At 34.1% G+C, this 138740-nt stretch overlaps 1 protein-coding gene across 2 annotated transcripts; it reads right to left on the reverse strand.

The window, feature by feature from the left end:
• Positions 1–32244: 32244 nt before the first annotated feature.
• On the reverse strand, positions 32245–101721 carry LOC123565918 (uncharacterized). 2 transcript variants are annotated; one of them, XM_053544409.1, is made up of 8 exons: positions 101489–101721; positions 58224–58841; positions 55413–55571; positions 36608–43501; positions 35923–36028; positions 35218–35367; positions 34767–34864; positions 32245–33596 (listed from the first exon to the last, which is right to left on the reverse strand). In XM_053544409.1, exons 2-4 carry the CDS (start codon positions 58812–58814, stop codon positions 42563–42565), a joined length of 1689 nt encoding a protein of 562 aa, XP_053400384.1. In that variant the 5' UTR covers positions 58815–58841; positions 101489–101721; the 3' UTR covers positions 32245–33596; positions 34767–34864; positions 35218–35367; positions 35923–36028; positions 36608–42562. The 2 variants fall into 2 exon arrangements, with proteins under 2 accessions (XP_053400384.1, XP_053400383.1); XM_053544408.1 differs by having other exon boundaries at positions 35218–35388.
• Between the last annotated feature and the right edge of the window lie 37019 nt (positions 101722–138740).

Here is a 138740-nt window from a genome sequence, read left to right on the forward strand (position 1 = left end):
GGAAATATGTAAGCTAAATGGCACCATCTAAAACATTCGTTATCATCATTCTTTATATTTATTAATCCTTTCATTGGATGTTGTATCGCTTTTGGTAATTCTAAATAACTTGAAGCAGCCAGTGGACTATACTTATATCTATTTATATAATGAGCATCAACTGACTCTATTCTCCAGCCATTTCCTTCTGAAATCCAGTTACCAATTCTATTTATTATTTCATCAAAAGCTTGGCGTAAAGTGTTTTTGATTTCATTTGTATTAATTATTTGTAAGGCCTTTGATTGAAAATAAGCTGATTTATATATTGTATCAGTTGCACTCATTTTTACAAAAGTTAATTTTAAAACAACGTTTATTTTTAAACCTTTTAAAGTTTTAAGTTCAGATTTAAGTATTTCATAAGAGTCGTTTATAGTTAAATATAATTGATTCTTTGGATCTTGTCTATATGTAATTTTAATTTCAAATTTCTTATAAATATAGTTTTGTAGATCTCTCAATTTCCATCTATATATTATATTTAGAAAAAAATCACTAAGGAAAAAAGGATTAAAAAAATAATAAAATAAATAAAGTTTAAGATGAATTAAAATATTTAAATTTGTATCTTTTTCCGCTGGTTTTTGATATTCCACTTTTAACTTGGTTTTTTCCTTTGCAGCACATTGTTATTAACCCTGAATTAATATTAAGGTCTTTGGATGCTGCATAAGTACTTCTATATATTTTTTCTTCATTAGTATCATAATAGGTTGCAATAACTTTTTTAGGATTGTTTCGAATATTATTTGGTCTGGGACAATCACATAATCTTTCAGCATTTTCTTCTTCAGTTAATAGACAACCACAGTCCCATTCAAATAAATTATTTTTTAAAAGATAAGGATCTATTACATTTTGTAATTTATCAATGACATGATTTTTATATTCATCGCTCACTATTTGATTAAGTTTTGATTTAATAACATTTCTTCTTTTAAGAACTTTTTTATATGAATTTTTGTCTGGATTCATTATTTCTCCTAAAGTGCTAGATAATTTTGGCATAATCATTCTATCTACCTTTCTATTAACCATCTATATATATAATATACTTATAGAAAAAAAATCTTTAAAAACGCACCTAAAGAAATTATATTGATTTATGAAATTTGTTTATATTATCTATATCTTTTGAATAAGATTTTAAAGTCATTTTTTCTAAATTGTTATCAACTGTTAAAATTTTAATACCTTCTTGAGACATTCTGTTTAACCATTCTTCGTGTAATTTGTGTAGTTTTTCTAAATAATCTAAACCAACTCTATTTTCTTCAGTTCTGTTTCTTTTTTGAAGTCTTTTAAGACATATTTCTGGGTCGGTTTTAACATAAACAAATACATCAATTGGGTTTTTCCGTATGGTTTTATAATATGATCAGTTAAGAAAAGATTGTATACTGCCCACTCGGGGTCATTTATAACACCGTTATCGTGATGTTGTTTTGTAAAAACGTTACTGTTAGTTAAATAACAACGTTCAAGGACAGAAACACCATCAAACTGTTTAGCAGAAGATAACATTTTTATATGACTGTTTAAAGTTGTTAGCTGAAAAGGAAATAAATATTTGGAAGGTTCTTGAGCAGCAAGTTCAAAAAGGTTATATGAATTTCCGCTTGCGAAGCTGGAACCTTCGGTTGCACGTGGATCCATAACATTTTGCCATTCTTGAATTGGTTCTGGAATTATATTAAAATTAGGATTATATTCTTTTATAATATCTAAAAACGTACTTTTCCTGATGCAATATACCTTCAACTGATATAATTTTTCTCATTTATATAAAATACTATAGAAAAAATCTTTATAATCTTTGATAATCTTTAATAATCTTTATTAACCTTTATACAACTCTTCTTCATTTTTACTTTTATATCCGTTAAGTTTAAATTCCTTCATGTGCATTTCAAGAGGTGTTGAATAATTTTTTTCTTTCTGCATTTCTAATAGTATTGTAAACATATTCTGAATAACTTTTTTCTCTTCTTCTTTATTTACTTTTCCGATCTGTGCTTTTGTTATAAGTTGTTTTATTTTATGATGATGTGTTTTTAAAATAAATTTCTTGTCGTCAAGTTTTAGTCTATTAGTAAATATGGTAATTATTGTTGGAACAGCGCCAGCAACTGCTACAAATATAGGAATAGCTGGAACAAGTGCTAATGCAGCTGAGCAACCAAAGATACCTGCTGTAATATATAACCCAGTAACTTACTCTCCCACAAGATTTATAACCTTTCTGTAAGCAGCAGCTAGTTTATGTTAAGTGAATAATTAATTGATCTATTGTTCTATTCCATTATTATTAGAAATTAGATTTTATTACTCATTTATATAATTAATATTAATATTTTTCAATTTAAATTTCTTCCAATTCACTAAACGGAACCCAACATTAAATTTTCATTGTAACCTTTCCATTTTACTAAAGCTTGTTTTTCTTATAGTCTCGTCTAATAACTTTTTCTATTCTAAAAAACCTCTTGTGTAGTAGGTAAAAGTTCTTGTTCATAAAATGAACCCTGAATTATTTCATCATTTAATCTTTAATAGTGTATGTTCTGGGATTTGTATTATTAATTTTATAAATTATAAATATTTCCTCTGTCCAGTTTGGTGTATATCCTTTTTCAAAATGTCTTTTAAGTTTACTTAAGCGAACTCGATCACCAATTTTAAATTTTGCTTTACTCTTTGGTATCTTTAATTACCATATAAAATTAAAGTAAACAGTACCTTATTTAAGTTTTTACTAGCTTCGGTTGGTGTCATATTTATACTAGAATGTTTTGTTTTGTTATATTTATCAACCATATCCTGCAAATTATCTAAATAAGTATAAGTATTTTTTGCTGTAAAATATTTCCACATTATTCTTTTTAAACTTCTATTAAATCTTTCAATAACTACAGCCTTTCCTTCATTAAATGTATGGTTCATATTAATCTTATATTTATTTAAAAAATGATTCAAACTTTTTATTATAAAATTCTTTTCCTTCATCTACCTATAAATTTTGTGGAATCCTTGCAGTCTTCGGGAACTTTCGTCCCTGAATTCTACCTTCTGAAATTATTTTTTCAAATGCTTCTGTAACAGATTCTCCAGTTTTATTCTTTAATGGAATAACCCAAGCATATTTACTGAATATATCAATAACGGTTAACAAGTGCTTTACTCCTTTATTATATTTTGAAAAAGCTTGCATGTCAACTAAATCAGCTGACCAAGTATCATCAACATCATTAACTATCACTCTTCGTTTCCTAAATTTTCTTTTAATTGGTTGTGTAATTCTTCTGCTAATTCATCACTCCATGTGATTCCGGGGCTATACTCTACCCCTTTTCCGTTTTTTGACTTTTGTCTGGGTGTTAAACCCATAGGGAAAAAGTTGTTCCTGTCCCAGCCCAAGTTTGTATTTCGTTTTAATTACAGGTTTTACAATTAAATGTTTTGCAATCTTTTCTCCAAATGTTTTTGATTTAGTTTAATTTAAGTTGCAAAGCATTTGCTTATCACATGTACCCTTTTTTACACCACTGTCATAGCAAAAATCATGGTACATACATGCTGCATCCAGTTCGTTGACAGGAGGTCCATTATCTAAAGGATTTCCTGGTCCACAATAGTTATATCCTGGAAGTGTTAAACCTTTTTTTAGGTAATAAAGGTAACATTGCTTTGTGAATATCTAAATTACCTGCTGTGATAGTACTTTTAACAAACTTTGATTTCATTTTTCCACAAGATGCGCAGGTAGCCATTAACATTCTTTTCCCGTTTTTTGCTGTAACATAGTGAGGATTTATATTATCAGTAAATTTTCTTTCTTTCAAACAATATATTTTATTCTGTAAACTCATCTATATCAAATGTATTTAAAATTATTTAAAGACTAATAATGTAGTTATTAATTCAAATTAAGTTTAAATACCTTTACATTTTATCAATAAAAATAATCTGCCAAAAGTTTGTCAAAAGTTTGTCAAGTTGGCAGACACTGCCACATTGTTGTCTCCGTGGCAGAAATTTGGCAGAAATTTAAATATATATGTTTTATCAAATTTAAGTACATTAAATAACTTTGCCAACATTCTGCCAAAAGTTTGCCAAGTTGGCAGACATTGTCACATTGCTGCCACTTGGCAGAAAAATGGCAGGCTTTTGATTGGTTGAATTTGTGTTTGCCAACGTTCTGCCAAAAGTTTGCCAAGTTGGCAGACACTGTCACATTGTTGTTTTCGTGGCAGGATTTTGGCAAATATGTGGTGGAAGTGTTTAATCATATTTTACTACAGGTTTTCATATAGTACTATAAAAACTTGTTTATTTTTTGGTTTTTAATTGCTTGACTTTGGTTTTTTTCAGAAATGGTCAAAAGGTTAAATAAGGTCAAATAATCCCAAAACAAACAATTACTATACTACTGAGAATGAATTATATGTTTATGAAATAAATCACTTCCGTACGTTTTCAAGTATCTCAGTCATACGTACAAGGTTTTGAGTCCTATGAACATTAAACAACCTTCTTTATTCTTGTTTATCTATTTATTTTGCTGGGTTAGACGTCGCACCGACACAATTACTGGTTATATGGCGACTTTCCAGCGTTGATGGCAGAGGAAGACCCCAGGTGCCCCTCCGTGCATTATTTCATCACGAGCAGGAACCTGGGTAGAACCAACAACCTTCCGTAAGCCAGCTGGACGGCTTCGTCACATGAAGAATTCAACGCCCCGAATGAGGCTCGAACCCAGATCGATGAGAGGCCATTGAGGTATTTGAAGTCTGCGGCCTTCATTGCTCGGTCACGGAGGCTTAAATAAACACACTTACGATAGGAAACACATGAACTCTGAGGATTTTCGCTTGTCGCTAGAACGCTTCCATAAACGCATTTTCTATAACTAGCGTATTTAGGCTAAACATTCAAAGGGAGGACAAAGCGGTCAAGCGGTGGAATGCCAGACTACGGTCACGAGTTCGAACCACCTCTGGACCAGATAGGTATACTAGAAACCTTGAAGATGTACCTTTCAATCTTGACCCGTGTAATGTGCTTCGAACCTTGTCGTCTGCTGACTACATTGAATAAATTTAAAACAGAACAAAGGCCTGTTTCCCTAAATTTCGTACGCGTTTCGTACGATCAAAATAAGTTTTTTTTTTATAACAAAGGTTTTTTATTTTGTACGGAAGAGCATAAGTGCGTTTTTTATTATCTCGAAATTTCGAAGTTACGTAAGTGGAATTTTCGAGTTACTAACCCGAAATTTCGACTTATTAACTCGAAATTTCGTGTTAATTACTCGAATTTTCGACTTACCTAACTCGAAATTTCGAGTTACTATCTTGCCATTTCATCCGCAAAATTTGAACGCCCGTCCGTCTGTCAAAGGCCAAAAATGTAATGGATGACTTTTGACTCTTCAAAATGGAATCATCTATATACGCATCCGTATATTGTACCAAACATGTAGGGACTTGAACATATACAACCATACTTCAATGTATGACCTACCATAGCCTCTAGAGCTATTCCAGATTTCAAACTGCAGATATGGTCAAAATAGTGAAATATTCTAAGTTTGAATTCGTCCCGGTCATCTTCTATGACCTTTCCTCAAAATCTAGATCTATCCAGGTACCCAGACTTGGTTAGACTCATAACTAAACTTTCATTTAGGTATGTCCATATTTCATTGACATATGGGCTCAACTAGGTCGAAAACCTTCCAGACTTAAGCATGGTTTAAGCACCTGAGGCCTTACTCCAACATAAAAGTTGGGAAGTCGCCTGTGTCGGCGCGACGTTACACCCAACACAATCAATCAATAAAGAAACATGGTTTAAATAGTGATATTTTCTATAAGCAAACGCTGCCATATGAAACTGTAAGGCTACCCAATGGATACACCAGGTACTAAATCATCGCCAGGACCTATACATCAACGTAAACAATTGTAGTTAGTAACTAGAAATTTCGTGTTAGTAACTCGGAATTTCGACATAGTAACTCGAAATTTCGACTTAGTAGCTCGAAATTTCGACTTAGTAACTCGAAATTTCAAGATACGTTTCTCGAAATTTCGAGATATTAACAACAACTTTCGAGTTACTAACTCAAATGTTCGACTTAATAACTCTAAATTTCGACTTAATAACTCGAAATTTTGACTTAGTAACTCGAAATTTCGAGTTAAATTTCGAGTTAATAAATAACATACACCTGGCACTAATGCTCTTCCGTAATTTTGTGATTATCAAAAGCATAAGTTAAACAAAACAATGAATAAACCCGGACATAAAAACTCTTTATCAGAATTTTAGTATATAATTATAATTTTCATGTCCGATATTTTAAGTTAGAACTCATTGGACAAGAGAAACACATAAAGATCAACATTTAACTTAAAGCAGGTACAAAAGACGCTCCAATTTCAGAAGCTTCCCTGGTTCTTTAGCTTTACAGGTGTAAAGCACCCATACACGTACGGGGCTCTTATCCAAATATTAGCAGTTTTAGTTGGAAGAGTGGGGACTTGAACTCATAAGCCCTGGTTTCGTTGTCAGACAATGCTACCATTGTACCACTGCGTCCGCTCTGGTAATTGGTGAGAAACCGTGATAATTTACAATACAACTGTAGAAATTATTAGTAATAAAGTAAAATATTAATACATATATTAATGATTACACTTTACTTGCAAGTAAAGACACCGCTTTGCGGTAACATGCCCAGTTCTATGCAACAAATGGAGATTTTCCGAGCGAAATAAAGACGTGGCATTCCTTTAAAGCCGAACTTGTAGAAAACAGTTACATCAATACTCAATTTTCGGATGTTTTTTCTACTTTCAAGTTGTATACGGGAGATGACCACATGTTTCTAAGTTTATAGTTTTAAGACCATGGGTTTTTTATTTCCTTTATTGTAATTTTCTACATTTGATAAACCGGAAATAATGACATAACGTCATTTATCCGGATAACATGTCTAATAAAACCTGAGCACAAAACACGGAAAGGAAATTCATCAAACGTTAAAACTTCAACCCTTGTGTATATTAAAAATAACGGCAACATTACATATTTCTAAAAATAATAACAGAAATGTTGTCACGTGAAATAGTTTCTTCCAATCTTCGCCTGAAAGAAGTTGGTCCATTTTTGACCGAACTTGACCTGTTAAAAATCCATATAAAACGATACACTATACTAAAGTGCAAAGTTTTAGAAACATACAATTGGTATTTTTATTGTGTTATTTTTTATTTAGTTTCTAAACAAACCTGGTAGCGGACCTACATGTGCTTTCTAAAAGCACAAATTCGTGACTTCTGTAAGGTCAGATTGAAGTGTACATCCACTTTTCATTTTGAAAATATACCGATGGAGCAGTAATTTACTACTAATAACTATTGGCTGCATGCCGTTACATCTTTTTACTTTACAGGGGTTTTGAATGCATGATTGTATATATATATCACCAAATTGCTGTACCATATTGATGATATGGTTAGCCGAATGAAATCTTCTAACTATCAAAGCGCTGTTAGCGCATGTGCCTTTTAGATTTGGATTCTTTTCATACATGTACTAATATAATTCACCTTTCATTTACTGTACGCTTAGTACTTATATTATTTAATGCTCATGAAATTGAAAACCCTAAAAGTAGTATACCAATATAAAAAAAAACCTTCGGTTTGATGGACATGAGTCACTGGGAGCTGGAAGCTCACACAATTTAAAAAACCACAGTCTTGAAAAGTCCACTAAGATATCTGTTCTCTACCTTGAGATGTTCTTTGATGGTGATTTCAAAACGTTGCCAGAATATTTATGGGCATAATGTCTAGACAAAGTTTGATAACCAGATGGATTTTCCAAGTTAAAAATTGAACTGCTGTCTTGACAAGTTTAAAACTAGCCTCATACTTTAAACTTGGTCAGAATTTTCATAGGAATGAGACCTTGACCAAGTTTGAAAACCATGAAGAGTGTCACACGTTCTAAAATTAGAGTCCTTGAAGTTCTTAAAAAATGTGAAAATTACATTTTCCGCTGTCTTACTTGAGCATTTTTCATCCAATGTTCACAAAACTTGGGCACAATAATTATGTGATGTAATATCTCGGACACATTCAGTAACCTGCTATGAACTCAGAGATACTCCATAGTTAGCACACTCTTAAACAACAGTATAGTAGGGGGATAAAACGCTCAACTGGTAGACCCATTTTCATCAGCATGCTCAGTTATGTATTCCATTATCCAAAAGATTTAGCGACTTGCTACCTCATATAGCAGTCTTTCATTAAAAAATTATAAAAACGGTTAATGGTGTATTGTTTGATTTGTATTTCAGAAATAAATCACAAGTACAGCAATGGACTCTGCGTAGAACACACACCTCTTCAGTTTGTATAGGAAATAAAGGCAAACATTATCCGGGTCATGTACACAACAGTTCAGAATATAAAACAAAGAGTTCAACATCATCTGAAATAAAATGATTTGTGATTTCTCATTGAGCTAAATAAAATTTTAAAAGTAATGGAAGGATTTCCAAGCGTTCCATACAGAATAATTATGGAATATACCTTCATTACAGAAAATGAAAGCACAAACAATGGATCAAAGAGAACATGCAACATGCAAAAAGAAATGTAATGTGTAAAAGAAATTCTTATCCTACAAGGATAGTTTATAGTTATTGAAGACAGATCCGAGTGAAGTTCAACATGAGAGTCCCAAATTTGATTCATTGAAGACCAAATGAAAGTGGAAATCTGGATAAAGGAAGCCTGATTTCTAGGACTGAAATTCTGGATGTCTAGGAATGATTTGTTTTCAGCTCTCCTGAGCACGAAATGCTCTAGATGAGCTTTTGTGATCACCCTGTGTCCTTTGTCATAATTTTGACTGTAAACACATTATAGGTCATATTTTGGCCAAATCTTAATGAAACATGGTCAGAATGTTATCCTCAATAAAATCTTGGGCAAGTTCGATATTGGATCATCTGGGGTCAAAAATTAAATCACAAGGTCAAATTGGGTCATCTGGGGTAAAAAACTAGTTCACCAGGTAAAATTGAAGGAAAAGCTTGTTATTACTTGAGAGGCCACATTTATGTTAATATCTCTTTGAAACTTATTGGGTCATCTGTGGTCAAAAACTAGGTCACGAGGTCAAATTAAAGGAAAAGCTTAGCACTCTATAGAGACCTAATTTTAAGTTTGAAACTCATGAGAATTAAGCAGAATATTTGTCTTGATGACATCTTGGCCAAGATGAAATCTGGGTCATGTTGGGTGAAAAATAGGTCACCAGTTCAAATCAAAGGTTTACACTTCAGGTATCACATTTATGGCTATATCTGCATGAAACTTGGTCAGAATATTATTTTTTCTGATCTTTAGGTCAAGTTTGAATCTGGATAATGTGGCTAAAAAACTAGGTCACAAGGTCAGATCTAAAGAAAAGCTAGTTAACACTCTAGAGTCCACAAAAATTGGTCTGTCTGAATGTTATTCTTGAAGATCATTAGGTCATGTTTGATTCTAGGTCATATGGGGTCAAAAACTTTGTCACTAGGTCAAATCAAAGGAAAAGCTAGGTAACACTCTAGAGGCTTCATTTATGACCATATCTTCATGAAACTTGGTCAGAATGTAATTATTAATGATCTCTAGGTCCAGGTTGAATCTGGGTCATATGGGGTGAAAAACTAGGTCTCCAATTCAATAGGTCTTCAGGTAAAATCAATGGAAAAGCTTGTTAACTCTCTAGAGTCCATAATTATGATCATATCTTCATGGAACATGGTCAGAATGTTTATCTTACTGATCTTTAGGTCAAGTTCACATCTTAGTCAGGTGGTGTTAAAAACTAGGTCTCCATGTCAGATCAAAGGAAAAGCTTGTTTACTCTCTAAAAGTCCATATTTATGACCCTATTTTCATGAACCTTGAACATAATGTTGATCTTGATGATGACTGAAACAAGTTATGAAAGAATAAGCAGTAACTCAAATGGGTTATAAACTGCGATAACTTGAAACAGTCACACCCCCTGACTGTATTATTGACCCTTTCTTTATCAAACTTGGTCAGAACTTTTTGTCTTGATGATCTTTACACCAAAGTCGAATTTGGGTTGTTCTTTTCCAATTTAAAGCAGCACCCTGCTTTTTGTAGTGCTAGAATAACACTCGTATAAAACTCAAGAAGAAGTCACATTTACTACTGTACCTTCTTGAAACTTTGTCAAAATTTTGGTCTCTATGAAATCAATATATCAGTTTTGATTATAACTTATCAGGTGTTAGAATTAGGTCAGGTGAGTGATACAGGTCCTTCAGGGCCGACCCACTTGTTTATTAACACAGACTTAATTAGAACTCATTTCTGCGAGTATCACTACTGAAATTGCCTTGGAGTAAATAAGTATAAAAGGAATTTTAAACACTGGTTATGAAAATAAATAAGCCCATTAGAATTTAAATACTTACACTTTATAGATACTTTTAACTGAAAATTGATTTTATCTGAACAGATGTTAATATCACTGGGTCAGTGTTAATAAATCAAAGAAAGTATATGTAAACCATTTTAAGTACTTGTCATTATGTCACCCCTTAATGAGCGAGACATACTGGTTTATGTTATGTTGTCTGTCTATCCATTCACCCATCTCTCAAGCCAATCATTCATGTATCTGTCTGACAACAAAATCTTGTCCTCCCCATCATTTTACATTGTGAAGGATTTGAATAAATTAGTCAGAAGTGTCTGCTGTTATTAGACCATAAGCCAAATGCAATTTGTAATCCCCCACCACAAGTGGTGGGTGTTATAGGAACGGTCTTTGTCCGTCTTTCCGTTGGTCTGTCCGTAACACTTTGATGTCCGGTCCATTTCTCCTAAACTCCTTAAAGGATTTTCCTAAAACTTGATTCAAATGATCACCTCATCAAGACAATGTGCAGAACTCATGAGTCAGCTGTGTTGGCTCAAGGTCAAGGTCACAACTCTGAGTCAATAGTTTTAGCCTTCAATTTCGTGTCCGCTCTGTATCTCTTAAACTCCTTGAAGGAATTTTATAAAACTTCGGTGAAATGATCACCTCATCAAGACGATGTGCAGAACTCATGAGTCAGCTGTGTTGGCTCAAGGTCAAGGTCACAACTCAAAGTCAATAGTTTTAGCCATCAATTTCGTGTCCGCTCTGTATCTCTTAAACTCCTTGAAGGAATTTTATAAAACTTCGGTTAAATGATCACCTCATCAAGACAATGTGCAGAACTCATGAGTCAGCAATGTTGGCTCAAAGTCAAGGTCACAACTCAAAGTCAATAGTTTTAGCCATCAATTTCGTGTCCGCTCTGTATCTCTTAAACTCCTTGAAGGAATTTTATAAAACTTTGGTTAAATGATCACCTCATCAAGACGATGTGCAGAACTCATGAGTCAGCAAAGTTGGCTCAAAGTCAAGGTCACAACTCAAAGTCAATAGTTTTAGCCATCAATTTCGTGTCCGCTCTGTATCTCTTAAACTCCTTGAAGAAATTTTATAAAACTTCGGTTAAATGATCACCTCATCAAGACGATGTGCAGAACTCATGAGTCAGCTGTGTTGGCTCAAGGTCAAGGTCACAACTCAAAGTCAATAGTTTTAGCCATCAATTTCGTGTCCGCTCTGTATCTCTTAAACTCCTTGAAGGAATTTTATAAAACTTCGGTTAAATGATCACCTCATCAAGACAATGTGCAGAACTCATGAGTCAGCAATGTTGGCTCAAAGTCAAGGTCACAACTCATAGTCAATAGTTTTAGCCATCAATTTCGTGTCCGCTCTGTATCTCTTAAACTCCTTGAAGGAATTTTATAAAGCTTCGGTTAAATGATCACCTCATCAAGACGATGTGCAGAACTCATGAGTCAGCAAAGTTGGCTCAAAGTCAAGGTCACAACTCAAAGTCAATAGTTTTAGCTATCAATTTCGTGTCCGCTCTGTATCTCTTAAACTCCTTGAAGGAATTTTATAAAGCTTCGGTTAAATGATCACCTCATCAAGAGAATGTGCAGAACTCATGAGTCAGCAATGTCTGCTTACGGCCAAGGTCACAACATTTTTCCAGACAATAACTTGAGAACACTGAGGCCGAGGATCATGAAACTTTATAGGGATGTTGATCATGTCTAACTGATGACCTGTATTGATTTTGAGGACAAGGTCAAGCTAGTTCGGCTTTGACATTGGCTTAGTTCTGTGGCAAGACCATATTGTGGGGGTATAATTCGTCACTCCTGTGACAACTCTAGTTCAACCTGGGTCGATGATTACCATATCAAGAACTCATGATTCAGCTTTGTCTTCTTAAGGCCAAGGTCACAAACCAAGGTCTAAAGTTTGAGCTCTAATAAACTCCTTCATGGATTTTCATGAAACTTGGGTCAAATGATGACCTCACCAAGGTGATATGCAGAATTCATGAGTCAGTCATGTCAGTTCAAGGTCAAGGTCACAGCTCAAGGTCAAAGGTTTACCCTTTCACTATCCATAACATTAGGGGCGGATTTAGCTGTCTTTCACACTACCTTGTTATTCATGTTAGGTCAAGGTAATATATTTAGATTGAATGTCAGAAGAAAAGGTAAAGCAGTTGCCCTTTTATCTATAGAAAGGTGTAATTTACGCTTAGCTTTGATACAAACTTGCACTGACAGATAAGGTTTATTTTGATACTCTTTAGGAGAACTTGGAAACAGAGTCTTGCGGATTCAAAAACAAGGTCACTATTCAAACCAAAGGAAAAGCTTGTTCCCATTGTAGAGGCCATATTTATAACCATATCATCATGTCCAAACTGGTTCATGTGGGTTCAAAAACTAAGTAACCCACTGAAGTCTCAAGGTCAAATCAAAGGAAAAGCTTGTTAATACTATAGAGGCCCTACTTTTTTTCCTGTCTTCATGAAACTTTTGCAAAAAAATGTTTATCTCTATGATTTCTAGGATAAGTTGGAATCTGGATAATGATGATTCAAAACTATGTCACTCTCTCAAATCTAAGGAAAAGCTTTTTAACTTTTTAGCAGCCAAATATTACCCTATCTTCATGAAACTTTGTCAGAATATTCATATTGATGATCCATAGGCCAGGTGTGAAACTGGATCATGTGGGGTGAAAGAATTTGTCACTCGAGTTTGTTAAAATGGTTCAGCTTGGGTTCCATTCTGATTTTGTATCCAGTTAGTAATGTCATCCATCAGCAGATTTTACTTGGCACAAATGTCCCCTATGATGAGGCGATTATTCATATGTGGGACCCCTAGCTCAAGAGACAATGTCACACTCGGATAAACAGTCATCATGTTTTTAAGCCCCGAAAGGTGGTCATATTAAAATCGCACTGTCAGTCCGTCCTTGCATAAGGGCTGTAACTCTTCCATCAATAAAGGGATTTTGAGATAACTTGGCATTAATTTTCACCATAATGAGACAATGTCATGCGCAAGATCCAAACCCCTAACTGGCATACAGACACTAAATAGAAAAATGGCACAAAAAGAAATGGTAGTCGCATAATGGCAGATACAAATAGTACTCAGTTTTTTTGCTCTGTAGAGCTATTTTCGTTATTTTCTTTGCAATTTTTTTGCTAAAATCACATGACAAATCTATGCTTGACATGTAGGTAGCATTTTCATAATGAAATAACAACATGACAAAAATTTTCATGGAAACTTAGATCATACACCACCCGTATAATTTGGGGTCTCCATTTTTAGCTGATTTTGCAGTTTGTGTGTTTGACTGAAATTTTTTTTCTTGCATCAAACATGACCCCCACTTTTCTTTTGATTTTTAGTTAACACTGACAATATTCTTCAAGAAAATGTAAGTTACAGACATTTAAAATGGGTCCTGATGTGTGCTGCGGTCATTGGAAATAGGTCAATTTTATATAGAATAAAGAACAACAACTATTTAGTGTGTTATAACCTATAAGATGACATTGGTAAAAAATGAAATCTGGCCAGATGATGGTGGAAATGGGCTACTTTGATTAGAATTTGATAGAAAATGACAAATTAATTGCAATTGTGTTGAAAATGAGGATAAAACCCAAAAATATCACATTTTCACTGTTTTGAGTGTATTTTTTTCAAAAATGCATATTTATAGGGTACTGATTGCTATTTTCTGGCCATCAGAGGTAAAAGTGAACATATTTAACAGTTTAAATGTGAAATTTGCATGCAGATCAGAGTAGAAAATGTCAAAACAGGGCAAAACAAGGCTGCATTTAGGGTAACTGCTTCAAAAGTATGTCGCGACAGCTATATTGACAAAATCTGACGCTTTGTCTTATGGTACTGAAAATGCAATAAAAACTTGGAAACTGTTGATATCAAGCTAAAACCTTGTATATTTTCATGCATTTGGGTTTCTTGTACATTTCAAATGAAACTGGCACAGTGTCAGAGAAAAAAGTTTTTCTTATAGGCATACAGACACTTAATAGAAAATTAGCGCGAAAATAAATTGTAGTCGCATAATGGCGGATACAAATAGTCCTCAGTTTTTTTGCTCTGTAGAGCTATTTTCCTTATTTTCTTTGCATTTGTTTTGCTAAAATCACATGACAGATCTATGCTTGACATGTAGGTAGCGTTTTCATATTGTCAGTTTGTGTGTTTGACTGAAATTATTTTTCTTGCATCAAACATGACCCCCACTTTTCTTTTGATTTTCAGTTAGCACTGACAATATTCTTCAAGAAAATGTAAGTTACAGACATTTAAAATGGGTCCTGATGTGTGCTGCGATCATTGGAAATAGGTCAGTTTTATATAGAATAAAGAACAACAACTATTTAGTGTGTTATAACCTAATTCCAAGTTCAAGGTCACATTTAGAAGTCAAGGATTAACACGGTCAGTTTTGTGTCCGGTCCATAACTCTGCCATCAGGAAGGGCTTTTGAAACAAGTTGACGTAAATGTTTACAATAATGAGGCGATGTATCAAATGCAAGATCCAGATCCCTAGCTCCAAGGTCAAGGTCACACTTATACGTCAAAGGTTAACAGGGTATATTTTCATGTCTGGTCCATAACTCTGCCATTCATAAAGAAATAAGATTTTGTATGTAAGTTTATATCTCAGTAACCACATGTTGGATTGAAACTGAACACACTTATTTACTGTGGTAAACTGATTTACATCGCACAGGTTTCATAAATCTGCTTTGCATTCTTTACAAAATTATGTCCCTTCTTGTACACCCGAAGTGATATATTATGTTATACCCACTGTGTCCGTCGCTCAGTTAGCAATTTCATGTGCGCTCTGTAACTCTTGAACTCCTTGAAGGATTTCAAAGAAACTTGACAGAAATGTTCACAACACCGAGACGACATGCAGTACAAGTTCTTGATGTCTCGCTTCAAGATCAAGGTCACACTTAGGGTAAAAGGACATTTCAATTTGTTTCGTGTCCGCTCTTTAACTCTTGAACTGCTTGAAGGATTTCAAAGATTTGTTTGTTTGTTTTGGATTCAACGCCGTTTTTAAACAGTACTTCAGTCATGTAACGGCGGACAATTAACCTAAACAGTGTTCCAGGATTCTGAACCAGTACAAACCTGTTCACCGCAAATAAATGCCAACTTCCCCACTTGAAAACCTGGGTGGGACCTTTTTAGCTCATCTGATTTTTGGAAAAAAATGATGAGTTATTGTCATCACTTGATCAGTGTCGGCGTCGGCGTTGTCTGGTTAAGTTTTATGTTTAGGTCAGCTTTTCTCATAAACTATCAAAGCTATTGCTTTAATACTTGTAACACTTGTTCACCATCATAAGCTGATCCTGTACAGCAAGAACATAACTCCATCCTGCTTTTTGCAAGAATTATGGCCCCTTTTGGACTTAGAAAATATCAGATTTATTGGTTAAGTTTTATGTTTAGGTAAACTTTTCTCCTAAACTATCAAAGCTATTGCTTTGAAACTTGCAACCGTTGTTCACCATTATAAGCTGACCCTGTACATCTAGAAACATAACTCCATCCTGCTTTTTGCAAGAATTATGGCCCTTTTTGGACTTATAACATCATGGTTAGGACAAAAATTTAATTTTCTATTATACAAAAATATCAGATGAGCATCAGCACCCGCAAGGCGGTGCTCTTGTTTCAACTGGGGGTGTGGGTTGGGGGGGGGGGGGGGGGGCAAGATTTTCAAAGTTTTTCCCTATGTATATTTATAAGAACAATTTGACCCAAAGAGCGGGCCATATTATATCCTAGGGGATAATTTGAAAAACTTTTTTGTAGAGGCCATGAACTATTTAGGAAAACTTTAAAAATCTTGCTTGCAACTGCAATGCCTATGCTTTTGACATTTGGTACTTTTCATTGCCTAGTGGTCTACTACCAAAATTGTTCAAATTATGCCTCTGGGTAGAAAGAGGCCCTGCCCTGGGTGTCCAAAGAGTTAGATAGACTTATTTAGATTTGAAGATTGAATACTGCTTAAGCCGGTGCTAGGGGGCGTGGGCAGTGTTGCATTTTCCATTACTGCTCATGAACAGACTCAATCAAACCGAGTCTGCAATTTTCACTCTCTGTTTTGTTTTCGGTGCTTCCGAGGGATCTACTTTTCAGATTTTATATAGGAAAACTTTAAAAATTCTTTGTTTGATAGTTCAAGGCCCACGCCTTTGATATTTTGTATGTATCATTGCCTAGTTGATCTCTAACAATATTGTTGGAATGCTTCTTTGGTGAAAAGAGGCCCCAGCTCTGTGGTCACTTGAAATGTATATGAGTTATATAGGAAAAATACTTAAAAATTATCAGATTATATTTCCTAGACTGTTTAATAATATTTACCAAGTGATAAGGTAAGTGAGTAAGTAAGATTAAGTGACTGAGACCTAACTTCTTCTTTTTTACTTCCATGAAGTCATGTTTATTCCTCTGAATTAAAGGCCTGCTTAAAAAATTATGTCTGAACTTCAAAATGCCGATGTCGCACTTTTCACACACAGTTTTAATATGTGGTCTACACTGTTACATAAATGGGCACGGAACAGTCCTTTCTAGCTGAACTACTTAAAGAATATTGTAGCTAAAGAATAGTGCAGCTATTCTACTCACATCATACCTTGGTAAGATTTCATGAAATATAACTATCATTTAAAGGCAGACAGCTTTAAACTTGTTTTTTAACCAATAACCAACCTCAGAGGATCAAGTTACTTTCTTAAAAACTGATGCAGATATTGATTTGAAACTTCAGTTGTGTCTTCGAGGTTATAAAACTAGGTGATATCATCAAGGCCCATAACTTTGACATGATTTGGCCAAATTATGCCCCCTTTTTGACTTACAATCCTGGTAAGTTTTGGGTGTAAGTTACTACCTACAAAACTGGATTGAATGATATGTATATCTCAACAAAGATATGAATATCTCACCCATACATGGGTGAGACATATTGTTTTTACCATTGCTGTCCGTCTGTCTGTCCGTCTATCTGGCCATCCATATGCATTAAGTTTTTCCGCTTTGTGCTACACCATATATATAGAAGTGCACGATTCAGAAGTTTATACTAAACGGTTATTTTTCAAGAACAGTCTTTTCATATGGAAGCTGTAACTATATAGCTGTCAGGTAAGTGTTGCATATAAACGTATTTTCAAAGAACTTCCGCATCATCGATGGTGATAACTGGTTTCAAGGTATTGACGTGTACTGACAATTTTTATAGATAACCGTTTTAAACAATTACTTCATTTATTCAGCAGGAGGCGATTTCTTGACGAAAAATTGAAAAAATACGCCAGTAAATGTCTCACAAGACCCATTGGAGACGAAGAATATATTTGTGGCGCCTGTTTTAGTGCCTATGCTAAAACGAAGACAAGGCAACCTATTCAAAGAACAGGGAATAGGCACGTGGAAAATCCTCTGAACAGCCCGAAAAGCGTATTATTGAAATTACCGGTGTCAGCCCGTTCACACAAGACCTGTATAGTCTGTAAGAAGAATGCTACTACAAAAAATAAAATCATTAGAATTCCATCTTCAGCTATTGCTCAAGCTTTTGTTGAAAATAATTGTGTCAGCTCATGCATATTAATAAAAGTAGTCCGACAACATACATTACGGATGGTATAATATTGGATTTTGGAAGGTACAATACGGGATTTTTTTCAGCCTGTTCGTATTTCCTTGCATTATGCAATCTGTATTTTTGACAGAACTTATATAGGTATATAATAAAAAGATCTATTCGCCATTTATATCAAAATGATTCCATTGTAAGTTAGTCAAGTCTCAAACTGTTTGAAAAATCAAATAGCCATCTTTAAGCATAAAGCTAATTGTACATTATTTTCTTTGTAACTGCTTCACATCAAATTACCTTTTTAATATTGTATTAATATTATGTTAACATTTTGCTTTGTATTTGCTACCTTACTGAACTATGAATATTCTAGCAGTTCATCTATTGTTATACGTTAGGTTAGAGACAATTCAACTGACTTGCCAAATGTCAGATGGATCTACTACTGCAGTTTTAAAATACATGTATGTATTAAAGATCAAGTGCTAGGCTCGTCTAACAACATTGAAGTTGGACAGTCACAGTATCATGTAATATTTGTCAATGATACTTGCAGTAATTTCTGTGTGTAACTGCAAAACATATTAGTGTGGAGATGTTGAAGTTTTCAAGTTTTTATATTTGTCTACTACAGTTGCTTTTCGAGATGTCATACGGAGGTAACGTATTCTCTGTAGCCAGAACAAGTTTGATAAGCCACTTCTACAGGGACATTGATTACAAATATCATACTACATTTTTTTTTGTATTTGTGAACAAAGTCATTGTCAAATATACTAGTATTACATGCGAAACGCTAAATATAATGTAAAGTAGCTTATGCATGTAACTACCAGTCTGAATTAAAACAATAACATGTCAATTGTGTCTACAGTTTACTCAAAACAAAACAGTTATGTAACAAAGGACAAGCATTCATCCCTTCATATGTGTAAGTTTTTTCTTGACTAAGCATTTAATAGTTAGAACTTGGCATATATATTGTTTCACAGCTCTCAATTAACTATTGGCATCTATCATTTGTGAATCGCCATTTAGCAGTCATTATTTTTACATTAAGCATTTGGCAACAGCATTTTGCACTGTTTTAAAATTAAGCATTTGGCAATTAGAATGGATTTCCATAGATAATAGTCCAGCACTGTAAATGTCAAATTATACATGCAAAGAAAGCTCTTACAATGATAAACATCTTAAGTTAATGGTTCTATGATAAATTAATACTCTCAATAAAGGATACTATTGAATAATGATACATTCTACTTTTATATTGCAAAATGCAAAACAATAAATGTCATAATGCTTAAAACTAAATATTTGCTAAAATAAATACCTGAAAAAAATAATAGTCATACTCCATAAAAAGCATGTCCGTGAATATTTTTAATAAATAACTTTTGTCTCAAGTCTCCATGACTTAGAATATATTGGTGATTTATATTAACCTTACCCTGCTGAATTTCATTAATGAATTTGCCCATCTTTCAACTTGGACATAACCATTAACTGCTGAAAGTGGTGCATACCAGAAACACATTATATAAATGACGAACAGTGCATATCATGGATGTGCATGGCTGATCATGACCTACGCTGATCGAAAAAGGCAGAATCAATCGAATCCAACAAGGTTAGGCTGAAGAAAATATGCCTTTTCAAATATTTTAAAGTTACATACATTTATTTAAAGATGTATACATCAGATACTAGTAGTCGAAAAGAAAAAATTATTGACGATTACGATTTACCGGTAGACATTACACACTATCCATTTGACATTAAGCATTTAACACTTAATGTAAATAGATGCAATATGATAACTTGTACATAGCATTTAGTTTTTGGAATTTAGCAATTAGTAAATATCAATTAACTTTAAACAGTTAACATGTAACAATTGATCATTATCATGCGCTGTACATAGGCATAAGAGGTGTCACATTTAGCATTAAATATACACTATAAAGCATTTTGTATCAGATATTTAGCATAAGTAAATCCTCACTGGCAAGAAGGGTAGATTAATAAACATAAGATAAAGGATGTTATATGTGAGAATAACTGAAACTGTATTTTTATGAACTGTACTGATACTATTTTTTTCCGAAATCCACAGTTCTCAAGTAGATAGTGGGGTAATATATATGTACATGAGTGAAATCATTATTAATCCCCCGCCACGAGTGGTGGAGGTAAAAGAAATGGTCTCCGTCCGTCTGTCGTTCCGTCCGTGCATAACACTTTCGTGTGAGCTAGCTCCATTTCTCCTTAACCCCTTGAAGGATTTTCATGAAACTTGGGTCAAATGATCATCTCATCAAGATGATGTGCAGAACTCATAAGTCAGCCATGCTGGCTCAAGGGCAATGCCACAACTCAGGGTCAAATGTTTGAGCCTTCCATTTTGTGTTCACACTGTATCTCCCAAACCTCTTGAAGGTTTTTCATGAAACTTGGGTCAAATGATTGCCTCATTCAGATAATAAGCAAAAGGTATGAGTCATCCAAATTGGCTCAAGGTAAAGGTCACAACTCAGGGTCAATAGTTTGAGCCTTCCATTTTGCTTCCACTCTGTACCTCCTAAACCCCTTGAAGAATTTTCATGAAACTTGGGTTAAATGATCACCTCATCAAGACGATGTGCATTATGCGCCAGACATGTTGGCTCAAGGTCAATGTTACAACTCTGGGTCAAAGGTTTGAGTCTTCCATCTTGTGACCGCTGTTTATCTCCTTATCCCCTCGAAGGATTCATATGAAACCTGGGTCAAAAGATCATCATATCAAGACAATGTGCAGAATTCATGAGTCAGCCTTTCCAACTGAAAGTCAAGGTCATCACTAAGGATAAAAGGTTTTAGTCTTCTATTTCGTGTTCATTCTGTATGGCCTAAACCCCTTGAATGATTTTCATCAAACTTGGGTCAAATGATCACCTCAACAAGAACTTGTGATCAGAAATGTCAACTCAGGGTCATGGGCCCAGCTAAAGGTAAGAGGTTTGAACTCTGTGTCTCCTTATCCCTTGAAGGATTTTCATGGAACTGATCAAATGATCACCTCATCAAGAAGATGTGTAGGATTCACGAGTCAGCCATGTCAGTTCAAGAACAAGGTCACAGCTCAAGGTCAAATGTTTACCCTTTCACTATCGATAACAGTGGCGGGGGATTTAGCTGTCTTTCAGACTGCCTTGTTTGTTATTGCTTCAATTGTTGTAGTATTATTAGATATTATAATTAATATTTCCTTGTTATGTCTTCAGCAAAGTTGTTTGTTTCACCTGCCATAATAATAAAAAAATATGCTTTCTTTTGCTATAATGTGTTATTTGAATTTTACTGTACTAATGAAATATATATCATATTGAAACTTATCTATTGATTTATGTTAAATCTAACATACGGTAACTTATTAAAATAATTTGACATTTCGACATGTCAATAAAGTACTATTTTGTCTCTTCTTTTGTTTATGTAACAATTTTTAAAATTCATGTATACATCTTAAACAGGAGTTTGGTCCTGCGACGAAGGTCACTTTCTTTGTGAAAGTTGTATCATCAGAGAAATCACAATTTTAGTAAGCGTATTCGAAGAATAGGTATAGACATAAGACTCTTCAGTTAGTCCATCCATTTGTCATCGGCATCGGCGTCCTAATATGGTTAATTTTAGGTTTTGTATGTTAAAAGTATCTCAATTACCACTTGCGGTAATGGACACTTATTTACTGTGAAGAACTGAACTGAATTAAAAAAATTCCATAAATCTGTTTTGTTTTATTACAAATTCGACCCCTTTTTGGACTTGTATCTGTTCAGTTGAGAAGGCCGTTGTATAGTTGAGTGTTGTTGTCCTCAGACGGCCCATTACGACTAGCATATTCCCAAACCCTCTAATGTACCATGGGTAATATAATTTTAACGTGTATGTATAACATGTATTTCGCAGCTGACAAAATGCACTTTCAAAAGCATTTAAGGATCCCTCTTTATCACTTTTGTCTTACATTTTGACGGGTTTTTACCAAAGAAACATCAAAGGAAAACACAAAAAAATAAACATATTCATCGCATGCGCACGCACACGCGCACGCACACGCACACACACACACACACACACACACACACAACTCTTCTTTTGGATTTTTGTATGATCACAACTTACAGATTGAGTAACAGACAGACAGACAGTCAGACCGACAGACAGACAGACAGGCAGACAAAGGGCAATCGAGAAATCACGTCAGATGAAGTACTGATAGAGAACACTACGTGTAAAGGTAATTAAAAGATTATATATGATGAAACGGGCAAGTAAATTGAGCTCAAACTCGTCATTTGTGCAAAATTATATTCATGGTCATTCCGTTGCCATTGTAACAAGTTGTTTAATTTATTATAATTTGAATTATTAAAGTGGTAATAGAAAATAGAAAAAATATAGAACGGTTCAAACCACTCTACATGTCTTAATTTCGAAAAATAATCAAAGAAAATCATATTTTCCATTACAAACAGCTGATTTTAGAAAGGAAGAGTTATCTCCCTTAATTTCTGCACTATTTCAAATATTATACGGCAGTTTTCTAATTTTATAAAGATTTGTACACTACTGTTATAACTATTTATTTTGAAAAGTTTGAATTTAGGTAAACAGAATCTCCATTTTTTTATTTTCTTTACGTATAACCCCTAATTAAGGAAATAATTACAAACACACAGGAACCTATAGTTAAATTATTATTTTATGAATTTAATGGAGTATTTGAGAAAATACATACATTTGCCGAGTTATTGATGCATATTTAAACAAAATTGGAATGGGGGCCCAAAACACTCCTTATCATACATGGGTTAGGGTTAGGGTTATTGACATAACCACAACTTTTGAACTTGAAAAACAAAATTTAAAGAACGTATAAAACGAATATTAAGAATTAATAACTGTAAAATGTACTACTTGTAATATTACTTCCGCATTTTTTATTTACACGTCAAGTTGCTCGCTATAAATAAGTATGTATAGTTCATGATTAAGCTGTTCTATTTTTAGCGCTATTATTTATTTATAGGCAGTTAATTGTTATTATTCTATACCTATTTTATCTATCCAATCGCGAACGTTCATTTGCAACACGTGACCGTACAATATATTACGGTATTTGGATGCACGTGCGTACAAAAATCCTGTATTTTCTGTATTTGGACGCACGCGCGTACAAAAAATCCTGTATTTTCTGTATTTGAACGGTTCAACAGTCCCATGTTAAACATACGATAAAGCTCGAAACGCGTGAAAATGTTCCGAATGTAAATCGGATGAAGTAGGCGCTCTATGTACAGGGTTTGATTATGCGTCTTGAAATCTGGATATAATTTGAGATTTGTTTTGTTTACAACACACAAAAACGATTCAAGGGATAACAATGCTGTCTGATTTAGGTATTAAAACGTTCGTTAATAATCAAAAACTTAAAAATACAGTAAAAAGGATCATCAGATGTTGGAATATTTGAAAAGTCGCTTAAAGAAGCCGTTCCGGACGAAACCTAGAAATTAGTATCAGCCCTGACTGCTTGAATAGCTACCTCAGCAGTTTTTATTTAACGGTTAAGAAACAAAATAGAGAAGATTATGAATTGCAACGGACGGGCGGTCAGCATCCAAAACATGTCTGCTCTATAATTCAGTTTTGGTCGGATCTTCACCAAACTTGCTGACAATGTTTGTGGGCATTACATCTCGGCCAATTTTGATAACCAGCCAAATTGTACCAGGCACTCTTTGATTATAGTCCTTGAATTACTCGAAAAACGGGGAATTTAGCCTTGTCCGCTCTTTTAAGCCGGACAGTTTTCATCCGATCTTCACCAAACTTGCTGACAATGTTTGTTGGCATATAATAGCTCAGCCAAATATTATTACCACCCAAATCGCCAAATGGCTGTTGTAGGGAGGTTGCACCATAAACTTTTTTATTGATGATACGCAGAAAAAACAACATCCAATGAATTACGTATATTACGTATGAAGTGAAATAAATATAGAATAAAAAGATTATTTAAGGTCTAACATTGTTCTGTATAATATATATTTGCACTCATACCAAGCTGGGAAAAAATAGAAAAGGCAGGAATACAATATTCAGTGAAACATTTTTAATTTAAACTTTTATTATAGTAAGATAAAATAGATAAAGAATAAAAAGGTTATTTAACATTGTACTGTACAATACGAGATATATTCTGACTCGTACCCAGCTGAGAAAACCATATTGAACTCGCCTAGCGGAACAATGTTAAATAACCTAATAATATTTACTTTATACTCTCTGCTTTTAAGTGCCTTTCTTTAAAGTTTGCAGTTCGTTTAAGATGTAATTTGTATACCATATTTTGGGAGAGTCTTTCTGTATTTGTAAGATCTGCTGTTTTTGGAGCGATGATATTTTGTACTTTTCTATGGGTACAGTCTAATATAAGTTGCAGTAATAGTCCTTTGCTTAGGATTTAATTGTAGCTTCCTGACTTAATGTTGTTACATATTATTTTCATAGTATTTAAGGGTTCTGATCGGCATGAGTGTAGCTCAGGTCATCTTAACACAGACTGTTCTAGATTTTCATTCTCTTGATTGCACAGAAGACAGGTTGGAGATGCTGTAATACTATTATAACGTGCTGCATTAGCCTGGAGAATATATATCCCAGTAAGGAGTCTTTCCTTTATCTCTGCTTTACGGATTTCATAGTGATTAGACTCTACTATCCTCCATATCTTGTGAGGTGTTCCAATTGGACTCTCTTGTGGATTCAGATACTTAAGAGTAGATTTCTCTGTTTTTCTTTTTCCCAGGAAGTTTTCCAATAAATGTTTACTGATTGTTTGACCATGTTTGGCCATGTATTCTTTTTTGGTAGATTCATAAAAAGTTCTTCCGGTGTCGGTAAGTCTAGTTTACTTAGTGACTGTCTCACCTTGTTCAGCAGACTTTGTCTTGGAGGTTTGCTAGAAGTAAATCGTCTAATTATAAACGATATTTACCCACGCTTATACACAGGCGTTCATAGCTCGATCGGTTAGACGGATTGAAACAGTGTTTATTGCCGCTGCGGTCCAGGATTCGATTCCAGGATCAGGAGGGTTTTTTTAAATGTTTATCATAAACCATCAAAATAATTTATGATTGTTTTTTTGTTTTCATTTTGTTTTACATTGTTAATTTTCGTTTTTATACAATAAATCATACATTGTTATACCATCTTGTAACATTTTTATGAAAAATAAACAATAATAACCACACAATACACTTGTTTTGTCTTGATATTGTATGTTATTGTATTTAACATCCGGGATGTAACTGATTACTTCTTTTGGTGGTGGTAAACCGAATTGGCCAAAGTATATTTTATTTACATATCAACCCAAATGTGTTCCAGACCCAACAGAGTCATCCAAATTTATAATTCCACACGGCAGCAAGCCACCGGGAACCATGGTCCTCTCTTTTTTTATTGATGTTTTTCGTAAATTATTTCTAATAAATACACCCCTAAAGCTTTTAATTTTCAATTGTTTTACCCATTGTTCAATTTCAAAGTTAGAAATTGGTTTGTTTATAAATTTTATTTTTTTTACAATAGGAATTCGTCAGTAAGGTATTCGTTGAGGATTAATCTTTATACCTTTTTCTGCTAAGAAGGGATTTAATCAAAGGTATCCCGTGACTAGCAATAACAGTACCAATAAACCGCTATCTTGTTTTTGTTTTTGAGTTAGTTTTATTACACCAGTATCCCTTAATTGTTTTCTTTGCTTAGGTGTAAGATATGGTGATATCATATTTCTTTTATTATTAGCTACCGAAATCATACCATTTCTAATAGTATTTATTTCAACTGTTTCTTCATACAATACAATTGCGTAAAGACGGATATTAGCTGCTGGTGGAATATTTAATTTAACTGTTAATGTAATATGCTTAGGATCCTTTTGCAATTCCTTCCTTATTAAATTCTAAGTTAAAATGAACAAATCCAAACAAACTTTGAAAATTGAATGTATTTAAATTAAATATAGCGAACATGCTTTACCCTAAAAGTATATTCTGTGGTTCATATACAAATCAACTATCAGCTGAGAAATATATATCACTGACATATGCAGACAACAATAAATTAGAACGTCTTTTATTAACTTATGAATTAAACCAAAGTATGTAAACGATGAAACAAAAGAATTTGAAGAATTACATGTTCAGAAAAACGTTTGATTATATTATTAAAAGTAAATTCTATAAGTTTCTGTGGTTAATATGCTTACTTAATAGCTAACGCTACATTTTAAGTGAAATGGAGAGAATTCATAGTTTCGCTGAGATTTCCTTAATTCACGAATTCACTTAAACTTGTTACAAAAATTCGACCATAACACAAATCCGTTATGGTATTATATACTAATAGATGATAATGTCTCTATTGAATGAAACGATTAAGATTTTTTCATGATAATCGTTTTTTTTTCTCGCTGCGCAGGCGCAGTAAAGTCTCGTTTCACGGTTCTCGTTTCACGATTCGCATGCGTATTTCATTTACACGTTTCACGGGTATCGTTTCATGAACACGTACCTAACGGATACCGTCTCTTATCCCGAAATCACGGTATTTATCGCAAGCGCCACTGTAATACTTAAAGCCTTAGCTAGAAAATATCCTGGTTTATATATTGTATCTGTACCTTTTTTACTCATTTTTGCGAAAGTTATTTTCAAAACAACATTTATTTTTATACCTTTTAAAGTCTCAAGTTAAGATTCAAGAATATCAAATGAGTCTTCTATAGTTAAATATAATTGATTTTTTGGATCATTTCTATATTCAATTTCAATTTCAAATTTCTTAAAATAGCGCTTTGAAGCCTCTCAATTTCTCTAACAGCCACCTATATATTATATTTAAGAAAAAATCTTTAAGCAATAAAATAAAAAATAAAGTTTAAGAAGAAATAAAATATTTAGATTTATACTTTCTCCCATTTGTTTTCGAATTTCCACTTTTACTTTGTTCTTCTCTTCACAGCACATTTTTATTAACCCAGAATTAATATCAAGGTCTTTAGATGCTGCGTAAATACTTTTATATGTGTTTTCTTCATTAGTGCCACAATCGGTTGCAATAACTCTTTTAGAATTGGCTCGATGATTATTTGGTCTGGGAAAATCACATAATTTTACATTATGTTCCTCTTCTGTTAATAAACAACCACAATCCCATTTAAATAAATCTATATACTTTTCAAAAAGATAAAGATCTATAACATTTTCCAATCTATCAATTACTTTATTTTTAAAATTTTTACTGGTTAATTTATTAAGCTTTGATTTAATAACGTTTCTGTTTTTCCTTACTTTTTATATGAATGTTTTTCTTGTATTACTCCTTCATTCCATATTCTTCCTAAAGTACAAGATAGTTTTATTGAAATATCATTATCTATATTTCTATTAGTCATCTATATAATATACTTATAGAAAAAAACTTTAAAAAACGCACTTAAAGAAAAAATTCAGCAATCTAAATTTAAAAATATAATAAAATCTGGAAGGTAGATCCATCGGAAGCACCGAGAACAAGGCAATCAGTGAAAATTGCAGACTCGGCTCCATAACCTCAGATCCCCTTTCTAAATTCCAGTTTGTTTAGTTGGCCCATTGTTTTCTCGTTTAGGGCAAGCCCTTTACTTTATCTGGGGACCAAACGCCGCTCTTCATGGAATTACACGCCTCAACACGTGTATCATTGAAGGTTCCATGTTCACCGCCGTTTGAATACATCTGCGGATGTCTCTGATTTGCTTTTTGTTTTTTAGCATGTGTAAATGTTGAGTTCTGCTTAACCTGGGGCTAGAGGGCGTGGACGGTAGCATGCATTTCCACTACCGTCCATGAACAGGCTCAATCAAACCGAGCCTGCAACATTTTCGTTTTTGTCGTGTTGAGCGATCTGTGAAGTTTCCACTTTTCTCTATTTGATTGAGTCTGTTCATGAGCAGTAATGGAAAATGCAACACTGCCCACGCCCCCTAGCACCGGCTCTTCTTCTTTTTCATTTCTGTATCCGTTCAGTTTAAATTGCTTCATATGCATTTCAAGAGGCATTGAATAGTTTTTTTTCTTTCTGCATTTCTAACAGTATTGTAAAATTATCCTGAATAACTTTTTTCTCATCTTCTTTATTTACTTTTCCAATTCGTGCTTTTGTTATTAGTTGTTTTATTTTGTGATGATGTAATTTTAAAACAGCTTTTTTTGTCTTCAACTTTTAGTATATTAATAACTATAGTAATTACTGATGGAACAGTGGCAGCAACTGCTACAGATATAGGAATGACAGGAACAAGTGCTAATGCAGCCGAGCAACCAAAGATACCTGCTGTAATTTGTAATCCTGTATTTACTCTTCCACAAAATTTATAACTTTTATGTAAGCAGCAGCAAGTTTAGTCAAGTCAATAATTAATTGATCTATTGTTTCTATTCCATTAGAAATTAGATTTTTATTAATCATTTATATAATATATGTTTTAAATTTAAATTTCTTCTAATTCACTAAATGGAATCCAACTATTAAATTTTTCACTATAACCTTTCCACTTTACTAAAGCTTGTTTTTCTTATAGTCTCGTCAAATAACTTTTTCTATTCCAAAAACCTCTTGTTTAGTTGGTAAAAGTTCTTGCTCATAAAAATGACCCTGAATTATTTCATTATTAAAATCTTTAATAGTATATGTTCTGGGATTTGTATTATTAATTCCATAAATTATAAATATTTCCTCTGTCCAGTTTGGTGTATATCCTTTTTCAAAATGTCGTTTAAGTTTGCTTAAGCGAACTCTATCACTAATTTTAAATTTTGGTTTACTCTTTGGTATCTTTAAATTACCATATAAATTAAAGTAAACAGTACCTTTTTTTAAGTTTTTACTCGCTTCAGTCGGTGTCATTTTTATACTAGAATGTTTTGTTTTGTTATATTCATCAACCATATCCTGTAAATTGTCTAAATAAGTATAAATATTATTTGCTGTAAAATATTACCACATTATTCTTTTTAAACTTCTATTAAATATTTTGATTACTACAGCTTTTCCTTCATTAAATGTATGATACATGTTAATCTTATTTTTATTCAAAAATGATTCGAACTTTTTATTATAAAATTCTTTTCCTTCATCTACCCATAAATTTTTAGGTGTTCTGCCTTTAGAAATTATTTTTTCAAATGCTTCAGTAACAGATTCTCCAGTTTTATTTTTTAATAGAATAACCCAAGCATATTTGCTAAACACGTCAATAACGGTTAACGAGTACTTCACACCTTTATTATATTTTGAAAAAGCTTGCATATCAACTAAATCATTAGACTAAGTATCATTAATATCACTAACTGTCACTCTTCGTTTCAGAAATTTTCGTTTAATTGGTTTTTGTAATTCTTCTGCTAATTCATCACTCCATGTTATTTCTGGGGTATTTTTGAGTATATAATCTACCCCCTTTTTCCGTTTTTTGAAGACGTTTTTTCTAGTCCAATATTGTATTTCGTTTTAATTACTATTTGCAACTAAATGTTTTGCAATTTTCTCTTCAAATGTTTTTGATTGAGTGTTATTTAAGTTAGAAAGCATTTGCTTGTCACATAAACCGTTTTTACACCACTGTCGTAGCAAAAGTCATGGTCCATACATACTGCGTCCAGTTCATTAACAGGAGGTCCATTATCCAAAGGATTTCCTGGTCCACAATAGTTATATCCCGGAAGTGTTAAACCTTTCTTAGGTAATAAAGGTAACATTGCTTTATGAATGTCAATTGCACCCCCAGAACGTTTCACAAACTGTGTTTCTATATTACCGCAGGATGCACATTGAGCTCTTAACATAAGTCTACCGTTTTTTCTTGTAACATAATGAGGATCTATACTATCCGTAAATTTCCTTTCTTTTACACAATATATTAGTTTTTGACTTATTTATATTATATGTATTTAAAACTCTTTTTTTTTCCATCGAGTAAACCAAAGGTTTTCTTTTACAGGGACTCACGTCCATTAAACCGAAGGTTTTTTGAATTGTGTGAGCTTCCAGCTCCAAGGGTCTCACGTCCATTAAACAGAAGTTTTTTAAATTGATCAGCATTGGTCAGTTTGGGTTAAGGGGAAGAGGTCAAATTGGGGTTAAACTGTGCCAGAACCATCATATTGGTATACTACTCCTAAATTTCTGTTGATTTACTTTTAATGCGTATTACTAAATCATTTTTTTCCTTTTGTTGCTTTTTATCTATCTTTCCTTTGAAGATATACTCCGTCATCGGTTTAATCTACGTAATAATGACGAACTTGGGAGAACTGTTTATAATGGTGGCATAACTTTAAGTCCAACCCATTTGCTGTTCTTTTCATTTCGATATATGATTATTTAATATGTATGTTATGTGTATATTTCCTGGAATATTTTATATTTAATATTTTATTTCAACTTGTATTGTACAACGCCATTGAATATATTTAAATGTAGAAATAGGCGTTTAAGCAAATAAACCAGAAGAGGTAAAAGTACATGGCTAGAGGTAAACAAACGATGTAAACAGGGGGTCATCTCATTCACACGAAAAATACTTAAATAAAGTATCACTATTCATATGTTTTTCGTCCGATATTTTGGTAGAACTAAGATAGTTCTTGAAAGACATATACTTAGATATACATGTTTCGATTTACTACACGTTATATTGTACGTCTATGGGAAAATAATTGGTGGTCTCTAACCTAATGACGATATCGAGACTTCTTTGTAGCGGGATTGAAAGCATACAGGGTTTGCTTAATCATATTTTATTGTATATAATATACATATTCAATACACACACATACAACAAGCGTACATAAATACATCAATGTAAATATACAAAAGGGTTAGGCCAGAAGTTATAACAACATTATCGGGGGCCCTCCCCTGACAAAGCAGACTATATGTTATTAAGAAATACTGTCATTGAGTGATATATGTGAACAATCGGTTATCAAATCAAGAATTGAAAAAAAAAGAAAATATAGTATCGTACTGCAAAAAAAAACCCCAAAAACATTTATATATTACAGAAAAGCGATAAAACGAAGATACAATACAATTGCCGCAGATCCAATATAGATGCCACTTTCCCAGTTCAATGCATTTTATGTATGTAATATTTTAGCAGTGGTCCATCCTATCTTGATGTACATCATTAAAATACCGAAAACTAAACAGTAAAATAGTACAACAGTTATCAAAATCTCGTAGTTTCCTTTATGAAATGATGTACATGATGAAATAAGAGCCTATTTTGAGCATCGTTCAGGATGTCAATACCAAATAGTAATTTATTCGTGCTAAGAGGGTGGAACTGACGTGTATTTATAAAAAAGATTTCTCCTTTGATTACTGTATTTTGGACATTGAAATAGAAAGTGTTCGGCGTCTTCTACTAAAGCACCACAGTCACATGCAGGATTTGCGATTAGGTGATTGTTATACAAATCTGAATTCAGGTTGCTAAAATTGTTTTTAATGCGTGCTTGATGGATCGCCACTTACACAGGGTCACATGATATTAACAGTATATCACAGAAATAAATAACATTTTATGTTTTCATGATATAACACAGACCAAGCTCTTTCCTCTTAAAGCCCGCCCGCTTAGCTCAGTAGGTAAGAGCGTTGGTCTACGGATCTCGGGGCCGCGAGTTCGATCCTCGGGCGGGGCGTATGTTCTCCGTGACTTTTTGTGACAAGCCATGACAAAATGGTCCCAAAGGACATTTTTATGGAAACTGAGTTTTTCACATATTCTGAACTGTACATGTGTCCTTAACATAAATTCAAAATTTTAGACCTGCATGTTTTAAAATAACAAAATTATAGCATTTTTTGTACAATAACTCCCCATCGCAAACTTGCACTTTTTGTTTAATAATAATGACAAATACTAAAATCATTTACTTTTATCATATATTTTAATTTCATATTTTGCCATCAATATATCAAGTATTTAACATGATTAGCACAGTTGATAATGCCTTCTTGCTATAAATATGATATTTTGTATTAAAAAAAATGTCACAATTTATGTTTCCATAGCAACAAAGTACAAGAATTGCTTTAAATGTCAATTTAACAGACATTTTAGCCTACATTTGATACAAAAAAATGTAATTTATAAATATATATTAGTTCTCTAGAAGGACTAGAATTTGTGATTTTTCTGATTTATATTCATCTCAAAAATATCTAAAAGCATTTCCATAAATATCTAATATTTGTAATTTGTCATTCAACTTCAAATGTACTTAAGATGCATTGCTCAATGACAGTGTAAATTGAAAATTAAAAGTATCAGTGATGATTATGTAACATTAAATTGTTTACATAATTATAATTAAAAATCATTTTACTCTGGTATGAAAGCAGATAAACTTAATACTCAAGTTCTGTTTCCATGGCAACAACATTTTTATAAAATAAAGAATTCATTTTAACATCTATTTCCTTCATTTTTCACATAAATTTTCAAGTAAAAGTATCATTTCAAAATATTCTTCCTGGATGGTAGCTTTTTTCAACTTAATATATAGTTGCATAATATATCTTCACTAAAATATTTAATATTTAGGTAATTACTTCAAATGTAGAAAATCATCAATAAATATATTTAACTTTGCTTAATTTATAAATCAACAGTGTATGTAGAGCTCCATTCATAATTTTATATCATGCAGTACTAAACAGTAGATTGTTGAAAAATCTTCCAGTGTCTTAGAGGTATTTCACATTTATACTGTGTTCAGCCTTACATACATACAGTATGTCTATATTTAACCAATGCATACTACTGCTGACACCATAAACTTGTTAATTCAATGTTTACATAACTATATGTAGCATTTGTTTATATTCATATATATGGAATTTGGGTCTAGTACACCTTTAGAAAATCAAAAACACTTTCAAATTAATTAAAATTTCACAAAATACCAATTGAGCTAAGCTCTTTCTCTGTAACTTTAAATGTTAAACACTTTTTTTCCATTCATTCTTCGTTTTAATTGACTGAGTTCTCAATTTTAATGGTTTTGACACTGCTAGTTTTGAGCATACATTGCTGTTGCTGCAAAGGGGTGCCATTTCATTATACAGGTACCACTGTCGACTGGTATCCAGCTCAGGAATGGTAATACGGTTGGAGAATTTGCCTGTCATGCCAATCCCCTACCTAAATTATTAATTTCCGTCTCTGTGTTGAAGTTATAATCCTTCAAGAATACTATACCAGGTCATGCAGAAGACATTCTGTAATGATAAATGTATCAAAGATTTAAGACAAAGAAGACTAATAACCTTTTTTCTTCAATCCTGAACAAGAGCTGTCCATAAGACAGCCCACACATAATTACATTAAATTACATTTTAGAATTTTATTATAGTAATGACAACCTCTTTTTATCAAAAATTTCAACCATCGCACATACTTTACATCAAGTTAGGGCCATGATTTTGATCTCATTTTAACAAATAGTTCTTTAACCTGGTTAAGAAAAAACAGTAACTGTATTACATTTATGTTATTTCTGTTGAACTGGCTTGCAGTGAGCTAGACACTCTTTAACAACATAAAAAGAAACAGAAAATGTGGCATCTTAATATAAATGGCCTATTTACAGACATGAACTCTGCAGCAAGTTTTATCAATAGAAAAAGTGGAAACTCCACAGGTCGCTCAAGACAACAAAAACGAAAATGTTGCAGGCTCGGTTTGATTGAGCCCGTTCATGGACGGTAGTGGAAATGCAAGCTACCGTCCACGCCCTCTAGCCCCGGGTTGAGCAGCACTCAACATTTACACATGTTAAAAGTACAAAAAACAATTTAGAGCCATCCGCAGATGTGTTCATACGGCGTTGCACATGGAACCTTCAATTCTACACTAGTGTGTAATTCCATGAAAAGCGGCGTATGGTCCCCAGCTAAAATAATGGGTTTGCCCTAAACGAGAAAACAATGGGCAGAACTAAATAAAATGGAATTTAGAAAGGGGATCTGAGGTTATGGAGCCTGCATATCACAGAAACTGCCAAAAGACAAAATTAAAAAGCAGGCGCCATATCCAAGGGGTGATTATACAATACCCAAAGCTATATAAGCGGGAGTATTGGTACCACCCAGGCCGAAATTCTCATGTTCAGAAACTAAACAGTACCAATAACACAACATAAAAGTCGTGCTGAACGATCTGAGAAGATCGAAATATAACAGCCCTGATTGAATGTACGGGGAGACTTTTTACGGCCGCCACACGGCACAAACAACGCTGCTGTGATAATAAATAGAAAAAGTGGAAACTCCACAGGTCGCTCAAGACAACAAAAACGAAAATGTTGCAGGCTCGGTTTGATTGAGCCCGTTCATGGACGATAGTGATTATTACAAAAACTGCTTAAAGAGGTGACAAGCCAAATATACCTAAACATGTTCAGGACTGAATACTGCAAGCCCGGCCTCCATCATGTTGTACTCCAAGTCAATCATGTAGACCCATCATAACAAGCCACATTCCAGAACTGAAATAAGGGTATATTTAAACAATGTATTCTTAGACAATAACTTTTAAGTAGCAATAGTGTAGTCCTTAGAATAACATAGCATCACTTTATTACAACAATTAAATGTCAGCTATACAGTTGATTTTTTAATACAGTATGTTATGTAAGTATGCAATATTCAAATTGTAAATCAATGTTTATCAGTGGAGATATGATGTTTCATTTACATAAAAGTATGCATATTATATATATAAACTGGAAACCAGTGACTTTCCAAACTGAAGTGTATGATCACACTGTGAAATTAAATATTTCAACATCAAGTTCTGTGTGCTTAATAAATGTTTCTTTATTTTTTGGGGAATTCTTACCTTATTAGACAACTTTTCTTATTTTGTCCAATATAATTGTCCATATGTAATGAAACCTTCTTTTATCCATAGCCATGATACTTGAAGTGATGGTGGACCATAGATACCACACTGCTCCTCTTCCAACAGCAGTACTGTACTTTTCATACACTAGGTAGAAAATCTGAGAGCCTTAAAACAATAACAGTTTATGAGAAATGTATTAAAGTCCTCATCAAAATGGAGTGAATCAACACTGACCAAAACAGTCCATCATTTCTTATAGATAATGCTTGACAACAACTTGCATTTATCAAAATTTAATTGAATCCCAATTTAAAGTGCTTATTATACAGCATCTTTATTATAAAGCAATGCAGTATTTTCAATCCCATTTCAGGGATTTCCAAAAAGTTCAGTGAAAAAAAAGAACAAGCAAAGAAATTAATAGTAAAATCAAGTCTTAACAAAAGACAACTTCCTTTGCATAATTTCACTTAACCAGTTTTCTGTTATTAAGGTGTCACTGTAAATTCAAATGTAAAATGTGCACTGTGTGCTTGTAGCTTTTATTTATAGAGTCATGGTTGTTTTGAAGACTGTGGAATTTAATTTAGTGATACTGCAGTATATGGAATTTCATAGTTAAAATTGATATTGAAAAAAAAATGCATTTGAGGATATTGACACTGATATGAATGTAAACACTAACTTTAAATATTATACCTGCATGAAACCTCACAGCAACTCCAGTTGCTGAGCATAGTATGTGTACAGTACTTGTAGTCAAAACTGCAGTGAACCTTTATATCTCATACTGATGGAGGTTGTCCTGAAAAATATAAACAAAGAATTTTTCATTTATTTAGTAGCCTATCAGTATGCTGTCTGCCAGTACTGACAGTAGTGAGAATGAAAAAAAGTAGTTTTTATTGTAAATTGCATGTAGAAGTTTTTAGAAGTTTCAGGCGGTCTATTTTAGTTGCTATTACAGCAAAAAGTGACAATTTAAAACACAACGTTTCCTGTGTTATTGTACTTTTCTTTTCCAATTGTCATAGATTTTACTGTATGTGCATAATGAGCATGTAATTATTCACCAGTTCACATCTGTGACAGTTTAAAAAATGTACAATATTCCTAATTATTTACAATTTCTAGATAGAAAATTTCATACAGAATGTACTTAATATAGTAGATGCCTGGCTGTCTTGGCTACAAGTATATTCTGCCATCATAAAAATGTACAAATATACAGAAAAAAAATATTAAAAGTCAAATCGAAATGTCAACACGGCCATTTTTCGCTGCCAAGATGTATCGATTTGATACATCAACAAAAGAAGCGGTCTGTCCATTCTTTTTTTTTACTTAAGTTACGAATAAATTGATGATGAAAAGAAACACTTACCATAACAACCAATAAATCCGCCAGGTACTTTAAATATCCGCGTAAATTCAGAGCAATAACTGCATGTTTTCTCTGACCCAGTTTCACACATGTATACACCGTTAATGGCGTGTAGATTCCAAAGGGAAACAATTCGCTAATTCACTCATTATTTGTGATATTTCACTACTAGTGCGATAACTAAATGTTGAAACATTTTAACTTACAAATCTTCGTCCGATATTACTGATTTTAAGACTAATGGCTGTTGCTTTAAAAACAAATTAATGAAAACAAGTATCTAATTAAGTGACGTCAACTTCAACGTCATTTTACCGATATCAAGGCTTGTGTCATTTGGGATAAAAATGTCATGGCGGGACACCTTTGCTAAACGACATTGTGTCTGAAATCATTAGTCCTCCACCTCTGATTCATGTGGGGAAGTTGGCAGTTACTTGCGGAGAACAGGTTTGTACTAGTACAGAATCCAGGCATACTGGTTAGGTTAACTGCCCTCCGTTACATGACAGAAATAGTGTTGAAAAACGGCGTTAAACCCAAAACAAACAAACTTTCCTTTTAAACCTACTTTGCAGTAAAATATTTACATCAAAATTATCCTGGTGGGGAAACGGACACCGGATATAGCCGAGAAAGTGATAAATCAATACACGTTTGATTTTGACACACGGTAAGTTTTTTACCATTTTTTGTATTTCATGGTGATATATTTATAAAAATCGAAGAGTTTCGAATAACTTGATCATATGCAATATACAACTATAATGGAAATGTGTCTCCTCTCTTGTATAATGGCACAAGTTCACTGATCGCTCATAAATGTCCAGTAAGGTGGTAGAATTTCAAACATAAAACAACAATTGGAAAATAAAGATAAAAACTGAATCGAGCGATTTTATTATAATTACGTCGTCCAGTATTGTGTAAGATATCAATACAGTATGTTTTGTTGTTGGGGAGATATTCATAATTTTTGATGACTTGAAACTGTACTGGGGATAGACGAAGCAAATAAAAAACTGCACAGGGGAAAGCTATTAAGTGGACCGAGGATAGAAACGATGTATTTTGAATACTGGGACTGTGATAATGATTACGGCTTTTTACCTCTACGCAAAGTCGTGGGGATATAGTTTCATCATTGTCCATATCGAGGGATGAGAGCAAAGCGTTTTTTTATCTGTATATACTTACAACAGTTTCACTCTGACCTGTAGGTATGCTTGTCTGTCTTTTCGTCCTCTTGTCTGAGTGATTGTTCGGCCTTCCAGAGCAATACCCGCAATGGTTGGTCAATTAAATAGATATTTTATTCACAGATAGGTTTCTCATAGTCTGAGTTACTTCCCTTAGTTTCTGATATGCAATTAAATAGATTTTGTTATCACAAACAAGTATCTTTTTACAACTCAGTTAAGTTTGGGTAAACAATATTGATTTCGTATAAATTAGTTAACTATAGGTGTGTGTTTTCACAAGCATCGACTTTCTAGTTGCAAATATTTAAAAATCTAATTTAAATCTGATTATCGAGGAATCCAAAACATATGGCCTTAGAAAGTATGTGGTGTGTGCTATATATGATATTGCTTTGTAACGTGGGTACGTTTTTTGCACACAGAAAGTCATCAGTTAGGAATGACATATTGTGATCAAATTTGGTACACTTGACTGTTTTTCTAAGACCGTGCTATGCGTTTTGGTCTCTTGGGTTGATATTGCTGTTACTTTAGGTTGATGTTGCTGTTACTTGGAACAGAAACATTGTCTCTGCTAGTTAACTACAGAGATAAATTATGTACTGCGACCAACCTTGATATTTAAGCAGCTTGCATATAGACGGTGGTTTTGGAGAGCATCGATCAAATTTATTGTTACTGTGATCAAAATAGAAATACGTTTTTCCTTAATAGTTTTATTTTAAAACTAAGGTGTTTTTAACCAGAATATGTAAACAGTTTCAGCTTCGTAATTTCAGTAAAAAGACAATAGTGAAATAACTTTCAAATTGCACAATACAAATGCACTGTAATGCCGTTCTGTGGGAGATTCCCTGTATTTGTTTCTATTTAAGTTTACTATTTTTCATTGATATTTCTCTGAAAGTACCAATATTATGAAATGTTTGCTTAATCACCTATGCAGTAATAAAAAACTACTGTTTTATCCACCTTTTCCGTAACAAAGTTTTGCCTTGATTTCTTTATTCCATTCATAGTTATATATCATTTCAAAGAACAGCGAGGACTTTATTGGAGTATAGACTGCCATAAGCACCATCACAAGTTAGCGTAGTCGTCGTCGATGTCAATAACGTCATAAAATTATTTGAGCCGCAGAGAAAATGGGCCTTCGAGAACTTTCGAGGCTTTGCAACTAGTGTGGGCCAAGATCAGCCTGTGCATCTGCGCAGTCTGATCATGGCCAACATCGTTCGTTGTTATTTCAAAAAAGACTTATTCTACCTGAATATGAAGTTCTCTGACCCTAATTCAGATGCGTAAATGCACAGGTCAGCCTTAATATAGAGTTTCTAGAATTTCACGAAAATGTTCGAATGCCAATTTTCCCGTCACATGGCTCGATTTTTATTTTCATTTCTGCATCCACTGCCACTACCACTATATTATGATTACATCTTTAGCTTCTTCTACTGTTACTTCGACTAGCTATAAGGTAGACCCACATAGTCAGGTCACTGGTTCGAACCCGGTGGCGACATACATTTGCAGCTATCTTTCGTTATCCAGAGCTGTCTTAAGTTGGGTGACACACAGGAAGTTGCTATGTCCTCGGACAAATGATATACAACTTGTCATGGGTGGAGTCGTTAGCATTAAGTCTAGGAGGGCCCGACCTTGTGCATGCTGCAAATTTATGTCTATGAGATTTTAAGAAAATACACCTTAGGTTTTTAATTACCCTCACCCAACTGAGCTCGTTTGTAAGGAAATAGGTCTTCGTTTATTATAATCCCGCCGTGAAATATGCGTTCATACAGTTTTATATAGGTTCTTGTCCTTCGTATAACTTGCCCATGCATTGTTAGATTTTTAAATTATTTGGTACAAATGATCAGCATGGATAGAAGGTTTGTTGCGATCATGATCCATGTTGTTATATCCAAGATCAAGGTCACAGCTTTGAACTTATATTTGTTTTGTTATTTTGCTGTAATATACACGTTTATGTCCGGATCATAACTTGCTTTAATCAGATTTCCAAATACTTTGATACAAATAACCACCATTTATTGACAATCTGTAGTGATCATATTACACATATTTCTGCAAACGACTCAAATATTGGCACCCTGTAGAATGATTTTGATGAATACTATGTTTCTTTGTTGGTTTCATAGCGCCTGTTTTCAACAGTATTTAGGTAATACCGTTTAGGGCAGTTAATCTTACCATTGATCCTACAATGGACCAGCTCAAGATGATGATGATGATTTTGATGATGATGATGATGATGATTATGATGATAAAAATTGACTGTATATATGTAAATTATGTACATGATATATTAGAACATAATACTTGATAAACTTGCATTTTTACAGTAGGAAATATTAAAAAAATGTAATTTATTATTCCCTTATTGTGTAAGAAATAGTATATCTCATTCAGTGAATTGCCAACTTTGGAACTTATTATTTCGATTCTAATACGACATAGCAGTATCAACAGTGTTAGAAAAAATAGTAACTACTTTTTACGACCGTGCTACGCTCCTGGATCGGATGACGTCATTGCATGCGAGTGGTTTATTGCAGAATAACCCGGGATTGATTTTGCTCTACATGTATGTAGGTTATTTGCTGGTCGTGTTAGACTGTAAATTAACCTTGTTTGTTTAATAGGAAAATGTAACAGGTCGTGTTAGAATAATACATACTATTAAAGCTAAACTTATAATTCTAAACAGGAAATAATTCCAACATTTAAATTACAAACAAAATAATTATGTCCTTAATCTATCTCTTTTGCCTGTGTTCTCCCAATCTCAGGTTTATCTTCCGAATTGAGTGTCATATTACATTTGTATCTAGCTTTCATTATAAGCATTTGGAAAGGAACTTTTGTTGTTTTGTCAAAACGATGATGATAAAAGGTGGTTAATCAGGTAAAAAGAAAAAGATTTGTTCGACACTTAATCAACTGATCATTTACACTTATATGTGTTCCTCGCCTCGAGTTCTTAATACATGATAGATGTTTACTGGAAGTATTTTCAAAATTAGACTTTCCTATGCTGGTTGCCCAACCAAGCTCTAATTTAGCATAAGTACAAATTTCATTAACAGATTTTGCCTAATGAATATAAATATTAGCACTATTGTAAAAAGGTTATCAAATACTTGCTTTACAAGTACATATTTTGCCAAAATTCATTGGAAATGCAAATTTCATAAAATTATCCTCCCTTCGTCTGTCTTGGTTGTGCATGTAATCAATCAATCAATCAATCAATCAGTAAAAAAGTTAATTAATTCCGCAGCTACATGTTGTTTTGAAACTTATCTTTGTTGAAATATTTCAGTATTTATCAAGTGCAAACTATGCAAAACTAGAAATTGTACTGAAGTCAAAAGAAATAGTCCACTTTTTAAACACTTTTGTATTAAAGGGAGATAATTATAAAATTTCATAAGTTATAAATTATACATTTCTAATACAGATCTAACACAATGTAGTGAGTCGTCTTTTAATTTTTCTCAAACAGTATAATATGAAAACTGAAAAATGTCAGAAAACGTTTCTCAAATGTGATTGACCACCTTTAAGAATGAGAAATCATACGGTTAACATCTCTAAGTAAAAATCTCTTAGTTCCACATTCCTGATATCTTTCTTAGTAAATGTGTTCCACCACTTAGTCTAAAAAGCTTCGTGACATACATAATCAATTCTTATGGTATAGTTAAGTTTATTTGATGAAGATTTTCTATATCTGAAGAAACTATATAAAAATGAAATATTTAAGTGAAAAATTGACACTGCATACCTTCAGTACGAATATTAGTACTAGTTATCTTAAGAGGTACGTGTACCCCGTATTAAATGCCGAAATTCCTGTAAATGTATAGATATTTAAGGAAGTTCGGAAACACGTTTGTCATTCATAATTTAATACTCTTTAAGCATGAACAAATCCTTTCGGCATGTCATCTTGTAGAATGAATATATTCCTATGCTCTTACGATGTATAATGCAAACCTTTCTGACATATATGTTTAATACCTCAAAATGTATTATATTATTCATATAAGGCAAATCTTAAATAATATTCAAAGTCTGTGTATGTCAAGTTGTGTAGAAACGCTTAAAAGTATCAATTAAACACTTGCGATCGGATATTGACCGATAAAGCTAACATCTGTATTTCGAAAAATTTACAAAAGCCTTTACAAGAATTATTTCAAACCAAATGCATCAGGTATGTTTAGCAGAACGACGCATTGAAAATTAGGACCCTTTACCTAACTGGATGTACATTTTGTTGTATAGGCGAAAGAAAATGTATTATATTTGCCAAACTAGCGATAGATTAAGAACAAGAATAACTACTCAAGAATGTGAAAAAAAAACGTCCCCTTCTACTGAAATCGCATCATTTACATTTGTTTACACTAATGTGAAGATAGGTAAAACTAGTTTGTACTTTTTTGTAGATAGATATAGTTAGAAAAGGTATGCGAAATCGTTTTATCTATTCCCTTTATAGACTTCCATCTTGTGCAAAGTCTTTTAATTTTTAAGTGCATATATAAAACAGATTTCAAGGCAGCTACAGCTGCTTTAAGAATAACCGGGGGCAAACAATGATTCCAATAAAAATCTTATTAGTGACACATTAGCTATCATTATGATTATTCTGCATAGCAGATTCTTCAAGTTCATCAGAAGCAAATGAATAGCCCATGTGTGCGAAGCTATTAACATGTACTCACAGTTTCCGAAATGATGTTTTAAAAAAAATACACTTACCTTCTTTTAACTTGTTGTATTTATCTTCTTTGTTTGTTGATTCCTCAATCTGCTTTAATGCTTCATCCGTTTTTGCTGAAATCTTTGTAATTCCAGCTTCGGCTTCCACTTCCAACTTGTTAACCCCTTTATTAGTAGATTCTTCTATCTTGTTAACTCCAGCTTCGGCTTCGACTTCCATCTTGTTAACCCTTTTATCAGCATATTCTTCTATCTGTTTCATTCCAGCCTTGACTTCGACTTCCAACTTGTTAATCCCTTTATCAGCAGAGTCTTCTATCTGTTTCACTCCAGCTTTGGCTCCGACTTCCAACTTGTTATTCCCTTTATCAGCAGATTCTTCTATCTGTTTCACTCCAGATTTGGCTTCGTCTTCCAACTTGTTAACCCCTTTATCAGCAGATTCTTCTATCTGTTTCACTCCAGCTTCGGCTTTGACTTCCAACTTGTTAACCCCTCTATCAGCAGATTCTTCTATCTGCTTCAACCTAGCTTTGGCTCCGACTTCCAACTTGTTAACCCCTTTATCAGCAGATTCTTCTATCTGTTTCACTCCAGCTTCGGCTTTGACTTCCAACTTGTTAACCCCTTTATCAGTACCCTCTTCTATCTGTTTCGTAGCAATATAAGCTTCTGATTGTACTTTTGTCAGCGATTCCTTTGTTTGCCTTTCTAATTCATCAATTGCAGATTTAAATGCTTTTTCTAGTTGAGCAATTGATACATTTTTTTCATTGTCAATAGCTTTAACAGACTCGTTCATGACATTGATCAGTTCTATTTTTTTCTTTTCAGCTTCCTTCAAATTAGTCCTGATTTTATCTTGAACTGCCTTGGCAACATCATCCAGCACCTTCCGGACATCATCTTTACCAATGACCAAAGTATCGTTTTGAAGCTGGAATATAATACAGGAGTGAAAGAAATTGTTGAAATATAACAAGAAATTTCCAATATGCAGTTAGGATATGGTTTGTTTATTTGACATTTCTAGATTTTGAATACTTAAAGATATATAAGGCCCTAATTCCTTTTAGAAAGTATAACATTATATTCGCACATAAAAAATTATTTATAGAATAAATTGATATTCTTTGTATGAACAGTTATGTGTTTCAAGTTTAAAATAGTACATACCCTATTATATGTGTATATTAACTAATCACACTATAAATATGTGTTGCCTCTCTAAACGTGAAGTCTGGTTTAACAAATGGCTGTTTTACATGTGTATTGACAATTAAATGTGAATGTGCATCTAAAATACAGTTGATTTTTATATTTAGTCAAGTTTAATTCATTTTGCGAGGATTTTACATATTTCAAGATAATATCAAAAATTAATTATTTTAGAGAAAAACGCGCATTGGATATCTTTAAAAAGATATTCTAGTATGAAACATACGCGGAAATGTGAGGAAACGACGACATATTAATTGGATACCATTTTGGCACCGATTAAAAGGTGCTACTGCTTTTGATCCTCTATTCTACATAAAAGACGTTTCAGAATCGCAATGATATAACAGAATTTTGTTACACTTAATCCACATACAGTTTAGGTTATTTGGCGCAAAAATAGGTTTTCAGACGTCTGCGCACACCTAAGTTATTCCGCGAAAAGTGTCACTTCCCGTATTTTCACACTATTAAAGCATGTTAAAATGTTAACGTTACTACGATTTGCGCCAAACATACGCTATGAAAAAGAATCAAAATTCTATATAGCAGAATTATTTTTATTCGCCATTTTGAAAAAAAAAGACGTTATATGTTTACAAACCCCTACGGGCGGGTGGCCTACTGAGGTGGTTGGACGTTGTGGCATGCGGAAGAAATCGGTGTCCGCTAAATAACTAGAGAATTTTGTACCGAAACTGAACTATGGGCCGTGGGGGAAAACCGACATCATTTTTCTATGGTACAACATGTTTGTTACTTCCAATTATTATGTTATTTTAACGTATCCTTACTAGGTAAGGAATTTTTATCGACTTAGAATTATTTTATAGAATTACTTCCCTTTGTTGTTGCTACAAATAGCTAATATTGGTACGTTTTTGTAGTTCTCTTTGGTTCACCATTTTTAAGTGTATTTCAACGTATCTCTACCTGGTAATGATTTTTACGGACTTAAAAAGATGTGGACATACTTCCCTCTGTTGTTTCTATAGAAAGCTTTGCTTTTATAACATTTGTTACAATTCGGTATGCCATTGTTTGGGCTTGCGGTCTACTGCGAACTACGTCAATTTCGACAAACAATTACTTTGGGTCAGTGTCTTTACAGTTATGGCTCTTGAAAATTTATTAAATTTGAATCCTATGACAGTAGTTTATTTCAAAATCGGCCAGTACCAAATGATGCTCCCGAGGCATTACAACAGAAGTAAAATACCATTTGCAAGTGTAAATTAATTTGCTATGATGGGCGTATATTATGACATTTTGGCACTTTTCTGATATATTTTGACTATACGAACAGGTTTTACGCTGCGCATATAATACACTCTGGTTTAGCCCTCGTGAAATTTATTCGCAGAGCTGGCATTTAAATCGAAATATTAAAATACAGGTCTGCTATATATTATATCTCGATTATACTAAACTTAACAAAATTCTTAAAGCTAGCTGAAATCTATAGCTGAAGTTTATGATGTATTAAGACAATAATGTTTAACTGTCATTATGAAATTTTGATAAAATATATACAAACAATCTTACAATTTTACTCATTTTACAACCAAACTGCATTTCCAGGTAGTCACAAATAACACATTAACGTGTGGCCTTGTGAGTGTGTGCGTGTGCATGTTTGTGTATTGTGTGTTTTCAGGACATGCGCCATTTTGAAAAGAATTTCTTTGAATTATTCATTCAAATAAACTGTATGACTGAAATAAATGTAAAATAATCAAAATATGGCTATTAGTATACCATTCAATCATTCAAATTCTACTTGATTCGAAAACATTTGGTTTTAGCCTGAATTTTGCCTAAATTTGATTGAAGATGCACAATGGAGTAGAGGTCTGTAATTACAAATATTTATTTGAGTATAATACGTTTTGTTCTGACACTGTTCTAATAATAAGATTCAGTTAAAGTAAGTTAAAGCATAATTTGAAAAGTATCGTTCAAAACAAAGAAAATAAACCCCTAAAAATATCAGTTTTAACAGTTCACTTCTAAATATATCTCTTAGATGCACGGTGAATCCAACACTTTTCTTTCCAGTTGAAGCACGTGTGTGTCATTAAAGCAGCGAAGTATTTTTGAAATATTCAATTTATTTTTTTGGTAGGTTTAGATACGCTTCTCTATTGAAAATAAATGGGTGGGGTAAATATTTCAACATGTAAAAACGAAAACAATGTCTTAGTTACATATATTCTTGTGTAATACTGGTATTACCGTTATTCATAGTAACCTCAAAGACTCCATAACCTCTGATCTTCTTTCTTAATTCCATTTTGTTTAGTCCTGCCCATTGTTTTCTCGTTTAGGGCAAGCACATAATTTGAAATGGGGACCAAAAGGCGTCTTTTTATGGAAATGTACTACATGTCACTTCGAAGGTTTATGCACATCGTCAAATGAACATATTTGTTTTGTACATGTGACATGTGCAAATGTTGAGTTCTGCTAAGCCGTGTACGGTAGCACGCGTTCCCACATCAGTCCATAAACAGCCTCTAATAGCCTGCAACATTTTTATTATATCCTAGGCTAATTGTGGACTTTTTTTTTAATCCCTCTAACATTACATGGAATATTATGTGTTTTATAAAGTATCTACAATCAGAAATGCCTAGATAGTGGGTGAAAAATGCCCTATAAAATGAAAACGAGTATGAAGAATAAAGTGGTACATTGTTCTACTCTTCTACACAGCACTTTTGAGATTGTCCATAGTTGATAGGAACCAAGACCTTATTCCGCCATTTTGAAAATATTGTGTTCATGAAGTGTAGATATAATTATTTTACATGTCACTTTCACATATATAGTTAGAAAGATTTGTTTCAGATAACTAGACATTGTCCGTCTAAGTGTATGTGAATCACGGTGTATATGTACCGGATCCATTTCAGTGGAAAATGAGAAAACGGATCCCTCTCTGTTCGCGCACAGGACACTCTTTGTGCAAAACAATGAACTCCAACGTCAGTGAGATAGAAATCTTCGTCCTAAACACATTTTAGTGCATAAAAACATATGGCCCCCGGAGTAACGTAGCCATATACCACTGTTTTTTATCGTTACATTTTGTTTTATCAGTTGACACAAGTCCAAAAGGAGATGGTATGTAGACGGAGGGTACTGGCTTGGATGAACATCGTGCGAAGTTTATTAAACTTAAATACGACTTCTCTTGAGTATAGCAAATATCTAGTACCTTACATGTGAAGTCGTTGATCCTATCTTACATGTAAACACACTTTTTTTGGTTATTTTCATCATGTTTCCTTAAGAAAAGCCCTACTTTCGATTTCGTTGATGCTCGGGATTCCTTTCAGTCGGTGCAATTTTGTCTCACAGGATGCCTCTTGACTCTCTTCAATCGGTACGGGAACCCTCTTCGACAAAATTTTCTATCGGCACCGGCACCCTGAACTTCAATGTTAGAATTTTAAGATGGTATTCTTATTGAAAACAAGGGAAATAGATCATGGCGTTTTACTTCCCTTAATATGCTTTTTAAATTCAGAATATATCAGCAGTTTCACATTACATTCATATTTAAATTTTATTATCAAATTTACCGATACCTTAGTGATACTCAAGTAAGTTTTAAACGCGAATTTGTATAATCTGATCTGATACAAAGAGGGGCCATTCATGCATATAGCTAGTCTGAAAAGGTGGCGTTCAGCGACACATCTGTACCATAACAAACCCCCGTCTGCCCGGGCATACAAGTCTGTACCAAAAACATCGATATTTTTCCATACACTGACGCCTGACTTTCATATCGGATGCGTGACGTAATTGAATACGTGTCATGGCATTAATTGTTTTATTTAGTTCAGTATTGTCAATCTTAATAGGTGTGCATAGTGTGCAACCTACTTTTTTGACCAATCAGAGCGAGTTATTTTTCAAAAAATGTGGTTTCTTATTCCTTAAGACCAATGTGACTGTAGCAATATTTTTCGAAGAACAGCTCTACACACTGAAGTGCGTCGACTGAATGCGCATGCATACCAATGACAGCCCTTTCATCGTATTTCAAAGGAAGCCGATACATTTTTGTTAGTCAGGTAGGCGGTGAATTCGACACGACTAACCCTACGATTCTGATTGGTCAAACGTAGATTTCACACTTTGTCACATAGAGTCCATAAAGAGAATTCTTCGAGAAATAGACACCTCGGTCGGTCACTCCGCTACGCAACGTTTCCTTCCCTATCTGTTTCTTTTTCACGAAGAATTCACTTCATAAACTCTATCTATAACATTGAACAAATTTATAGTAGTTATGTTACATTGTATGCGTATGTAATGAAAAAGGTTATCATCTTTGCATTGGTATATGCACTCGTACTTTAGCGGAAGAATATTGCGCTCCTAAAGTCGTACAATCTATTTCCGCTGCAAAACGCGTGCATATCTAATAACCGATAAGTATTGTGGTGCTTTTAAGTACGAACATCATCTCTTAACTCTAACACTGAAGTTAAATTGAGAGAACAACTGTGCCGACAGAAAATTAATTGTGTCCGAAAGGGTTCCCGTACCGTGTGCAAAGAGTCAGGAGGAATCCTGTGAGGCAAAATTGAGGCGACTGAAAGGGATTCCGTGCTCTAACGAAATCGAAAGTGGAGCGTTTTTAAGGAAATACGATGAAAACAACCACATATTGTGTATTTATAAATCAGATGGGATCAACGACTTCACATCTAAGGTATTAGATATTTGCTATACTCAAGGAAAGTCGTATTTAATTTTAATAAACATCGCACGACGTTTATCAAAGCCAGTACCTCCGGCTACATTCCATCTTCGTTTGGACTTGTGTCAACTGATAAAGCAAATGTAGCAATAAGAAAGCAGTAGTATATAGCTGCGTCACTCCGTGGTTTGTATGTATTTTTTATGCACAAAAATGTGTTTAGGACGAACATTTCAATTTTCCGAGCTCACTGACGTTGGAGTTCGTTGTTTAGCACAAAGAGTGTCCTGTGCGCGAACAAAGAGGGGTTCGTTTTCTCATTTTCCATAGAGAGGGATCTGATATGCATACACACCGTGTGAATATCGGACAGTGAATGTGAACTAAATCATAGGGATTTTCTCAAAATTGTTTTTTATTTCATGTTGCGAGCATATTTTATGATTTTTTTTTCTTGAAATTCCGTTCAATATGGACTTCTTGCATTTTAAGACTTTTACAGTTTGTCAAGTCTTAAACAGCCTGACGTTTATATTTCAATGTACTCAATTGTTCAAACGAAAAATGTGCAAATCTTGCTGTATGTAATACACGTGCTATTTTTAGATCAATGCAAGGAACAATAAATAATTTTCCACACCCACAATAATTGCATTTTGAAACAAACATAACACTATTGTGGCTTCTCTGTACTTTATGAAAATGTTGGCAATCATATTTTAAGCTTGTGAGGATGAAAGCTAAAAGTTTGTGTTTGCAACTATGCAACCCCCTATGTCAGCTGAAATGCTTCCAAACCGAGCCAAAACCATTAAGGCTATCGTACAGTTATAGAGGATCTTAATGTATATTAAAGATTCTTTCCATCTATAATTTTATTACAACAATTATCGCAGTTTAGCAGTTCTATTTTGAATGTGAAATACATGCGCGCGCGCGTGCATCCACTATTACTGTTTTCTCCTTTTCCCACATTATTTACACTTATTCGCTGTTGCATACTTTTGAAATTTAAGATCTGTGAAAACTAAAGGCATCTGTTGGAATAGCAGAAGACATGCCTTCCTTGGATTACGTCATGTAGAAAAGTTAACAGCAGCAGCCAACTGAGCGTTTTTGTGTCTAGAATGATTTACCTGTACGTGACGTCATAGTCATATGAGTTTCATGGAAATTTAAAGCATACTGCCCATATATCTTTGCGAATTCAGAGGTAAAGTACATATTTTAAGATGGTGATTTTGTCCCCATAAGTTATTTGGCAGTACTGGACAGATGACTTTTTTTACTAAATTGAAATACGTATTTATAGGGAATCGATCCTACCGATTTGATCGATCCCTCTACGGTAACATGCGATATATACCGAATGAGATATACTATCGAATTAAAAAATGTGGTCTTCCGGCACGTGCACGGAGCGTCTGACTTCGGATTGTTTTGGATGAATACGATTTTTCCTTGTTCGTAATAAGCGTCCACATAATTTGTCCGAACCGCAACGTCATGCACATCAGTACAAATATGGGCAGTATTGCTTTTTTATTCCAAAATCTACCTTTAAATTGATACAAACGTATATCTCTGGGCAAGCTGATGTAACGTTTCCCGATTGAGGCAGTGTCTTATTTCATATTATTGCATTATTATGAATTATTCTTTACCTTTCTACAAATAGTAACAAAAAAACCCCGTTAAAACTGTCATTATGCCCGCTGTTGGCGGGTCCATAATGGCTCAGTGTGCCTCACAAACCATAATCATAATGGCGCTCGGGCATTTATGGCACTTAGAAGGCACAACCAAGCCGTATATTTCCCGCTTATCAATAAGGATTTGGGTTCTTTGTGTTTCCAGAAAATCTACACTTACCTTTTTTTTTTTACTATTTAATTAAGAGCTTAAACTTGGCACGATATATGATACATTCTGCCTACTTTACATCGAGTGTAACTGATTCCCTTGCGATCAGACCAGTGCAAACGCATTTGTGCCGTAATTCTATTGCTGTGTCACAGTAAATACACTCTACCTGCACCTTGAATGTGAGGAAATTTGACAATCGGAATAGTTATAAAAACGTACTTATACTTTAAAATCGTTGAAACCGTTCCGCTAACATGAATAAAAAATATAAACAGGAACATATCGAAGTCAGTAGAAATAAACAGCATCGGAATATGTGTATAACTAACTTAAAACTAACTGAAAAGACACAAGTTTGAAATAAATAGCATCGGAATATGTGTATAACTAACTTAAAACTAACTGAAAAGACACAAGCTTGAAAGAAACACAAAGGTAAGAAATTAAACTTTAAACATGTGTCGTCAATAATTAACATCAGATTTTTTTGTGGAATAGTAAATCACATATATACATAACAAATGCAAACATTGCCTGGTGAGATTGAAATGAAATTGACAAAAGTGCGGCGTGAAAAATTAGTGTGTACAGTTGAAGGGATATGATGTTAAAAAACTGTTATATCAACATACTGCAATTTTTAACCTTTTTATAGATCCATATACACTGACGAGATATGAAAACGCAAAATACTTATGCCTGAATATATTTTAATACAAAAAGCATCACCTTCATACGGTGGTATGTTTAGGACATATGTTATTTTTTAAAGATTAAATTATCTCGTACGAACGACATTATATCTCGTGCGCTCGACATCTTATCTTGAGCGATCAACATCTTATCTCGTGCGCACGACATCTTATCTTGAGCGATCAACATCTTATCTCGAGCGATCAACATATTATCTTGAGCAATCAACATCTTATCTCGAGCCACCAACATAATATTTTGAGCGATCAACATATTATATTGAACGAACAACATCTTATCTCGTGCGCACGACATCTTATCTTGAGCGATCAAAATCTTATCTCGAGCGATCAACATCTTATCTTGAGCGACCAACATAATATCTTAAGCGATCAACATATGATCTTGAACGATCAACATCTTATCTCGTGCGCACGACAACTTATCTTGAGCGATCAACATCTTCTCTCGAGCGATCAACATATTATCTTGAGCGATCAACATCTTATCTCGAGCGATCAACATCTCACCTCGAGCGCACGACATATTACCTCGAGCGATCAACATCTTATCTCGAGCGGTCAACATCTTATCTCAAGCGGTCAACATAAAATCTTGAGCGATCAACATATTATCTTTCTCAACGTGCGTGCGCACGACATATTATCTTGCGCGATCAATATCTTATTTCGAGCGATCAACCTATTATCTTGAGCCATCAACCTATTATCTTGAGCGATCAACATCTTATCTCGAGCGATCAACATATCATCTTAAGCGATCAACATACTATCTCGAGCGATCAATATTATCTTGAGCGATCAACATATTATCTCGAGCGATCAACATATTATCTTGAGCGATCAACATATGATCTCGAGCGATCAACATCTTTTCTTGAGCGCACGTCACGGTCGTCTTATCAATATGTATTAAGGACCTTTGTGTGAATTCATAAGTAAAAACATACGGCTGCCACCGTTTTTGTTTTTGTCCGTGGTTCTAACCAGGTGCCCGCTCGTGATGAAATAATGCATGGAAGGGCACCTTGGGTCTTCCTCCACCATCAAAAGCTGGAAAATCGCCATATAACCTATAATTGTGTCGGTGCGAAGTTTAACCCAACGAAATAAATAGATAAATATAACCGTTTCACATGTTTGCAGGGTTATAAATTTAAATACGTAAGCTGATAAAAAAGCAGCAAAAAATTAGTGATGATGCAAGGAAATAAATTTAAGACCTTGACAAAAAATTAGTATGTAGGCTTCGCCCATATATTAAAGCATTTCCTTAGTTTCCATTAATTCATGCATGCAACTTTTCTGCGCGAATTCATCAGTCGAACTGAAATTGTTGCTATTCTAACATGCAGAATGCATCATTGGTTAGGTTCATTTGATTTTGAAGACAGGATGACCAATTATGTGCACTGTTCTCCCAAATGATATGATAAAGTTGTACATGTACTTGTAGGAAGTTTAAATAACATCGGAATAGGCGGGACCCTAATTAACAACTTGTCCGTATGTTTTACTGATGACCTAAATACATACACAAAGTCGTGCGCACGAGATAAAATGTTGATCGCTCGAGATAAGATGTTGATCGCTCAAAATAATATGTTGATCGCTCGAGACAAGATGTTGATCGCTCAAGATAATATGTTGATTGCTCGAGATAAGATGTTGATCGCTCAAGATAATGTGTTGATTGCTCGAGATTAGATGTTGATCGCTCGAGATAAGATGTTGATCGCTCAAGATAATATGTTGGTAGCTCGAGATAAGATGTTGATCGATCGAGATAAGATGTCGTGCGCACGAGATAAGATGTTGATCGATCAAGATAAGATGTCGTGCGCACGAGATAAGATGTTGATCGCTCAAGATAATATGTTGATCGCTCGAGATAAGATGTTGATCGCTCAAGATAAGATGTCATGCGCACGAGATAAGATGTTGGTCGCTCAAGATAGGATGTCGTGCGCTCGAGATAACTTAATAAAAAAAGAATAATTGCATGTCCTAAACATGCCAACGTACCTTCAAATGTCCAACCCATACACATCTTGACACTCTATACCATAGTGTTAATTTTACGGTCTGTTGTAATTTGAATACAAGGGGTATAGAGTGTCGAGATGTGTATATGTTGAACATTTCAAGGGGGTGCTTTTTGTAGTAAAATATATTCAGACATATGTTAGTTGCATTTTCATATCTCGTCAGTGTATATTTTTGCAGGTCTTCTAGGCCTAAAATATTGTTTGATACCGGTTTCCCGACCTACCGTAAATTTGTCGCGATCCTAAATCCCCTAGGGATTATTTTTTTCCGATATTTTCGCTTTTTTTTCATACACTTCAAGAGAAGTTGCTCTTTCTTCATTGAAAAACAAAGTCAGTTTTTCCTACCTACCTATGCTATTTTTAGAGGCATGTTACCGGAAACAAACAATATTTTTAGGCCTAATAGGTGTTGCATTTGCTGCATATTACAATTACTGAAACCTTTAAATCGGCTAAACAAAAATATTTCACTTCTGGTTTCATTTGAACATGCTTTTAATTTTAGAAACAAAATTGTAAATGTCCTGGGCATTGTAAATAAAAATGTATTTAGAGACGTCCCTTTGATAGTGCGCACCCCATGTTCACAGCCAGACTTCAAGTAAACCGACAATGTCTTAGTAAGGGTTACAAAATGCTGTTATAAAACGTGAACGAGTTACTATACTAATAAATTTCCTCTGCTCAGCTCAACTAGGAGAGCGCAGATCAGAATGTTTATCTTGATGACCTCTAGGTCTGGACTGAAACTGGGTTATATCTGGTCAAAAACTAGGTGAGAAGGCTAGATCAAAACAAAATTTTGTAAACCTTTACAGTTTTAAGTTTGAAAATGAGAAATGGCCAAAATGATTGCGTCGATGACTTCTATGTCAAGTTCGGATCTAGGTTTTGTGGGATAAAAAACTAGGCCACCTATAAAATTAAATGAATAAGCCTTTTAACACTCTAGAGGTCACATTTATGACCCTGTCTACATGAAACTTGGTAAGAATGTTTATCTTGATGCTGTTTAAGCTAAAAGATCAAAGGAAAATCTTGGTAACACTCTAAAAGCCACATTTATGACCCTATCTTCATGATATTTGGTGAGAATGGCTGTCCTAATGACCTTTAGGTCAAGTTTGTATTTTGATCGAGTGGGGTTGAAAATTACGTCACCTGATTAAATAAAATTAAAAATTTGTTAATACTCTAGAGGTCACATTTAATATACTATCTTCATGAGACTTTTGCAGAAGGTTGTCCTAATAATACAGCTGTTTGTATGTGGTTGGTGCAATAGAATCAGGATCTCAAAGGTTTTTTCTCAGGCAAATGTTCTACAAATGTTCTTTTTTCCCACCCCCCCCCCCTCCACCCCGATTCATTCATTTTTTCAGAATGAACAAGCATTGTATGATTCTAAGGGATGCTGGTTGAATTTTGCCAAGAAGTCATAATGCAGGACACTGACTTCTTCACTCAGAATGTATATCTTAATAATCTCTATGCCAAGTTCAGTACTTGGTCTTGTGGGGTCAAAAACAAGGTCACTAGGCCAGTTCAAGGGAAAATCTTGTTAACACTCTACAGGCCACATTGCAAGTTTAAAACTCATGAGAATTAATCAGAATGTTCTTTGTGAGCTATTGTTACCGGACATTATCTGGCGTCTTCGGTCGTTCGTTGTCCGTCGTCCGTTAAAAAACAGTCCGTTTTTGTTGTAGTTCATACTTTTACTCTCTTTATTTATACATGTATTACAGTATCCACTTTTTTAAACCTAATAATACTATAGATACACATAAGCATGTTAACTTTATGCTTATATAAATTATATGAAGTACCTGTATTTGTTAGGTTTTTAAATACGAAATTTAGATCTAATAAATAAATATTATACCTTTAACTGCCCGCCGTAATAAAATGAAACAATGTTGAGGAACAAAACCAAACCCGAAACAAACAAACAAAGTTATATATATATATAGTTAATACAATTAAAAACAGCAGACTACATACCCAGTGTTACATCATGGTAATTTAATTCTGTATATCTGATACAACAGTAATTGAAACTGAACATGGTAATGCATCTCTATAATATTTTGCTGACATCAAAAAATAGCACTTGAAAAAGAGTTTGAACATTTTTGCGACCGACTGACACACTTTTTATTCAGTATATGCCCTCACACTCGTGTAGGCACAATGATTGTGTTATTTTGTTTCTAAAAACTGTTAATGTGACTAAGAATATGGAAATGTATTATTTTACAAAACATCTATTATAACACCAACCTGTAATAATTTCGTTTTAGCATTCTTTGCAGCTGTATCAGAGGACAAATATGTAGGATCTGACAGCAGATGCTGTAAGACAGTAAAATACTGTTTTAGATCTGTATCTTCCATCTCTAATTGTGGGGAATGTCGAACATCTTTGCCTAACTCTCTACCCTACAAATAAATGTTACAAAAGACTGTTTCAGATTTAAAGTCACTAAACAAGCCTTACAATTGGCCAGTTTCAGCGGCAAATATTTGTTCAAAAGTATTTTATATGTTTATATAATAAGTATTTTTGTTGTTTTTGTGGAGACTGCAAAATATTAATATCCTGGATGAAAGGAAATAATTTCAGCTGTAAATAGTTCATGAAATCACAGGTGTATATTATTGCTAAAACAGAACAAAAATCAGTTATCATACTGGGAAAAAACATATCAAGTCTTTAAAACATTACTTGGGCATTTTACAGATATTGTTTTTAAATAATCTTTCTTTCATATGAAATAAGTTTGATTTTTTACTTAATGTACAGAAAAACAGACATATAAAATGAACATGCGTTTATCAAAGTACTTTTAAATCAATATAAGCTATTAAAAGTGTTTTATCTTGTAGTTTATAATTAAAATGTTGATGACTGATGAACCCTTCAATGTGTTTGTCATAGATAAGCACAAGTAATGTCAAGATATTTTAAAGTCTAATATTCTGTAAATATCACGTATTATGTAATCACGTTTAATCAGTATTGATATGTAACACTATTCCATGGCTTTGCTGTGATATCATGCAAACATTTGAAGTATTTTGAAGTATTATTTAATATGAGATGATCATCATATTTACTCAGTGTATACTGCATAACTTATGATGTACTCTTAGGAGTTACATGTCTCCAACAATACTTTTTTTGACATTATAAATACCTTATTTTGACATTATAAACAGTTAACTTAACATCTAAACTAAAGATTGCGGAATATCGATAATGCAAAATTTGGCCAAACATTAAAACATGTGCCACAACACCGATAAACTCGAAAAATCCATTATGAGCCATTACGCTACTAATTGGATTTTTTCTCAGTCTTAAAGCCACCGTCATCTTGGCATTTGACATAATGTCCTACAAAGCCGAATGCACACACATTCTCATGATCAGAAACAGTTTTCGAAAGAAACGCCACCGTGACCTTGATATTGTACATTCAGAAAAACAAAGCACAAAGATTCATCTAACAAGCCAAGGCATTTAACGTATCAGATACCCTTCAGTTTTTTATCTTAAATAATCATTAGTCTCAATACTAACCCCACATACCACTAATAATCATTAAATATTTAGGAAAGTTCTAAAACTCTTTATCTTCTAAGTATGATTTAGGGATCATGGCATCCATTCAAATTCTTAATAATAGAGTTCCGCTTAAGCCATTGCTAGGGGGCGTGAGGAGATTTTCCCTTTCCATTACCTCTCATGAACAGACTCAATCAAACCAAGTCTCCTATTGTTTTGCATGGTTGTTCTCAGTTCTTCCTAAGGATCTCCTTACTGATTATATTAACTAACACAACAGCAGTCTTAAAGTGCCGTTTGGCGGGTGTAAAAAGTCTCCTCATACTCGGATTCAGTGTTGTTATATTTTCTTTTGGGATCATGGTGTCCATTCAATATCTTTGTGAAACAGTTCCATGTAAGCCGGTCAAAGGGGTCGTGAGGGGTGTCACACTTTCAATTGCCTCTCACGCACAGATCAAACCGAGTCTGCTATTGTTTTGCTTGGTTTCATTCTGTGCTTCCAAGAGATCTTATTTTACATTTCAGACAGAGTGCGGAATATCGTCTTTCCATGGTCGAAGTTTGTGCCAAGTTACAAGAATATCAAGCAAGCATTGCAAGTTATTGGTCTGACAAGACTAATGTCCTTGATCTTTTTACATCTAGATGTGACCTTGACCTTTGAATTTGTGATAATGGTCTTGAACTCGATATACATATATAGTCCAGCTATGGCGAAATTTCGTGGCATATAATTTGATTATCAATCAATGCATGGGTAAATTATTGACCAGGCCAGAAAATGACGATTGATGTGGCCTCTAAGAGGGAAGTGACTTTGTGCTAAGATCATGAATCTATCTAAAAGCACGTCATCTTGTTATGAGGAGTAGATGTTCAAAGTTTTATTACAAGGGCTATCATTGATAGCAGTGTTATTGACTGGGCTAGTCGGGATGAACCGTCTGAAGGTCTGACTGACGGACGCTAATGACTTATGACCAAAGAGACAATATTTATCCTACCAGTACCCTTTCATTTCTCTAAAATACTGTTTCCGTAAAAACTGCTGGCTTTATACATCACCCTGTCTTTACACGGCAGTTGCTGACGGATTACATTTTAAATGCACTTTTAAATGGATCAAGATTTCAGAAAATCTGATGATCGTTCAAACATTTCATCATGCGCAGAGCCTCTGCATGGATAACAAACATTTCATCATGCGCAGAGCTTCGGCATTGATAACAAACATTCCATCATGCGCAGAGCCTCGGCATGGATAACAAACATTTCATCATGCGCAGAGCCTAGGCATGGATAACAAACATTTCACTATGCGCAGAGCCTCGGCATGGATAACAAACATTTCATCATGCGCAGAGCCTCTGCATGGATAACAAACATTTCATCATGCGCAGAGCCTTGGCATGGATAAAGCTTTTCCCGACTTGCTGGATAAACCTAAATTCAGAAAGATACTATACTAATATTCTCTATTTATCTGAAAATTTAAACTTTTCATACTCTTAAACTCTTACCTGTTCAAAGAAGCTGTATGTTTTGGAAAGGTCGTCGTGAATTTTCGACTGAAATGCTTTATAGTTGATAATAACACTGATGATTCCATTGAAATCTGTCTCTGCTGCACTCGTCACATCCTTGTAACCGTCAGGCGGCATAAAACATTTAGCAACATCCCATGGATTGTTGCACCAATGTCTGGCATCAGTGTTTTTATAGGATGGACCGTAGAATCGATGAGCTTTCTGGATTTCGATTTTTAAATTATGACATATCTTGTTAGGGCAGCCAGATGGGAGATATTGCGTTGCAGAATTTCTATGAAATTTACATTTTCCACGTCCTGCATTACAAATTCTATTTGTAGGACAAACAACAACATTTTCTGTGCAACAACTGGAACACGTGGTACCAGCAACAAGTCCATTGTTGTTGCAAATGTCGCTCAAACATTTCTGCTGGAACTGTTCTATTTCATTATAAACAAAAGGTTCAATACCTTCTTTAGTATATAGAACACCTAATCCAGCCTTAATCCAGTTCTTAAATTTGGCTCCTGATAGTTTATGATCATACAACGGAGTAGCCATGACTTTACAGGAAATCATTGAACCAACGTAATCCAAAGCAGCAGCCTAAAAAAGATCAACAAAAATGATATACCAGAAATATTATGTCGTAATATCAGTATGTTATAATCTAAATTGCTCCGATATGTAATCAAGCAACCTAAAATAACTAATGAGACGCGCAAGGATTATATGTCATTAGATTTGTATCGGGAAATATGACTAAGGTCTGCAGCATAAATATTGTACAACTTAATCTTTTTATTACATACCAAAACGATAATAATTATAGTAAAATAATGATATATATTCTTAATAATATGTAAATTAATTTTTTTTTACTAGAGTAAAATTGATAATGCCGGCGTTAATGAACTTCTTAACACAACGATACAGATGAAACTGATGTCATAAACTGAACTATCGGCGCTTCTGGTTTCATTATTTTACTGTTTGTACTACTGTTTGCAGATCAAATTGCCCCTTCAACATTTTTGAAATCGACAGAGTTGCACGCTTACGTCACCAAAAAAAAAAAACGGTGAAGCTGAAGCCATTTTTGGAGTAATCCTGACATCTTGACCCCGCCTCATCCACAATATATTACCCATTCACCTTGTCGTGAAACTTTTTTTTCTTCATCTTGACGTCACACAAAGCGTGCGCTCTGACTCTATCTTTGAAGTATCGCCGTATTTGCATACATTGTAAAGTGCAATAAGGTGATATTAGATATGCTCTTTTAAAGGTAGAACATAGAAAATTTCAACTACGTTCAAATGAAAACAGCGTTTTTTGTTTGTTATGACAATTATTATCGACGAAATTTCCAACCACGCAAGGGATACAAGGTTTTATAGAAAGGTAACATTGAACCTTCAAGCTGCGCAACGCTTGTAGATCTAATTGTCATATCCATAAAAACTAATTTATTTGATATTCAAACCTTTGCAGTCTTCCGTAGCTTAACTATCGCAAATCTATCTCCATTATATATCTGTTGTTTTTTTTTTTTTTATTTTATTTTATTTTATTTTTGGTGGGGTTTACGTGTATGTGAATTTATCTACTATTTATTTGAAGTCGTTTAAACACTATTTCAGTTATTTACATACAGGCAGTTAATAAGCCTTGTCTGTGGATGTCTTCGTTCATGGAAAGAACCAGTTATGGACTCACATAAGTCAAAATAATTCGACGTTTAGTTTGTTTTATATTTTTGACGGTCACTCTAAAAGGACCAAAATAATGGAGGATAAATCACAGTATACCGTCGTATAAAGTTATTTGTTTTATCACTTGCACAAATGTATAACGTTAATCGTGTTAAGGGGAATTATGATAATTTTTACATAAATTAATGAGAAATTGAATCCCCCTTTTGATAAGTCTAAATAATGAGACCTCGGGTAGACCAATTTTACTTTTGATATTTTACGTTGTCTACTTAAAGGGATATCGACCAGTCAGAATATATGACGATATTCAACTCTTGAGTACAATTATTTGGACTACCTTTAGATACATGTATGTTTCATTTGAATTTATCTCATATTCGCAAAAAAATCAGCATTTAAACCCAAATCTAATGATGACAATTTCTTTCGAGTGGAGAAAATAACTCGTAACTGTTCCCTATGATCGTGTAAAATTAGTTAGACTAAGACTCACATATTTCGTAAGACTTTTTTCAACTAAAGAGGCATTGTCGGTTCCGTGAATCTAACTTATGCCCTCCAATCAATGATGAGCGAATCCAACAACTGGAGTCAGTCGCGTTTTAGAATTATTGCGAAAACTAAACACGAGATACATTATTTAAAAGAAAAGTCTGCAGCAAAAGGTACTGACATTTAGGTAGAAAATGGACTGTAATGTATAACAGGGTGTCTTTTTTCACATCCACGCTACCCAAATGTAGTGTGCATTGTGGCAAAATTTTAAATGAAGATTATATCTAGTACATCTATTATATTCCGGTTAAACACCCGTTCCAACAGTATTTAAATAGCATTTCTCGGTCATGCAGCTAATGTAAACAAGTTCATTCAGTGTATTTTACTCGTATCGGAAAGGCGGAGTTTCCTGTATAGACGAGATCCAAATATTGCTTCAGCGTCGCTACTTTTGTGACGTAAAGGTAAAAGTCTATCGATTTAAGAAAGTGCGAAAGAGCAATTTGATCTGCAAACAGTAGTAATAATTAAGTGATGTATTTGCTGGAATAAATGATTTCTTAATGAGGTGTCTAATTTAATTAAAAGTAAGAAAGGAGGGTTTGTGGGTCGGGGTGCTGTAGCGCACAAGGCACAGATCATTTTGTAATATGGAAACGAGGGAATAGAAGAACACTATTTTTTAGGCTTAATGCTGAATAAATACTAAAATGTCTTAGTTTTAGTAGAAAAAGTCGGGATTCAGATTGAAATTAAGTCGTCCTTAAATCATATTGTGTTTAAGACAGATATGTACGTTACTTATTTTCTGTTTAACTTAAGCTGCACCTGTTTGATATCTTGAACATGTATATGTCTTATTTAGCAATTTTGAATTTTATATTGACAACTACTGTCTAAGTTTTTTAATATGTACAATTTGAATAAATGTAAACTTAGCTTCAATTAATTCAAGTACATGTTCTTTCTTGTTTCTGTTGCCATTCATCTAGATTATTAAGATGAAACAGGTTATAAATGTTCTTATTTCGTCAAGTCCTTTGTTTTAAATTTTCAGTACAAGAAAACATGGCATCTAGTTTCAGCTACAAATATAAAGGTGTCCGTTACTGTAAGGCAAAATCCAGATGGAAGTTCGTCGAAATGGTAAAAAGCGTCTTGTTTTAGTTTTGAATTAGTAGTAAAAGTGAGTTATTCCTTTTATATAGAGATGGTACCTACCAAAGAAAATCTAAGGGGAGCAACTCTGAATTGACCAATGAACTGAAACCAACATAAAACACTGGTCAAAAGTGAAAGAAAAATCAGATAGGTCCTTTTTCCAACCACTGATCAGGCAGACAAAATATGACCTACATTTGTTTAAATCCCTTTGTATTCAATATATAATATGCACACTTTTCTCATGGCTTACACTGACAGTTTTTTTTTTTTGTAAGTTGTACTGAAGTGCATGAAGGATATTTAAAAAAAATGCATAAATTCCTTTGAAGAAAATTTACGACATTAAGAAACGTTATTTAGTTTTGATCCTCAAGCCAAAGTTACTTATTTTTCTCAATAGTGATACATTGGTTTACACAAAATTTATATATTAAAATGTAAAAGTTATATATCCAACAATGAGAAATAACAAAAAAGTTGCATGTAAATTGGTATAATGGTTGTGTAACAAAGTAGCTAGATATAAGTAGCTATGCGTATATTTATCACTTCAATGAATCATTTTGAAAGGGTTTTGTATGCTTTAGTCATTTTGAAGAATTTCTCTCACTGTTCAGGATCGGAGTACTTTGCTTCAAATAATGTAACACAAAAATTCATTGTCATCAAATATAATTACAATGTTTTTAGGTAGTGGTTCTAATTACAACATTTTAAGGTAGCTGATAGGTAATGACTGTGACTAGGTATCACGAGCATTGCTTTCCTTGAAAAACAAATAAATGCTGAAAAGTATATGGAAATTACTATATTTGATGATTTTCGTTTCAGGTCAACTACCTAAAACAAACTATAAGGTGTTTTATTTATTGTTGTAAACGAAGTAAGCGGTTAACTTAAGGTATAAACAATAATTTACAACTTAAACTGTTTACAAAATTATATCAACAATTATCATCTGAAATTGCGTGCATTTATGAGTGAAAAATATTGATGGTAAAATGGTGTAGGGGTTTGTTTACATTATAAAATCTTTAGTAACTTCTTTCAGGTAAATTTTTGGTATGGTTTTGGTATGCTTATAATAAAGAGCATGTCATTCTCTTTCATTAAGAATTTTTTTCAAGCGTTTCAGACTCTTGGCTAGTCTTGGAATTTGACTTTATTAAAAGACAAAAGGAAGTTCAGAATAGGCTCTTACAAAGTTTCGAAAGAAGACTAAACTTACACCATACTCTATTGAATTTATTTAGCTGTGGACACTTTGATATAGGCTATAATTGGGGAAATCCTGAAGTCATTGAAAAACAGCCAATACAAGAGTTGTCCATTTTGCTTCATATATTTTGAGAAAGTCATTTTTTAAATATCAAATATTTCTAATTTTTCATAGAGAAGAGAAAAAACATCAATATATTTAGTAAATTGGTGCACTTAGCTATCATATCATTCTGAAAAAAGTCTGTAATAATGAATTTGAATTTTTAAGTACCATCTCTACAATAGGAGAGATCGCCCTGACGTCACGCATCAACACCTGTTTATCTGGTGGTGGGCTAAACAATACATTTTTACCTCGTTTGTGTATGGGATCGGAATTTTTAATTTTTAATAACTTTTTCGTTCGTTTATGGATTTTAAAAATTCAAAAAGTTTTGAAATACTTACGAATTTCATATTTTCTTATTCAAATATCTTTTGAAAATGAATTACCGTTTTAAATGACATATGATTTTAATGCCAGTCATGGCAATGTGTACAATGGTCTGCCACCTGGGTAGAAGCACCGATCTTCCGTAAAATAACCGGATAACTTCCTCGCAAGAAGAATTCTACAACCGGTTGGAGGTTTCAAACTCACACATGACTTGTGTAGATGTATGAAATAAAAAGAAAAGTTATTTCTTAAAATAGTTTTCTACCTTCCTTACATAAAAGAGTTATATCCCTTGTTTTTGCACGGCCATTCTGCCGTAGAATTAAAGAAATATCGTTTCAAGATGTGAAATCACTCTGTTTTGTGACGTTATACCTGTTATAGTGTTAGGCAATACAAACTGAAATATATTGCAGAATAGTTTTCTATAACCCTATTCTTAACGATCAAATATTTTTTCAGCATTAGTCTTGGATAGATGTTATAACCAATTAAATTTTGTTAATCATCGATGTCTGGTCACTATGTTTTGGTAAATTCTGAAACATGCAAGCAATTACCAAATGAATTAATGCTATTTCATACGCATATTTAGAGAAAGTCATTTTTTAAATATCAAATATTTCTGGGGACCATTTTTACAACGTCCTTTGTCATCTTATACATTATAAATATGACAAACGCGTTCATTTACTGGAATACTGAATGGTCAATCCCTGCAACATGCCTCTATCTGCAGCCTATGAGAAAAACCCTCAACTGAACGGGTGACTAACACAATTTGTTAACGGATAGATATTCTACGTACGGCTTAAATCCAAAGAGGCAATATGTTTCGATGAAAAGGTGCCCGTGTACAATTCTCTAATTTATCGTATCGAGTTTGTATAAATCAATCCTTCATTCTTCGCTTAACTATGCTTAAAATAGATTAGAATTACCAACACTTTGTTTTAACCAGCAATTCTAAAAACCTTAAGAACTTAACAATTTAAAGCAATGAACACCAGTTTATCATTTTGGAGCATTTTCTGAGTCATCGTTTACCATATTGCACACAAGAGTAACAAAATTTGTTTTCACTTGCAAACTAAATCTTTGTCCAATATTGAATTATGTTATAAAAATATACACAAATAAAACTGATCCTCCCAAGTTCACCATATACACAATCATTCTGTGTGGTTTTCTTTCTCCTAGAAACTGCTTACGAAATTGTAAATGCACTTTTGGATAAATCTTTTGAAAAAAAACCCCACACAATTTATTGCGATAATTCAGAATAGCCACAGCTAGTTGGTCAGACAACTCTAAATTATCATTTCGGGTTTTATAAAAGAATTATGAAGGTATTTGGTTTACTGAAATATCATGTTACACACATTTGAATTATAGCCCCTTAAACGGCCCTATTATTGATTAAAAGATATAATTGATATAATATATCTATCTACTATTTGAGATTTATTATCTAAAAAAAGGAAGGATAAAAAAAATGTTGTGTCGTGTTCTACTCTGACAGCAGGAATCCACTAATACAGCTGGCTACACTTACCACTAATGAAGCTTTTTGAATGGTATTTTCATTGCGTATAAAATTTAATTGTACATGATAACAAAAATTGAATAACATAATTAGAAAATATGCTATTGGAAGAACTAAATCAATGTAATCACACATCAAAAATTCTGAAAAAAATACACATACACGCCACACAACTACTTTGATTAATTTCTACTAGAAATTAGACATTTGCGAATTATGACCAAGCGAAGTGTGAACATCTAGGACGATCGACTTTTCAGTGGGGCAATCTGAATATACTTGAATTTGAACAGGAAAACATTCGTATATCAATAATGTGTGGCTCATAATACAGCCATTGTCTTGCGAGGAAATATATTTGGCTTTTTATATCCGTCAAATATGTGACATACATATCGCAAGAAGTATTGAACAACAGTCACAAAATGTTTTATAGGAATGTTGATCAATTTAAGGAGTTATGCACCCGAGTTTCTAGCAATCAGTGTGAACTAAAAGGGCTCTGGATAAGCTATGTAGTAGCAATGTGTCCTTCGTCCGTCTTCGTTCGTCATTTGCAAGTTTTCTATTAACACTCTTAATGTTACAAGTTTTGCCCAATCTAAATGTAACCTATTCAGGATGTTGCGTAAAGAAAATTCCAGCAGACTTTGTAACTAGGTCATCTTGGCTAAGACATGAGGCAATTATCAAATCAATTAAATATTATTAACACTATAGATTCCATTTAAAAAGACATTTGCGGATGCATACGAAGTGGACTTAGGACACCTAGGACGATTCATTTTATGGTGACCATCTCAACATTATTGAATTACATGTATAATTATAATGTGCGGTATGAAATTCATGCCCGTAATGGTGATAAGGTCCAGCGTATTATGCATATGCAACTACGTCGCGGCGTAGGATATGGCTTCGACTTTGTCCGTCCGACATTCACAGACAATTTGTGCTACAGTTCAAATATCACTAAAGGTTTCTAACCTGCCGTCATGACATATTACTGAAATGTTCTTCAATAATAAACGGTATGCATCTGAGACAAAGTTGTCAGGGCGAGCTAGTGCGCTCGCTTGCTTAATGTCCGTCGTAAACAATTTCATTTTGAACACCTCTGACTTGACAATAATGGTCCGTTTTTATTGGAACTTGGTCGAGATTCTTTCCTTGAACAAATTGGGCAATAGAAAATTAATTGTTTGATTCTCATCCACCTCCGCCCTAATATTTTTATTGGTCAAAATTCGGATATCTAAAACTTTATGTCCGGATACTGATACACTTTTGTAAACATTGACTCATTCTCAAATTAAAGAATATGTTTGACATATTGTGATGATGCAAAGACAGTAAAACAGTATTTGACATTATCTGATATTAAAGACCAACCAGGTTTTTCATTTTTCACTCTCGCCCAAAACTTGTTTTTGTTCTACATAAAATATCTATAATCAGATAGAAAGTAAACGTTTTTCTGTTTCGAAGTGAAGGCCTTTTTTATCAACTGAAGGCATTTTAATGTTCAAAATGCAGATTTTGATTCTTTTTGTCTTATGTGAAATATAATCCTACGCAAAAATGTTTAAAATTTAATTGTTAGATAACGAAAGACAGTATGAACAATTCAACCAACATAAAAGGTATTTAATTTTTGTATTTTTATCTAACAAAAAATGTCTAATTAAGGTAGTTCTGCACGTTTGGATTGGAAATTTTCTACAATGTAGAGTTCGGTCAAACTCTGATTTTTAAAACTTCAGAATAGACCTAGAAAATTCAGCAAATAAAGAAGGGTCGTGTGCTTGATTTTTTGTTAGACTGATTCGAAAAACTTGACATCACGCAATATTTGTGTCGCGCCATGAGATTTTTGGCCCAAATGCGGCGTTACGTTATTCGAGAAAAACCCGATTAAAGTTACGTCACAAAAATGAGTAGAGTTCAACACGTTTTCGCGTCAATTAATGCATTTTATCAATTAATACTATATTATTGGGACAATAAACGAATGAAGAGACAAACGTCATTTATCAAGCATGCATTGTAACATTTCCGTGTTAAATTGTCATTTCGTTTCGTTATAAATAACTGACAATTTATCGCCCTTTGTATCAACACGCCATTTGTAAACATGACAGGTCGTGAGAAAGGAAACTCTTAAACAGTTATTTGACGATTAATTTAAAAGGGATAATGAATGGCATTGCGCGATTTACAGGTAAGTAGTAATATTTACACAATATGTAGATTTCAAAAATATTAATTAAATCCATATCAACCGTTTTGTCCGTGTTTTTTCTTCAAAAATATCCCAGAAATGTCAAGTGGGCTTTAATTCTAGCTAAAATATTCAGCTCAGAGATGTTTATTTGCTGTTACGGACCTGTGATTGTAATGGAAAATAATCACAAAATTAAAACAGCGTCAGTTAAGTTATGTCAGCCAAAACACACGCAGTTTTTCAAAAAAGAAAATTACCCTCCTCCCGGAAACATTTTACCCCCCTTCTCCATTCCACAACTGGGTTACCTCAAATTACCTCCCTCCCAATCAACTTCCTGTCAAATACCTCCCCTTCTCTTTCCCTCCCATTGTCATATGAAATACACCCTTCCCCTGCTTGAGAACTGCTTCCACACTACATAAACTAAATACACCCCCTCTTTCCCCTCCCCCGTTTCTTTTATCTGTAAATTACCCCCTCAGATATTCTCCAAATAAGCGGGGGTAGGGTGACATTCAGGAAGCTGACTTTTTTCCACAACAGTTTTCACTCTTATTTCTGATCAGTGTATCAGTATGAAATACCAGTAGGCCAAAAGTCACAGCCTTATCCATATTTATGTAGTGACTTACACATTTGTTACAGAAACAGTTGTATCACATCTTTTGTCAGTCTAAATAAATCATCTCAAACTAACTTTAATAACAAAAGTACAAAGAATAGTGTTTTGTTTTTATTTTGTATAAAACAGATGCTCAATAGCTTTTCATGTAAATTTGCATTCAGTTCATTTGACCATGGTTGTTGGATTACTCACCACTACACAATGTTCTTTACAAGTTACAAACAACTTCTACAAATTAAATTAATATATTTTAGACATTTTGTTAAGAAAGTCATGCTTTTGATTGAAACATATTACACTCTTAATATAAATCTTTGTGTTCTATGTGCTGAAGTAACTAGCTAGGCCATCTTTATTTCACATTTCAGCTTTTTTAAAAAGTATTTTTATTTTTACAGATCAACTTTTGATCAACAACTGAGGAACATCTGGCATATTGCTATGTCCTTAAACAAAAAAGGATTTCTCAAGGCATGCCTACATACCACATGTTGGAAGAGTTTGTGGGTTTGTAATTTTCATTGTTTTTCTATTGTAAGAAAGATAAATACATCTTAAAAATATATACAAAAAAAATTCCTCTTAAAATAAGTAAAAGTAAGTAAAATACATCTTAAAATATCATACACATATATGACCTGCAAAAAGTGTGAGGTTATGACAAGACGTAATTTTTATGCTCTGCTCAAATTGTAAATTTTGATAGAAATACTGAACTTTGTGACTTGAGATTGACATTGATCGATAACTGAGAAAGTGCACTTTGTGATAGTGTGTTTATAGTGTTGGAAAACTGGATTATTTTGGAGTAATTTTTGGATATAAAACTGTGAGTTTTGAAATATTTTGTCAAACTTTTCTCGATATAAACTACGCATGATTGATTTTGTATACCTTTGAATATATAGTGGCTATTGTACTGGCTCACTGACATAAATTTATCGGCGATAATTGAGGATTAGTACAAGGTGTACTGATGGACTATCATTGAACATTTTCTACGGAAGCGCGTTGTGGTCACAGTAATAATGGGCATTGATATTGATACCTATCGTGCTCGAATTGGTGCGTTTGCGTTGTCAACTAAAGTGAATAAAAGGTGCTATAAATACGGGAAATATAATAAATTCACGAAAGGATCTGACATTCACCTGAGAAGTTTCATATGTTGTACATATTCTTTGTTCATTACACTAGCGCTATCTGGAGTTATGATTTCACATGAATGGTTAAAGAGAAAACTTTCAGAGTCGCATACAGATATATGCACATGGACATCTTTGTCAACACATGGGACGATGCAAGGATATATGTCATCTTGTGTTTCGTTCGGAGGACAGTATAGCTATTATTACAGACGTTTGTTGATATTATCGTCCGATGTGGAGACTAACCCTGGACCCATACAGAGTCCGGGTATGAGTATTAACCCTGATGACCCCACCATTGACCTTAACACGAGGTTGATTCTGTATGCTATAGCTGACACTAAAGAGGAAGTTAAAGGAGTTAAAGAGCAAGTTGTTTGTTTACAAAAAGAGATCGGAAGTCTGAAGGATGAAATCAGATCGGTTAAAGCAAAAGTTGATATACTTGAATACGGACAGGAAGTACTGAATAGTGATGTAGCGACACTGTCTCTTGCAGATGAAACGAAGGAAGAACGCTTGACAAATATTGAAATACAGTTAAATATTATGGAGTCTGAAAGGTTGAAACCGTCACTACGAATTTTCGGTCTAAAAGAAACGGAGTCAGAATTGGTATCTTTGGAGCATGTGGTGTCTGAATATGTTTTAAATGTAGTTGGAAAACCGGATGAGCTTAACATAAATTCGATTGATAGTGCTAAAAGGGTCGGTGAATTGAAAGATGATGAACCAAGAATGGTGATTGTAAAATTTAAGAGTAGTGATCATAAATTTGAGTTATTCAAGTACAGAGAAACTTTAAGAGATAGAGGAATCCGGGTATCGAATGATTTATCATTCCTACAGCGACAAAAGCTAAAGGAGCTCATGAAGGAAGGACTAACTGGCTACTTTAAAAACGGTAAACTTGTAGCCTTTAGACCAAAGGCAGCACCGTTGACTGGCGACTTTGATGGACAATCCAGAACATTTAAACGAGCCGTTAGACACCGGGATAGGAGTCCGGATTTTAATCCTGCCCCGGATATGGATACTGTGACCTCGGATGATGATAGGCCAGCTCGAGTCAAGGTAAATTCCAGATAGGATGAAGGCCAAAGCCCTGTACAGACGGACATACATTTTTTATCTTGGAATATTGAAGGTTTCAAATCGAAATTGTTTTCTACTGATATAATTGAATTTATTAAAAAATATGATGTAATCGGAATACAAGAAACTTGGGATTGTGACTCTGACTATTGTAACAAATATTTCAATGAATATACAATTTTCTCTTGTAATGCTAAACAGTCCTTTGCAGGAGGTAGAGCTATGGGTGGTGTAACAGTTTTGGTAAAAAGCAACATTGCTAGTTATTTTAAACGTGTTTGTGACAATTTTAGTTTTGGAGTGATGTTAATAATAGATAGCAAGTTACTGTCTTTAGATCGAGATATACTTTATGTATCGTTATATATACCACCAGAAAATTCGCCAGTTTATAATAATGTTGTCATGTCTGCGTTGCAACCACTAGAAGACCATATTATAAGTAATAATTTTCTAGACACTGCTTTACTTTTATGTGGCGATTTTAATGCCAGAACTGCTAATCTTCCTGATTACACAGTATGTCCGGACAATATACCGGAGTTAGAAGAGTTTAGCGATATAATTGACAGTGATATTGACATTGAAAGGGTATCATGTGACACCAAAACTAATAAATTTGGACACGAGCTGTTAGAGTTTTGTAAAGTGTTCTCATGTTATATTGTGAATGGCCGCTTTAGTAGATATGATGGAGGTGATGGCTTCACTTTTATTAACAATAACGGATGTAGTGTCATAGATTATTATATTGTGACGAAACATTTGTTTGATATAATAACATTGTTTGAGATCAATTCTTGCACTGAAAGTAGTCATGTTCCTTTATCGTTGGGTTTGAAGATAGAGCAAGGTGATATACCTGTTAATAATTGTAAACGTACTGACATGTTTTATGACCTAAATCAGGATAATTGTGAGGAGTACTTAAATTGTTTATCCGAAAACATCCTAAATGGGTTTTTTACAAATCTAGAAACTATGTTGTCAGATGATGAAGCAGATATAAATTCAGTAATTCAGGAATTTGAAACTGTGATTTGCAACAGTAGTACTAGTTTTTAAAAGGTAAGAAGAAAAGGCAAACCAGTTAAATACAATGAATGGTTTGATATAGAATGTAAGCAGGTAAAACGTTCTACTAAAAAGCTTTTGAAACGATTCAGGAAACACAAGTGTGATGAGAATTTGAATGCTTATGTAGAAAGTAAATGTAGATATAAAAATTTGTGTAGACATAAACGAATGTTGTTTAACAGAAAATATTTAAATAAAGTCGAGTCCTCTGTTAATAACTCCAGAAAATTCTGGAATGAAATCAAACGGGTATTAAATAAGCCTAAATCAGAGAATATTATATCATTGGACAAATGGTATGATCATTTCAGTAATTTATTTTCGAATACTGTAGAAAATAACCATGTATGTGACAATGTATGTGTCACTTTTGATATAGATACAAATTTTGATGATATAGAACAGTTAATTTTTAACTCTGAGATTACTAATGAAGAGATGTTACATAGTGTTAAAGCGCTGAATATAAATAAAGCGTCTGGAGGTAGTCTTGTACCCCATCAGTTAGTGTATGGCGTACATGTATTGTTGCCATTTATATGTAAACTTTTTAATAGATTGTTTTCTAGAGATGAATTTCCAGATAACTGGGCAAAATCAGTCATTATACCACTACACAAAAAGGACAGTTATAGCAACCCTGATAATTACAGGGGTATAGCATTACTAGATGTTTTTGGTAAAGTGTATATATCAATAATTACTAAAAGACTTACCTTTTATGTTGAGGCTTTTAACAAACTTTCGGAATCCCAAGCAGGTTTTAGAGCGGGTTATACTACAGTTGACAATGCTTTTATTTTATATTCCATTGTTAATAAATACTTATGTATGAAAGGGAAACCTGTATATGTAGCTTTCATAGACTTTCAAAAAGCCTTTGATTCAGTCGATCGGTCGATTTTGTATGATATATTAAAACGAAATTGTGTAAAGGGTCACTTATATAAGTCAATACCGGGCATTTATTCATCAGTCAAAGCATGTGTAAGAACCAACGAGGGTGTGTCAGACATATTTACGTGTCCGGTTGGTTTACGTCAGGGCTGTAGTCTGAGCCCCATTTTATTTGCAATGTTCATAAATGAACTTTATTCAATGTTATGTAAAGATAACATCAGAGGGATTCAGTTATTTCCAGATATTGTTGAAATTTTTTTGCTTATGTTTGCTGATGATATTGCTTTGATTTCTGATACTGTTGTTGGCTTACAAAAACAATTAAATGTTTTATATCAGTTTTGTTTAAGGAGTAAATTAATTGTAAACATCACGAAATCAAAAGTACTTGTATTTAAACGAGGTGGAAGGTTGGCGAGAAGAGAAAAATGGTTATATAATGGCAAACTACTTGAAATTGTCAATGGTTTTACTTATGTCGGTATATTCTTTACAAACAGATTATCAATGTATAAAATGGCAGAGGCCATGTCTGTGAAAGCGAAGAAGGTACTTATGTACATTTTTAGTTCTCTTCAGCATTTATCTTATCTGCCATATAAAACGTTTTTTAAAGTGTTTGATTCGAAAATTGCATCTATTATGTTGTATGGTTCTGAACTTTGGGGTTTAAAACACCCACAATGCATAGAAACAGTACAGGTATATGCTTGCAAACGATTTTTGAATGTATATAACTCTGCATGTAATGATGCTGTACTTGGGGATACAGGAAGATATCCTATGCACATATATGCTTCAAAACGATGTATTAAATATTGGTTAAGATTACTTAATCTTCCTAAAGATAGATATACAAGATTGTGTTATGAAATGCTTATGTATTATGACAATATAGAGTATGAAAATTGGGTTACTGATGTTAAGCGTAATTTATACAGCAATGGGTTTGGATATGTATGGGAAACACAAAATGTTGCAAACCCAAGGTTATTTCTAATTCAGTACGTTCAAACTTTAAAAGACCAGTTCATACAAAACTGGCAGTCAAGGTGTAGAGACAATATTAAACTGCAATACTATTGTAACTATAAATACTGTTTTGGAGTTGAAAAATATATTATTGCAATAGATGTTGAGAAATTTAGAAATTGTATGGTAAGATTCCGTAGCTCTTCGCATTGTTTAATGATAGAAAAAGGTAGACATTATAACATATCTAGAGAATATCGAGTATGTCTGTACTGTGAAACTGTACTGGAAGATGAATATCATTTCATGTTATCATGCCCTTTATATGCTGATATTCGTAAAAAATATCTACCTATGTATTATTGTCAATATCCAACCCTAGAAAAGTTTTATTCTTTGATGTCAGACGAAAATGTGAATTTAATTAGAAAAGTTGCCATGTATCTTTACTACTCTTTTAAAGAGAGGGACAAATATTTAGAAATGTTCAGTTAAATATGAATTCTGATATGCATTGTTAACTATAATACGTCATCATGGTTTAACATTGACTATGCCGTCCAGCTGTTTATGTCATAACCTCATGCATTATGTTTATCTCATGTTGTATATATTGTATTTGGGCCGGAGGCCATATAATGCAAATAAATTGAATTGAATTGACCTGATTGTATTAATAGCATTTAAAAAGAAATCATTACTAACAGATTCATTCAACAAACATATCTAGCATAGTAAGAGGAGAGTGGGGAAATATGCATAATGATTGAATATCATCATACATGTATTTTTCCAAGAAACTGTTGCAGTATTTGAGTATTCATTTAGTTAGACTGAATGAATTAATTCTTTTAAGTGTATGTCTAGTATGTCAGAAAATTAGCTAGCTTTTGTATTCTTGAAAATTATGAGATTGATGGATGGATGGATACTTTTTAGTCATGCTTTTATGTAGATTACACATAAAGACACTTTTTATTTTTAAAAAATGCTTCACAGTGTTCTATTCTGTAACTTTCTTCTTAAAGTTACTAATACTTATGCAGTTTTGTTTTGCAGAATGGCTGAAGGATGAAAGAATTTCCAGAAAAATAAAATTCTTTATGAATTTGTGAATGGAAATGAAACCCAAGGAACTAATATTTGCTTACCATCCAGTTGAAAGCATGGCAATGGAATAAAGTGCAACTGTCACAGAAGTGCACAAAATAAGGTCATGCTTTCTGCAAAAGTTCACCAAGCTGATTCAAACTACAAATGGGAATCAGTCAAGAAAAAAGTAAAACTAACTGAACTGTCACAGTTCAACTGTGAGAAATGTTTGGTAATAGCATGTTTTGTTGCCAGAACAGCAGTGAAGTGGTTAGAGTAAAATTGTCTTAATTGTTTAAGCAATACAGAATATTTTGTTTAAAACTTACTCCATGCATAAAATATCTTGAGTGCTCTTTTTTTATTTAAATGATCATACAGTTTCAAGAAATTTGACAATAAATGCAACTTTTATTTTTATAAGAAAATAGTGCATTGTTGCCATGGTATTAAACATAAATCTGACTATAAATTATTGTAAAATATCTTTCATGTTTATGTGTTCTATTTGTTAAAAAAAAATTAATGTATGGTCATATTCTTTTCTAAGTAATAACTGCGTCAACAAAACATTATGTTATCATATGAATCTGCCTTAAACTAGCAAGAGTTGTAACTGTGCCGTGTGTATCAGAAAATTATGTATATCCCATACAGTTTCACATCAGTTTACATGAAATGAGGTTTTCTTACTTTTGAATATGAAAGTAGACAGCTTTCGATGTAAATAGTATTTTGAAAAACACTTTAACATATTCATTTTTTTTCAAGAACTTGATAGAAATGGTACTTTTGGTAAGAAAATACATCATTGTTGCCATGGTAACGACTCATTGATCTGTACTACTACTTTAAGCAAAATCAGTTATAATATTTCTAATAATCATTTCTTTTTGCCTAATTTTCTGTCTAACAGTTACAAAGAAATATGCCAATGAGTCAAGTATTCTAACAACAAGGTTAATGTCCTAGTTCTGTCATGTTATCTAACTTGATCTCCAGTAAAGCTATTTTTGTACAAAAGAAAGCGATAAGATTTTTGCAAAAACAATGTTATCTTTAAAATCTGTTTGTAAACTAGAAAATGTTGACAGTATATTAACTATACTTTCTACATGTTAATTTTGGCTGGATTTACCAAGGAACTATTAAATTGGATTTAACAACTTTGTTGCCATGAGAACGATTTTTAGGGGAAAATGATATGTGCTTATATGAAAGAAAGAATCAGAAAGAAAGAAATTTAATTAACTGCCTGTTGTGTTTGATATTTCATTATGTACTTTCTTTTCATAGTATTTTAAGAAGGAGTCTGCATTAAGATATTCTGCGTCAATTTTGATTCAGTTAGACGAAAATATGGTGTCCGAAAAGCGGTAATTTCTCCATAACAGTGGCTGATTTCTATTGTCAAATTGCAAATTTTTACTTGGAACATGACAGTCTGTCAGATTAGCTGAAAAACCCATTTTCGACCAAAATCGCATTTGGGCCAAAAATCTCATGTCCTGACACATTTTATAATGGGAGTCTATGGGAAAATAATAACTTTCATAACATTTTCGCGAATAGAATTTTTTTACAATGTAGATTTTGATGAAACTTCTCACAGTTGTGAATACACGTTTGGCCTATAATTTAGTGAAATAAAATGCATAGCTCCGTGTGCTTATTTTTGATATAATTGACTTTGATTATAGTGAACCGGCCATTTCTCGCTAAATTTAGACATTGTTTTGAAATTTGTAACGTGTCATATGTTTTAATATCATATTTTGACTTTAGAAATATAGCAACTGTGCAATTGTAATAAATTTACTCACGGGTTTCGATTAATTCAGAAAATGATTTTCGTTTCCGTACGCCGAATCCAGGCTTTATTCTACGTTTTCTGGATAAATGACGTTACGCCAACACTTTCGGTTTATCAAACGTGCAGAACTACCTTAACTAATATTATGCATAAAATGTTTTTTTTAATGAAATGCATAATTAAAAACATTAGGTAAAATCATTTTTGTATTGTTTAGTTGTTAAACAAAGATTCACTTAAATTGTATTTTTAGACGGTATTAGTCCCTTTTATCAAAAAAAAAAATCCCCAAGAATTTTATTACAAGAGTTCATTAGCTAATAAGATTATATATTAGATGTAATAGCAAGCATGTTACTTTTAGGAAGGTGTGATGGGAGATGGATCCCCGACCCCCCACTTCTATGCATGACGGGGAGATTAAATGGGTAGCCTCGGTAGCCGAAATTAAAAAATAATCTTCTGATATTAAAGTTTACTATGATATTACCTCTTATTAGCATAAACCAAGAGAAATGTTTATGAAAAGTCTATTTTCACAGCGCGAGCTGACGTTCTGACAACATACTTTCGATTATTTTTTTCAGAAAAAGGAAAAGCAAATGTATTTTCTTGTCTTAATTTGATTGTGTTTGATTTCTATTGATTAGAATTAAATATTGTAGTCTGGAATTCAATATTTCAATTGAATTTACAAGGACATTTAACTCCGTTGGGAAGACCGACAAGCCATTTTCACGTGCAAAGCAGGCGGCGCGCCCGCGTTATTAGTTTCGTAAATTTGGCAATAGGACTAAAATAAGTTACGTTTGCAAGTGAATTAAACAAACATTTGAAGTTTTTTTTTCAAGTGTCTAGAACTAGAAGATTCTACACATTTTGTATGTTTAAGGTATAAGATCTACAGCATAGTCATCGGTTCCTTTGTAGGTTTTGGCAAGTGCTCAGTGACAGGAATGACAGATTGATTGTATTCTTTAGAATCTTATACTTTGACAGAACTAAATATTTTGAATTACAGGAAACAGTCAGTCATCAGAAAAATGATTAACGAGTAAAATTAAAATTTATGATGTGAAAGTATTTCTTTTTCATATTGATTTTAAAAAGAGTTTATATATTCAAATAAACAAAGTCACAACAACATATACTAGTATTATCAATACAGCGAATTTTTTAAAATCTAATTTTTCAAATTGCTCTGTCTCCAGTATTTCTAACTTGAAAAATACAAAAAAAGTGCCCACCCGCCCCATTTTTCCTAAAATTCGAATGAGATTTAAACTTATCGTTGAGATTTAAACTAAGTCAAAAGTAGGCTAATAGCTCTAAATGGTTTTACTGATAACGCAACATTGAAAATGATCCAAACTTTTCATGTAGAACAAGTTAAACATATTGTCCCAGTCTATAATTCTAGAAATACTTTTTATGTTTTTACCCAGCAACCTTGTTATTGACCAATGTAACCAAGTTTTAAACTCGACCCAGTTTTTATAAATGGGCAAACTTTTTTGCCAGGTTTTTATGCAAATCATGTAGAAAATAGTGCTTAAATGTGCTAAGAACATTTTTCTATGATATTACCAATTGACAACTTTTTTTAGTTTTTATCCAAGATAACTCCGTTTAAAATTTGCTCTACAATATATCTAGGGAAATGTTTTAACTAATAAAAAATAAAGTGTTTAGAATATTCTTCTATAATTTAACTAGCCTTACTGACATATCGCTCTAGATAACGTAGTTTTAAATTCATCAAGACTTGATTAAGACAAACATTAGGACTATTGTTTATGCTCATATACATCAGGTACACCTTTTAGTCCTTAAAGTTAACCAAAGATTACTAGTATTTGTCTAATGTCCAGATTCAAATTTAGTCTATAGTTGAAAAAGATAAACCGTTTTTTAAGATTCAGTAGAAAACATTGCTTCTAGCATGTTGATAATTTTTTATCTATGATACCACCTCTTGACCCAGTTTTGGCACATTATTTAGTTTCTAATTAAATCAAAATTTGTAAAGTTAAACATTATTATCAAGATTTTTTTTTTTATTTCAAAAATTAAATCATCACTTTTAGTGTTTAAGAAAAATAATGTTTTAAGCTTTGGCCCTCGATAATCCAGTTTCAAACTTGAAGTAGATTGTATGAAGACACACATTCTGGCCTGGTCTAATACAAAACACAGTAGAAAAACTGGAATTTTCAGTATAATTAACAGTGTTTTTATCACTTTACCTATACAACTTGTGTTCGAGCAAAATGACCCAGTGTCAAATGTTGTTTAGATTATCTTAACACAACAATCTGACCAAGTTTTAATCCAATTGGGCTAAACTTGCAATATCTAGAGTGTTGACAGTGAAACTTTGAATGACGGAAGACCACGAACGAGTACGGACGACAGACCCATGTGATACAAAAATTGAGCACTATGCGCTCCGATGTGATTAAAACTCGGATTATGTTGAGATGACCTTAGTGCGAAATCGATCGTACTAGGTGTTCACATTCGACTTTGCCGTAATTCACAAATGTCTAATAAGGCATAGCAAATCATGCTGATTTCCTTAATCGTTAGACGACTAATTAATTAAATTTTCTAACGTCATAATAAATCTATAGACACTCGCTAGAAAACATACTTATCTCTTTTATCTTGTCTTTACGTAAATAGAATGTTAAATCAAAATTCAAATGGAATCTGTACATTCAAACAAACAGAACAGTGTATATAGCTATGCTCAAAGTACTCACAATAAACACAAAAATACAATTTGTAGGCGTTTACATAAGCATGCCATTTAGTAAAAGTCAACGTACGAAATGCCAAATGCTCTACTGGATTAATATGGATCCTGGACAGAACGTACGCTTTTATAAAGTATCGGACACATTTTCATACGTGAATCAGTATAGTTAAAAATAAGGTCAATTTATTTATCATTTTACAGATTTTATTATAGAAACGCCTTATATGAAGATGCCATATTTTCTACATCAAATTAAGCCAGAATTGCATAAAGTTTGGCTCAGATTTGAAACTGGGTCACCTGGAGTAAGGTAATAAGCCAATGTCAAATCGTATAATAAAGCATTATTAACATAAATGGGGATCGGATTGTCTGCCTGATCTAAATGAAACCTTACAAAAATATATGGATTTTTTTGTTATGCAGGCCAAGTTTTAAACTGGTGAATCCGGAATGCGGGATCAATATCTAGATCAATTTGTCTTATATGTTTGACTAGGTTACATACACAGAAAGTATAAAATGTGGCCTCTTAAAATTTCTTAGTGAAGTTGGCGCAGCTGGTTTATGTCTAAGGGGACGCAGACATTGAAATTAGAAAGAAAGTGGATGGGTTATGATAAAATTTATCTGAAAATAAGTACAAAGTTTCGGTACATGAAATGGATACTGTTTCAACTGTTATTAGTACACAACGAATTGCTCACTAAAATAAAAATGATAAAACTGAAACAAAAAAAGGTATTGTTGAATTAAATATGACTTATTGTACATTCAAAGTCATCAACTAATAATTTTTCGTGTGAAAATAATACCGCTTTACCTTGTCAGAACATTTATCAATATCCTGCAGATTCTAGTTTGAAGAAAACAAGTGAAACAAGTTCACTGTCTTTATTTTCATTTTGGATATATAAACTAAAACACAGTATTTAGTTTGTTTACAAAGTAGTGCATATGAAAAGATATGGTGGTCAAGGAAGGCCGCATTCTAAAACTAAAAGAGTATTTCCCGTTAATGCATTAAACATTTATTGTTACAGAAGTCAAGTGGCTTGCAACAAATGGTTCCATTATCAATTTTCAACTTAGTATTCATGAATTACAATGCACTTAAATATAAAAACGCATTCAACAAACTTTTGAAAATATATTGTCTTAAAATCCTTAAAATGAGGTATGAAATTTGGTTGATATGTCTAATCAGTGTGCAAAAGTAACTTTCTAATCTCATTCACAAAACTTACTTATACACAGCAGGAATGCCAATGATCAAAACACAACCAATATACAATTATCCTCACTGTAACGCCATTTATAATGTGGCCTTGAATTCTCCACCATACTTTTCATAACTCTGTTCGCACGAGTTGCACGAGACTGCTGTCATTCACGTAAAAAAACGGGGTCAGACAAGTTGTAAATGCAATATCATCTAAACGTAATTAATTGATAATGCAGTTCAAGAAAAACTTTATCTCATAACGTAATAAAAAAGTATGATGTTGTAATAACAACTACGCTTAAACTGATCTGAGTAGCAGTCGGTTTATATTTAACTTTATAAATTCATTTTGAATTTGCTATTGTTGTCAAAAAGGGTGACGGAAGTGCCTCACAACTGAAAGCGGTAATGAGTTCGATTCACAAAATAGTCAACTGTAGTCAACTGTAAGTTATATATTTTGATAAATGTCCACAGAAAATAATAATTTTCAGATATTAAAGTTACATTTTCTGTATAGGATTCGTTATTTCATAAGAAATTATAAACATCAATAGTTTTTTTTAAATAATACACGTGCTTACACCTAAGTTTTCTCCCGTTGATTATTAGAGTTACCGTTCGTCCAGCACAGTTATACTTATTTGCAGTGAATCGCCGAGAAGACTTTGGAAAATTAAAAACCATGTAAATATTCTAAAATTACCCACTTTTTAAAGATCAATTTCAAGTGCTGATGTAATGTATTTAAACCACCAGACCTATGCAGCATCTTAAATATCTGTACCTAGGTATGCATTGTGTAGAATGTCATGTTATGCCCTTGCAAGGCTAAACCCACTCTGATTTTTTTGTTTTACATTTTTTATCAATGAGAAAGATGGCGTCCATCCCGAGTTTAGATGACGGGGCGTGAAATTTTTACATTTTAAGCAAACCTGTTTCTTTAGAAAGAAACACTCATCCCTACACCATTATTTGTTACACTGATATTGTAAAATCCCTGTATTTTCCTTGTACAAAGGCTAAATATTTTGCGTTGAATGTACTTTCTCAAAGACCTCTGTTTTCTAATTACGTTCATAGTACCACACCCTTATCCACAAAGTATTGCATATTACAGGTGTCCATCAGCATTATATTAGTTTAGGAATATATTTTTTATCTTCCCACTATCAATTTCTTAAATATGCATCTCTTCTCATTTCTGCATGAACTGTGAATGTAGCAGTACGCGTCCCCTTAAAACTGATTTCTTTTCATTTCCGTGCTTGATAAAAAATCAGAGTTAAACATAAATAGGTCGAGGTCTAGTATCGGTAATTCATTTTGAAAGACATTTTCATAAAATGTAATACTGCTGGTAGAAAAATTTACAATTTATTTACAAATATATATAAATGCAAAATTATAACATTCATAACACATAGCAATTATAGCAGTTATAACAATAGGTAATAAGTTTATTTAAGTTTTCATAATCCAAGGGCGTCCTTCGGCTTTTATTCCCCGGATGGAATTGATAGTTCGAGTAAAACGCTTTAACACCGGGAACCGGAATTGGAGTTTTTCGGCGGCCTTTTTAACGGCGCTTATTTACATTAACGACGGGAGTAAACCAGCATTTCTACAAAAGTAGTGTAATTTCTTCATTGAAATTATATTTTATTGGTCATAAATTTATCACACCAGCATTTCTACAAAAGTAGTATAATTTCTTCATTGAAATGATATTTTATTTGATCATAAATTAATCATACGTTTGCACGCAATTCTAAAAGGATCAGGAAATGAGATCTTTTATTGCATGAATGTCATGCACGAATTGTTATCACTTTCTCATTCCGCCATATTGTTCTCGCATTGTTCGCGGTCCTCCTGATTAGGAGGTGATGTGAAATTTTGACCCGAGAACAATGAACTTGGGCCTTGTTCGTGTCATTAGGGCGATTCTATCTCGATTCGGACACGGAAGATCAAGAGGAACGAAGCACCCAAGGTCGTCCCTGGAGTGTTTTGTGATATACACTTGTGAAGATTACACGCCCGAGACGGTAATCATTCATTCGTGAACAATAAATTAATAAATAACAAAAGCAAGCAACAATAATCGATACGGTGCGAATAATTTCATAGAAGACGAAAACCTCGTGAGATAAAGATAACGGGTCATTATATTAAAGCCCTGTTCCCGTCCTACCTTTTAACCTTGAATTGTCACTGAAAACGCATGGAAATCCCGACTATGAACAGTGACGCCTGTTAAAAAAGTGTCTATTTTTATATAAAATTGTATATGAAATACCTGTGGTTTTGCGTGCTAAAGTGTGGCACGTGGCCGTTACCTGTAATCTATTGTAATCTTGGGTTGCATACACACAAAAGAATTTGAATAGCCACGAACCAGGGCTTTGACCGAAATATCAAAGTTTATTTCTGCGTCAAAAAAATATGCTGATAGTTTAAATGTGCGGACTTTATTTCTGCGTGACAGCCTCGATACGCAGATTTAGCAGAAATAAAACCCCGCAGAATTAGACCGCTATACGGTCGTTAACATTAAATCGCACGTGTTGCAAAATAGAGAAAAGTGGAAACTTCACAGGTCACTCAACACGACAAAAACGAAAATGTTGCAGGCTCGGTTTGACTGAGCCTGTTCATGGACGGTAGTGTAAATGCATGCTACCGTCCACGCCCTCTAGCCCCGAGTTGAGCAGAACTCAATATTAACACATGCTAAAAGTACAAAAAGCAATTTAGAGACATCCGCAGATGCAATTCGTATTACCCCCGGTTCGACAAAACCTAAGTAGCATGATCTTTGGTCGGACTTATTCCAGTTAGTATCATCGTCTGTCCTATTATATTTAATAAACTCATATTTTTCTTTTATCATAATGAACATTTAAAAAGTCCAATGCTAGGATACTGAATATCTGACTGCGCCAAATGAATAAATCAATAAAATCAAGTGTTATCATCGGTGAACTGCATAATGTTGCGTTGAGTCATTGTGTGGAGTCTTGGCCAAAAGTTTAATCAGAATTATTTTTTCTACTCTTCTTAGATACGATTAATATATAATGAAGTTCATAAAGATAGACGTAGTATAATGTGAATATTGCTGAAGATGCTCATGCTGTTTGTGAAAATGGTCATTATTAAAAGTACACAAATATCGCTCACCGCAAAACCGGACTATAGAGAATCACGTGCTAATGATTCTTCAGTATCACAAATGTGGAAAAAGCAATAGTACATTAGGAGAAAAGCGTGTTTAAAATGGTCATCGGGATCTACCGAGTAAATTCGGTGAAATAAATACGACCGAAAAAAATTTAAGAGTAAGTTACATAACAATGCTTTAAACTAACTTTGTCATTTGTTATGTCATTAAACAATTATTTTAGTTAAATTAAAGCCTTAAACAATCAAACATGTAAATAACTAGACGGTCCCCAATGCACATGCGCTTCGGACTGTCCCGTTTTTTTAAATATTTTATCGTTACGTATAATATCCGCTACATAAAGAGAAAAGTAGATGTTTTTGATACAAGTATTTGTATTTCATTCCTTTAACAAAATATTGAAACATATTTGATCATTCGGACAATGTTCACATTTCATAATAATTAAACAAGAATAACCATTTGTGCAGCAATATTTAATTACATTTTACTGCATGATTTAAGTAAACAGGTCCTGCTGCAGATATCATATGAAAATATCCTGATATCAGTCTACAAATCTATAATCCCCCTAATTAAAGTTGATCAATGTCTGTTAATAAAGAAATAGAACATGGTACATCAGATCGCACAGCTATTTTCAAATTAGATTCTAAACTACATGTAATAAAATTCTCAAAGATTACACAAGTATGGTTAGTGTGTCAATGGTATATTCTTATCGGATTTACTTTAATTTTGTTTTCATAACACGCATTACAAATATTTTTACTGTAACAGTTGTGATGGAACAGATACATTTTCGTTGATAGATTACGTAAATACAACATTATTCATGTCTGATCGATGTTTGGCAAGACTTACACAATATCTGAGATACATGATGCATCAATTGGCCATCCTAGTAGTCAGATAAATTCATTATTTTCTTTTTTATGACTTTATAAATTATTTAGGTATGTAAATTATGATCATTTGATAGAATTTTGATGAGTTTAATGCTGTTTTAATTGCTCATCCTTTCGGGATAGAGTTGTTATATATTGAATAAGCAAATCAATTGAGAATTTGTACTAGACAGACAGACAGAGAGAGAGAGAGAGAGAGAGGTGGGGGGTGGGGGAGAGGTAGACACCACAGTAAAGTGATAGGTTCGAAGGAGGCAAATGGCCCAAATGCAATGGGAGAATATTAAGGATGTACGTGCGCTTTTTTCCTTATATCCGCCATTTTTAAGAAAACTTTCTCGTATACTTCTTTCTTACAAAGAGATTTTAAATAATTAAAATATGGCTTGTAGTGTACCGTTTAACCAAAAAGATTCCACTTGTTGGGGACAAAATGATTCACCCTTACTTTTGCTGGCATCTACCTAAAATTAATGTGAGATGAACAATGGAGTAGAGGCCGGTAATTTCAAATATCTTCTTAAGTAGATCAGGTCTGGTTTTTATATTCTTTAGACTGATATATATAAAGTTTAGTCACAACTGAAAAAAAAAATTATCATAGCAATTTATATTTTCTCGGAAGTAGAAATAAGATATAATAAAAAAGTACTATTTTGACGCTTCTGTTTCTAAATATATCTTTTAGGTTCACGGTGACGCAGACTATTTTCTTTTTCTTCCCATTTCGGAGCATTTTTGTGTGTCATTAAAAAAAACCCCAAAAAACAACAACAGAGTTTTCATAAAATCTTAACAACAAAAATAAAAAAGTTATCCTTTATTGAAAAAGTAGGTAGGGTAATAATAGAGAGTTTAAGATTTCAACCTTCGCCTACCCTTTGAACGTCTCTCATATATATTTTGGGTAAAACGTCACCGATATGCGTGTATTTTATTTATATCCGACGTTGCTACTAAAGTTTTCCATGTTATATCAAGTAAGCCTAAGACTTCTCTTTATTACTATGTGAAATAAAAGCTTTGTTTCAGGATTTCTGCTTATTAAGTTATTCGATTACCTATATGTATAATTAGACTAAATTTGATGCGGAACACTATCAATAAGTATAAGAATAATGAAGTTTTGTATTGCTAATAATTTTAACTAAATACACTGAATTGAACCTGAAAGTATACTGACGAGATAAAGAAACGCCTCATTGAAATTTGGCGTTATTTTTTTCCTAACGCTTTTAATTGTTGTGAAATGTAGTAAATCTACATGTACTCTGACCGACAAACACAGTGAACAAAAACTCGCGCGATTTCATTCAGCCATTTGTTCACTTCATGTACCTGGTCATGATTTCCTCGTGCAGTCCGTGCATGTAAACCATGTGGTTTGATTGAACGATTTATGCACATGTACATGTGTAATACGACACACAACCATATTTTCAGCTATTATCTGAAAAAAACATTAGTTTTCGTAATGCCGAGGCTGAATTCTGAAGAGAGGGCTCAGGTTTTGGCTATGCTTGAATGTGGGCGAACGCAGGAACAAGTTGCTAGACGTTTTAACGTCTCTCGTTCGACAATTGTGCGTCTTATTCGACGTGTTAGAGACACGGGAACGTCTATCGATAGACCACGTTCAGGTAGACCGCGTGTAACGTCAATACGACAGGATAATTATATACGTCAACGTCATTTACGTGACAGATTTGTGAGGGCGCAATCTACGTCACGTATAGTTGTAGGTAATCGTGGACGTCCAATTAGTCGACATACAGTGAGAAATCGACTCAGAGAACGCGGAATTACCTGTCGTAGGCCCTACCGCGGTCTAATTCTAACGTTACGCCACCGTCACCAACGTCTTATTTGGGCCCGCAACCATCGCGGCCAGCGTTGGCAGAACGTAGTGTTCAGTGACGAGTCGCGTTTCAACTTGTGGAACGACGACGGACGTATCCGTGTCTATAGACGACGCCATGAACGCTACGCAAACAATTGCGTTTTGGAGCACAATCGTTACGGTGGAGGTGGAGTAATGGTGTGGGCAGCAATCAACCATAGGTTTAAGTCCCAACTCGTCGTTTGCCAAGGTAATCTCACAGCCAGGCGTTACATCGACCAGATATTACGTCATGTAGTTGTCCCTTTATTCCGTCAACGTCAAGGATTAGTCTATCAGCACGACAACGCGCGACCTCACGTTGCACGCGTCACCAGGGACTTTCTACAGGCTAGAAACATTAATGTTTTACCTTGGCCGGCGTGTTCACCGGACTGCAATCCGATTGAACACGCGTGGGATTATCTCGGACGGCGGTTACGCCAACGTCAACCCCAGCCAGCAAACGTCCGGGAACTGGTAGCAGCGCTGCACCAGGAGTGGGCCAGAATCCCACGGTATCTGTTACGCAACTGGTGCGGCTCTATGAGGCGTCGCCTTGCTGCTGTGGTTGCTAGCAGAGGTGGCCACACGCGCTACTGATTTTTCTAATGCAATTTCTCCGACCGGGCTATTAAAATTCAAGATTTAAGCTTAATGCGACAATGAAATGATTTCTTATTGACCATAAATTCTTGTAAAGCATCTAATTTGCGAATGGAATTGTTCTTTTTTAATTTTGAATCACGGTTAACGAAAAATTGTATACCGAGTTTGAATGAGGCGTTTCTTTATCTCGTCAGTGTATAAAGTTATCAACTGATTTTGAGAAGCATTGAGATTTTGTTCAAACTTTAACTTCTACGGCATACTACGCTTTGCAATTGAGTTTGCCCTTTACAGATATAATTTCTCATCGAAAAGCCAATAGTCAGTTAATGTACTCGCCTGTCACATTTATATTTATCTCGATTGAAATTCTGACTCCGCCCTTCAGTTAAACAGCCAAGATTTAGTGACGAAACGCACCGAAATACGTTATAGAGCCATTTATGTAATCATGCCGCGAGATAAAAATTACAGCAATGATGTTAGTCAAATAATTGTAAATAAGATTAAAGATAATGGATACGTTTTAGTCAAAGTAATTTTGACGCGATCCTAGGAAATATTGAGATAATATTTTCATATGGGCAATATCCCCACTCACTTCAAAAACTCGAAAGACCAAAATAGTTGAAGCAATTTCCCATGAAATTTAATCGCTGCCGACGCTTACATGCTATAGGTATAAATAGGTATAAATATATTCAAGAATTGCCCACAAATAAAACTTGTATCGAAAGGGCATTCAATTCCTCATTGATCTCTAATTACGATTTTTTTTCTGGGGATTTAAACCTATGTATGTACTGTACATGCACGGTTAAAATTTACCGTGTGTACTCGCCAATATGCACAAGCGATAAAACCAATAACTTTACATGACTGTGTACTGTGATTTATCTTGCATTATTTTGATACTTCAAAGTTTTGACGTTTAGATTCCCCGTCACAAATATAAAACAAGCTGAACATCGAATTTTTTTGACTAGCGCCAAGATTAAAATGATCATTCAATGGACCAATCGAATTCATTGTGGAAGATGGCCTCGGCTATTTTTATCAACACACACCTGTCAAGTCCCAGTATAATATCGATTTGAATTATTCGGAAAGGGCAAACTCAATTGCAAAGCGTAGTATTTGTGTCCCCAGGCGGTATCGATTATACTAGGTTGGCCTTTTTGTCGTATGAAGTGAAGTTTTGAACGCCGAAGATGTGATATCACGAAAGAAGTCAAAACTTCAGTCTTTTTTTAACTACTCTGTCCACATACTCGGCATCAAAGACTGAAATCTGGATGGAGGTACACGGCATGACAGTCATTTTACTTGAAAAATAAATAATAACGCGCGATTATCGTTTGGTGGAACATTTATTTTCACTACCAGATAAAAAAACAATCCGTTTCTGTCTGACACTTTATACGACAGTTGCGTTTTAAGAATAAACATAAAATGGTACTAGTAAGACGGAAAATTCTTCTGAGGTATCAGACAATTTCAACTCTATAATATCATGATGCGAGAAGTTTCCTGTGTCAGACGTATGGGATAACTCCATTCTTTACATGCACGGACCCAGAGCCTTGCAGAGGGGCATTGTGGGTTAATCCCCCATTTGATTCTTACATTTTACAAAGAAAATCGGTGATGAAACTCGATGTGACGCCACCCCCCCCCCCCCCCCCTCCCCGAAATCGGTGACCCCCTGTTTAAAGTTGGTGTCCCCCTAACCGAAATTCCTCGATCTGCACATGTTTTTCTTAAAATAGTATATTCAAACAAATACATGTATATGCCCACATGTTATTTTGTGCGACAATTTCCTAACATTTCTTGATTGTTTCGCTAGACACATGGTGACTTAGCAAGATGATATTTGCTGTTAGGGAGTTTGGCATTATACAGAGTCATTTAGAGCGTCATGATGCCAACACGTATAATATCACGGGACTATCTTACTTTTGTTTTAATTCGCTTGTTAAATGTATCCATAACATATGTATATTAGCTTATGTTATCAACATAGGTTAGATTTACATCAGGTACATTGTTTATGAGTGTTTACAAGTAAAACGCGTCTTTTATGTAATTTTAAACTTTTGTGTTTGCTTTATCGCATATATTTAACTTATTTCAAAGTATTTCGACAAATGCATTTGTAATAGTTGGTTTTGCATGTTTTTGTTTGAAAAATATTAATTGTATACTTTCATCATTTTACATAAAATCTAAATGTTTGGAGCAACACCAACGAGGTTTTACATTGTTCAAATTGTTTCGCTTTTTTATCGTAACCGCACTAATATCCATGCGATAATTATATTAATAGAAATGTTTTTATTTAATTTTCATTTTTAAAACCTCTTGTAAAATCCCCGCCCTTTTGGACAATAGTATATTCAAACAAATACATGTATATGCCCACATGTTATTTTTTGCGGCAATTTCCTAACATTTCTTGATTGTTTCGCTAGACACATGGTGACTTAACAGGATGATATTGTGCTGTCAGGGAGTTTGGTATTATACAGAGTCATTTAGAGCGTCATGATGCCAACACGTATAATATCACGGGACTATCTTACTTTTGTTTTAATTCGCTTATTAAATGTATCCATAACATATGTATATTAGCTTATGTTATCAACATAGGTTAGATTTTCATCAGGTACAGTGTTTATGAGTGTTTACAAGTAAAATGCGTCTTTTATGTAAGTTTAAACTTTTGTGTTTGCTTTATCGCATATATTTAACTTAATTTCAAAGTATTTCGACAAATGCATTTGTAATAGTTGGTGTTGCATGTTTTTGTTTGAAAAATATTAATTGTATACTTTCATCATTTTACATAAAATCTAAATGTTTGGAGCAACACCAACGAGGTTTTACATTGTTCACATTGTTTCGCTTTTTTATCGTAACCGCACTAATATCCATGCGATAATTATAGTAATAGAAATATTTTTGTTTAATTTTCATTTTTAAAACCTCTTGTAAAATCCCCGCCCTTTTGGACAATTTATATCAAAATGCACGAAAGAAAAACGATCATAATTACGGATAAATTGAATAGGCGGATTAAATAAAGTAAGATAAAGTAAGGTCAATTCTAAAGATTGAAATCTCAAGGAATTTTTATCGAAGTTCAACTTCATACGTGAACTTCGCAAGAGACGTTGAAGGGGAAGGCGAAGGTTGAAATCTCAAACTCTCTATTGTCAACGAGATGCGTTAGTGAGATTTAAGAGTTTGCTAATGTTATACTTATAAAATGTATCTATAGTGACCTTAAAATTTCCTATAAAAATCATGGATTATTTGATTTATATGTTTTTATTAAGTGCCCTAATTTTTCAATTTTACTTATTTTCAGAAATGCTTAAACAGATTGAGAGTTATTGTTATGACAGTGTAGGGCGAATGAAGAAGTAAATGCTTAAATAGTGGTTGAAGAAAATGTCCAAGAATACGAAAATAAAGTGTGTTGATCTATGCTTTTTCTTCTGTTATTTGTCTTGGAAACTAATGTTCTTCAAGCTCACATAAACTCCTAACAGAGGAAACAATTGATTGTACATCCTTAGAGGAATGACTTACGTTAATGGATTTTGCTTACTTTGTCTGCTGAAAACTTAAAGATTTGTTACAGAAATTTAATTACATTGGAAGTTACTCAGTGTATAGCATAGTTTACAAATGCTACGATGCATTTGTTTCTTAATCTCGAACTCAGTTCAAAGGACTGTAGTCATAATTTAAAAAATGCTGAACACTTTTTTTCAGATGCCGCTTATTTGCAAACAGTAATATCATTTTGAAACACACGAGTGTTTTATCCTATTAATACTCACAATTCTTTATTTGGAATAAGTACTCCTTCTGACGAAGAAATGTAAGACTAGTTGCAGAAGTTCAAAATTTAAAAAAGAATACAAAACGACTGTCGTTTAAAATAGTATGACCCTGGTTCATATATATTTCAATTAGCTTTAAGATAATTCCGAATCAGTACGGCCTTAAAAGCATAACACTATCTTTAGTACGATCCGAAGCCTGACTTAGTTTAATTAGGTCGAACAAGCTACAATCCGTATTACCCTCTGAGTAGCATGATCTTGGGTCGGACTTATTCCAGTTTGTATCACCATCTGTCCTACTGTACTTAATTAACTCATATTTTTCTTTTATTATAATGAACACTTGTATAATTCAATCCTAGGATCATACTGAATATCTGACTGCGCCAAGTGAATAAACCGATAAAATCAAGTGTTATCACCGGTTAACTACGTAACGTTGCGTTGAGTCATTAGAGAGTTTGAGATTTCAACCTTCGCCTTCCCCTTCAATGTCTCTTGCGAAGTTAATGTATGAAGTTGAAGTTCGATTAAAATTCCTTGAGATTTCAAACTTTAGAATGAACTTTACTTCTTTTAATCCGCCCATTCAATTTATCCGTAATTATGATCTTTTTTTTTCGTGCATTTTGACATCAATTGTCCGAAAGGGCAGGACTTTTACAAGAGGTTTTAAAAATTAAAATTAAATAAAAACATTTCAATTAATATAGGCCTAATCATCGCATGGATATTAGTGCGATTACGATAAAAAAAAACAACAAAAAAAAACGGAACAATGTGAACAATGTAAAAACTCGTTGATGTTGCTCCGAACATTTAGGTTTTATATAAAATGATGTCAGTATACAATGCACGATTGTAAATCATACATGAGAGGAAATAAAAATGATAATCATATCAACGTATTCTATTGTTGATGGTGTTCTTGAAAGATAATACAGTTAATATGTTTTAAACAAAAACATGAGAGACCAACTATTACAAATGCATTTCTCGATATACTTTGAAGTTAAGTTAAAGATATGTGATAAAGCAAACACGAAAGATATAACCATAGAATATAAAGGACAGATTCATCCGTCATGCTGTTGACTAGTATTTCATAGTTTTTCTCAAAGTTTTTTTTTTTAATTTGTTACTTTGTACATCGAACTCCTTAAAATACGCGTTTTACTTGTAGACTCTCATAAACAATGTACCTGATGAAAATCTAACCTTTTAAAAGATATGTTGATAACATGAGCCAATATACACAATTTATGAATTCATTAAACAAGCGATTGGAAACAAATGTAAGATTCTCTCATGATATTATACGTTTTGGCATCATGACACTCTGCATGACTCTGTATAGTGCCAACTCTTAGACAACACAATATAATCGTGCCAAGTCACCAGTTGTCTGGCGAAACAGTCAAGAAATGTTAGGTGGAGACGAAAATTGTCGCAAAAAATAACATGTGGGCATATACACGTATTTGTTTGAATATACTATTTCATAAGTAAAGCATGTGCAGATCCAGAAATTTTGGTTGGAGGGACACCAACTTTAAAGAGGGGTCACCCATTTCAGGGGAGGAGGGGAGAGTGGGGGGAGGGGGTCACACCGTGTTTCAAGATCGATTTTCTTTGTAAAATGTAAGAATCAAAAGGGGGGATTTACCCACAATACCCCTCTGCCAGGCTCTAGGTCCGTGCATGTAAGGAATGGAGTTATCCCATACGGCTTACAGGAAACTTCCCGCATCATGATACCATAGATCAGAAATTGTCTGATACTTCAGAAGAATTTTCCATCTTACTAGTACCATTTTATGTTTATAATTGTCGTATTAAGTGTCCAACAGAAACGTATTGATTTTATTTGGAAGTGAAAATAAAATATTCCACCAAATGATAATCGCGCGTTATTATTCATTTTTCAGTCTTTGATGCCGAGTATGTGGACAGAGTAGTTAAAAAAAGACTGAAGTTTTGACTTTCGTGATATCACATCTTCGGACGTTCGAAACTTCACTTCATACGGCAAAAAGGTCCATCTAGTATAGTCAATACCGCCTGGGGACACATATATGCCGTAGAAGTTAAAGTTTGAACAAAATCTCAAAGTTTCTCAAAATCAGTTGATAACTTCATACTTCCAGGTTCAATTCAATGTATTTAGTTAAAATCATTAGCTATACAAAACTTCATTATTCTTATACTTATTGATAGTGTTTCGAATCAAATTCAGTCTAATTATACATGTAGATAATCGAGTAACTTAATAAGCAAAAATCTTGAAACTATGCTTTTTATTTCACATAGTAATAAAGAGAAGTCTTAGGCTTACTTGATATTACATGGACAACTTCAGTAGCAACGTCTGATATAAATAAAATACGCCCATATCGGTGACGATTTAACCCAAATATATATGAGAGACGTTGAAGGCGAAGGTTGAAATCTCAAACTCTCTATTGTGTGGAGTCTTGGCCAAAATTTGAATCAGAGTTTCTTTCTCTTCTTAGATACGATAATAACATGATGAAGGTCATAAAGATACACGTAGTATAATGAGAATATTGCTGGAGGTGTTCCTGATGTTTATGAAAATGGTCATTACAATAATGAAAATGATGCTGCTTTTGATGATTATGGTGATGATGATGTGAGACAGTTAACTCCTTTGCTGTGGTTATGATAGGGACATGTTTTCTATTGACATTCATGGAAGTACATTCATATTTTATTATTGCCTTGTTGATGCTGATCCAAATGACGCTGACGGGAATGATCTCTATGATGACGATGTTGTATTTATGTTAGTTTTCAATAAGAAGAATAAATTAGTATCGATGTTGCTATCTTCATCATAGTACTATTCAAGAACAAAAAATTATAAATTACATCATAATTTACATTCAAAGATCATTATAAATATTTCTTTATCCAACTGTTATTCATAAATAACTTGCCGAAACAATTATTTTCATTTCTTCCAATGGACTGCTTAAGGGATCTTTATCAAGCTTAGATTTGATCATAAGTATGAAGTCCTCTACCAAGATCGACATTGGCTCCATTTTGGGACTACTATAGCTGAAAAAGAAGTATCTGTAATCATGACAGTTTCTATTAAACCAGTCTTTTTGTCAATGTTATCAAACAGGCTGTATGTTTTGGCCACTAGAGCTAAAAATAGACATGAACCTTTTGGGGGATATTCACTAAAGTTTTTCTGTAGCGTCATTGAAAAGTTTTCTACCAAAATTTGTTAAAACAGTTTTGTTTGGTTCCTCTCATGAGACAACAGAGTGAAAATGTTTTTGGTAGTCACACCAAAATGTAAAGTAAAACCTTTAAATAATTACGGTTATCGTTAATCGATAGCCGTGAGTTATTGGATGACGATGTTGTATTTATGTTAGTTTTCAATAAGAAGAATAAATTAGTATCGATGTTGCTATCTTCATCATAGTACTATTCAAGAACAAAAAATTATAAATTACATCATAATTTACATTCAAAGATCATTATAAATATTTCTTTATCCAACTGTTATTCATAAATAACTTGCCGAAACAATTATTTTCATTTCTTCCAATGGACTGCTTAAGGGATCTTTATCAAGCTTAGATTTGATCATAAGTATGAAGTCCTCTACCAAGATCGACATTGGCTCCATTTTGGGACTACTATAGCTGAAAAAGAAGTATCTGTAATCATGACAGTTTCTATTAAACCAGTCTTTTTGTCAATGTTATCAAACAGGCTGTATGTTTTGGCCACTAGAGCTAAAAATAGACATGAACCTTTTGGGGGATATTCACTAAAGTTTTTCTGTAGCGTCATTGAAAAGTTTTCTACCAAAATTTGTTAAAACAGTTTTGTTTGGTTCCTCTCATGAGACAACAGAGTGAAAATGTTTTTGGTAGTCACACCAAAATGTAAAGTAAAACCTTTAAATAATTACGGTTATCGTTAATCGATAGCCGTGAGTTATTGGAGTTCGATATAATTACACTAGGGATTATTGTGCCTGGACTGAAGTTACTCTTACACCGTCTTGCTCCTTCCTTTTTCGCTGTGATCGAACCAGAGATCAGGTCGGTAATAGACAGAGCAGGATTTTTTTTCAAAAATTATTAAAAAAGCTCACCATCCTTTCTTTAAAACATTTGGATTAAGCAGATTAAGTATCTAACTTGATCTTGGATGATTATAAAGTTTAGATGAATTTATTCAGAAAGAGATAATTACAGAGTTTTTTCTTAAAGAAAGGGCTACGAATAAAGATGATCGGTGGTAGCCATTAAAAAATGTAATTATAAGAATAATTAAGGTAATAATAATATTTGAAAATTAATAAATAAATAAATAAGTATTATAAAATAAATATATAAATAAATTTATAAATAATAAATACATAAATAAATGATAAAAAGAAAGGTTTTTATTTGGTTTTGAACTTAATTTTTGTTTTTCGTTTTATATTCTATAATTCAATGCACGGACCATAGGGAAAACGAAGCGTTCAATTTCAAGACGGGCGTCAGACCCGTTAGACTAGGCGGATGCAGTAGCGGCGAAGAGGGCGAGGGGTAGGGCGTCTGTGAAATCTACGCCTACGGAGTTGCCGGTGTCGACTGTAAGCAGTGGAATTTCATGCGCAACGACCTCAGTGATCTAGCTAGAGGCCATTCCTTACTTAGATACTAGTGCTACAGCAGCTGTGCCCCAAGTGACTCCGTCAGTGGCTTCACCAACAGTTCCTGGTAATTGTACTTTATTTTGTAATTCTTCTCAGTTGGACGGTGGCCCTGTGGCTATTTCCAGTGTCCATGACCAACTCAGGTTTCATGTCAGTAACGCCAATAAAATAAAATAATTTCAGGGCAGTATGTCGATTTTACTTTTTTGCTCGAAATTCAGCCTGGTGAGCAGGAACCTAAGGGCACTGAGTTTTGTCAATCGGGGCGATTGTTTGTCAAACCTCTGCAACCTACAAAGTCGATAAATAGCTATGAAACCTGCTCTGATGCACACTTTTTAGTGTACGCATCTATTTTTCTAGCTGCGCACCCTCACAGGACACAGGATTTGTTAAAATACATGAACACGATAAGAACAGCGTCCAAAAGGCACGCAGGGCTCGGTTGGAAGCTGTACGACCAACAGTTCAGACTGCGTCTAGCCATCGATCCAACTGGCATATATTTTGCTAAGATAGATTACGAGCTTTGGTTATTGTATGTTGGGGCATCATCTAGTATTTACGGGGAAAACATTCCTAAGGTCACAAAAAGTGTTTCGCTTTTAATTATAGGCAGTGTATAAGATTAAGAATACAATGCCCGTATAAGCATACTTATTTAAAGTGCAATAGTTACCATCCAAATTAAAATGTGTTCTTCTAACAGGTTACAAGTTAGGGGACCCAGACCAGTCAGAGCCGCTGCTTCCTAGGACCAACGTCTGGTTGGCCCTCGGTTCTACACAGAGTTCAGTCCAAGAAACGCTGCCACCAGCATGCCAAAATTTTGATTTAAAACTTGGAAAATCGCCCATTAATGTAGAATTGTTACTTAAGTATTTACATGGTTACACAAATAGGCAAGACGCTAAAATATTAAAAGAGGGTTTTTTTAAGGGTTTTCGTCTTGGTTTTACTGGGCAAAGGGAGTCTATTGACGCTCGTAATCTTAAATCTGCACGTTTAAATTCACAGGTTTTAAAACAAAAAATCGATAATGAGGTCATGGCTGGTAGATTTGCAGGCCCGTTTAAAGTTTCTCCGATTAACAATTTACGAATTTCGCCTGTTGGACTAGTACCAAAATCAGATGGGTCGTGGAGGCTTATAACGCATTTATCTTACCCGGAAGGAAATAGTGTTAATGACAGCATCAGTGATATTATTAGCACAGTGAACTATACATCATTGGATACGGTTGCAGATATGATTTTCCATCTAGAGTATAAATCAGAAATTGCTAAGCGTGACAATAAGTCAGCATTTCGGCTCCTGCCTACTTGTCCAGAAGATTTTTTTTTGTTAGACAATGATGGGAATATTTATATAGATAAGTTTTTACCAATGGGTTGCAAAATATCTTGTGCGTTATTTGAAAAGTTTTCTACCTTCTTACAATGGTTAGTCAAATTCGTTGCACAACGAGACACGTTGGACCACTATCTGGATGATTTTAGTTTTGCTGGAGTGCGATCTTCTTTGTACATTTTCATTTGCTTGGAGTTCCTACCGCCGCAGACAAACAAAAACAGTTGGTCCGTGCACTAAATTGGTATTTTAGGGCTCTAGTTGGATTCAGTTGATATGATCATAAGAATTCAATTTCATAAAGTAGATGAATTGCTTGAGGCTATGAAACAGGTTCTATCGAGGAAAAAAGTTATAATAAAGACGTTTCTGTCGTTAGTAGATAAAATGGCTTTTTTGTAGTCGAGCTATACGTTCCAGTAAGGCATTTTTTCGAAGACGCTATGTCCAGTGTAAAAAAGTCGTATCATAGGCTGCGTATTTCGGAAGCAATTAAACTTGATTTAGGTATGTGGCTAACATTTCCGGATACATTTAATGATGTAACTTATATCCCAGCAGCCACATTGTTAGATAGTAGTAATTGGCAGCTATTTACGGACAGTGCTGGGTCCGCTGAAATAGGTTGTGGTTGTTTCATTTGGTCAGGAGTGGTCGTTTTTTCAATGGCATAAAACCTGGCAATGTGACGAGATTATGAGGGATATCACCTTTTTTGAGATGGTTATCATTAAAGGACATGGCACTCTCTACAGCCCGTTTGTATGTTAATGCAATTGGATTCCAGTGCAAGATGAGTAATGTTTTTGATGCTTCAAAACATTACATCATTGAAAATCTCTTAGAGAGTCTGAAGAGGTCTACCAGGGTAAGAGAGTCTAGGCTACCAATAACTCAACATATACTACAGCATATTTTGTCCGTTTTGCCTGTCGTGTGCTCAAAGCTATTAGAGAGGCATTTATTTGCAGCATCTTACTGTCATGCTTTCTTTGCTTTTCTTAGAGTAGGTGAACTGGCTGTAACAAGCAAAAGATCTATTTCGAATGTTATTTTAATGTCCGATTTACTGGTAGATGAAAAGGAAGGCTATATACAAATTTCTATTCGGTATTCTAAAACAGATCAATATGGGACAGGATCACTCTTAAAGATCAATAAGTCAGATTCTAGCATTTGTGGAGTTCGTAACATCGTAGGGCAGCGGGCCCTTATTTTGTTACTTGAATGGAAACTCTTTAACACGATACCAGTTTAATGCCGTTTTGAATAACTGTTTGAACAACTTACAGCTTGATTACGGCAAATTTACATCCAATATTTGTTTAGAATAAGGGCGGCAACTGCCGCATCTATGGCAGGTTACAATGTTGAAACAATTAAGCGCGCCGGGCGATGGCGCTCGGAGGCTTATCGTGTTTATCTTAAAACGGAGTCTGTTTACACACTGCCACGTTTGGCATAGCTGCATTTTTATGCTTGTGTACATGAATTAGGTTGTCTGTTATGCTTCCATGCGGATGTTGTTACTTTATGAGTAATTCAAACCAAGTTGTTCTAGGCACAGTAAAGGTGTCGCTGGTTGGATCGTCCATCATAAAGCAAGCGTTTACTGTAGCAAAAGTTAATAGGTATGAGTAGATTTCTCGGAAGCACAGAGCACCAAAAACACAGCCCCAGAGCCACGCATTTGCCAACAACAAAAAGAAGCTGTAATGGACGGGTTGCTTCAAACATCCAACAAGTACATATTAATTCATGCTAAATATTGATGGAGGGGAAGGAAATAGTAAAGGGCGAAATGGGTTCGGGGGTTGTGGGGGGGGGGGGGGGGGGGGGGGGGGGGGGGGGAAGGAACCCGAAGGGGAAAGTTGAACAAGGACGAATATACAAGGGAATGCAATGTTCTTTAGAAACAATCGCACTACAGCGTAAACCACAATAGCGCAGACACTCATGTACCAAAGATAAACATGCAACTACGATCAACTGAATAACATTGAAAAATGAACAAGCAACAGATAAGAAAACAGTAGGGCACCGTTATAGACCCACAAGCATACAAACACACCCACACAAGTAGGAAAAAAACAATCAAGTAACGTCTTAGGATTAGGCTGCCAAAACAAAGGGGAGCCACGGAAACTTACTAAAAGTAAAGGGTGAGGGAATGCAAAAAGTAGCGTAAATGCAAGGGAAAGGAACGGGCAACAAGGGGAGTGAGGCGGAGGAAAAACGCTTACAACAAATAAGGTAACATTCGCAACAGACAATACATGACAGACAAAACAAACAACCAGTTGAAGATAGGGGCATCGCCTGGAACGGTCAGTAACCTATATAAAGGAAACTGGGGGTTCAAACGCGTTTCGGGCATGCCAACCTCGCACTTACCCTATTTTAAACAAGTTAAACAACACAATGTATATAAAATCCCCGCTGAGAAAGGCTTTAACATTAGTGCAAAAATAACATATAAATAAAGCAAAACATAAAATTAAGGTAAGTTAAAGGTATATTTACACCCATGTACTCAACAACTTGTCTGAAGTCAGAGCAACAAGAGCCTAACTTTTAATGGCACGACTAAGAAAACTGTATGACAAAAATCAACTCCCTCCGTCCGTTGTATGTAGGATTAAGGAGAAAAAACATCATGGAGTCTTTATAAGTCATCGCACCATCAAATTGGAAAGCGTAGCAATTTACTGTCTTTACTGGATGTTATTAGCAAATAAAAAACATTGAAAAAGGTCAGAGATATGCAGCACATTATTTTGTTTCACTGTGGGGGAACGATTTGGGACGAATTGATCTAAAGGACTTTTGTACTTTTAGCATGTGTAAATGTTGAGTTCTGCTCAACCCGGGGCTAGAGGGCGTGGACGGTAGCATGCATTTCCACTACCGTCCATGAACAGGCTCAATCAAACCGAGCCTGCAACATTTTCGTTTTTGTTGTGTTGAGCGACCTGTGGAGTTTCCACATTTTCTATTCCATAAACTAATCAAATTCATTAATGACAATTTCAAATGCAAAATTATTTTGTCGCAAATACTTCCACGTAACTCATGTCGTTATTCAGATAATCATGCTGCAATAGAATTATCTCGAAAAAGAATTAATTGTTATGCTGTCGAGAAAATAATTGAAAACAATGTTCTTTATATAAAGCATCCCGATCTAAGGGAAGTAACTACATCTTTCTTTGCAGCTGATGGAATACATTTATCTTTTCTTGGCAATTGTTTGTTTCTTGCACAATTATCTTCTGCATTGCAAGCATTTATTTTAGGTGATATTGTTTTGAGTAGAAATATATGCATCGTATTACTGGTACCCGTTCTCATCGAGCAATCCGTTTTTAGCTTGACTATTCAAAGAATAGTAGAGCTATTGGACTCACCCATGCGTCGGCGTCGGCGTCAGCGTCCGCGTCCCGATTTGGTTAAGGTTTTGTATGTACGCTGGTATCTCAGTATCCACATGTGGAAATGGATTGAAACTTCACACATTTATTCACTGTGATAAACTGACCTATATATCACAAGCTCCATAACTCTATTTTGCTTTTTAACATAATTATGCCCATTTTGCGACTTAGAAATTCTTGGTTAAGGTTTTGTATGTAAGCTGGTATCTCAATGACCACTTTTTGGAATGAATTGAAACATCACACACTCTTTCACTGTGATAGGCTGACCTACATTACACAGGTTCTATATCTCTGTTTTGCTTTTGTACAAAATTATGCCCCTTCTTTGACTTAGAAATTCTTGGTTAAGGTTTTGTATGTAAGCTGGTATCTCAGTATCCACTAATGGGAATGGATTGAAACTTCACACACTTGTTCACTGTCATGATCTGACATGCACTATGCTTGTCCCATAACTCTACTTTGCATTTTTTCAAAATTATGCCCCTTTTTCTGACTTAGCAGTTTTTGTTTAAGCTTTTTATGTAAGCTGGTATTCCAGTACCCACTAATGGGACAGGATTGAAACTTCACACACTTGTTCACTGTCATGAGCTGATAAACACTGTGAAGGTTCCAATACATTTTTTCCCATATTTACAATGCCCTTTTTCTACTTTTGTATTCATTCAATTGACAAGGCTGCTGAATAGTAGAGCGTTGCTGTCCTCCGACAGCTCTTGTTCAAGTTTTGTTCGGATGGTCGCTGTTTCCAAAAGGGTTCCCTTGTCTCTCTTTTGGCGGTGGCTAGCGTCGCATTGCGGATATATGTACATATATCTCGGACGCGACGTTGCCATTTGGCCGACAGCGAACTCCGAACATGAGTCATTATACTTATGGAAATTATTGTAGTAATTTAAATCGATGTTTTGTCTTGGGACGTTTGACTTGGTCGCTGATTTCCAGGATCAGGCAAGAATGTTTATGGCGAAAGGTTAACAAGTTGATACAGTGCATTTAGTTTTTCGGGCGTATTTATTATGTGTAGCCTTTTGGGGCATTTAACAGATTGTTCTAAGGTCGCCCTTAACGACTAATTGTTCTTTGACTGGTTGACCTAGTGGGGTTAACATGATGAGCGCGAGAACCATGTCCAGCTAGATCCAGACCGGGGAAATATAATAAGAAGAAATCTGATATTTTTTGTACATCTACTTGAATAAAACGTGTTCAAACTTATATGACGTTTTATTAAATTCTTGAGTGAAGGCCTATTGATTAAATGATTTTATGGAAATGCATTCTTTGCAAACTAATATACCAATGGGCAAAACACAGAGGGGTTTATGTGATTGGCTTTCACTCGGGCGTTTGTTGTTCGACAACTGGTCTTCCTCGAATCTCCCAATAACTTTTTTTTTAAATGAACTTCACACGTAGGAAGCAAAATCATGGTGTCAAGGTCCTATTCAGGTGAGCGATTAAGGCCTATTTGGCCTCTTGTGTTACAAATTCATACTGTCCAGAAGTAATAGAATTACAACCTTTATGATAGATATTAACAAATAACCATGTCTCTTCAGTTTTATCAGTTGCGTTATGGGCAGCAGTGTAATAGCATCATATTTCATAATTTCAACCACCTTATTTCATAGACTGAATATTTTGTTACTATACTCAGCTCTAGGGTCATTCTAATTGATGAAAGAAATTTAGCTTTAATCGAATACATGTACATCTACGTTTAGGCCAACCGGGTGCGCTCCTCGCCCCCCCCCCCCCGCCCACCCCCACCCCTGAATCCGCTAGTGTAAAGAACCTTACCTATGCTATGTTTGTCTATTCCTTGATTGTGCCTCCAGAAGTTCCAAGTCATTGTCGACTTAACTAATACAATCCTCTAGGTATTTACAACACTTAAAACTTTCCTCGTATTAACACACTTTGTAGGCAGATCATTAATTTGAACACCATTGTTTAAATAATATGAGTACAAAGTTTCTATTGTTTTACAAACTGATCCGTATATCAAAATCAGTAAACTGATTTTAGCAGTTAAAAGCAGTTTCTGAACTTCCTTAATACTAAAACGTAATCTATTATTAGACTGTTACCGTGCGCGAATTCTATTTAAGTCCTCTTTATCAATTGGCGTTAACCCTGTGTACACATAAAGCCATATAACAGTAGTTCGGTTAAAAATACTTCCATGGCGTATCGAAACAAGTCCTAAATAAATGTATCTAGTTCGTCCATTTTAAGCGTATTTGAGCGCAAACGGGTGGAAAAATTGGCGTAATGTCACACGTGTAAAACAAAATACGTTTGATGCTAAAATCAGCATGGTTTTGGTTCAAACTGAAAACCATAAGCTTTTCTGCAGACCGCTCTAAACTGCTGAGAGAACCCGAATTCAGTTTATTTTTATTTAACTGCATACTATAAAAACCTTTTCTTCTTTCGTTTTATAGCTCATTTGATTTTTTGAGAAAAAAAATGATGAGATATTGTCATCACATGATCGGCGTCGGTGTGGGCGTTGCCTGGTTAAGTTTTATGTTTAGGTCAGCTTTTCTCCTAATCTATCAAATTTATTGCTTTGAAACGTGCAAAACTCGTTCACCATCACTAGCTGACCCTGTACAGCAAGAAACATAACTCCATCCTACTTTCTGCAAGAATTATGGCCCCTTTTAGACTTAGAAAATATCAGAATTATTGGTCAAGTTTTATGTTTAGGTAAACATTTCTCTTAAACAATCAAAGCTATTGCTTGCAAAACTCGTTTACCATCATAAGCTGATCCTATGCAGCAAGAAGCTTTTCTCCTAAACTATCAAATCTATTGCTTTGAAACTTGCAAAACTCGTTCACCATCAAAAGCTGACCCTGTACAGCAAGAAACAGAACTCCATCCTGCTTTTTGCAAGAATTATGGCCCCTTTTAGACTTAGAAAAAATCAGATTTATTGGTTAAGTTTTATGGTAGGGTAAACTTTTCTCCTAAACTATCAAAGTTATTGCTTTAAAACTTGCATCACTTATTCACCATTATAATCTGTCCCTGTACAGCAACTCCATTCTGATTTTTTTGCTACAATTATGGCCCCTTTTAAACTTAGAAAATCATATATCTTGGTTAATTTTAGCTATTATGTCAACTTTTCTCCTAACAGTAAAAGCTGTTGTTTTAAAACTCAAAGCAGTTATTTGCCATTTAAAGCTGATTCCGCACAAGTACCGTAACTCTACATAGCTTTTTGAAATAATTATGGCCCTTTTTGGACATAGAAAATCATGGGTAGGACAATATTTCTATAATTATACAAAGGCAAAATGATTAGATGGGCGTCTGCACCCGCAAGGCGGTGCTCTTGTTTTTCCTGACGCAAATGTATGTCTTGGGACAAATAAGTCTCTGACAAAGTGGAAATATAGAAAATGTATCAAAATACCAATGTGTAAAATATTGGACTGTCTGAAGTGCATCAGTGTTCAAGTATCTTTTTTCACTTTGGATCGTTTTAGGCTTATATCTTATTTTAAAAGTTGTTTCGTTGTTTTTGCAATAAACAGTGGAGAAGTACGTATAATTCATTGGCTTAAAACCTTCGTAAATCAATTTGGTTTTAGTTATTTTACCGCATTTAAAAACAGTTGTTACATAACCAAGAAGTACGCCCTTGATTCGCGTGTGAATTTAAACAGACTATACGAGTCCAAAACATTATGGTTAATTCAATTGCATTTGTTTATATACCAGTGCACCTTATTTTTAGACTTTGTGTCTTTTTTTCTTTTTTTTTTTAAATTTCTTTTCAAACAGGCAGTCTGAACAAATGTGAGCAAAGGCTGCGGTTCCAAGAAATGAAAACAGTTTGATTCATATTGCGAAATTCCCCTTTTATGGCATATTTGACTTGTCAAACCACATAATTAGATAGGCTGCCGTTTAAGGTATAAAAGCAAAGACTATGTCTCTATGTTAAGTAAATAGGGACCCAAAATCAATATTGTAATGCTGTTACAAAATAACAGCGTGTAGAAATGCTTTTGTTTTCTGATACGGTCAAGAATTCGACGAGAAAATGGGGGTATTACAGCAGCTTTTACTTGGTAAAGTAAAGTAAAGTTGCTCGTTGCTCTCAATGAGGCCATCATGGATCTACTCCAGATCTTGTTGTTTCTCTACTTCTTGAGGCCGTTCAGATTCATCGTTGTAGTTGGACATGTTCTTGCTAAATGTAGCGCGAAAGAAATTGGAACAACAGAATAATGTTCTACAAAAAATTGACCATTTATCTTCACAACATTCCCACCTCCTTGATAGCACATACATTGTAGCTTATCAACAAATACTAATATATAATGTTCTTTAGCTCTTCTTAGACAGTTCAGCAAAATTATCTATTCTGCAATTAGTTCTATTAAGTTCTGTTGGCTTCAACAGTTTAATTGACTTCTAATGAAACATTTCGAGTTGCATTAGGAACTTGTATGATTACCGTATAAGTACTTATTTCTGCGGGCTTAATATTCTGCGAGTTTTTCAAAAATGAGGTGGAATTTAAATTTCTGCGTATCTTATTTCTGCGGTGTCTTCCTTCTCACGTTGATTGGATTTATTTCTGCGGTTCTGTATTCACCGGTTGTTCCATTAATTTCAAATAGACAGGTACGTATTTTGTTCTTATTTTGACAGTTATGTTGGCCTCCGGATTGAAAATAAAAGTTGACTAATACTAATGTAACATCGTCATCATCACATAATAGAGAGTTTGAGATTTCAACCTTCGCCTTCCCCTTCAACGTCTCTCATATATATTTGGGGTAAAACGTCACCGATATGCGTGTATTTTATTTATATCAGACGTTGCTACTAAGGTTTTCCATGTTATATCCAAGTAAGCCTAAGACTTCTCTCTATTACTAAGTGAAATAAAAAGCTTAGTGTCAGGATTTCTGCTTATTAAGTTATTTGATTATCCATATGTATAATTAGACTAAATTTGATGCGAAACACTATCAATAAGTATAAGAATAATGAAGTTTTGTATTTCTAATGATTTTAACTAAATACACTGCACTGAACCTAGAAGTATGAAGTTATCAACTGATTTTGAGTAACTTTGAGATTTTGTTCAAACTTTAACTTCTACGGCATATTTGTGTCCCCAGGCGGTATCTATTATACCAGATGGGCCTTTTTGTCGTATGAAGTGAAGTTTCGAACGTCCGAAGATGTGATATCACGAAAGTCAAAACTTCAGTCTTTTTACATCTACCCTGTCCACATACTCGGCATCAAAGACTGAAATCTGGATGGAGGCACATGGCATGACAGTTATTTTACTTGAAAAATGAATAATAACGCGCGATTATCATTTGGTGGAACATTTTATTTTTACTTCCAAATAAAATCAATCCGCTTCTGTTGGACACTTAATACGACAATTGCGTTTTAATTATAAACATAAATTGGTACTAGTAGGACGGAAATTTTTTCTGAAGTATCTGACAATTTCAGATCTATGATATCATGATGCGAAAAGTTTCCTGTTAGCCGTATGGGCTAACTCCATTCTTTACATGCACGGACCAAGAGCCTGGCAGAGGGGTATTGTGGGTCGATCCACCCTTTGATTCTAAAATTTTACAAAGAAAATCGATCTTGAAACTCGGTGTGACAGCCCACAACCCCCCCCCCCCCACCCCAACCCACCCGCCGTTAAATTGGTGACCCCCTCTTTAAGTGTGGTGTCCCTCTAACCAATATTCCTAGATCTGCACATGCTTTACTTATTCAATTAAATACGTGTATATGCCCACATGTTATTTTGTGCGACAATTTTCGTCTCCACCAAACATTGCTTGACTGTTTCGCTAGACAACTGGTGACTTGGCATGATTATATTGTGCTGTGTGAGAGTTTGGCATCATACAGAGTCATAGAGTGGCATGATTTCCAAAACGAATGATATCACGAGAGTATCTTACATTTGTTTCAAATCGCTTGTCAAATGTATTCATAAATTGTGTATATTGGGTCATGTTATCAACATACTCTTTTAAAAGGTTAGATTTTCAGATACATTGTTTATGAGAGTCTACAAGTAAAACGCGTCTTTTAAGGAATTCGATGTATAAAGTACCAATTCAAAGTGAAAAAGAAACTTTGAGAAAAACTATGGAATACTAGTCAACAGCATGACGAATGAATCTGTCCTTTATATTTTATGGTCATGCCTTTTGTGTTTGCTTTATCGCATATATTTAACTTAACTTCAAAGTATATCGAGAAATGCATTTGTAATAGTTGGTGTCTCATGTTTTTGTTTAAAAACTATTAACTGTATTATCTTTCAAAAACATCATCAACAATAGAATACGTCGATATGATTATTAGCTCGACTTTTCGAATAAAAAGTAGTGTTATTGCACTCGCCCCGGTGTTGACGCCGGCGTCGGCGTTGGTTAAAGTTTTTGATAAATAGAAAAAGTGGAAACTCCACAGGTCGCTCAACACAACAAAAACGAAAATGTTGCAGGCTCGGTTTGATTGAGCCTGTTCATGGACGGTAGTGGAAATGCAAGCTACCGTCCACACCCTCTAGCCCGGGTTGAGCAGAACTCAACATTTACACATGTTAAAAGTACAAAAAACAATTTAGAGACATCCGCAGATGTGTTCATAAAGTCAAATATCTCTGTTACTATCAAAACTATTAACTTGAATTTCAAAATGGTTAATATTAACTATCAAAGTCTACACCAGACGAAACAATCCCCATAACTCTGATTTGAATTTTGACAGAATTATGCCCCTTTTAAACCTAGAATTTCTTGTTAATTTTTTTGATAAAGTCAAATATCTCTGTTTCTATTAAAGCTTTTGACTTGAAACTCAAAATAGTTATTTACTATCAAAGTCTACACCAAAAGACACAATTCCCATAACTCTGATTTGAATTTGGACAGAGTTATGTCCCTTTCTAACTTGGAGTTTTTTTACTGGCAAAGCTCTAATTCAGTCAAGCACTGAGAAAAATCGAGTGCGTTGTCTTACGGACAGCTCTTGTCATTTTTATTTCCTTTCATGTATGTTTTACAATCGTGCATTGTATACTGACATCATTTTACATAAATCTTAATGTTCGGAGCAACACCAACGAGTTTTTACATTGTTCATATTGTTTCGTTTTTTTTTTATCTTAATCGCACTAATATCCATGCAATGATTAGATTAATTGAAATGTTTTTATTTAATCTTCTGTTTTAAAACCTCTTGTAAAAGTCCTGCCCTTTCGGACAATTGATATCAAAATGCACGAAATAAACGATCATAATTACGGATAAATTGAATGGGTGGATTAAAAGAAGTAAGATTCCGTCTAAAGTTTGAAATCTCAGGAATTTCAATCGAACTTCAACTTCATACGTTAACTTCGCAAGAGACGTTGAAGGGGAAGGCGAAGGTTGAAATCTCACACTCTCTAATGTTGAGTGCTAAACGCAAGAAAAACAGTCATTTTATAAATACGGCCATGCCAAACAGACACGAAAAGTGCTTGAATCTATAGTTTGCAAACATCTGTGCATTGTAGCGGTATGATAATTTTAGTTAATCACGCCCTTTTCAAGTCCCATACAAATATTTGTAAATATGTCCATCACCAGACGGATCGGTGAACAATAGACACAAAGGATACAATGGATTGTGTTTGTCAGATAATTTAAGAAAATTGAAACTGGTAGCTGACTGCTCAATAGTGAACGAAAATCAAAACAAATTTGATGTTTATTCAACAGCAAAACAATAATAAAACAGTTCTATTATATTACCGTTACTATTAATTTTTTAAACTTGCTTCGTCGGCCTTCGGCTACGGGTGGGACAAATGTGTATCATCTTATCACGGCATGTCAGGACAAAATTTTCTGCGGATTTTAAATTTGCGGTCTTGTTGTCTTCCGCAGAAAACGCAGAAATAAAGTTCTCGCAGAAAAAAGTACTTATACGGTATTTCCATTGGAATACGTTGGAATGTGCAGGGATTATTATGCCCTTTAACATACACTTACTTTTATATACTATACAATAAACACTACACACTTTTATTATAGCACAGGGATTATTATGCCCTTACAAGTGCTAGTTTTTAAACTATTCAGATTAATTAACACTGCTTTTCTGTATGCTTCACTTTGGTTTATGTACGTAATTTAAATATATGTACCGCGAACTTTAAAACTGTCATTCACTATATTTACTGATCATTTATTTGTAATAATGCTAAACGTGTTATTGGTCGTTTGAGAATATTGTTTCAAGTGTGAACCTCAGCTACTTGAACATGACCATCCATGCCTTCGTGATTCGCCCAAGATGCCACGGACCCATCGGAACGTCTGGATCAATGACCATAACGATATTCCCTATTGTGAAATCTTGAGTACCAAGAAACCATTTATTGCGTTCAGCCAAGTGTAGGAATATAGACTTGGAGCCAACGTTTCCAAAAGTGTCTTAAAAGTTCTTGAATGAAACGACATCTTCGTTGTAGATCTCTAGAAGTAGCATTGTTAATATTTGGTGCAAAATTGCCACCAGCCTGTCCATAGAGAAAATGATTTGGCGTCATAACTGTGTTGTCTTTTGGATTCGAACTCTGATACGTTAAAGGCCTGCTGTTAATCAAGCCTTCCGCTCCAACAACTACTGTTATCAACTCTTCATCTGTGATGTCACCGTTTTTCAGTATAGCAAACAAAGCTCTCTTAGCGCACTTAACCATTGATTCATGAGCTCAGCCAAAATGGGGGGCATTTGGCGGCAAAAACTTCCAGTTTATACGTTTTTCATTAGCATAATGAATAATGGCGTCTTCGTCCAGTTGTCTGTACAGTTCTCGCATTTCATTCACGCAACCAACGAAGTTGCTACCGTTGTCTGAAACTATAGTGTCAGGAACACCTCTCCGACTGATAAATCTATACAGTGTATTCAAGAAAGAGTTTGTGTCCATATTGTACGAAATTTCTAAATGCACCGCCCGCGTCACTAAACATGTAAACACACAAAGATACCGTTTGAGCCGAACTTTCCCACGACCTTGCTTAGTAATAAATGAACCCGCGTAGTCCACGCCTCTGTTTGCAAACGCACTGACTGAATGACTTAAACGTTCAACAGGTAGTGATGACAGTATTTGCTTGCTTGCCTTTGCTTTACGGCGCCTACATTCAGCACAAATCTTCACCCACTGTCGAATTTCTTCGTGTGCCGATATAATTTAGAATCTGCTTGATAATGATGACAATGTTTGGTTTGTACCGCCGTGATTAACGAGCTCATGGTTCTGTTCCACTATAAGTTTTGTGATACTATGTTTTCTTGGCAGAATAATCGGGTATCTAACGTCATATGAAATATAATCCGCGTATTTTAGCCAACTATTACAACGCACTAGTCCATCTGTATCTAATATCGGATTCAGCGAAGCCAATTTGCTGCTGCTAATAGCAATAGCTTTACCTTTCGAAATGCACGTATATTCTTGTTCAAAACATTCAATTCGAGCTATTCCTATAAGTCTTTTCTCTGCCTCTCCGATTTCACTTAAACACAGTTCTTTTGACAATCTTCTATCTCTCTTGGACATTTGACAATTGTCTATGAATCTATTGATCCATGCACTAATCCTTACTAAATGATTCCAGTCTGAATAGTTAGTAGGATTAAGCGTATCCTCTTCTTTCGTAGTAATTACAAAATTGTATTTCTTGTCAGTTTCAGGTTTTTGTTTCATTTCAACTTTCACTTCTTCAGTCATTTCAAACTTATTTTCCGGCCAGTGTTCCTCTGCGTATTTTAGAAATTCTGGTCCATGCCACCAAAACGAACAATCTGACAATTCTAGAATCAAACCTCCTCGCGATGTCAAATCTGCTGGATTATTTACTGTTGGTACGTGACGCCACTGACTTGGAGATGTTTTTTCATGAATTGACCCTACACGATTTGCTACAAACGTTTTATACTGTCTACTTGCTCCATGAATCCAGTAAAGCACATTCATACTATCCGACCAGAATACCACGTTTTCAACTGGCATGTCCAACACATTACATATTGCTGTGTCAACTGTAGTCCAAGGCTAGCAGCTAACAATTCGAGTCGAGGAATACTTATGGATTTCAAAGGAGGGACCCTGCTTTTCGAGGCTATCAAATTCACAGTCTGTCCGTTATCTCCACCGTTTACAGAATATACAACTGTCCCATATGCCTTAGTTGACGCGTCGACAAAGGTGTGTAGCGTACTGTCTAACTTTATATCGAGACACCTTGGCACTTGTAGTTCATTCATCCGTTCTATTTCCTCAGACAACTCTTCAGGGAGTTCATCATCCCAGTCTACTCCAGTCACCCATATGTCTTGCATGATCATTTTTGCACGCACAGTGAACGGAGTGAAAAAACTTAGTGGATCAAACAATCTTGCTATGTTTTTCAACACAATTCGTTTGGTTAACTTTTTTCCCGACACAAGCAATAATTTGTTACTGAACGAAAACACATCTTCTTGAGAATCCCAACTTAAACCTAATGTTTTAATTGCTGGTAATTCACTATTTGCCTTAACTTCAGCTTTATATGCTCTTTCATCTTGAGGTATTTCAGCTGAATTTGTCATCCATTTTCTTGGGTTCATGCCAGCTAACTTCCATAATTCTGAAGTTCATGATCAAGATTCATTGCTTCATTTTCATTTTCTACAGAGTCCATTGTGTCGTCCATGTTTGTAGATTTCATCACACTCTCTGAAGCTCGAGGAAACTGTTCTTTAAAAGCTTTTGCATTTTCTTGAGCTACAAGTTGACCCAAGAAAGGAGACGCATTTAGTCCAAATACTTATCGATTGAATTCATACTGTTCTGGTGGGTCACATTTTAAATTCCAAAAAATTAATGGAAACGTCTATCAGTTTCAAGGATACCGACTCGAAGATATATTTCTGCTATATCGCAAACAATAGCCACTGGATTCTTTCGAAAACGGAGAAGAACATTAAACAATGCATTCTGCAGTTTTGATCCAGCGTAGACTACATCATTCAAACATACATTCTGATACTTCACGGAAACGTCGAACACGATACGTACTTTTGTTGTTTCCTTTTTAGGTCTAATTACTGGGAAATGTGGTAAATACCATGACTGGCTATTTTGTGGCTCAGATTAATTTATCTTTGTAATGTACCCTTTCTCTTCATAGCTCTTAATTATCTCAAGGTATGCCTTGCCAACTGTTGGGTTTTTATCGAGCCTTCTTTCAGTGTTTTGTAAACGAGTCAGTGCCATGTCATAATTGTTCGGCAACTCAACATTATTCTCTTTCCATGGTATTCCTATTTCATACATTTTTTCTGTATACTCTATTGTATCTTTTACTTTTCCAAGAACAACATCCTCTTCTTGTGTCCGTTACGGTTTGTCCACTTTTACATCTTCAATTTCCAAAAACTGTTTAATTGATTCATCTAATGTGCTACGAATAATGTGATGAAATTTTTATCTTCTTCAATACTTTGCGATAAGACTGGTCCCACGCCAACCTAGTGGCGTTAATCTTGCGATAGGTTCTCCTGGCGCTTCCTTAATTTCATTCAGTGACCTGTGCAAATCTGAATAATGGATGCCAATCAGTAAGTCTACTTTACTTTTCTTTGTTATGTTTTGAAATGGTATTCCCTTCAAATGATCCCATCTTCCGCAATGTTCATTCCAGTCAACTGCTTTCAACGAACCAGTTACATTTTTTAGTAGTGTTTGCTTCTATGTTCATTTTAGCTGTATTTTTTCACTTTCAATACAAAATGCTACTGTTTTAGTTGAAAAACTCTCTGTCCTACCGTTTGATAAATTAATTTTTACGGTTTCTGACTCACCATCTAAACCTAACTCATATTCAACATCTTCATTTATGTAAGTCTTAACTTCCATCATCTAATAATGTATTAATTCTCAATGTTCGCATTTCAGTTGATATAATTACCGGAACTGTTCTCAAAGCAATTGTACTATTTGCTTGCCTGCTGGTAAATGCTTGTTCTTCTGTGTTTGTACGCGAAGTAAAATTCTTGTGCATTTACATTCAAACTATAGCCCTGATTTGATTGGTCATTCGTTGAGTGCAAAAGTTTATCATGTGTTTTCACACACCCGTCTATGTTACATTTGCTGTATAGACGACATTCGCTTCCTCTGTGATTATTCCGTAAACATCCAAAACATAGGCGTTTTTCCTTTGCCATCGCCCAACGACTTGGAACATCCATAGCTTTAAATTTTTCACATTGGTGTGTCTCATGTTCATTGTCACATACCCCGCAGATTTTCTTCTATCTCTCTACATGTGGATTAGCATAGTACGATCGTGTTCTAGCACTAGATTTCGGTGAGTATTTTCTCTCGTTTTCTAATTGTATCTGAAGCAATAGTAAGGTACTGCCTTTCTTGAATCACCCAATTCTTTAACTGTTCAGGTGATTCTTTCTTTCCTGAACTTCCTATCCACCTATGGTATCTCGCTAACAAAGTTTCCGATCTCTTTAGCATTTTCAACTTTCATAGGTGGGAAATTTTCTAATTCCTCCATAAATAGCGCGATTCTTCTCTTTGTGCTTCCATATTTTCTTTCAGGCCTCTCTTTTGCTTTTTCATAGGCTACTTTTGAATGTCCTAAGCCTTCTTCCGTTTTCAAGGCTTCTCCTTTTAAATACTGTCGCATTTGTAAAAATATTATATTCCGGTGACGCGTCTGTACTGTCAATGCAAGCATTGAACGCTGCAACCTAAAACGGAAAATCTTGCTTATTTCCATGAAATACTGGTATCGCGACTCTTTTCATCTGGCGCGTTAAGTTTAAATCTAGTTGTTGTTTTTTTCGCTTGTGTCTTCACCTGCATCTGACTGATTGCTTGTCGTTTCATTCTGCAAGGCATGATAGTCCTTTATACCTTTATCGTACTCTTTTTTTAATAGCTGCAACTTCCGATATAGTAGAAACCATGTTTTTTGTTTTCGCTTGCAATTTGTATTCATTACATACTTCTTCTATTGCCTCCGTGGCGCCATCCATTGCAATCTCTAATTTGTCTATTAATTGTCTCATTAGATCTGTGTCCGGTGTTTCATCATTCATCTCATCTATTGGTTTTTGTTCGTGTGAATTTTGCTTTACACCAAGATTTTTTTTATTTTCAGTTCAACAATTTTTGATGCATCTTCATGGCTTTTAATAGCCTCTTCAGCTTTTTCCAGCTTATGCATCTCGATTTTAGTTATTTCACAACATATTCGAAATACTCTTCCTGTCCGATTACTATTACACGTATTTTGGAGCGGCGATAAAACACCCTTCTGTACAGTTTCTATAGTCAATTTTCTTACAAAACAACCTCGGTCTGCTACCATTAAGTGTTCTATATTCTATAAGCTATCAAAGGGCCGATAAAACACTAATTTCACAAAAATGACTATTTGTTCAACCACGTTTTTTTTTTATTTCGATCAACTCGATTAAAGACACTGATTCTGGTATGCCAGGTATGTGGCCCATGGGGATGATAAGGTCTGCGTATTGGCGGTAAGGGCCAATAAACAAGTCTGGACCACTGATAGACTTGCTTCTGTTTATCATAATAAGCTACTGTATAGCTACTGTGCAGTAAATAAATTGCAGGTGATATTTCTCACCTTTATAGTAAATCAGTTCTCATCTTTATAATCGAGTTTAAAAAGCTTGATTGAATTAGGGCTAAATAGCTAAATAAACAAAGTGATAAGATACAACAATGTTTTATCATATTTTTAATAAATCAAGTTTTTTAACAATAACATCTCATCATTGCTGATTTTTTTTTTAACCAAAAATATAAAAATTGCATTCAGGCACATAACTTTTATAAATAATAAATTATGTGTATTTTGAACAATGATATATTTTTATTTGCTGGATTTTATTATATATAAAAGAAACGTTATTATTATTATTATTATACCAGATTTATATAGCGCCCTTTTCATGATAAACACTTTCAAAGGCGCTTTATAGAATCACAGTTTTTATCCTATAATTAGAATTTCACAGTGTGTCATTAAAAAGGTCTCCAGCCAAACAGTCTGTTCATCCACCGTGCCCATATATTATTATATATATTACTAAAACAAGCCAAGTGTCATTCTGGTTGATAGTGTCTGGTCTCTGTTCTCGAACATATTTGTTGATGATGTCGTTGTGAACAGGTATCATCATCATCTTGTGTGTGTTGTACCCAATACATACAACATCTGTATATTTAGAGTTTCTACGCGTGGAGTGACGTGCATTAGTTATAATGTCTGCCGAATCACATGAATCAGCTGATTTCTCTTCCATAAGTGCGAAATGGCATGATATATCCCGTTCTGTCATAGCAACTGCACTATATTCACCACAAAGCTGCTGCACAGTGTGTTTAGATATAACACCAATACCAGAAGCCTCACAGAAACGTTCGAGCTGTCGATACAATAATCCGATGCACACATACGCATGTGTTAGCCGCACAGAAACAAGATCTTTTCCTCCAGGTAGTGTTAGAGAAGAATTCCACCGCTGGTAAAAATGGCACAAGTTACACACTCAATTGCTGGTCTCTTTGTACATTTCACATTGTGGTTATTTATCATTGTAACCAGATTGTTAATAGAAGTTTGCGAGGTAAGAATCAACGGATCAACGGCTCAAATGCATTTTCCCGTTCACATGTCTGCTGTACAGTTACACTACAAACACTATCCTCATGAGAGTCATTGTATTGTGAAAGAGCAGTATTCAAAATGTCCATTGAGCTCAATTTCTCGTAACCAGACTGCCGTTTGATGTGTTCAAGTTTCTTCTGGAGAGCAGAGTAATTTTCATCGGTACCATACAGACTTAGTTTTTTTGTTTCTTCTTTAGATTATTTGCTGATCTGTTCATGATTTATTTGTTTCAAAATCAATACAATAGACATAAGTTGTTCAAAGAAACTTGAGACTGAATGATAAATAAAAATGTCATCATCACATTTTATGCACAAGAAGTAGTATAACAATACTGACACTTTGCAATGACCAGTTTCAAATATACAAGAAACATGTCATTTTGCTCTCAAAAATCACAACTGAAACTGACATTTATTAATATTGACAGGTGTAAAACAAACACTGTCCCCTCCTGTCATAATGATGCAAATTGCACAAAACTTAGCACCTGAAGTAGCTGTCTAATTATCATTGTTACAATGGCAGCTCAAAAGCTTACACTTGAAGTAAGCAAAGAGCAAAAACTTGCAATACTAAGTTTTAATAACTTTCACAATAGGAGCATTAATGTTGATGGTGAAAACGACGAATATTAAACTCGAACTGATCACTCATTTCCTATTGAGCGTCACGAAGATGGTGCAAAAGAATGTACTCATTGCTACTGTTCGCCATGCGGAAGAACATCGCCAGTTCTGGTGGCCAGACAATACTCTCCTCCACAGCAATCTAATGCTACACAAATAAAAGACTCTGCCAACGTTTCTGGGCCATGCTTAGCAACTGCGGGGCTTGGCTGGGCCAAAGGTATCTTCAGAAAAAGGCCCTTGCCAGAAAGTCTACTAAAACATGGCACTAACGAGAACTTATGCCTAAGTGTGTTTTAGAAAAGAAATGGGCCATAAATGGAAGTAAAGTGTGATATATGGACTTTGATTTCAACACACATACACACACACACAAAAAAAAAAAAAAAAAAAAAAAAAACACAAAAGAAAAAAATAAACACACACACACACACACACACACAAAGGGGAAAATGTGTGGGTCATGATAAAAAGCGCCTTCCCGTGGTGTGGCTTGAATGCATTTTTAATAAATAAAATCCTTCTGTCCATATTCATTTTTTATCTTTTACAAATGCAACTGAACGTTTCTTTAATTTCTAATAAAATCCACTTTTTTCTGGTTTTATTTTGTTACTTTTGATAACAGAACAGAACAGAACAGAACAGAACATGATCTTTATTACACCCAAGTAATTATACAATATGGGGATTAAACATAATGACAGTATATAAAAACATGTTAACATGAACTTCCGACAGGCAAATATTATTTTGTTGTTGGGGGAAAACATGAATGTATCAGAAATTTTATACATCTAGTAAAAATCAGTATTTCAAAAATGACAGAGACTACAAGTTGTATTTATAGTTCAAACATAAATTTAAGTTGTAGGTAAAAAAAAATATAATAATAAAATAAAAGAAGTCCTAGCAAGTAATGTAGTTATTAAAGAACAAATCAACAAAAAAAAAAAAAAAAAAAAAAAAAAGGTCGTTATGAATATCATGCGGACGCTTTAAATTCTGTTTGGGTAATGTGGTCAAAGGTGAGTCACTTACGCGTGGGATTTATTCTAATAATAGCGGCTACATTTCACTATTTTTTAACGCGCACTAAGTTTTACTATGATAGTACTGCGGTTATAATAATTACTCAAGCATATTATTCATTCATAATGGAGTAAACATATGTGGGCGGATTATAAACTAAGGTAAAAGTAGGTCAGTTAATTCAGTTAGAACTGAGTTATTATTGCTCTAATCATTTTGCACGTTTCTGACAAAATACATGGTGAATTTGAGTTAAGTAAATTTCGAAAGCAACGTTCAGAATCAGTAACATTAATATTCGCTAAGAAATGGTTTCGTTGTTGCTCAAAGAAGTTACATTTGAGCAAATAGTGTTGCTCAGTGCCTACAGCTCCGCTATTGCATTTTGGACATGTTCGATCCAGAAAAGATGTGCCATCGTACCTCCCGGTTTCAACCGGCAGTCTGTGATTACATGTACGGAATTTGAAAAAAGTAAGGTAATCATTCTTCTGAAGAATTCGGAAATAATTTTCATACTCTAAGTTATCTTTAAAACTATTATATATCATTCCTTTATTAGACTGTTGCATCTGAGTGTGCCATTCTTGTTAAAATTGGTCAATGAGAGTTTGTTTAATTTGCTTATGTAAATGTTTTGTGACAGAAGTATTCTGGTGTAACCATAGGTCAGGTCTTCCAACAGAATTTAGAATTTCCTTGATTTTACTTATCCATTTATAGTCGAGCTGGTCCTGAGATACCATATATTTGTAAATTATAGAAGACAATTTTGTATCTTTGCCTAGTAACAGTTTAGCCCAATAAGAGATCATTTTTATTTTAACTATTATAGATATTGGATATCTACCCAATTCGCCATAGAGTATATACATTGGAGTACTTTTGCGCGCATTTGTTATCCTTCGAAGGAAATCATTATGAACTCTTTCAAGTAAATCAATATTTTCAAAACCAAATATTTCCAATCCGTATGTCAGTATTGGTAAAACTGTATGGTCGAAAAGTTTTAAAATGAGATCGACAGGGAGATCAGCATTATTTGCCCTTGAAAATAAAAGGTACATAGCTTTGTTTGCTTGCTGGACTACATGTTTCCTGGCGTTCAGGAACGAACCATTACTTGAAAAGGTAACACCTAGATAATGATATTTATTCGTAATTTCAACTTGCTGTGTTCCGAGGGTAAAGTTAAAATTATTGGTGTTTCTTGCACCAAAGACAATTATTTTTGTTTTTTGTAAATTAACTTTTAATTTCCAGTTATCACAGTATGTATTAAATTGATCTAAAGAGTTCTGAAAATCAGACGCATTAGAAGAAACAATAACAGTGTCATCAGCATAGAGTAATAGTAAAAGTTTCAGCCAGATCTCATCATCGGGACTATATAACTCTATGCCCATAGCACCATTTTCCTCTAGAAAAGATTGTAAATCATTAAGATACAGGGAAAAAAGTATGGGACTCAAATTTTTCTGCCTGACGTAAGCCGATTTCAGACTGGAAGACTAACGATTTATTACTGTTGTGGGAAATACAGGATTTGATATTCTGATACATATTAAATATTACTTTAAAAAACTTCCCATGTATTAGATTCTGTGACAATTTATGCCACAACCCATAGCGCCAGATTTTATCAAAGCACTGGGAAAAATCCACATATGAACAGAAAAGTTTTTGCTTCTTTTTCTTTAGAATTTCAATAAGGGCATGAAGTGTAAAAATGTGATCTGAGCAAGAATAGCCTTTTCTAAACCCAGCCTGATTTTCATCTAACAAATTGAACGTTTCGACATATTTTGTGAGACGATACTTTAGAACTGCGGTAAAAAGTTTGCCTAAACAGCTTAGTATTGTAATTGGCCTATAATTATTAGGTTCCTCCGAGTTTCCTTTATTTTTAAAAATAGGTATAATGGTTCCCTCAAGCCAAGAAGAAGGGACAAATCCAGTATCAAGCACGCTATTAAATAACCTGACATATATTGGCGATAAAATACGTTTCGTGCTCTTTATATATTCATTAATGATATTGTCCGATTGACTCGATGCTTTTCCGTTGTTAAGCTTGTTAATACACGCAATTATTTCGATGTCGTTAATCGGCGAATTAAGAAATTCATTCGAGTTATCGAGAAAAATTTGTTCATCTAACGGATCATATCCTTGATCGTCATGCAAATTGGTATTAATTTTCTTGAAATATTCATAAAACTCTTGAATGGATGGCGGTTTGTCTTCCTTTCGTTTTGGTTTTAAACTTTTTAGGAAACTCCAGTATTTTTTAGGATTTTTCGAACTAATAGATCTTAATTTTTGAGCTTTTGAAAATTTGTATTTACCAATATAAAAGTTCATAGTTCTTTTATATGCCTTACTTGCGTTTTTAAGTCTTAATTTATTATCTTGTGTTGGGTTATCTCTGTAAGTCGACTTGGCATCATGGTAATTATTTCTTGCTCTATGGCATTTTGGATCAAACCAAGGTTTATTTTTATCATTTCTGAAATACCTGTTATCCGCGCAATTAAATGTAATATTGGCTGAATGTTCAAAAAGTGTCTTTATTTCGTAAGTAATATTTTCTATAGACTGTTCAGTTTGCGGTGCATGGAACATTTCTAGAATATCGTTTACCTGCTTTATATCAATATTCTGTATAAATTCGTTACATTTATTTGTGTTCCACTTTGGTTTCGACCCAATAGACGGACTGTTCGCCCGAGCACTTTGCTCTTGCATATGTATTTTTAGCGACCAAATTAATGCGTTATGACCATCCTAAAAGAGTGAATCAGTTTCAATTATTTCAAATTCGTTTAGACTAATAAACCCTTCCGCACTTGTAATCACATAATCAATAATGGACTTATCCCTAAAAGTATAGGCACCCTGGTTCGAATCATTCCCAAATCTACCATTAACGGTAAATAAGTTATTATTTTGGCACATTTCAATCAACATAAGTCCATGAGCATTTGTTTTCTTATCTCGGGATTTACGTGACAAGGGAATTCCTAACTCTTCCAAGGCAGTATATTTATCAAAATGAGTTTGCAAATCTTCATCAATGTGAAAAACTTCATTAAGGTACGGATCTGAAGGTATAAAATCGGTTAACTGAGATACTCTGGCGTTAAAGTCGCCAGTTAAGAACACGAATCTATTTTGGCTACAAAATGTGATTATTTCATTTTCAAAAGTGTTTAAATCAAAGTCATTTAAGAAACGTGAGTTTTCTGGGGGCAGGTAGATGACGCCTAGGACAGCATTTTCACTAGTACGTAACAATTGTTTATCGACGGACAACCAAAGAACGTATTCATTATTGTTTGGTAAAATTTTAACGTATGCAGAAATATTCTTGCGGACATATACACCTATACCACCAGATTTACGTTTGTAACTCTGTTCTCTATTTTTTGCCAAGTAAACATAATCATCAATCTCAACCAAATCAAAGCTATCAGTATGGGTTTCGATAGCACAAAAAATGTCATGCATTTTAATAAAGTCAACAAAGTCCGGGTAGTCTAATCGCTTTTTGAGACCATTTACGTTAAGGGAACATATTTTCAAGTCACTTTTAAAGTTAGCAGAGTTCCCCCATTTGTCCTAGTGTGGTTGTGACACGTTTGGTTTTGACCACGGCAAAGAGTTATTGTCCCACGGACGAGCGAAGTTGGGTATATCGCAGCTCGCACCTGCAGCTGAGTTGATGTACATCTCTGGTGCCCGACTCCTCTGATGAGCCACGTTGCGGCGAGGTGACCTTGACTGGCGGCGCCCACTATGTTGCCGGTCATGCGAACTGCCTGACTTAGGCGAGCTAGGTTTGTTTTCGTCTCGCCGCGGATTAATACTGTCTGTGTTGACATTGTCCACACCTGATAAATCACGTGCACGATTTTCACGCCTACGGCTGTCGTAACCTTGCGTAGTAATATTTGAGTAATCAGCTGTTTTGTTGTGATTAATTCTGTCCATTTTCATTATTAAATTCCAGTCGGGAAATTCATCTCGCACAACTTCTCCATTCATGATTATTTTTTGCAGGGTAGGCGATGATTACTTTGCTATCGGGATTTGCCCGTTTAAGGTCCTTATATGGTCCCTAAATGTTCTTTCGTGCACTGGCGATTTCATGTGGAAAATCTTTGTTAATGCTATAGTGTGAGCCCTTTAATAAATGTGCTCTTGATAAAATGGTTTGCACGTCAGTGTAGTCTCTGAAGGCAACTATAATGGCACGATTTTTGCCACGCTGGAATCTTCCGAGCCTGTGCGCACGTTCGAACTGAACAGGCCATTCGATCTCTAATGTTTTAGCTAGAAAATTGTCAATAACTTGATCACAGTTCTCACCTTTTGATTCATTTATACCTTCAAAAAACAAATTTTTGCGTCGACTTCTTGCTTCTAAATCTAAAGATTTATACTCGAGCAATTTCAACCTGTTTTCATGACTTAGTATAGACCCTTCAATGTTATTGTTGTGTATTGATAACACCTGGTCAAGTTTTATGTCAATGTCCGCCATTTTGCTCCTATTTACTGCTATCTCTGAATACAAAATGGACAATTTATCGTCAACGGGCAAAGTTCTAAATTCATCTAAGTTTATTTCAACACTTTGTCCACCTGTACTGGCTTTCGCTCTTTTATTTGGTCGTATTTTTTCCCATGCCGTAGGATTACCTGTGCCACCTGGGGTAATGAATACCGGGTCGCCATTTTCATTTTCCACGTTGGCAAGAATTTCAAACGGATTTTGTGTCTCTGCCAAATCACTATTTGAAATATTATTATTTCCAGTAAGATCCGACGAATCTTCCATTTTCAAAAATATCACCTTTTCGAGTCTATTTACTTTTAGAAGTTGTTTTATTTAAAGATTATTACCCGCGATGTAAACAATGGGCATCTTGTTCTCTACCGGAAGTCCAAAAAAACGATCATAATCATTGAATAAACAAACTTGTAATTTCTCTTATTAAGTTTTAAATGATTATTTTATTGTTGATTAAAAAAGGTGAGAGTTTTCTAAAAGGATTGAGAATTACTTTGCTATTAGAGTTATAATTTAATTGGTTAGGACATTACTCAACATGACTGAGCAATCAAAATTAGTTTATTTTAAAAAAGGAAAGAAACCATGAAAAATTAGTTTATTTAAGAAAAAAAAAAAAAGAAACCATCATTTCAATCAATAAAATGCAAAACACAGGAAATAACCAATTTATCTGTAGGCAATAAAATTAATGAAACTCTGACAATAATTAGACAACATGTCAAGTCTACAAGGGTTTCATGGACTCTTATCAGACTGGACCAGACAGTATCTTGTTTACTGGGGATTAAAAAGTCTGGTATTGGGGGGGGGGGGGGGGGGGGGGGGGAGCGGGGGTCACTTATATAGGAGATTTTCTTTGCCTTTTACAAAAAAATTCGAACAACAGAATAATGTTCTACAAAAAATTGACCATTTATCTTCACAACAGCTTAGATGGACCTAAAGTAGTCATTGAATGGCTGGGCATATCACATGCCGCATGATTTCACAAAACATGAGGACAATATCTTCTTTCCTGTTCTTTTTTTATTAAGTCAGCTTATTCTTTTTACTTTATTGTATTTGTTTAGTATAATATCGAAATCGTTTCCGACTGTGCAAATTAAATTCATAATGTAAAATAATCTTTTCTCCATTGGTTTTCATAGGTTTCTGTACACTTTTGTGACTTAGAATCATGGCATGATAAATGGGTAAGCGACTGTACACCAGTATGTAATCGTATAGGCCTGTACTGTAATAGGTTAAGGGCAATTTTGGACGGTCGTCTTCACACATACCTGGTACATTTGCTTTGAAATTATCTTTGAAATGAAGATGTCATAATATCAGAAAATCAAAATGGCAGCTTTTCAAATCAGTTGTAAATAAGGAAAAAAATGCAGAAATCAAAACTGACGTAATTTGGCCTCTCTGAAGTATTTTAATATTGACGAAATGAGCATGATATGGTTGCTTTGCTATATATATAAGATTATATATGCAAGATTGTTGGTCTTGATTCCGAATACTTATATTTCTAAAGAAATTTTTAAATACTTTATAAATAAATTGTCTGTGCGTGAAAATGGTAAATATTTTCGTATTGCATATTGTCGGAATACTTTCAATTAATAAACATAACCTGACACAGTTCTGTAAATAGAGAACACAAAAACTTCACTCATTTTTATTTTAACATTGACAAACATTTAAGATTTTGTTTGATAATAAAACAACAAATTAAAGGCTGATGTATATAATTAAATATTTGGTTGTCGTTGATTTTGCATTCAGATTACACCAACGACGCAATTCGGACTGGATTCAACTAGGCGTATAGACTTTGTCTCAGCTAGTGTTGCAAAATCAGATTCCAAACATAATTGTTCATCGAACTAAAATATAATCATCGAAAGTATCTTCATATTTGATATATACACTCGTACACTTGTGTTTAATTAGATGTACAATATGTAGTAACAGCACTATGATATGGGCATGTAGAAACAGAGAACATTTTTATATCTGTATACACAAGAATCTACACTTCTTTTGCAGCTATCAAGGTTTAAAATATGATTTTATTCATATTGAAATGAAGAATGATATATTGTTTATTATGCTAGATCATATGTGTTTTCAATAATATGTATTATCACAAAGTATTATGATAATTGTGTCAATATTTTTAACACTCTTTGACCTTCATTTATTCATAATTATCTTTTAAGACCATTGAAGACATTCACTATAGTAATAAAATATTTCAAAACAGAAACATTCAAGACAAGTGCATTTTTAATCATTAAAACCGGCAGATCATAAACACCTTGATATGCATTATCACGCAAGGTTTCTTTTCGGAACAAATATCCCGACATTATAACCCATCAAATCATCGGACCTCAAATAATTTGTATAAATAATTTGATATGTGCATTTGATTTACATTTTAAAGCTTAAATTGGCACCTGGGGCCAAAATTAACACTATCTAATTTGTGAAATTTACATAATTATAAACATCATCAATAACTTGCATAATACATGGACTTCTGTAACGTATTATACTGGCTATTCGCCATATGTCCACCTCATATTAACCAAGGAGCATGCTTACATCGAAGGAACCCACAATCAAAACACTTACGTAAATTATGCATGTAATGTTTGGAAATCCAACGATTTATTGGCCATGTTGGATCCCGGGGGAGGTGGGTGTTCCTCCCACTCTTTTGACGGCTAGGAAGTGATCTATTCTCAACACAAAACTACTTTGGAAAAGAAATAATATTTTTAACGCAAATTCTAGACGTTAAACGGTACGGTACTTCAGTGTGTATGCCCGTGATAGGCAAAACGAATTTAGACGTACATGGGCCATAGTATTGTTTTCATGGAAGCAAATATGTGACATATCTGGTTTTATTTTACCAATATTTTCCCGTTGTCTTCAGCATAATGTTACGTAAGCTTTGTTTTTTGTGTACTGGAGTGCAGGCTTAATTATAAATTCAGAACTAAGTAAGAATTAATGAGGTGGTGTACCTTGTTACCAGGGTCAATTAAAATTAGTTGAACCCTTGCAGTCTATTGTATTTTGATTTTATGTTTTACTTCTACAATATCAAGTTCCTTTATCTCTGTTTTCTAGTACATTTTTTATCCAGGTTTGAAGTATATGACCTTCAAAAGATATTAAATATTGTAAGAAGAAGGAAAATACGGATAGACACTTTTCAGTGTATTTCAGTTTCATTGTTATCGGTAGAAGTTTTGTGTGGATGAACATTTTATTAGTTTACTGCTTAAAATGTGTTATGTCGCCGGATCCGTGTTTCCATTGTAACGCATATTCTCTCCTTTTATACAACTATGGTTGATAATGGGTTTCTTGACGGCGTTAGTGCCATTCTTTTATTGAAAACAACATGGAATATCAGGGCAATATTACTAGCTGAACTGGTACCCTATTTAACTTGACGTTCAATGTAACCATGACTTTAGAGATATTTAAATTATCTTTTTCCTTGCTTTTTATCGAAATTCCTTGGAAAAATATTTAATGAAGATATTTTCTAGTTTAATGTAGCTCCAAAACATTTTATTTCTAAAGTAAATAATATGTTCGTTTTCTTTTGCATTAGTTAAACAAATTTCAAAGCTAAATATTTACAGCAGTGTTCCTCGTCTGACATTTTTATGGAAAAGGTATCGTGCTTGCAATTATTATTCTTTTAAAGAGTGTTGAAATATTGATAAGAAGCTGAGACTGTGTTCCTTAGCTTCCTTTCACCCAGCTATATTTCCAGTAACATCAGTTACCGTCATCCTAATTCTTTATTCCGCATAACATTTCAGAATAAAAGTCGCAAAACTAAAACAATATGTCGGCAAATACCGGCTGTTTAAAAAAAGCTAATAATTTCGCGCTGTTACTGACACAAAACCATCTCCAAAACAATTGGTAACTTTAGGCAAGTAATAAAACACTAAGTAAAAACGTAACATTAAAAAATCGTAGATAATTTAATAAATGGTGCCCACCGCACGGAGTAGTTGGTGGATGTAAACACATTCTATTTACCTATTCTTTAAAAGTTCATAATAGGGGAACATGAAGAAATCGTAAACAAGAAATGTCTTTAAAAACGACAAACGGGGTAAAGGTAATAATATTTGGCGCATGGAAAAATCAGAATTAAACAGGATGTGCAGTCAGAAAATATTTGGATTTTCATTCATTTGCAAATATTTCAACTAAGCAGCAAATTTATTTGATCAATAGGTATCCTTTCAGTGCTAGAAGGTCAAAATGATTTGACGTCCTTTGTTGATTCTGAAATAACTTCGTGTTGGATCAGAATCCCCCATAAGTAACTCACTAGCACAATAACTCCAGAAACTGTTGAATTTTTTTTATTTGGGTAAAGTTATTAGGGAAATACTTACATTTGTGATGGAATAGTGATTTTTTCAATTCAATTTGCACATTGTTGTTGTTCTTTGTATAGTCATTATTTTCATGAAATTTAAGATTTTTCCGCTGACATACTGGCTTCCTTGGTGGTGTTATTGTTTTTGTCTGCACATACCAGAGCGAGACTCTAGTGGGGAACGACACGTGGTGTCAAATTATGTAAGGAATAACTCAGTTTCGTGAATTGATAAGAAAGAAACCCCACACAGTGCGAAATCGGATACACTGACTCTACAGTTACAACCAGCCACACATTCAACTGTAAGCGAGGTACGCAACGGGGGCAGACGTTTACTTTAGATTTCTCTTGCGATGATAAATTACTAAAGACTTTAAAAATCGATTAAATCATTTTAGTTTAAATATCCTCTGTTTAATATGTGCTTTCTGATATTCAATTATTTTAAGACTTATAATAAAAGTTATATATTTTCAGCGCGCACCTGTTCCTATAGAATGTAGGTCAAAATCCATGTTATACAGCTACGCCGAAAAAAAAATTACAACTGAGGGAAATGTGTTATAGAATAAATAAATAAAACCGGAAACGGTCAGGATAAAATAGTAAATCATCTTGAGTAGAACTTTATATTAAGGCACTGGAAGATCATGTACAATGTATATCTTCTCCGTAGAAGAATGTATCAATGATAAACAATCTGCTGACTCTGAAAAACTTTTCCTAAAGGCAAAATTATGAATGAACTACAAAACATGAGTTTTTCTATCAGTCAAAATAATGTTTCGATTAAGCTTTACTATCATATGTCACAGAGATAACCCTTCTTAAGGCGTTTTTCAAGGTAACAGAATTATATGATTACTTTACGTATGGGATCCGCATGATGTCAGGTAAAAATATCGGTCAGGTTAAAAGATGGATGATCACGCGGTATCAATAACCTTGCTGATAAACCCATTGGTAAATATCATTTAAAATTTCTATATTCATGCAGTGTCGCACGTTCACTATATTGCAATACTATCTTTTTGAAGATCTTTTGAAACACGAACTCTGAACAAAGTTGTTTAATATGTTACAGATTTTGTTACTATTTAATCATGCTTTAATGATCTTTTTTTTAACACAATTTCATTGATACATTTATCTACTTTGTATAGAAATGATTTATTTTCCGCCAATAGACACAAAATATGTAAGCGGTCAGGCAGCAGATTATAATCGAGTCAAATTCGCATTGCGTTCACTCTGTTTTATACAAAGAAAACAAATATTACTACTGTTTGCAGATCAAATTGCCCTTTCGCCTTTTCCTAAATCGATAGACTTGTACCTTTACGTCACAAAAGCAGCGATGTTGAAGCTATTTTTGGATCTCGTCTATACAGGTAACTCCGCCTTTCCGATACGAGTAAAAAAATAATGAATGAACTTGTTTACATAGGCTGCATGACCGAAAAATGATGATTTAAATTCTGTTCGAACGGGTGTTTAACCGGAATGTAACAGATGTACTAGATCTAATCTTCATTTAAAATTTAAATGAATCTTGCCACAATGCACACTTTACATTTAGGTAGCGTGGATGTGAAAAAAAAAACTTTCACATTACACATTACAGGCCATTTTCTGCCTAAATTTCAGTACCTTTTGCTTTTTTCTTTTAAATAATGTATCTCGTGTTTAGTTTTCACAATAATTATAAAACGTGACTGACTCGAGTTGTTGGATTCGCTCATCATTGATTGAAGGGCATAAGTTTGATTCCCGGAACCGACCAGGCCTCTTTAGTTGAAAAAAGTCGGCAATTTCTAACGGAATATGTGAGTCTTAGTCTAACTAATTTGGCGCAATCCTAGGAAACAGCTGAATTCAAATAAAACTTACATGTATCAAAAGGTAGTCCAAATAGTTGTACTCAAGAGTTGAATATCGTTATACTAGTATTTTTTGACTGGTCGATATCCCCTTTAGGTAGACAACGCAAAATTTTAAAATGCAAAAACGTAAAATCGGTCTACCTGAGGTCTCATTATTTAGACTAATCAAAAGTGGGATTCAATTCCTCATTAATTTATGTAAAAGTTATCATAATTCCCCTTGACACGATTAACGAACGGTTACACATAAAGTGCAAGCGATAAACCAATAAATTTACGTGACGGTGTGCTGTTATTTAACCTCAGTTATTTTGGTCCTGTTAGAGTGACCGTCACAAATATATTAAAACAAACTAAACGTCGAACTGTTTTGACTTATGTGAGCCTATAAATGGTTCTTTCCATGAACGAAGACAGGGCTTATCAACTGCCTGTATGTGAATAACTGAAATAGTGTTTAAACGACTTCAAATAAATAGTAGATAAATTCACATGTATGTAAACCCACTTTAAAGATAAAATAAAAAAGAACTGAATCTATAATGGAGTAGATTTGCGATAGTTAAACTGCGGAAGACTGCAAAAGTTTGAATATCAAATGAATCAGTTTTTATGGATATGACAATTACATCTATAAGTGTTACGTAGCTTGAAGGTTCAATGATACCTTTCTATACCTTTCAAACATCAAATGCTGCTATATATGGTGAATTTGGAAGAGTACCTTTATTGGTGTTACGTAAAGTACGCATAATCAAGTACTGGTATCGAATTGTTAAGCAACCAGACTCATTGTTATATAATTTGTTGATGATGAAAGACAGAAATAATCATTTTGTAAATAAATGGTCTATTGATGTAAACTATCTATTGCAAACATTAGGGTTTCCAAATGTTTTCGATAAACCAAATGAAATTGATCTTAATAGTGTTATTCAACGTATCTACGATCAATACTATCAAGGATGGTTTTCTGAAATTGAAAATTCAACAAAACTAGATACTTATAATATGATTAAAGACAATTTTGAAGTCGTAAAATACCTTAATTGTGTTAAAAAATCAAATTACAGAATAGCTCTCTCACGATTCAGGTGCTCTGCGCACAGGCTTATGATAGAAGAGGGTAGATTCAGAAATATTGATAGAGATCAAAAAATGTGTTCAAACTGTAATATGAATGCAGTTGAAACAGAATACCATTTTTTACTTGTTTGTCCCTACTACAGAGAACTAAGACAGGAACACCTACATAAATATTACTGCTCTTGGCCTAATTTACACAAATTCAGAAGTCTAATAGAAAACAGTCAGCATAAGGTTATAAATAGTTTAGCTAAGTATATATATCTAGCAAATACATTACGTGAAAAAACAAATAGTTAATTTTTATGTCACACTTTAAGCATTTTGCTACTTAAAATTAGCATAATTCTTTATAATACGTTTTTTTGTGGTGTAGTGAATATATGTTTAATATTAAATACATTGATTAGTTATAATACAATACTGTTGTATTTGTACAGATTACTTATTATATTTCTTTATTGTAATTTTCTCATGTGCAAATTATACCGCCATTTTAGTTTGTGGCGATGGACATTGTATAATGTTTATGCCTTAATAAATAAATCTTGGATCTTGAAAATCTTATAAAACCTTGTATACCTTGCGTAGTTGGAAATTTCGTCGATAATAATTGTTATAACAAACAAAAAACGCTGTTTTCATTTGAATGTAATTGAAACATTCTATATTCTACTTTTAAAACATATCCATTATCACCTCATTGCACTTTACAATTGCAAGTACGGCAATACTTCAAAGATAAAGTCAGAGCGCGCGCTTTGTGTAACGTAAAGATCATTAAAGAAAAAAAAAACTTTCACGACAAGGTGAATGAATAGGCGGGGTGAACCTGTCAGGATTACTCCAAAAATAGCTTCAGCTTCACAGTTTTTGTGACGTAAACGTGCAACTCTATCGATTTGATAAAAGTTGAAGGGGCAATTTGATCTGCAAACAGTAATATAAGTAATCTACTTTTATCAAAACATTGCTAGGGCATTCTTGAAGGTCTACCTGAATAAAGTGTTTGAATAATGACATTTATGAAAACATTGCTAGGGCATGATTGAACTTCTGCCAGAATAAAGTGTTTGAATAATGAACTTCCATGAAAACATTGCTAGGGCATGATTGAAGGTTTGCATAATGAGCTCTTACGAAAACACTGCTTGGGCCAGACATTTAAGGTCATGGTTAAAGGTTTACCAGAATAAAGTGCTTAAATAATGAGCTTTTAATAAAAAATTGATAGAGCATGGCTGAAGGTCTGTCAGAACAAGGTGTTTGAATAATGAGCTTTCATGAAACCATTGCCAGAGCATGCTTGAAGGTCTGCCAAAATAAAGTGTCTGAATAATGAGAATTTATGAAAACATTTTCAGGGTTTGGTTTAACGTCTGCAAGAATAAAATGATTGATTTTATGAAATCATTGTTAGAGTTTGGTTGAAGTTCTACCTGAATAACGGGTTTGAATAATGAGAATTCATTAGAACATATTACTACCGCATGGTTGCAGGTCTGCTAAAATAATTGTGTTTGAATAATGAGCTCAAGGAAAATATTGCTAGGGCGTGGTCGAAGGTCTTCTAGAATCAAGTATTTGAATAATGAGCTATTATAAAGATATTGCTATCGTGCATAGCTCAAGTTATACCAGAATAAAATGTTTGAATAATGAGCTTTTACAAAAATATTGCCAGTGCATTGTTGAAGGTCTACCGGAATAAAGTGTTTGGAAAATGAGCTTTTATAAAAATATTGCTATATGGCATTGCTTTTGGGTCTACAAGAGTAAAACGCTTTTATGAAAACACTGTTGGGGGTTTATTGAAGACATACAAGAATAAAGTGTTTGAATAAGCAGCTTAAGGAAACCATTGCTAGGGCTTGGTCGAAGGTCTGCCGCAATAAATGTTTAAATAGTGAGCTTTTTTTGAAAAAATGCTATCGGGCATGGCTGATGATGTACCAGAGTAAAGTGTTTGAATAATGAGCTTTAATTAAAGGGAAATGCAACGTTGTTCTAATGTTAATTTTGTCAGCTGGGATTTCTTAAAACATTTAATTAAGTGAAAGAATTTTCAAAATCGGACTAAAAATGAGAAAGTTATGAGCATTTTAATATTTGGTCAAATTGACGGCCATTTTGTTTCCATGGCAACAAAAAACAAAATGGCGGATTTATTAAATTTCTAGATACACATTTGAACTGTATTTACTTATTTCAGTAAAATAATTTCACTACTTTTACAGCTATAATGAAAGAAATTATCATGATTTGCACCTTATACTCAAAAACATATGAAAATTAATCTATTTGAAAGGTTATTTGCTAAATAAAGAATTCAGCAGTGTGTAAATGACGTCATAAACACACTAAAATGGCTGCCTCTATAATCAGCCATTTTCTTGGATTTCAAACTGTCATATCTTTTTCAGAAGTGGTCCGATTTTAAAAATTATTTCAGCGTTAGCGTTATAAAAGGCTTGAGGATGGCTTTCATATCAAATTAACTTAATTTAATGTCAGGCTTTAATTACCCTTTAGAGAAAATATTTTTAGGGCATGTTTGAAGTCTACCAAGACAAATGTATTTGAATAATGAGCTTTTTATAAAAATATTGCTATCGGGCATGGCCACAGGTCTACCAGAATAAAGTGTTTAAATAACGAGCTTTTTAAAGAAATATTGTTACCGCATATGGAAAAAGCATATCAAGATATCTATACATAAATTGGTATCAAAGAATGAAAGAACCCTCTCCACATCCAGTGCGTCCATTGTTTTCCCTCTGCTTAACAAATATTAATGAAAACAATAACCCGGCCGATGGTTTTCTGAGATATATGAATCAGCACTCTACTGCATAACTCACATTTTAATACTTCATTAATAAAAACTGCACAGGACTTAAATCGCTGTCAAATCTTAATGTCAACATGCGCTTACGTGAAGAAATACGTACATGACATTGTAACATATTCTAAATAGACGGAAAAATACTGGATCGTTTTAGATCGACCGAATTACCTTATTATCTTTCTTAAGTGTCAACAATGACGATTGTCAAAAGATTTGTCAGGGTATATTTTTCCATTTTGAAACAGAAATTCATGACACAAACCAACGAAACACAATAATACAATCCGTTATATTAAATTTCGATATAAAATGATTACATGTTAATACTAAACTCATTTGCATTTCATTCTGTAAACACTGTGTATAGATATAAAAGTTAGCGTAATTTCACTTGTATTACCTTTTTAATGTATTATGATATTGGCAAATTTGTTTTCTCAAAGAGTTTTCATTCTAAAAGTTTGGTTACATCAACGAAATTTAAAATACTGAACAGTTATTCCCGCGCATCTTGTTGCATTGAAGTGCATTGTGTAGTGTCGTGTTGTATTGTCGAGTGTTGTATCGCGCGCCGTACGATGACCTGAAGAGTGTACATCACATAAATGTATAATGACAATGTCGAGATACCGTGTCGTATTGTCGTGTATTGTATCGCGCGCCGTACGACGACCTGAAGAGTTTACATCACAACAATGTATAATGACAATGTCGAGATACCGTGTCATATTGTCGTTTTTTTCCAATTGCGTGTCTAGCATCGTGCCGTATCAAGTGGATTAGACCAAATGTTGTAACGCTCTTTTCGGGGCGCCAATATCGCAGTAAAAAATGTACGTGATATTAATTTGCTGGGTGATTTTTTTTTGTTGTGAGAATGTTGCATAAACTATGATTCAGGTAGTTAACCTATATTAAGGCCATTATATCCAACGTGGGAAAAAAGCAGTTTAAGTAAACAGGTACAACACGTCAGTGATAACATGAAAACCTCTTTCCGCCAAATCTTCCATTTGAAATAATAAAAGCGTCTGCAGATCCCAATTTTGACATTGATAAGCGAAATCGGGTAATTTTGACAAGTTTAAGAGTTTTATACACAGGTAGTTAGACTAGCTCCTATACTATGATATATCTTTCTTTTACATTTTTATTACTTAACTGAGCTAGTCTATATCCTATGTCCAATATCATAATAATATGATAATTTCAACATCATTCCTTTGTGAAAATCTCTAAAATAGACTAGCTTTTGACTCTATGTTACTGAAGTAGAAAAAACGGGAAAAATGTAGAAATATATTATTATCATTCTAGTGGCTAGTCTAACAGGTAGTGTACAGTACTGAACTTTTTATCTATTAGACTCATATTCGGGACACATTCGTCGAAAGTAGATGCACAGCAGGACCATACTTATTCAAATGTTGCATAGCAGAACGATTCTTTATTCATGAATATATGCATTACACAGGAACATATCTAATGAATAAAATAGTCTGTAACAGATTGATAAAAGATGTATGTTTAACCATGTATCTTGTCTATATTACTTCTCCCAATATTGACGAAAATTGTTAACATCTCTCTAGAAAGTGCAATCGTCCCAGAATCATTTAAAACATCACGAATAAGACCATTGTTAAAAAAGCCAAGTCTTGACCAAAACACACTCAAGAATTACAGGCCTGTTTCCAATCTGCCATTCCACTCAAAAATCCTTGAAAAAGTGGTAAACAGAAGAATTGAGGAACATCTGACGAACAATCAATTACATGAAATAAACCAGTCAGCATACAGAAAATTTCATTCAACTGAAACCGCATTGTTAAAAGTTTAGAACGACATTCTCGAATCCCTTGACAAAGGTGACGTCACAGTACTTGTGATGTTGGACCTGTCGGCTGCATTCGACACCATTGACCGTAACACCCTTCTTCACAGACTCAAATTTAATTTTGGATTTGCCGATAAACCCCTTCAATTTGTGGCATCATATCTAACAGACCGCTACCAAACAGTATGCATCGATGGCAAACTCTCTGAACCAGTCCTTATGAAATTCAGTGTTCCTCAAGGACCTGTTCTAGGCCCAAAATTCTACACAAAGCCAGTCGGGTCCATCTGTAGAAACCACGGTCTAAACCACCACTTTTATGCAGATGACTCCCAACTCTATCTATCGTTTAAACCAGTTGACCAAGCATCAAAGGCAGCCACAATCACACGAGTTGAACAATGCCTAAAAGAAATCATCTCATGGATGAATTCAAACATGTTAAAATTGAATGCAGACAAAACTGAAGTAATTCTTTTTTCGAGTCAAAAACACTCCAAACATGTTGAAAATCTAGAACTGAAAGTTGGTGAATCGAGCATAAGACTATCAAAAACTGTTCGAAACCTTGGTGCTACGCTTGATTCGAACATGCACATGGACCATCATGTTAATTCTGTGACTCGAACATGCTACGGCCAAATACGACACGTTGGTCATATTCGACCATATTTGACAACTGAAGCCACAAAAACCCTGATAAACTTGCTTGTGACCTCACGATTAGATTACTGCAATGCTCTTTTGTACGGCGTGCCAAAATCAACAACGAGCAAAATGTCCAAAACACAGCTGCACGTCTTGTTACGAAAACAACCCGTTTTGAACATATAACACCAATCCTTAAAGATCTTCATTGGCTTCAAATACAAGATAGAATCAAATACAAAATTCTCATTCAAACATTCAGGGCCTTGCATGGACAGTCGCCGATGTATATGAGAGACTTACTGGAGGTGTACGTGCCAACTAGAAATCTGAGGTCAGCAAATGCAGCAACAACCCTTGTGCTACAAAAAAGTCGACTTGTTACCTACGGGGATAGAAGTTTCAGGGTTGCCGCCGCAAAACTATGGAACTCTCTCCCTGACAATCTCAGAAAAGATTCATCACTTAATTCATTCAAAAGAGCTCTCAAAACACACCTTTTCAAAATTTTCTACAACACATAGATACCAACTGTGACTGTTTCTACTCATAATAAATATGCCATTGTTGCATTGTTATTTTTGTAATACAGAACTACAGCAAGTCATTCGTCGCTGACTGTACAATTCATCATGTAATTAACTAAATTTACAATCCATCTTTTATTTCATCATGTCACATTTTAAGGGTTATGACGTTCTATGTGTGTGTTTTTCGCAAGACTTGAGTTTCACTTGAAATGTGTGGTATTTCTATCCAAAACAGTACATGATGGCACCATTTACCGGGAGGTTGAACCACTATATGCAGCCCGTCTGGGCGTACCAGATGTTTAAAGCACTGGTATTGGCAATAGGGGTAAAACGACCTCAGAGGTGGGGGGTGCGGTCATGGCTGTTTGTTACAATAAGGCTGTAAATATTATCATTGTTCATTTATGATATTGTTGTTATATTTTATTATTATGTACAACGCCATTGAAAATATCATTTATAAAAAAGGCGTTTAATCAAATTGTTCAGTTTCAGTTTTGTGATTGCATATGTCATGTTTTGTTATTTTCCTACACATCTGTGATGTGTCACATGTTTAATTGTAAAGTGCCTTTGAACGTATATTACATATGAAAAGGGCGCTCAACAAATCTGGTATAATAATAATAATAATAATAATAATGTATTTTAAACTAATAATAAATCGCATTGTTCTACATGTAACTAAACTTACTTACAAATGTAACTATTTATTAAATGTTTCAAGAAATAACCTGAAGTTAAAGAAATAAGTTAAATACACGGTCAGTTAAATGCATGTATTTGTTAGGTTGGCGTGGCCCTTATAGACAGGGACCCTCACCCTGTATTCATGGATCTTGTAACATCAAGCCGTAATAATGAAATGAATGAACTGGCACGCAGAAAAGTTCCATTCAAATATTCCAAATTTAAATGTAAACACAAAGTCACCGCATCCGAATGTTCAAACGAAGTAAGTATAATTGTTTAGCACTACCACTCTAAAGCTTCAAGTACCACCACAATCCGATAATGTTATAAAACAAAATTAATTCAGAATAAACAGTTCTATCAATTCAGTGTTCACTATAATATTCAAGAATTTTAAAGGTGGCAGTTTACAGACAGCGATCTGCATTCATTTTAAGGTATTGAAATTAATATTTAAAGTAGCAGTCCTAAGGTAGTGAGTTTTATATATTTTTAAGGTATTAATTTAATAGGAAACGAAAATAAAGTAAAATAAGGTGTCATGCATCCTTAGCCAGCACTAACGAAACTATCTTTCGGTTCAGCCTGTGCTGGAAAAAAACAAGAATATATGACATTATACATTCCTTGTGAAAATGTAGTGGTGCCTTAAACATGCTTCACTCAGCTCAAACACTCGGCACTCTAATGTCACACATTCAAAATGCAATCAGCACAACAGACATCACTGACTAAGGAGAAGACACAAACAAAGGATAATGGAATATTTTAATAAAGTAAGGATTCTATCTATATTGTTTAGTTTCTTTTAGTGAAGACTGTGCTTGTCTTAAATTTAAGTTCCCATTTGTATGGGTAATAATAGTTCAAATTATTATTTATATTTTTTTAGTTTCTCTTGAAAATAAAACAGGGGGGAGTGTTGGTCTATAAAATTTAGTTACTTTTAAGTGCAAACTGTACAGTTCTTTAATTTTAGTTTCCAGTTTTATGGGTAATAACAGTTGAAATTACTACCTATATTATTTAGTTTCTATAGAAAAAAACAGGTGGGAGTGTTGTTGATTACACCGTAACGTATAACACAATAAACAAATGATAGTCAATCCATCTTTTAAAATATTTTAGCCATGTGTACAGACACTATGAAAACTTAAATACCAGTCTGCAGTATTAGAACACATATCCGAGAAACGAATGTAACCATGTAGCCTGTTGATTATTCTTGATTTTCACAATATTTACATAAATATTTCATCACAGTCCTAATTAAATAGCTAATAAATGAAATGGCACATACCTCTGAACAGTTTCCAATGACATTTTTACTTCTAAATTTCTATATCATCACATACAGTCTATTTCTATAATGTATCCTTTCTTGGCGGATTATATCCGAACATGACTACACTGCGGCGCAGTGTTCACAGAGGCAGCATGCACATTTCACAGTCTAAATAGATACTTCTAAAGAAAATTTGACTATAATAATTAGAGCAAATAGCAATAAAATCATAATAAAACCATTCAATTCATAATACTTTACATAAACTTGATCATTTCTTTCGTCTGCTTCGTACACCGGAAGGCACGGAGTGTAGCTTTCCTGCCGTACCACAACCGTATTTCAGTATGAGTAAACTGTATACTGACCTAGGGGTCTATATGAAAATTTTACAAAATATCATTAGAAATTGACAATTATGATAAGAAAACCGACTGATGTAAAAAGTAATACTGTCTGCATTAGAAAATTGAGCTATACAAATAGTATTTAAGACGAAACTGGATACTGGATCAGGTACTATAACTGCCCATTTTCACCTATCACCAACTATCGAATTGTGAAGATAATCAATGCATTCTGGTACAAAAAAAAAATAAAGAATTAAGGAGAATAGTGATTATAAAATTTACACCATAGTCACAAGAATATGCAACTATTTAATTAATAAACTGTAAAATAACCATATTCGGATATAGTGATTATAAACACATTATTGCCACTAGAGACTGTATAGTTACAGAAACATGCCTATAATATGACACTTTCTACCTGAACAAAAAATGGACATTAAACAGGCATGGGGTAGTGGAACATAAAAGAAGAGGCCAAAACTGAGCATTTTACGAAATAATCAAGAATTACTATACCAGTGATTAATATCAAATCACAGGAAGAAAGGTTTATACATATGTTAGTTGTTAATACAGGCCCGCTCCCTCAGCGAAAAACATTTTATTTTGTTATCACCAAGAGATTACGCGGGGCTTTTACTACACTGTATGTATTTGTTAGGTTGGCAAGGCCCTTATAGACAGGGACCCTCACCCTGTATTCATGGATCTTGTAACATCAAGCCGTAATAATGAAATGAATGAACTGGCACGCAGAAAAGTGCCATTCAAATATTCCAAATTTAAATGTAAACACAAAGTCACCGCATCCGAATGTTCAAATGAAGTAAGTATAATAGTTTAGCACTACCACTCTAAAGCATCAAGTACCACCACAATCCGATAATGTTATAATACAAAATTAATTCAGAATTAACAGTTCTATCAATTCAGTATTCACTATAATACTCAAGAATTTTAAAGGTGGCAGTTTACAGACAGCGATCTGCATACATTTTAAGGTATTGAAATTAATATTTAAAGTAGCAGTCCTAAGGTAGTGAGTTTTATATTTTTTTAAGGTATTAATTTAATAGGAAACGAAAATAAAGTAAAATAAGGTGTCATGCATCCTTAGCCAGCACTACAGACACTATATTTCGGTTCAGCCAGTGGTGGAAAAACCCAAGTATATACTTACTCTACATAAATTTTTTAGTTTCTCGAGAAAATAAAACAGGGGGAGTGTTGTTTTATAAAATTTAGTTTATCTTAGTGCAGACTGTGCTATTATTTAATTTTAGTTTCCAGTTTTTATGGGTAATAACAGTTGAAATTACTATCTATATTTTTTTGTTTCTATAGAAAATAAAACAGGGGGAAGTGTTGTTGATTAAACCGTAACGTATAACACAATATACAAATGATAGTCCAGGGTTAGGGTTAGGGTTAGGGTTAGGGTTAGGTTAGGGTTAGGGTTAGGGTTAGGGTCAGTGTTATCCCGTATAGAGGCCCTCGGGTTTCCTATACAAAGGCTAGGCCTTTAACGTAAAATCCCATATAGTGGCTTGCGGTCCCATATAGTGGCTTGCACACAAAGGCCCGCTCCTATATAGTGGCTTGTGGTTCCTATTCAAAGGCCCCAGGTGACATGTAGGCATAGCGGTTGACCTTGACCTTGGGGATGTCCTCGTCCTTAATTTCTGGACAGTTTTGGACGTGCTCTTTCAAGGGTAGGTGTCCTTTTTGGGATTGGGGTAGAAACAAAAAAGTTGCCAAATATGACCAGATTTTTCTAACCCGTTGGTACTATATAGTGGCTTGGAGGCCCGTCCTATACAAAGGCTTTTCTACTAAGTTGTCTCCCTTCGAATTGTTCCCCTTGATTGAAATGGGGTAGAATTACTTCCTATACAAAGGCCTTCGTATTAAATTGTCTCCCTTCAAATTGTTCCCCTTAGTTGCCGTCGGGGTAGAATTACCTCCTATACAAAAGCCCTCAAAAATTATTTCTCTTTGATTATCGCCCTTGCAAACCTCTGGGGTAGGTATGTCCTATACAAAGGCCCAATTACTCGTGGGAGATAACAGACTTGGTTAGTCGGGGTGGGGGTCGGGGGTTGGGGTCGTGGTCGGGGTCGTGGTTGGGGTCGGGGTCGTGGTCGGGGTCGTGGTCGGGGTCAAGGTCAGGTTCATGGTAGTGTTCGGGCTGCTAATGATTTTTATTTTTGTAAGTAAAAAAATTCCAAGTCCTGAAGGGCCTTTGTACAGGAAATGATACATTTGATATAATTCGACCTGTTGTTGAAAAGTAGAGTTAGGGTCCCAAACTGTTTTTACCCCACTCTCTTTTACCAGCCCTGACACTGCGAAAAATATGTGCGTACATAAGGGAGTAAACGGTCCCGTATATGTGTGTCTAATACATGTCCAAGTCCAATAATTGAAGGGCCTTTGTAC

Source organism: Mercenaria mercenaria, chromosome 5 (genome assembly GCF_021730395.1).
Source record: "Mercenaria mercenaria strain notata chromosome 5, MADL_Memer_1, whole genome shotgun sequence".
Taxonomy (NCBI): domain Eukaryota; kingdom Metazoa; phylum Mollusca; class Bivalvia; order Venerida; family Veneridae; genus Mercenaria; species Mercenaria mercenaria.

Excerpts from the sequence above, each read along its gene's own strand:
- LOC123565918 (XM_053544409.1), bottom strand. The coding sequence starts at position 58,814 with ATGATTTCCTGTAAAGTCATGGCTACTCCGTTGTATGATCATAAACTA. Across the intron at positions 55,572-58,223 it reads CATACAGCTTCTTTGAACAG|GGTAGAGAGTTAGGCAAAGA; the intron begins GTAAGAGTTTAA and ends ATTTATTTGTAG. Across the intron at positions 43,502-55,412 it reads CTAAAACGAAATTATTACAG|CTTCAAAACGATACTTTGGT; the intron begins GTTGGTGTTATA and ends ATTATATTCCAG.